General features: G+C 44.1%; 3 protein-coding genes and 1 pseudogene across 4 annotated transcripts; 3 read left to right on the forward strand and 1 right to left on the reverse strand.

Moving 5' to 3' along the window:
- The first annotated feature begins 4,149 nt into the window (after positions 1–4,149).
- RWDD1 (RWD domain containing 1) lies at positions 4,150–28,171 on the forward strand. Its single transcript, XM_073337137.1, has 7 exons — positions 4,150–4,301; positions 6,560–6,625; positions 11,399–11,529; positions 15,017–15,160; positions 16,692–16,824; positions 20,202–20,264; positions 24,307–28,171. Exons 1-7 carry the CDS (start codon positions 4,229–4,231, stop codon positions 24,417–24,419), a joined length of 723 nt encoding a protein of 240 aa, XP_073193238.1. The 5' UTR covers positions 4,150–4,228; the 3' UTR covers positions 24,420–28,171.
- A 10,464-nt stretch (positions 28,172–38,635) lies between these two features.
- Positions 38,636–63,035, forward strand: LOC140908958 (amine sulfotransferase-like). Of its 2 annotated transcripts, XM_073337120.1 has the most exons (8): positions 38,638–38,729; positions 38,995–39,082; positions 46,376–46,549; positions 47,898–48,106; positions 49,890–50,016; positions 53,506–53,600; positions 55,818–55,998; positions 62,796–63,035. In XM_073337120.1, the coding sequence occupies exons 3-8, from the start codon at positions 46,387–46,389 to the stop codon at positions 62,918–62,920; spliced, it is 900 nt and encodes a 299-aa protein (XP_073193221.1). In that variant the 5' UTR covers positions 38,638–38,729; positions 38,995–39,082; positions 46,376–46,386; the 3' UTR covers positions 62,921–63,035. The 2 variants fall into 2 exon arrangements, with proteins under 2 accessions (XP_073193220.1, XP_073193221.1); XM_073337119.1 differs by lacking the exon at positions 38,995–39,082 and having other exon boundaries at positions 38,636–38,729.
- An 8,220-nt stretch (positions 63,036–71,255) lies between these two features.
- LOC140908783 (amine sulfotransferase-like) lies at positions 71,256–88,702 on the forward strand. Its single transcript, XM_073336657.1, is given in 5 exon segments — positions 71,256–71,534; positions 83,391–83,630; positions 84,467–84,593; positions 87,254–87,348; positions 88,445–88,702. Coding segments are annotated over 5 exon segments (999 nt in total).
- A 5,458-nt stretch (positions 88,703–94,160) lies between these two features.
- LOC140908784 (amine sulfotransferase-like) lies at positions 94,161–110,216 on the reverse strand (annotated as a pseudogene).
- Between the last annotated feature and the right edge of the window lie 401 nt (positions 110,217–110,617).

The following is a 110,617-nucleotide window of genomic DNA, read 5'->3' on the forward strand; positions in this document are numbered from 1 at the left end:
ATCTTTCTCCTAAGCTCAGTTTTCTAAAATGTTGACCATCTCTAAGGAGGGTACCATCCCTCCATGATCTGAATGTGGAGAATCCTCTCCCTTTTGGATCTCAGCCCTCCTGTATAGAGTGGTATTCAACTGACTTCATGGCATCATTTCTTTCCTGCCCTCCAACCCCTCATCCTTCCCTTGACCAGGATTGCATAGAACACCCTCTGTGTGCTCAAGGCTCCACACAGAGGAAGGCAGCTGGAGCAAGGGGATGAGGACAGGGTCAAGAAGGACACCCCTGATCCCCATGGCATCCAGTAAGAGGTGGGTCTGTGTCACTATGCCATCATAGAATCATAGAATATCAGGGTTGGAAGGGACCTCAGGAGGTCATCTAGTCCAACCCCCTGCTCAAAGCAGGACCGATCCCCAATTAAATCATCCCAGCCAGAGCTTTGTCAAGCCTGACCTTAAAAACTTCTAAGGAAGGTGATTCCACCACCTCCCTAGGTAACACATTCCAGTGTTTTACCACCCTCCTAGTGAAAAAGTTTTTCCTAATATCCAACCTAAACCTCCCCCACTGCAACTTGAGACCATTACTCCTTGTTCTATCGTCTGCTACCACTGAGAACAGTCTAGATCCATCCTCTTTGGAACCCCCTTTCAGGTAGTTGAAAGCAGCTATCAAATCCCCCCTCACTCTTCTCTTCCATAGACTAAACATCCCCAGTTCCCTCAGCCTCTCCTCGTAAGTCATGTGTTCCAGTCCCCTAATCATTTTTGTTGCCCTCCGCTGGACTTTTTCCAATTTTTCCACATCCTTCTTGTAGTGTGGGGCCCAAAACTGGACACAGTACTCCAGATGAGGCCTCACCAATGTTGAATAGAGGGGAACGATCACGTCCCTCGATCTGCTCGCTATGCCCCTACTTACACATCAACCCAGCAAGGAGAAATGGACAGCCAAAGAACAGTAGCAAGAGAACAGTTAATTCTTTAATTAGCTCTGCTTTCGGGGTGCTACAAGGTGGTTCAAAGACACAAGGCACTTCTCCTACCCCACTGAAGAGTTGTAGTTGTACAGTCAATGGAAGCTGCTGCCATGCTATAAAATCCGTCTCCTCCCCAACAAACAGACAAACCCTGCCCAACCAGAACATTGGTTTGGACACCACCAGAACATACTATCTAGTATCATTCCTTATTTAGAAAAAGCTTGTCTTATTCAACTTGGTTATTCTATAAGTGAACCCCAACCTAGAGAACTCAGTTTGGTGGAATTAGATCTCTGTTAGAAACTAGGTTCTCTATTAGATCATAATCCACTCTTTTGTGGGGAGGATAGACTCCTTTTGAGCACTACCTGAGTTTGGACAGATGTAAAATGCACACTCCCTGCCTCAAAAGGATGTGAAAATAGCATTTGAGTGCAGCTCGGTGTGTCTCTACTATTCAGTTCAGTCATGCTCATTATTGTGCTAGCAGAACTCCTTGGAATAATGTAGTATGCAATGGGTCCAGATCTACAAAGGTATAAATAGCTTTATGGGTCTGCGTCAAATTGTCTAGCATTTGTCCTTCTTCATTCCTCTCCCTCTAGGAACAATCTTTGTTTTAGTGAGATATATAATCTTGTTCCATAGCTGAATGAAAACTGTGTTCTTTCAGCTGCCACTAAATGAAAAAGACCCATTTCCTTAAATGTCTAATAACAGGACTCTTCCCCCTAACAACAATCCAAGTGAAAATTCTTACCACTTCATAGTCCTCCTCATAGAAACCAGTTATAATTGGAGAGCATGAACAGGTAGAGGTACTAATGGATTTCAACAGAGATGGAAAATGGAGTCCAATAACTATTTCATTAATTTTATAACACATGATAAGGTTCTGATTAGCTTGAAATTGTTTCAATAACTAGGGCTGCCATTCTTCTTGCACTGCCTGACACTCTAGTGATGACACACATCTCAAAACTGACAGTATTTTCATTTAAAAGCTTTTTTTTAAGAGCAGCTCTCTTCTTCATCACATTGCCTGTAAAGAGAAAGATCAAGGATGTGAGGTTTTTTGGTTTTGTTTTTGTAAATTTGACCCAGTTTGCAGCAAAATTATTGCCGCCAAATAGCGTTGCCAACTTGCTAATTGCACAAAAACAAACACCCTTGCCCTGCCCCACACATTCTCCGGGGCCCCACCCCACTCACTTCATCCCTCCTCCCTCCACCGTTCACTCTCCCCCACCCTCACTCACTTTCACTGGGCTGGGGAAGAGGGTTGGGGTGCAGGAGGGGATGAGGGCTCCGGCTGGGGGAGCAGAAATGATGGGTTCAAGGTGCAGGAAGGGCTCCAGGCTGGGGCAGGGAGTTGGGATGCAGAAGGGCGTGAGGGTTTCTGGCTGGGGGTGCAGGCTCTGGGGTGGGGCCAGGGAAGGGAGTTTTAGGGTGGGGGGGGGTAATGCAGTAATAGAGGAGAGGTTATTTATTCAAACCTGGAATATGTGATTGCAAAACCAAAACCATTGGCAGAATGAATTTGAAAGTTCTACTACCTGTGACTGCTTTTACTTAAATTGGGTTCCTTCTAAACCTCACTTCCCCCATGAGAGAAGCAAGTATTTATGTCAATTGAACAGGTGGCTAACCTGAGGCAAAGTGTATAAAGGTGACCTAAGTAAGTGGATCAGTGCTGCTGCTTTTTATGATTTAGCCTGAAAGATTTTCTGTCCATGCACAATTTTATACAGCCTGCACACTGTGAAGGAGGTTGCAAAAAACGGACTCCGTGAGACTTCATTAGAATATGGGGGAAATGAAGATTTTTATTGAAAATTCTGCAATCCATCTTGGAATTTTGCAAGAAAGATTCCTTGCCTCTGCCAGCTCCTCTCATTGCACCGTCCCTGCGCTGACAGAGTAACTGCTCGCCCTATGAGCAGGCCAGTGAGACTGCAGTGCAGTACTCATCGCAGGCCGGGCCAAACCCCCAGGTTGGTCTCTGCAATCGCAGAGTTTATGAGCCAGAATATCTGAATTTTGCAGCACCGACCACCCCAAACCCTGATCCTTCCCCTGCTGCAGATCTCGGCTAGCGCTGGGGCTGGAGGACAAAGCTCGCCCCCTCCTCGACCGGGCAACCGTGACGGCAGAGGCGGAAATGAGGACGCCAAGGACACAGCCCAACTCCTGCATCATGTGACCCACGGCGTAGCCTGCAGCCCCTGTCGCGCTTCAGCGGCCCCCACCCCGACACATGACAGCCAAGCCTCAGACCTAACACATCCGCTGACGAGCGATGCCCACCAAAAGCAACGCTGGTTGCGTCCCAAGGGCGGGGCAGGGAAAAGTAGAACGGGAAAGGCGGGGTGGGGCGGGCTGTCAATCACAGAGAAACAACCACAATTAGTCTACACTTGACCATTAATGCGGATTAATGTAGGGTGTGAATTTTCGGCTGGTTACTACTCTGGGATTAACTCCTTGCCAGATAATTTTATTCCAGAACAAACATACCTTACTCTGAGTTAGTTTATGGTAGGGTGGCCACTCTGACATTCCTTGCATAAGGGATGAGCTGGTACTTGCAGAAAAGGCACGGGGCCGCCCCTGCTAGTCTGGGCTTGTACACACAGCGGGTGTGTGGCCCTCTTTAAGAGCACATCACCTCCTGCCCCCACAGATGTGGTTTTGCCTGCATAGTGATTTTGCATTGACACTGGAAAGGGCAGCATGCTTTGTCCAATGCCAGACAAAAGCAGGTCAGGTTTTGTCCAAGTTTTGTCTGGCATTGAACAAAGCATGTCAGGTTTTGTCCATGTCGGGGAGGGACAAAGCACCTCAACAGGGGGCTGGCACCCGGCTCCAAAACGGACGACGAGCCTCGCTGGTTTACACTGGTTTAAGGTCCTTCAAACTAAAACACTCTTATGCTTGACTATGTGAACGCACGGAGTGAATCAGCAATAGCTCTTCCCGAGTAGTTTCCCATCTAAAAGTGGATTAAGAAGAACCGGAGCGAGACGCTCTTAGTTCAGAACGAGCGTCCACACGGGGCGCCTGTCACAGCTAATCCGAAGTCACTCCACATGTAGACAAACCGCAAAGGGCGGCTGGCGGCCCAGGTCGAGAACAGAGCTGCGGATGTGTCACGGCTTCAGCTCCTCCCCCTGGCCGGGGTGCGCCTGCGCGGGCCGCCCGGGTGGCTGGGCCGTGGCGGAGCGTTCCATGGCCGGCGGCGCGGGACCATGGCCGATTGCAGCGAGGAGCAGCGCAACGAGCGGGAGGCGCTGGAGTCCATCTACCCGGACTCGTTCACGGGTCAGCCGCGGGGGGGGGGGAGCCTGGCTCGGGGAGCTGGCGCGAGCTTCCCTGCAGCGGGGCGAGGGTGGACCCGCCCCCCCCCAGTCCTTGCATGGCGCGCAGCTCCCCGAGCGCCTCCCGGCTCCTGCGGCGGCGGCGTGCCCGGGCAGGGAGCTGGGGGTGGCGGAGCCGCGCTTTGGGTCGCAGCGCCACGCACTTAGCAGCGGGGCCCCCCACCTGGGCCGGTCTAAACAGGGTCCAGCGGGTGCGGGGGCCCCGCTCCTCTTTAAATACGCCGGTTGCGGGAGTCCTGTGGCGTTACCCTAGGCTTCCCCCAGGGCTGGGGGCAGCAGAGCCGGGCTGGCTTCTCTGCCCCCTGCCCCGCTGAGCAGAGCGGCTGGCTTGCGCTGGGTTAGTTCTCGCTAGCCCCAGGCTGCTCCCTCCCAGCCCCTCCGTAGGTTCCTGACCTTGAGTTGCTTTTTGTGGCATGTGTCAGTCGGTTTCTCTGACACCCCTCGCTGCTGCTAGGCCCCAGCACTCCTAGCTCACCCTGCTCCAGCAGGTCGTGGGCGAGGATCTAGGGTGAGCGCCTTTGGGTGAGCCTTTACAAGCAGGGCTCTTGCAGACACCTGGGTGGAAATTAAAGACAAAAACGAGCCAACTTGGAGCCCTGCTCGGCTTTCTTTTCTCGTTTCTGATCCTCGCCAGGCGTGTGGCATTGCTGAGTAGGTAACAGATGCTCAGTTTGCCTCCATACTTGTTGCATTTCCAATGCCTGGCTTTTTTTCATAGTTTCCAACATCAGAATGGAGCACTGTGATTATCTCGTCTGTCATCCCTGTAAAGCACAAAACACAGAGCTTTTCCAAAACAATTCATTTTTGCTTATTGCTTTGTAATGACCTGTTAGGTAAAGGAAGTGGCGGTAAATCCAAACTCTTATTTGACAATTAAATTTGCAAGCGCTGGGGTGCTCTTTTTCAGATTCTTATTTAATTGTCTTGCTGCTTATTTCAGCCTTTTAAAATCTGTGTTGAAGTTATTTTAGCTTGTTAAGCCAAAGGTGTATGAATTTATTATCAGTGACTCAAGATGCAGAATCATAGAACATAATGAAGTCCTAGATTAAAGCTGTAAAATGCCATTTGAGCTGAGCCAGCTCACTGCTAGGATTTCCTCAAGCCCAGAAAAAAGTGTATTGTAGTCTGTAACAACAACAGGGCTTAGGTCAGATTTTCAGACTTTTTGGTGAAAATCTTTCACTTGTTTATACTCCTGAATAATCAGGTGAAATTCACTCTATGACAGCCCACAGTCTGGATCTGCAACGAGAAGATAGAGTTCTCCTGTGGCCATTACTCGGGGTAATGTGCTACAGCCCCTCTGAAAAAGCTATACAACGAGCTGGAGCCACTAATCTGCAAAATTGTGGGTCTCGTGTGCCCATCCATCTTCCCAGGTTATGCACAGTTGTCAGAAACCACCTTGTGGTGCCACGCTTCTAGGGGTTCCCTACATAGTACTCATAAAGTAACTGGTGGTTAGGACCTTGTTTTGAGGTCTTGGGTGAATTTAACTTTCATCTCTAAATTGTTCATGTCAGCAATTAATTGCCTTCACCTGTCATATCACTTCCAAAGTTAGATTGCTGATTCTTTGAGGCAGGATCCAAGCACTTCTGTTTGCTCTGAAAAGTACTTCCCACTTTTTTGGTGCCTTTTTAAAAATATCAATAGGAGCTGATTTCTCTTTTGTAGAGTTACTACATGTTCTTCTTAGAATAAAGATAGAAATGCACCCGTTGCTATTCTTCTGCTTACCAGTGAGACTGGTAATGAATAGGTAGTGAATGAGCAGCTGCATTTAGACCAAGAAAGCGCCTGGTATTCAGTATGCATATAATTAATTCATAAACAGACATTTTAACCTTTTTTTACTCAAATGATTTGTTCTCCTATATCCTCACATAGAAAAACTTAAGATTAGATTTGCACTGTATCTATATCCTTTTGGTGGACAAACATTTTATGTGAGATTGGTACTATATGTACACTCTGTAATAGCAGAAGAACAAAACAGATATTAAATCATCAAGAAGAGAAAATTGTTTATCTAGGGAAAAAAAATTAATGGATTGGAGGCTTCTTGTTAGAGACCTAAAGATGTTCCGGTTTAATGAAATAACAGAACCAAGGTAGCACCCATAGGCTAGTAAAGAAAAGGTGTCTGACTTTAAGAATCTCTCATTTATGTACTATTTCTTTACTTTTTTACAGTATTATCAGAAAACCCAACAAGTTTCACCATCACAGTGACATCTGAAGCAGGAGAAAACGATGAAAGTAAGTCGGTCATGGGGAAAACTTTTCTTTATAACTTCTGAAATTATAAGGCCTGATTGTTTTAAAATATTATTCCAAGTATCTGTGTCTATCTCTAGTAGATATAATGTGAAATAACCTGTTGTGGGAAATCTGGTTGTCCTCTTGTGAATGGGCTCTGAATATCAGGTAAGTCTACCGCTGTAGTTGGTGCTTCAGAATAGTTTACAATGATGTTTTCCTAGACCTGTTTAAGAGCCGTGTTAGTCTGTATTCACAAAAAGAAAAGGAGTACTTGTGGCACCTTAGAGACTAACCAATTTATTTGAGCATAAGCTTTCTTGAGCTACAGCTCACTTCATCGGATGCATTCAGTGGAAAGTGTAGAAGATCTTTTTATACACACAAAGCATGAAAAAAATACCTCCCCCCACCCCACTCTCCTGCTGGTAATAGCTTATCTAAAGTGATCACTCTCCTTACAATGACAGGTTTCAGAGGAACAGCCGTGTTAGTCTGTATTCGCAAAAAGAAAAGGAGTACTTGTGGCACCTTAGAGACTAACCAATTTATTTGAGCATGAGCTTTCGTGAGCTACAGCTCACTTCATCAGATGTTTACCGTGGAAACTGCAGCAGATTTTATATACACACAGAAATCATGAAACAATACCTCCTCCCACCCCACTGTCCTGCTGGTAATAGCTTATCTAAAGTGATCAACAGGTGGGCCATTTCCAGCACAAATCCAGGTTTTCTCACCCTCCACCCCCCCACACAAATTCACTCTCCTGCTGGTGCTAGCCCATCCAAAGTGACAACTCTTTACATAATCAAGTCGGGCTATTTCCTGCATAGATCAAGGTTTTCTCACATCCCCCCCACCCCCATACACACACAAACTCACTCTCCTGCTGGTAATAGCTCATCTAAACTGACCATTCTCCAGGTTTAAATCCAAGTTAAACCAGAACATCTGGGGGGGGGGGGGGGTAGGAAAAAACAAGAGGAAACAGGCTACCTTGCATAATGACTTAGCCACTCCCAGTCTCTATTTAAGCCTAAATTAACAGTATCCAATTTGCAAATGAATTCCAATTCAGCAGTTTCTCGCTGGAGTCTGGATTTGAAGTTTTTTTGTTTTAAGATAGCGACCTTCATGTCTGTAATCGCGTGTAGTCCTGGACTACTACAGTGCTAATAAACAATGGCCACATAAACACCACCCTATACCGTAAACCTACTGACCGCTATTCCTACCTGCATGCCTCCAGCTTTCACCCTGACCACACCACACGATCCATCGTCTACAGCCAAGCTCTGCGATACAACCGCATTTGCTCCAACCCCTCAGACAGAGACAAACACCTACAAGATCTCTGTCAAGCTTTCTTACAACTACAATACCCACCTGCAGAAGTAAAGAAACAGATTGATAGAGCCAGAAGAGTTCCCAGAAGTTACCTACTACAGGACAGGCCTAACAAAGAAAATAACAGAACGCCACTAGCCGTCACCTTCAGCCCCCAACTAAAACCCCTCCAACGCATTATTAAGGATCTACAACCTATCCTAAAGGATGACCCAACACTCTCACAAGTCTTGGGAGACAGGCCAGTCCTTGCCTACAGACAGCCCCGCAACCTGAAGCAAATACTCACCAACAACCACATACCACACAACAGAACCACTAACCCAGGAACTTATCCTTGCAACAAAGCCCGTTGCCAATTGTGCCCACATATCTATTCAGGGGACACCATCACAGGGCCTAATAACATCAGCCACACTATCAGAGGCTCGTTCACCTGCACATCCACCAATGTGATCTATGCCATCATGTGCCAGCAATGCCCCTCTGCCATGTACATTGGTCAAACTGGACAGTCTCTACGTAAAAGAATAAATGGACACAAATCAGATGTCAAGAATTATAACATTCATAAACCAGTCGGAGAACACTTCAATCTCTCTGGTCACGCAATCACAGACATGAAGGTCGCTATCTTAAAACAAAAAAACTTCAAATCCAGACTCCAGCGAGAAACTGCTGAATTGGAATTCATTTGCAAATTGGATACTATTAATTTAGGCTTAAATAGAGACTGGGAGTGGCTAAGTCATTATGCAAGGTAGCCTGTTTCCTCTTGTTTTTTCCTACCCCCCCCCCCCCCCAGATGTTCTGGTTTAACTTGGATTTAAACCTGGAGAATGGTCAGTTTAGATGAGCTATTACCAGCAGGAGAGTGAGTTTGTGTGTGTATGGGGGTGGGGGGGATGTGAGAAAACCTTGATCTATGCAGGAAATAGCCCGACTTGATTATGTAAAGAGTTGTCACTTTGGATGGGCTAGCACCAGCAGGAGAGTGAATTTGTGTGGGGGGGTGGAGGGTGAGAAAACCTGGATTTGTGCTGGAAATGGCCCACCTGTTGATCACTTTAGATAAGCTATTACCAGCAGGACAGTGGGGTGGGAGGAGGTATTGTTTCATGATTTCTGTGTGTATATAAAGTCTGCTGCAGTTTCCACGGTAAACATCTGATGAAGTGAGCTGTAGCTCACGAAAGCTCATGCTCAAATAAATTGGTTAGTCTCTAAGGTGCCACAAGTACTCCTTTTCTTTCTCCTTACAATGTGTATGATAATCAAAGTGGGCCATTTCCAGCACAAATCCAGGGTTTAACAAGAACATCTGAGGAGGGGAGGAAAAAACAAGGGGAAATAGGTTACCTTGCATAAAGACTTAGCCACTCCCAGTCGCTATTCAAGCCTAAGGTAATTGTATCCAATTTGCAAATGAATTCCAATTCAACAGTTTCTCGCTGGAGTCTGGATTTGAAGTTTTTTTGTTGTAATATTGCAACTTTCGTGTCTGTAATCGCGTGACCAGAGAGATTGAAGTGTTCTCCGACTGGTTTATGAATGTTATAATTCTTGACATCTGATTTGTGTCCATTTATTCTTTTATGTAGAGACTGTCCAGTTTGACCAATGTACATGGCAGAGGGGCATTGCTGGCACATGATGGCATATATCACATTGGTGGATGTGCAGGTGAAGGAGCCTCTGATAGTGTGGCTGATGTTATTAGGCCCTGTGATGGTGTCCCCTGAATAGATATGTGGGCACAGTTGGCAAGGGGCTTTGTTGCAAGGATAGGTTCCTGGGTTAGTGATCCTGTTGTGTGGTATGTGGTTGCTAGTGAGTATTTGCTTCAGGTTGGGGGGCTGTCTGTAGGCAAGGACTGGTCTGTCTCCCAAGATTTGTGAGAGTGTTGTAGATCCTTCAGGATAGGTTGTAGATCCTTAATAATGCGTTGGAGGGGTTTTAGTTGGGGGCTGAAGGTGACGGCTGGTGGCGTTCTGTTATTTTCTTTGTTAGGCCTGTCCTGTAGTAGGTGACTTCTGGGAACTCTTCTGGCTCTATCAATCTCTTTCTTCACTTCTGCAGGTGGGTATTGTAGTTGTAAGAATGCTTGATAGAGATCTTGATAGAGATCTACAACCTATCCTGAAGGATGACCCAACACTCTCACAAATCCAGACTCCAGGGAGAAACTGTTGAATTGGAATTCATTTGCAAATTGGATACAATTACCTTAGGCTTGAATAGCAACTGGGAGTGGCTAAGTCATTATGCAAGGTAACCTATTTCCCCTTGTTTTTTCCTCCCCTCCTCAGATGTTCTTGTTAAACCCTGGATTTGTGCTGGAAATGGCCCACTTTGATTATCATACACATTGTAAGGAGAGTGATCACTTTAGATAAGCTATTACCAGCAGGAGAGTGGGGTGGGGGGAGGTTTTTTTTCATGCTTTGTGTGTATAAAAAGATCTTCTACACTTTCCACTGAAGGCATCTGATGAAGTGAGCTGTAGCTCACGAAAGCTTATGCTCAAATAAATTGGTTAGTCTCTAAGGTGCCACAAGTACTCCTTTTCTTTTTTCCTAGATCTGTTACTTAAGAACTCTTAATCTACTGTTAATATGTTCTGATCAGTAGATTGTGACTTGCCCAATCAGAACAATTCCTTGTGCTGTTTAAGATATAGCTTACTGCTACCACTAAAAATGTAGTTGGTTGTTTGCTGGGTCTGGTCCTGTTTCTGTTGAAGTCAATAAGAGCGGGTCCTTAATCAGAAAAACATGACAGTCTATGGAAAGTGTAGATTTGAAGTGTATAGCAGTTCAGAACTGCAGGAAGCTCTCAGTCAGTCACAATAGTGGTTCAGTATGTCTTCATATCACATGCTGACTAGGTATTTACGTACCAAATATTGTGGTACAAATTTACATACCAAATGTGGCAAGAAATACTCTTGGTGGTATGGTGTACTGGATTGGCACAGTACTGGGACTCCTGGATTCTAATCTTGGTTTTGCTGCTGACCCACTTTATAGCCCTGGTCAAGTCACTTAATCTCTCTCTTATTTTACTCTTTAAAAGGGGATATTGCTTGCTGATCTGCAGTACCTCAGAGGAGTATTACATAGACTAATTACTGTTTCTAATGTGAATTGAAGGTGTAAACAGCCAGTAAGTGCCAAGAATTGTCTCCTGTGTCATGGGTAACTTTTATAGCACATCTGAGGGTTAATGATGAGTTGAGATTCATATGTTATATTCAAACCAACTGTTATAATTATTGTAAGGTGTTAGTTCCATTTTTAAAATAGATGTTGTTGTGGATTGTTAAACAAAACAAGATTGTTACTCTAATATAAACCTCAGCATTAAGAGTTAATATTTATGAAGTTTGAGGCCGTCACACTAAGATTGCCTTTTGTACCGTAGCTGTCCAGGCAACCCTTAAATTTACCTATGGAGAAAAATATCCAGATGAAACTCCACTTTATGAAATATTCTCCCAGGAGAACCTTGAAGATAATGATGTCACAGACATACTAAACCTTCTAGCACAACAGGTAAGGAAATTAAGACTATATTGACTCTCTTATTGATGTTGTTTCATAATTCATTGGTTTGAGAGGTGAAGTAGGCACAGTAAATTCTGATGCTAACCAAAACTTAGAAGAGCATATGTCTTACGAATTGATTTGTGCATTCTGCTGTAGGGAGTGACTTACATTAACTTGAGTTTAATTTTCCAAACCCTAAGACTTTGATTTTTGACCGTTATAAAAAGTTGTGTGGTATATATTTAAAACAAAACATGCTGATTTTTTTTTAAATGCCACGTAAAGATGCATGATCAGCCACGTAAAGATGCATGTGATCAGCCATATAAAGATGCATGATCTAGCTTTAGAAATGGCTCTGTTAAACAAGGTACAAAGAACAGCTAGTAGGATAATCAGAGGATTGGAGGGCCTATCTTATGAGAGCATACTAAAAGAGCTTGGCTTGTTTAGCCTGTGGTTTGGTCTATGCTACACAGGTTGATGTAAGGCAGCTTATGTTGACCTAATTATGTCAGTTCTACACTACAGCTTTGCTCTTGACTATGTAAGTGCCCTACTACCCCAACATAATAACTCTACCTCCACGAGAGGCACAGGGCTTATGTCGGTATAGTTAGGGTGACAGCAGCATTACTTACTTTGGCTGCTTGCTGTCAAGTCAGTTTCACGGCAGGAATCCTGAAATTGACAAGAAAGCAGAGCAGCTAGAGCCCAGCTGTCCCCTGAGGAGCTGGGGCGAGAAGCCTGAACAGCAGGAGCCTGCTTCCCGCTGGGAGCTGAAGCCAGAAGCCTGGGCCCTGGGAGTCTGCGCCTGGCCAGGAGCTGGGCAGCCTTGTCAGTTTCAGGGCTTCCTGAGCTGTGATATTGACAAGGCTGCCTGGCTCCAGGCCAGGGGAGGGCAAGAAGTCGGAGCAGCTGGATCCCGCTCCCTGTGAGCCAGAAGCTCCAGGTGGCTTCACCTCACTGCTCCCAGAGGGGGAGGAGGGGGCAGTCTGCTGGGAGCCTGGGCGGTAGCTGGGGTCCCAGCAGGGAGCTGCCAGCGGAGCTAAGAGACCGGGTTCTCAGCACCCCATACTGCCTGTCTTAGATTGGTGGAAGCGCTCCTGGTGAGGACATGTACCACCAACCCAAGGAGGGAAGTGTGAACATGCACCACCATGGTAATTACTGCGGTAAAGTTGATCTAATGTATGTCGACTTATGTTTGTAGTATAAACATACCCTAAGAAAATGAAGTCTGCAATGGGATCTGATTGCTCTCTAAATACATTAGGGGAGTAAACACCAGGGAGGATGAAGAGCCATTTAGTCCTTTAGTGTATGTTAGCACAAGAACAACTGGGTATTAACTGGCCATCAACAAATGCAGGCTGGTAATTACAAGATTTCTAACTGTCAGAGAAGTGAGGTTCTGGAACAGCCTCCCAATAGGAGATGTGGGGCAAACAACTTAGTTTTAAGAGAGAACTGGACAAATTTACAAGTGGGATTGTATGAGAGAGGAGTTTGTGATGGTGAGGAGGCAGGGCTTGGCAGCTGCAGTCTTGGGGATCCTCTCTCTGGTTCTTGTCTGATATTTCCTAAAATCTCATGCTTAAGGACTTCTGCCAGTCACTTGCTGAGATCAGGAAGGGATTCCCCTACTGCCCTGCCCCGCCCCACCCCACTTTTCTTTTTTCTTTTCTTTTCTCTGAAGCATCAGAGATGGCTATGACTGGACATAGGACATTGGATGGGCTGGTGCTTGGAGCTGGTATCAAGCATTCTTTCTCTCAGGTGTCTGGCTGGCTGGTTGTTCACGTATTCAGGGTCTAACTGATCACCAAATGTGGGATTGGGAAAGAATTTTCCCCCAATTCAGATTGGCATTGACACTGGGTTTTTTTCTTTTTGCTTTCCTCTGCATTGTAGGTGCAGGTAGCTTGCCAGGATCATCTGCGTATATTTCGCTTAATGAATACCCTGCCATTGCAGAGGTCTGGAGCACTGGTCCCTCCTATTCTCTGCCAGTGGCACATAATAGTTTAGTCTACTGTGGGCTGTAATTCTTTGGTCTAATTTTGGTTGTTGGGTTTAGTGTGTCGGTGTTGGGTGGTGGTGGTGGCCTGTGATCTCCTGTATATCAAAGGAGATGATCTAGTGGTCCCTTCTAGCCTTAAACTTTGAGTATGACAAAGTAAGGTTCAATTGCCCCCTGTGTTAGGGTTCACAAACACAACAACAACAGCTCTGAAATGGGAAGGCTCTAAATAAATTGTTTAACACCTCTCCTGCTCCACAACTTTTGCCTGGCACAGATGCCTTTGATTGTATTTAACAGTTTTGTGTAAATAAGTTGCCAGGTATTAAGACTTCCAAAATACAGGAAAACCCGCTAGGTCTTTGGACAACTAGAGTATAGGAAGTATTAAGGCACTTAAGAAAGAAACTAAAATCAAGATAAGACCTTGCTATTACCTGAGCTAGCTGAACGATCCTAGCATCCATGTTTCTCGTAGGACTGGTAACAGCAGTGAGGACTGGGGACACAGTGCAGAAATGTGGTCTTCGCTACCATATTGGCTTGTACGGGCAATTAGTAAGCACCTGTGGGTATGTCTACCCTGCAGCTGGGAGCGAGCCTGCTAAAAATAACTGTACAGACGTTACAGCTTGGGCTCTCAAGCCCACCCAACCCCCTGGGTCTGAGCCTCGAGGTACTAACCTGAGTCTCCTCCAGAGCCACATTGTCCACTTCGCTATCTTTAGTGTGCTGGCTCAAGCTCCTTTAGCACGAGTCAGCCTACTGGGCTGGAAGGCTTGCTGTGAACTGCAGTGTGTGGCTCCAGAAATTCATGACTAGGGAGTTCTATCCCCACCTGCTTTAAAATTATTTAATTTAACAAATGAGTTTGGGTTTTTTTGGTTAATTAGCAGCACCCTGTATCCCCTTCCTGCCAAGAGTGCGGGCTATAATCAGATGGTATTGGTAACCTGTTGTGAAGATAGTGACTAGGGATGTAAAAGTTTAACCAGTTTAACAGATAAGCATCAGTTTTGGTTAATGGTTAAACTCCACTGCTGGCCCCACGTGGCAGGCAGTGGGGTCCCACATAAAATGTGGGGGTGCTGCAGCACCCCCTGCACCCTTAGTTCACCACCTATGTGAACTCCTAAAGGGTTACTCATTTAACCAATAGAATTTTAATAGGTTTAACGATTACTATTTTTAAACCCTATTTACATCTCTAATAGTGACCTGAGAGAACAGTGTTGATGTTTACTGCTCTTCCCTCCTCTCTCACCTGGGATCATTTTAAGTGGCTTAAACCCAGTGAAATAAATTTGACTAATTTCCAGAACTGGTGCAAGGCAATTCAGCAGTGAAACTTGCATTCCTACAAGACTAAGCATAAGCACTTTCCAAACAGGCATAATGTGTAACCTCTCTGTCCATGACAAGTTTGCCTAGTGAATTGCCTGTCTGAGGCTGCCGCCTTTTATGTTGCAGGCAGAAGAGAACTTGGGGATGGTAATGATCTTCACTCTAGTGTCAGCTGTACAAGAGAAATTAAATGAAATAGTGGATCAAATAAAAACAAGACAAGAGGAGGAAAAGAAACAGAAGGAAAGAGAAGCAGAGGAGGCAGAAAAGGTGGGTGAAGTATTCCATTTTCTGGCTTTCCTTCCTAAAGGTGCTGTGGTTGAGGTAGGATTGATTAGCAGTAGTATTGTCCCAGACACACAACAGGCAGAAGCAATATTTAAAACTTCAGAAGTAGCCACACATTGAGCACAACTTCCGTGATTTATTAAATCATAAATATTGCACTTTCCAGGTTGAACTTTTCTGGCATTGCTTTGAAAGGTTTGGGGATGTCCTCTGACTACTTCTCTCCCTTTGGACCCCCAGACAGCACAGAGAGTGGACACTGACATCATCCCTCTAGCCAGATATTCTTCCCTGAAATGAGGGAGTGCCCACTTAGCGCAGAGCTGGCGTTAACCAGCGCCATGCCATCCTCCGTGTGGCTTTCATTTTAAGTGGAAGGAAGGGATGAGGAGCAGGAGGGACTAGAGTATATTGCATTACCCTCACACTGTTCTCAGATGTTGTACGGTCCCTGTGGGACCGTGGCCAGCTGTTGAAGGTTTGAACAGCCTATACAGTTTTCTGATGCTTCCTCTCTCTCCTTTATAACATGAATGCAACCAAGAAGCGGGGCAACTCCATTCCTCTGTCAATTGACTTGATGGAAAGGAAGTTGGATGGCTCAAACTCTAGAGTCAGCCAGACCCATTAGCCTCTTCACTGTAGCCTGGTATTTGTTTGCCACCACTAAGTAGCTCTTCCCCTTCTCAAGATGTGTTAGAAGAAACTCCACCACTGAGTTTTCACTTCCTTCTTTTGGTAGCAGCTAGAGGGCTGTAGGACTCCATATCCTTTCAGTTTGGATCCCATCACTATAGGTCTGTTCACACACTCATGCTCTTTGGTGTTTCCCAGATATTTACACCTCAGAGTGCACTGCATTTCTGAAATCCCAGATTACGAGCTTTGGCCATGGGCTTTTACAAGCACAAAGCACTCTGGAAGCCCTATCGTATGGAGGAATGTGATTGCACAGTAGGGTCATTATGTAGTTGCCATGGTGGAAGGAACAGTTATTCTCCTCTTCCTCCATGATAGAGGAGAAGTCTTGCTGGTCATATATGTCACCCCCCTGTGTGGTACAGATATTAAATATAAAGTGTTCTGTGGTTTTAGGAATTTTAACAACAAATATTCATATACAAAGCATATCTGTCCAATCCATCCTTAGCGCTCATGTACACACCCCTTTTTCATTGTGACTTGACCTAAACCACTAACAAGGTGCACTACCCACCTGTGTATATGCTGCTTTATCTTATTGGTATTACATTATAGATCCAAATCAAAACAGGAATTTTCTACAATAGTCTTCTGTGAATAAATTTGCAAGCCACACATAAAAACGACTAAGAATATCACACTTTTCACTTTCTTATTGTAGTGGGGGTTAATTTGCTATAAGAAACCTAGTTAAAATTGGTGCCTAGTAGTTACTGCATCTTGGCATACAATAATTTCAACCATAAAGAGAATATTAATCTTAACTCTTTGCTTTGCCACTGGAATCGTAACTTTTTTTTTTCTTTTACAGCTATGTTTCCATGGCACTCCTGTTACAATCGAGAATTTCCTAAGCTGGAAAGCAAAGTTTGATGCAGAGCTCCTAGAAATTAAAAGAAAAAAGATGAAAGAAGAAGAGCAATCAGGCAAAAATAAATTAAGTGGTATGACTTTGCAATTTTCTCCAAGTTTGCCAACTTATCAGACCAGTATGTCAAATAATGAAACCATGTCCAAGAATTTTATTTTTTATAGTAAAAGATTAGTATAGTATTGTCAGATGCGAATCAAGGTCTGATTGTTAACGGGGAAGATTTATCTTGTAAACTAAGCATTAGCTTCTTATTGTGGTGCCTTAGAAAGGAGGCTTGAGCATTTGTGTTGGTGCAAGTGTGAGTAGTCCATTTCTCACACAAGACCCATTCAAGCATCAAGGAATGGTGAGGAAAATTGGAAAGGGGAGGAAAATGGAGAGTGATATGATAAGATAGTCTGTGTTGCGCTGGAACATATACAAAAAGAAAAGGAGGACTTGTGGCACCTTAGAGACTAACCAATTTATTTGAACATATACAGTAACTCCTCGCTTAACGTTGTAGCTACGTTCCTGACAAATGCGACTTTAAGTGAAACAATGTTAAAGTGAATCCAATTTCCCCAGAAGAATTAATGGAAATAGGGGTGTTAGGTTCCAGGCAAATTTTTTTCACCAGACAAAAGACTATTGTGTGTGTGTGTCTCTCTCTCTCTCTATATATATACATACACACACACACACACACACACACAGTATAAGTTTTAAACAAACAATTTAACACTGGAACATAGCGATGATGATTGTGAAGCTTGTTCGAGGTGGTGAAGTCAGAGGGTGGGCTATTTCCCAGGGGATGCCTTACTGCTAAATGATGAACTAGCAATTGGCTGAGCCCTCAAGGGTTAACTCGTTGTTAATGTAGCCTCATGCTCTACAAGGCAGCAGGAATGGAGGGAGGAGAGAGAGCATGGCAGACAGAGACACACACCCTGTGTGAGAGAGAGATGCGCATTGCTCCTTTAAGGATGCTGACCCCACTCTAAATACACTGCCTTTTTAAGTTAATCAGCGAACTGAGATGGAGAAGTTCCCTCCGTCCTGAGCCCTGTTGTGTGTATCCCCCTGCTCTATGGAAGATGGTGTAAGCGGGGTGCAGGAGCAAGGGGGAGGGGGACACCCTGACATTAGCCTCCCTCTCCCTCACGCACCGATGTGTCCGCCCGCCCCCCCCCCCCACACACACACAGCAAGCAGGAGGCTCTGGGGAGGGCAGGAGCAGCACATGGCTGTGGGGGGAGGGACAGCTGAACTGCCGGCAATTGATAGCCTGATGGCTGGCTGCTGCACAGGGAACTTAGGGGAGCGGGGAGCTGATGGGGGGCTGCCGATCCACCCTGGTTCCAAGCCCCCACCAGCTAGCTCCAACGGGCTGCTCGTCCTGTAAGCAGTGAACAAAGTAGGCGGCTGCCAAACGACGTTAGAAGGGAGCATTGCACAACTTTAAACGAGCATGTTCCCTAATTGATCAGCAACGAAACATCGTTAACCAGGACGACTTTAAGTGGGGAGTTACTGTAGATTGCCAGCTCCACATTAAATTATTTAGTTGAATGTAGATGTTTGTATTGTTTCTGGTTTGTTACTGCAAAATAGTGATATATTTGTTAATGCATGAGACAGGTAACCAGTATAAGGAAGACACAATGTCTTGTCCTCTGAGAGGTTTAGAAGCAGGGTTAGGTGGTGATGCAGTATTCTTACTGTCCATATAATTCAGTTTGATCTGGCCATATGCCATAAGAGGGAGCAAAGTGACTATCAAATGGGCAAAGCCTGAGTTACCAGTAGGAATGGTCTATGCGGAAAGAAATTTTCATTCCCAGACAACTGCACAACTTGGTTGTGGCTGGAGAGGAGTCGTGATTATGGCCTATCATTGACCCCTTTCCTCCAATGGGATTACAGCCTTGTAGATCCATATCTTTTTTTTTTTTAGGGCCATGCTGGCCCACTGAAAGTATCCCCTCCATGTTTAAAATCAGGGCAATGCTGCAGAGCTTGGCTCCATGGCACAGAAAGGGTGAAGACAATACAGAGACTTTCTGCTGGTTGACCTCCCACACAGTTAAACACAATTAAAATGATGCATTTTAAGCCAATTTGCTTGTGCATGAAGAGAACCAGGGTTGTGCCCACAAAGCAAATACAAACGGTGACGCTTGTGTGAAATAGATTGATATCAGAGATGTGGCTTCAGATCCTGAGGTATTGACTTTGATGGGAGTTTGACTGAATAAGGACCTCTGGATTTGGCCTCTGCAGTGTCAAAGAGTTTTTTGCAGTGTAGTTGTAGCCTTGTCGGTCCCAGGATATTAGAGAGACAGGGTGGGTGAGGTAATATCTTTTACTCAACCAACATCAATTGGTGAGAGAGACAAGCTTTCGAGCCACACATGTAACTTGTGAGGATATATGTTTTTTAAAAATTTATTAGGCTAAATTAATGGAAATGTATGTTTGAAAGGATTTTGCTAAATCTGACATGTTTTAGAAGTCGTGTAGTAGCAATACAAATATATACTTAAGCAATTTAATATGAACATTAGGCATGTTAAATGGTTTTCGAGTAGACTGTAGAATCAGTATAAAATGAATTTCTTTAAATTCTCAGAAGATAGGTAATGTGAGCATGGAAAGATTCATGTCCATTTTTACAAAAGCTTCCATTTTACTTTACATGGACACATGGTAGGAAGGGGAGTCAAATACATGTTGAATGCAACAAACATGGGCCTGATTGGCCCAAGTCAGTTCATGGAGATGACGATTTGACCTGTTGCGCATAAATGTGATAGATCAACAGCACTATATTCTTCCTCCTTGACACTTCAGGAGCATTGTGTGTGACCTCCAGGCAAAACCAGAGGAGACAGTGGGGGTATATCCTTTCTCTCAGCGTTGATTTCACCTGAAGCTGCATTAATTCTTGCATGGAGCTCTTTTGCAGAGCCTGTCTCACCTGCAAGGGAAGGAATCCCAGAAAGATGGACAACATCTGCCCAGAAAGCTTAAAATTTAATAGATGAGATAGGCAAAGAAGTAACTGGTCCAAGTATAGTCTGAGGAAAATGCCAAGGGTACACAAATTATCAAATATGACTTCGATGTTATTTAAATATCAAAATTCTAAAAGGTTTTAGAGAAACAGCCGTGTTAGTCTGTATTCGCTAAAAGAAAAGGAGTACTTGTGGCACCTTAGAGACTAACCAATTTATTTGAGGATGAGCTTTCGTGAGCTACAGCTCACTTCATCGGATATCCGATGAAGTGAGCTGTAGCTCACGAAAGCTCATCCTCAAATAAATTGGTTAGTCTCTAAGGTGCCACAAGTACTCCTTTTCTTTTAGCAAAATTCTAAAAGACTCTTACAAAATTTCATGTTGCCTGGTTTTAGTAACTACATTCCAAGCTATCACTAATTTTAATATTTATTATTTCTTTTAGGAAAACAACTATTTGAAACAGATCATAATCTTGACACGTCTGACATTCAGTTCTTAGAAGAAGGTAAACTTCTGGTGTTTTTTTTTTCCATTATTTGCACTGTTGAAAGACTTGTTTAGAAATCTGACTAAACTTCAAATTGTGCAGCTAAGTTATGGTTAAAGCTAAGATTTTGTCACGTTATTTTTAGTAAAAGTCACGGACAGGTCATGGGCAATAAACGAACATTCACAGAGCCCATGACCTGTCCGTGACTTTTACTAAAAATAACTGGGTGGGCAGAGCAAGGAAGGGGGCAGGAATGGAGTCCCTGTGGCCGCAGCAGGGTTGCAGCCACGGGGTGGACTCAGCCCCCGCTCTGGAGCTGGCCGCAGCTGCAGGATAGAGTGTGCGGCCCTGACTGCAGCCACCACCAAGCCCCAGCTGCAGTGGAGGATGGGGGTGTATGGCCCCCACTGCAGCCACCAGGCTGGGGCATGTGGCCTTGGCTGCAGCCCCTGCCAAGCCCAGGACTCCGTGGGGCTGGGGTGTGTGGCCCCAGCGGAAGCTGTGAGACTGGGGCTGCATGGTCCTGATTCCAGCCAGCCCCAGTTGAAGGGCAGGGGCATACAGTCCTGTCTCCGCCAGCGTAGAAGTCATGGAGTTCCCGTAATGTCACCGAATCTGTGACCTCCGTGACTAAATCGTAGACTTAATTATGGTTAAAAGCTGTCTTAAATGTTTGTTTAATGTGGGGAGAACTTCTTTAGCAGAAATATTGCAAAGTAGTGTGTTTTTTTTAAAAAAAAAAAAAAAACCAAACAAACCCAAAACACTTAGAGCATTAGCAAAATATGTCTTCTTCTAAATCCGCTTTAAAAGGGTTTTAAGTTAAACCAATGTAATTTTCTCATGTAGCCAAGGCCTTATTAACTCAGTCAGTTGATGCACAAGAAGCAATAGAATTCAGCTGTCTCTTGGCACCTTAAAGACTAACAGATTTATTTGGGCATAAGCTTTTGTGGGTAAAAAACCCACTTCTTCAGATGCATAAACTCCATGTTTTTTACCCATGAAAGCTTATGCCCAAATCTGTTAGTCTTTAAGGTGCCACCAGACTCCACATTGTTTTTGAGGATTCAGACTGACACGGCTACCCTTCTGATACTAGCTGTCTCCTGGCTTTCTTGACTCTTTAGGTCTTTTGGAAGTAAAAAAACAGTAAAATCTTACTTTGTCACTGATATTGGCAGATAACTCTGAACGCACACAAGTAGAAGAGGCTGTTGAATTGGGGAGTGTATATTTTTATGCAGGTCCTGCCATGTTGATGATATCATCAGCAACTTTTATAGCAGAAGAATAGACCGCTATGTACAGTTTATTTAAAGGCGTTCGGGTCTTCAGCAAGTTTTTTTTTTTCCTTCCATGTAAATGACCTTTACTTTAAAGCATTAACTTTTGAACCATATGGTGGCCCTAATTCAGTGTGCATCTGGTCCTACTCCTGTCAGTGACCAAACGCCAACTGACTTCAGTAAGAACAGGATCTGGCCCTAAATGAGGATGTTGCTCTGCTGTCCTCTACCACGGGCACAGCTGAGGTGTGCATGACAACATGAGACTGAGTAAGAAACTGCAGTTTAGTTTTAAATAACTCCACTTTAATAGCGTGCCATATTGTAATTCTGACATTAATACACAATGGGAAGGGGGTGGATAAATCTCAAACCTTTTCTATATTATTACCTTTTAATTGAAAACAGATGCCTCCTGTGAAATACTTGCAGGTGAGAAATCTAAGCCTGGGATTGTTTTACGTGGCCAGTAGATGTCACCATTGTTCCATGCAGACCCAGTTGTGACATACTGCAGGTTTTATCAGTCATTTTTTAGCTGTCTCAGAAGGAAATATGAAAATGTACAAAGCTGCACTTCCAGCATCTCTCTGGACTAGTCTACACTAAAGTGCTAAAGTGGTGCAGCTGCACCGGGTCTGCTGAAGATGTTCTCTGCCAAGGGTGGGCAAATTCTTTGCCACATCTGGGTTGCAAAACTGTATGGAGGGCCAGGTAGGGAAGGCTGTGCTCTCCCAAACAGCTTGTCCCCCCTGCCCCTATCCGCCCACTCCCGACTACCCCCCTCAGAACACCCGACACATCCAGCCTCCCTGCTCCTTGTCCCCTGACCGCCTCCTTCTCCCTCCCCCCCCACTCCCCAGAACCTCCATGCCATCCAACTGCCTCCCCCTCCCTGTCCCCCGACAGGCCCCCCAGGACTCCCACGCCTATCCAACCCGCCCCTGTTCCATGTTCCCTGACCGCCCCCCTGTCCCATGTCCCCTGACTGCCCCCCGGGACCCCCTGCCCGCTATCCAACCTCCCCGCCCCCTTACCATGCCGCTCAGAGCGGCAGAACTGGAAGCCGCACCACCCAGCCGGAGCCAGCCACATTCCCCGCGCGGAGGCATGTTTGCGGGGGGGACTGCAGGAGAGGTGCCAGGAGCTAGCCTCCCTGGCCGGTAGCTCAAGGGTCAGGCAGGACGGCCCTGTGGGCCGGATGTGGCCCCCAAGCCATAGTTTGCCCACCTCTTTTCTATGCTGACTGGAGAGAGCTCTCCTGTCGGCATAATAAAACCACCTCTGAGAGGTGGTAGCTGTGTCCACACTGACACTTAGGTCAGTGTAACTTAACATTGCTCGGGGGGGGGGGGGTGTTCAAACCCTGAGCGACATAAGTTATACCAACATAACCTGTAGTGTAGACAAGCCCTAAAACTTGCTATGACCACCACTGAAACCTTGAAACGATGGGGTTATTGTTTGGTTTTTTGTGTTTTTTTGTGGAAGTACAGGTGTTTAAATTTTATCTGCTCTGCTTTTTCCCATTAGACATAATCAGTGATTTAAATGTAGAACTCTTGAATATATTTTTCATGATTTTTTCCCCATAAGTCTGGCCTTAGCAGTTACTTAAAATATAATTTTATTTTTCATGTGTGTAACCAATAAGAAGGATCGACGTATGAAAAAGGGTGGTTGGCTTTAAAGAAAAATTTGTCAGGTTTTGTTGCTTCCTTGTAAATCTCATATAGCTTTGCAATTTTTCCCTCTGTGTAAAGTAACTGATACTGCTTCAGGAGCTAAATTCGTTTGGAAAATTTCAGACTGTTGCTTGGTGTGCTGAGAAGAGGGAGGTTTGAGGCATATGGAAAGAACTTATGTTGGTCTAACCAGCATTCTTCTAAACTGCTGTAGGTCACATGTTCTCAAATAACATTCCAGTAGTTGCTGTCCTGAAAGCGACGTGTGGCATTATCATGTTAGACGTAGTGTTTGAGATGTTGTGTTTCTAATATTCCCATAGGCCCATATTTTGCATTTAAGCCTAGAGTGTCTTCATACACATGTCCCTTTGATTTTTTTTTTTAATTTATTTTCTTATTTACACTTGTGTTTGCAAGTTTGGGGCCATACAGACCTTGCAGCTTCCAGGAATTGATGCACTTATCTTGGAATGAATCGGATAGTTGCCATCTCTTGGAACTAGCAGCGGTAACATCAGTTCATCAATTGGCTGTGGATATTTTACCTATGTCACAATCAGCTCTGTTAAACACTGGGGTGGGGAAAGCATTGTTATTCTAGTTAATCAGAAATGAGGGGTGGGGGTTGTTCCTCCACCTCTCCCCATTCTGTTCAAGTCAACATGTGTGAACCAAACAGTAAAGTTCATTAAATTTGGACCAGCATCATGGAATAACTGTAAATAATTGGTACAGGGGAATTTGTTTTCTGTGGTGAAGCAGAGGACTCAAAGGTTCTTAGACAATCTGATCTTTTCAGCTAGGTCAGAGGTTTTCAACCTTTTTTTTTTTTCATTTGCGGACCCCTGACAAATTTCAAATGGAGGTGCGGACCCCTTTGGAAATCTTAGATGCAATCTGTGGACCCCGAAGGGTCCACGGACCACAGGTTGAAAACCACTGAGTTAGCTGATGGAGAAGCATCAGAGCAACACGTCTTTCTTTTCTGTCTGAAGAATGAAGGAAAAACCCCTAATTTTCTTTTTCCTGTTTCCATAAAAATCCATAATAAAACACTGTTTTATTTTCCCCCCCTTACAGCTGGAAACAGCGTGGAAGTGGATGAATCCTTGTTCCAGGAAATGGATGACTTGGAGTTGGACGATGAAGAGGATGACCCTGATTACAACGCTGTTGATTTAGATAGTGACTAAACTGAAATTGCTGAACTGGCTGTTTCATTGGTATGCTTGGACACATGTAGGGAGAAAGAGGCAGTCAGGAAAGCCACAGCATCTGTGGCTCTACCAAGCATGTATTGGTTTTCATTTTTGAAGGAAAAAAACCAAACTCTTTTAATTTCAGGAGAATACTCTTCTGATGACTTTCATCATAATTAATAAATTGGCTTTAACATTTCAAATGTGAAATGTTAGGCATATTGTTAACCTGTATGAAGTCTAGAAACCCAGACATCTGTTCGGTTCTCCCTTCCCACCTCAATAACTGCCCTTGAAGAGATCAGACATGCAAGGTGGAAAGGTGCTAGGGCAGATGCTGCATGGGCGGCAGTACAAAGGTGTGCTGAGCACCTGTTCTGTTCTCTTCAGCCTGAGATACGTGTGGAAGTTCTGGTGAAGAAATGGGGAGTGCTTACTATAAACCTGCTCTATCTGTGGGACTCTACAATGCTTCGTATACAATGTATTAATGATGCTTGTAACCGTTCTCATTCATTAACGGCTAGAGAGAGACTGACTGGTGGTGACCTTCCAACTTCACACCACCTCCTCAGAGTTCCATGTTAGATGATATCCTTCCTCTTCCCCATACTACAGCAGCACCACCAATAACACTGCTGATGTTAAAGATAAAATAGTTTCTGCATTAGAAAGGCGATTTGATAACTTGGCCATTGCAGGATACATAGGGTTTAAAATTGACATCTTGGGTCCGATTTTTTTAAAAGTAAAACCAGAGCAGCAAAAACCCTTTAATTGCTCTTTTCAAATTTTAACTTCCTTGGCCATAATCCAGACAAGAATTTGGAAAAAAGTTCTAAAGGACATGGAGGCCTTAAAATAACTTTCAAACGTTTGATAGATCAGTTTGAAAGGCAACTTCTATTTTGAACTTGTGCAGTAGTTAACCTTTATTGAAAATGTTATAAAAACAATAATTTAATTAATGGGACTTATTCTGTACGATCAGCAGTGTACAAGACCACACCATTGTCGTTAAACTTGAGTAACAGTTCAGAATACTGTCTCTCTTAGATACCATGGCACCTTGTAATTACTAGGTGTGGCATTATGTTGAAGTCAACCGTGGTGAAAAGTCTGTTAGTGCAAGATAGAGCAAAAAGATCCAGCCAAGCTGCAGGAACCAACATGCAGATGTTAGCTCAGCTGTTTCCTTGGGGTTAGAGTGGCATCAGCTTGCTCTGTGCTTTGCTGCACTGTTTTGTGTTCCACAATAGTACAGCTAGGAGAAGAGCAGTAGGATTGCTGGAAGATCACAGGCTATGGAGAGAGGTGCGAAATGGAAGACTATTGCTAATGAGAGGAAGATGTAGCATGTGAGTGTGGGTCGAAGAGTAAGGAGGATGCTGTATTTTCCTTAGAAGAAGGAACAGGAAAGCATTTTAAATGGAGAAATAGAGGAAAGTGAATAAACCAAGGCAAGAAATATAAGCAAAAGTGGCTAACTGAATTGGGGAGGGAAGGCTAGTGAGACATGGAGGGAGGGGAGAAGACACTATTGTAACTCCTCTGTGATTATAGATCAAGCTGCAATAGATGTTTGCTATTGATCATCAGTTATAAATGAAAATCCAAGGATCTCCGTGTTGCTAAATATTTTAGCAGGTTTACTTCTTGTTTATGAAGATACGATCTCGCTTCCTCTGATGGAAAAATATTCATAATGTAATATAATATTTTTCAAAGATGACTTGAGGCTCTTTTGAATAAAGTAGTTTGGGATACTGTATACAAAAGGAACTAAGTACAGGTATGCCTTGTTATCGTATGAGTGATTGTTCAAACAATAACTAGGCGTAAAGCTAATTTCAAGACACAGGTCTCTGAATAAATTGGGATCAGGGAGCTGCCAAGCCTCTAGATGATGGAGGTTTGTGTGTGCACTCTAAATTTTAATGTATTTTTAGTATGACTATTTTAGCTATCAGGGCTTCAAGCAAGTTAATTTGTTTGTATGCAGAGTGTTTACTGCTATTGCCACATTTGCTCTGAGAACTAGAAATATTTAACTTTTAGTTACATATTTAGAAATGGGAACCTTCAGCCCAGAAGCCCCTATGTAGCATGATACTGTCACATTCTGGGGTGCATTTCAGAACTGAGGGCTTGTCCCTGCTTGCCCTGCAACCTTGTGTGCCTCAGTGCTTTACTGTTGTAGCTCCCAGTCTGGGCCACCCCCAAACAGCCTGCCAGCATCCAGGTCACACTCTGAGTGTCCACATATAGCTGTACGCTTGGTCCAGCAACTCTGACCCCAGCAGCCTCTCAACAGCATACTAGCCCCACACTGACTTCCAGCAACCTTGGTTACTACTTTCAGGATGGCCCCGACACGCTCCCAAATGTTGGACTGTTCAGATATTAGAGGTCCTTTGCAGCTGTAAGGGGTCAAAATTCAGCTGTTTGCTATTCTCCTGGAGTTACCAAACCGTTCAGTTTAAACACAACACTGGATTAGTTTGTAGTTAGATAAACTTATTTCATTTTTTAATCTTAAAATAGGTTTTAAGTGAGTACAAGTGTTAGGTATTAAAGTCAGGAATGGTTACAAGAGAAATAAAGACAAAATGCTTTCTAGTAGCTAAAACTTAACAAGCTAGACTTGGTTCAAGGTAAAATCCTTACCGCAGGTTCTCAGCAACACAGATGACCATATTCTCTCTTCAGGGTTTCCCCTCAGAGTCAAAGAGGTGGTTACTGTGTCTCTCTTAGGTGAAAGAGACACAGAGGCAGGGAGAGATCTGTTGGGGGTGTTTTTGCCTCTCACTTTTATAGTCGAGTCACCCTTTGCAATGGATTCTTCTAAAGATTACCCCTTAAAGCAAAGTTTATTCAAACAGTAAAGAAGGTAACATGGAGTTGGGTGGTGAAGGTGGTTCCTTGCTCTTTCTTCTTCCCTGTGTATGCTGAAATGCAGATTTGCCTTATCTCCTGCCATTTCCCGTCTTGCTGTCTCAAGGATCCTGTTTACTACTTATATGTACATTGAGGGAAACACACATTTTGTTGTGTAGGATAAACCAGTTGAACAACTTTTGCCAAGGCAGGGCTGGGTGGGTTTGAATATGTGCTGACAATATCATACAGGGGGCATTTATAACTTTACATATAATGTTGCTACATGTAGTAAGAAGATGGCCTGAAACATAAGGCCTTGTATCAGAGGCCTGGGATAAAGTAATGATCATAACTTGCTAATATAAAGCACAGTTAAGTTGTGAGCAAAAGGTAGGCCCAGATCACAGGATCTGGCAAGAACAGGGCTGATATTGCAGAAACACATATTCCTAAGTAGTGCTAGGCATAAGCATATAGATGCAAATGCATTCCAGAAAGGTGGTACCAGAACACCTTGATGCCAGCACATTCCCCAACGATAACAGAAACACACTGACCCATCCTGAAGATAAGGTCAGGATGACAGTATGATGGATAGAGATGTTTGGATCAAACCCAACACATACAAGGTAATTGGTGGCACCCTGGTACATCAGGGTCAATACGTAATTTTTTGCATTGGTGTGTAAGAGGTATCTCAGAGGGAGTGTCTTTGGCCAGCCGAGGGAGCAGTGGAAAGTCCTGCCACTGACTGAGCTGCATCCATTGTCACGAGCATACATGTGCTAGTATCCTTGTAGAGTCTGCCAGGTGCTATTCCTGTGCTTCATCGACAATAAACCTGGCTGTGCGCCTTCGCTGCTAAACCAAGTCTTGTGGTCTTATTGGGCAGTTCGATTGAAGCCTGCTAAACTGGGTATCTGGCCAGAGCCAGTGCAGTACTCAGAGAGAACACATGCATGCAGCCAAACATCTGATGACACTACATACATTTCACCATGATACTTTTGGCCAGAAAGTTACTCGTTTCCAGATGATACCTCACAAAAGATGTTTTGTACACAAATATATTACAATAGTATGTAAGGTGTGAATACAGGAGTGTTTTTGGTCACAGTTACAGAACAAGATTATCCTTTCATATGACTCAACTACTTGTTTAGAAAGATTTTGGTAGTCATTAGGGCTGTCAAGCGATTAAAAAAATTAATTGTGATTAATCATGCTGTTAATAATAGAATACCATTTATTTAAATATTTTTGGATGTTTTCTACATTTTCATATATACTGATTTCAATTACAACACAATATAAAGTGTACAGTGCTCACTATATTTTTTATTACAAATATTTGCACTCTAAAACAAAATAGTATTTTTCAATTCACCTAATACAAGTACTGTAGTGCAATCTCTTTATCATGAAAGTTGAATTTACAAATGTAGAATTATGTACAAAAAATACCCTGCATTCAAAAATAGAACAATGTACAACTTTAGAGCCTAGGCCCTGGTCTACACTAGGACTTTAGGTCGAATTTAGCAGCATTAAATCGTTGTAAACCTGCACCCGTCCACACGATGAAGCCCTTTATTTCGACTTAAAGGGCTCTTAAAATCGATTTCCTTACTCCACCCTGACAAGTGGATTAGCGCTTAAATAGGCCTTGCCAGCTCGAATTTGGGATACTGTGGACACAATTCGACGGTATTGGCCTCCGGGAGCTATCCCAGAGTGCTCCATTGTGACCGCTCTGGACAGCACTCTCAACTCAGATGCACTGGCCAGGTAGACAGGAAAAGAACCGCGAACTTTTGAATCTCATTTCCTGTTTGGCCAGCGTGGCAAGCTACAGGTGACCATGCAGAGCTCATCAGCACAGGTGACCATGATGGAGTCCCAGAATCGCAAAAGAGCTCCAGCATGGACCGAACGGGAGGTACGGGATCTGATTGCTGTTTGGGGAGAGGAATCCGTGCTATCAGAACTCCGTTCCAGTTTTCGAAATGCCAAAATCTTTGTCAAAATCTCCTAGGGCATGAAGGACAGAGGCCATAACAGGGACCCGAAGCAGTGCCGCGTGAAACTGAAGGAGCTGAGGCAAACCTACCAGAAAACCAGAGAGGCGAACGGCCGCTCCGGGTCAGAGCCCCAAACATGCCGCTTCTATGATGAGCTGCATGCCATTTTAGGGGGTTCAGCCACCACTACCCCAGCCGTGTTGTTTGACTCCTTCAATGGAGATGGAGGCAATACCGAAGCAGGTTTTGGGGACGAAGAAGATGATGATAATGATGATGAAGTTGTAGATAGCTCATAGCAAGCAAGCGGAGAAACCGGTTTTCCCGACAGCCAGGAACTGTTTCTCACCCTGGACCTGGAGCCAGTACCCCCCGAACCCACCCAAGGCTGCCTCCTGGACCCAGCAGGCGGAGAAGGGACCTCTGGTGAGTGTACCTTTTAAAATACTATACATGGTTTAAAAGCAAGCATGTGAAAGGATTACTTTGCCCTGGCATTCGTGGTTCTCCTAGATGTACTCCTAAAGCCTTTGCAAAAGGTTTCTGGGGAGGGCAGCCTTATTGCGTCCTTCATGGTAGGACACTTTACCACTCCAGGCCAGTAACACGTACTCGGGAATCATTGTAGAACAAAGCATTGCAGTGTATGTTTGCTGGCATTCAAACAACATCCGTTCTTTATCTTTCTGTGTTATCCTCAGGAGAGTGAGATATAATTCATGGTCACCTGGTTGAAATAGAGTGCTTTTCTTCAGGGGACACTCAGAGGAGCCCATTCCTGCTGGGCTGTTTGCCTGTGGCTAAACAGAAATGTTCCCTGCTGTTAGCCACAGGGAGGGGGGAAGGTTGAGGGGGTAGCCACGCGGTGGGGGGAGGCAAAATGCGACCTTGTAACGAAAGCACATGTGCTATGTATGTAATGTTAACAGCAAGGTTTACCCTGAAAGAGTGTAGCCACTGTTTTATAAAATGTGTCTTTTTAAATACCGCTGTCCCTTTTTTTTTCTCCACCAGCTGCATGTGTTTCAATGATCACAGGATCTTCTCCTTCCCAGAGGCTAGTGAAGCTTAGAAAGAAAAAAAAACGCACTCACGATGAAATGTTCTCCGAGCTCATGCTGTCCTCCCACACTGACAGAGCACAGACGAATGCGTGGAGGCAAATAATGTCAGAGTGCAGAAAAGCACAAAATGACTGGGAGGAGAGGTGGCGGGCTGAAGAAAGTAAGGGGCGGGCTGAAGAGAGTAAGTGGCGGGCTGAAGAGAGGGCTGAAGCTCAAATGTGGCGGCAGCGTGATGAGAGGAGGCAGGATTCAATGCTGAGGCTGCTGGAGGACCAAACCAGTATGCTCCAGTGCATGGTTGAGCTGCATCAAAGGCAGCTGGAACACAGACTGCCACTACAGCCCCTGTGTAACCAACCGCCCTCCTCCCCAAGTTCCATAGCCTCCACACCCAGATGCCCAAGAACACGGTGGGGGGGGCCTCCGGCCAACCAGCCACTCCACCACAGAGGATTGCCCAAAAAAAAAGAAGGCTGTCATTCAATAAATTTTAAAGTTGTAAACTTTTAAAGTGCTGTGCTTAAAGTGCTGTGTGGCATTTTCCTTCCCTCCTCCACCACCCCTCCTGGGATACCTTGGTAGTCATCCCCCTATTTGTGTGATGAATGAATAAAGAATGCATGAATGTGAAGCAACAATGACTTTATTGCCTCTGCAAGCGGTGATTGAAGGGAGGAGGGGCGGGTGGTTAGCTTACAGGGAAGTAGAGTGAACCAAGGGGCGAGGGGTTTCATCAAGGAGAAACAAACAGAACTTTCACACCATAGCCTGGCCAGTCATGAAACTGGTTTTCAAAGCTTCTCTGATGCGTACCGCACCCTCCTGTGCTCTTCTAACCGCCCTGGTGTCTGGCTGCGCGTAACCAGCAGCCAGGCGATTTGCCTCAACCTCCCACCCTGCCATAAACGTCTCCCCCTTACTCACAGATATTGTGGAGCACACAGCAAGCAGTAATAACAGTGGGAATATTGGTTTCACTGAGGTCTAAGCGAGTCAGTAAACTGCGCCAGCGCGCCTTTAAACGTCCAAATGCACATTCTACCACCATTCTGCACTTGCTCAGCCTGTAGTTGAACAGCTCCTGACTACTGTCCAGGCTGCCTGTGTACGGCTTCATGAGCCATGGCATTAAGGGGTAGGCTGGGTCCCCAAGGATACATATAGGCATTTCAACACCCCCAACAGTTATTTTCTGGTCTGGGAATAAAGTCCCTTCCTGCAGCTTTTGAAACAGACCAGAGTTCCTGAAGATGTGAGCGTCATGTACCTTTCCCGGCCATCCCACGTTGATGTTGGTGAAACGTCCCTTGTGATCCACCAGAGCTTGCAGCACTATCGAAAAGTACCCCTTGCGGTTTATGTACTCGGCGGCTTGGTGCTCCAGTGCCAAGATAGGGATATGGGTTCCGTCTATGGCCCCACCACAGTTAGGAAATCCCATTGCAGCAAAGCCATCCACTATGACCTGCACATTTCCCAGGGTGACTACCCTTGATATCAGCAGATCTTTGATTGCGTGGGCTACTTGCATCACAGCAGCCCCCACAGTAGATTTGCCCACTCCAAATTGATTCCCAACTGACCGGTAGCTGTCTGGCGTTGCAAGCTTCTACAGGGCTATCGGCACTTGCTTCTCAACTGTGAGGGCTGCTCTCATCTTGGTATTCATGCGCCTCAGGGCAGAGGAAAGCAAGTCACAAAGTTCCATGAAAGTGCCCTTACGCATGCGAAAGTTTCGCAGCCACTGGGAATCGTCCCAGACCTGCAACACTGTGCGGTCCCACCAGTCTGTGCTTGTTTCCCGAACCCAGAATCGGCGTTCCACAGCATGAACCTGCCCCATTAGCACCATGATGCATGCATTGGCAGGGCCCATGCTTTCAGAGAAATCTGTGTCCATTTTCTGATCACTCACGTGACCGCGCTGACGTCGCCTCCTCGCCCGGTATCGCTTTGCCAGGTTCTGGTGGTGCATATACTGCTGGATAATGCGTGTGGTGTTTAATGTGCTCCTAATTGCCAAAGTGAGCTGAGCGGCCTCCATGCTTGCCTTGGTATGGCGTCCGCACAGAAAAAAGGCGCGGAATGATTGTCTGCCGTTGCTCTGACAGAGGGAGGGGCGACTGACGACACGGCTTACAGGGTTGGCTTCAGGGAGCTAAAATCAACAAAGGGGGTGTCTTTACATCAAGGAGTATTTCAGGCAGTACTTCACGGAGGGTTCCAATAAGAAATGGTGCACCTAAGTTATTGTTCTTATTGGAACAAGAAGGTTAGCCTGGCCTCTGATTGATACATGGCTAGATTTACCTCGCTGCACCTTCTCTGTGAGTGACTGCAGTGTGACCTAGAAGAATGAGTCCCCTAGACGGGGGATGGGGGGAAGCAAATGAATACAGAACAAATCTGGTCTATTTCTTGTTTTGATCCACTCCATCTATCTTTTACATCTTTGGCTGGCAGCAGACGGTGCAGAAGGACTGCATGCCATCCACATCTCATGGCTGCTCGGCAGAAGATGGTACAGTACGACTGCTAGCCATCCTCATCTCTTGCCTGCCCGGCAGAAGATGGTACAATACGACTGCTAGCCATCCTCATCTCTTGCCTGCCCGGCAGAAGATGGTACAGTACGACTGCTAGCAATCCGTATCGCCTGCCTGCTCACCATAAGACGGTTCAATAGGACTGACTGCAGGACTAAAGAGAATGACCTGGTCAAGTCACTCCAAATTAAGTCCCTGCGCCCATGTCTGTCCAGGTGCTCCCAGCCGACGTGGCCAGGAGCACCTTGGACATGACGATGACGGCTACCAGTCGTACTGTACCGTCTGCTGCCACAAGGCAAGGGGTTGCTGCTACTGTGTAGCAAAACCGTACCGCGTCTGCCAGCACCCAGGAGACATAGGGTGACGGTTACCTGAGCGGGCTCCATGCTTGCAGTGGTATGGCGTCTGCACAGGTAACTCAGGAAAAAAGGCGTGAAACGATTGTCTGCCCTTGCTTTCATGGAGGGAGGGAGGGAACGGGGGCCTGACGATATGTACCCAGAACCACCCGCGACAATGTTTTAGCCCCATCAGGCATTGGGATCTCAACCCAGAATTCAAATGGGCAGCGGAGACTGCGGGAACTGTGGGATAGCTATCCACAGTGCAACTCTCCGGAAGTCGACTCTAGCCTCAGTACTGTGGAAGCACTCCGCCGAGTTAATGCACTTAATGCACTTAGAGCATTTTCTGTGGGGACACACACACTCGAATATATAAAACCGATTTCTAAAAAACCGACTTCTATAAATGCGACCTTATTCCGTAGTGTAGACATACCCTAGAAGTCCACTCAGTCCTACTTCTCGTTCAGCCAATCGCTCAAACAAGTTTGTTTACATTTGCAGAAGATAATACTGCCTGCTTCTTGTTTACAATGCCACCCGAAAGTGCAAACAGACGTTCACGTGGCACTGTTGTAGCTGGCATCGCAAGATATGTACATGCCAGATGTGCTAAAGATTCATATGTCCCTTCATGCTTTGGCCATCATTCCAGAGGACATGCTTCCATGCTGATTATGCTCTTCAAAAAAAAAATAGTGCGTTAATTAAATTTGTGACTGAACTCCTTGGGGGAGAATTGTATATCTCCTGCTCTGTTTTACCTGCATTCTGCCATGTATTTCATGTTATCGCAGTCTCGGATGATGATCCAGCACATGTTGTTCATTTTAAGAACACTTTCACTGCAAATCTGACAAAACACAAAGAAGATACCAATGTGAGATTTCTAAAGATAGCTACAGCACTCGACACAAGGTTTAAGAATCTGAAGTGCCTTCCAAAATCTGAGGGACGAGGTGTGGAGCATGCTTTCAGAAGTCTTAAAATAGCAACACTTTGATGCAGAAACTACAGAACCCAAATGAGCAAAAAAGGAAACCAACCTTCTGCTGGTGGCATCTGACTCATGATGATGAAAATGAACATGCATCAGTCAGCAGTGCTTTGGATTGTTATCAAGCAGAATCCATCATCAGCATGGACACATGTCCTCTGGAATGGTGATAGAAGCATCAAGGGACATATGAATCTTTAGCGCATCTGGCATGTAAATATCTTGCAGCGCCGGCTACAACAGTGCCATTCAAACACCTGTTCTCACATTTAGGTGTCATTGTAAACAAAAAGCAGTCAGCATTATCTCCTGAAAATGTAAACAAACTTGTTTGAGCGATTGGCTGAACAAGAAGTAGGACAGAGTGGACATGTAGGCTCTAAAGTTTTACATTGTTTTGGTTTTGAGTGCAGTTATGAAAAAAGCAAAAAAAAACCCCCAAAACCAACATCTTAATTTCTGGCAACTTTAAGGAAATTCCATATTTCAAGAAAATTAAAGAAAAAGCTCAGAAAAATTAGAATAGACTGAAAATAGAATAGACTAATTATGACCACACACTCCCATGTTAGTTCTGTAAGATCATGTGAAATACATTCTCCAGTCCTACAGATGACTTAAGTAAATGGCTTCTTTTCAGTGTCATTCCAGACCAAAAGAAAGTGGGAGTTGTGGGTGTGACATTGCACTCTATATGATTTTATAAAAATATGCTAATGAGTGTGAATATAATGTAACTGGAATATGCTTCATGCAAAAGGTCTCTTGTAAGGTATCATTACAAAGTTTATAATCTACTGAGTGTGGTCATCCTATTTGTATAAATGTATCACTCTTGTATCTGAAACTAGAAATATGAAATATAACTCTGAGGTCCTATTGTAGTTGTACAAAGTGTGGGCCATTAATAGTGGTTTGGAATCTTAATGGCTCCCATTAAGTAGGACAATTGACTGTAGATGGCTCTGTTTTACTTGTAAGTCTTCCTGAATACGTGTGGGCTGGCAAGTGGGTAATGAAGTCTTACAGAGACGTGATCATGTCACCTGACCTGGAATCCATCTTTAACCTAGTGCTTTTCCATTGAGAAAGAGGGGTGGGAACCCAGAGGGACAAAGGATTCCCACCTTTTGCAAAAGATATATAAGTGGGTGGAACAGAACAAATGGGGCAGCCTTCATGAGAAATCCCCTAGCTACCATCTGAGCTGGAACTAGGGCTGTACTAGGGAAAGGATTGTGCCCAGAGTAGGAAGGCGTCCAGTCTGTGAAAGAAACTTATTGAAACATCTCTGAGGGTGAGATTTTATCTGAATTCAGTTTTATTACTGTACTAGGCTTCGACTTGCGTGCTTTATTTTATTTTGCTCGGTAATTCACTTTGTTCTGTCTGTTACTACTTGGAACCACTTAAATCCTACTTTCTGTATTTAATAAAATCACTTTTTACTTATTAATTAACCCAGAGTATGTATTAATACCTGGGTGGGGTGGGGGTGCGGGGAGAACAGCTGTGCATATCTCTCTATTTGGTGTTATAGAGGGCAAACAATTTATGAGTTCATCCTGTACAAGCTCTATACAGGGTAAAATGGATTTATTTGGGGTTTGGACCCCACTGGGAATTGGGCATCTGAGTGTTAAAGACAGGAACACTACTTAAGCTGCTTTCAGTTAAGTCTGAAGCTTTGGGGCATGTGGTTCAGACCCTGGCTCTGTGTTGGAGCAAACTAGCGTATCTGGCTCAACAAGACAGGGGGCTGGAGTCCCAAGCTGTCAGGGAAAGCAGGGGCAGAAGTAGTCGTGGCACATCAGTTGGCAGCCCCAAGGGGGTTTCTGTGATCCAACCCGTCACAGTGGATTCTGAGACCATGGAGTTAAAATTGTCACTTGGGGTCTGAAATCACAGTTGCCAACTTTCACATAGTAAATAAGCACCCCAACTTTCACAATAAGCCAAAAATCAAGCTAATCCCATTTCAAAACAAGGCCAAAACAAGCCAATCCCTAAGAACCCCAACACTCTATGTGATTAGATCCCCCCGACGTGCAGTCTGGGACTGTGGTGGGCCTGCTGTGCACCCCTGACTCTCTCCCCCCTTGCCCCTGCTTACTGGGAGCCAATCAAAAAAAAGAAGCAACAAGCTGCAAGCCAAACAACCTACAAGCCAAAAAGTAGCCAATAAGCAACTCACAAGCCAATTAAGCCAAAAACAAGCCCAATTTCTGTGTTGTTTTTTCCATGGGTTTGGCATGTCTGCCTGAAATGTCTCTATTCGAAGTCAACTGCAAAACTCCAATCGTTTTCAGTGGGCACAGGGTTGAGTCTCAGAGGTGTGCTTAGTGCCAGTTTGTACACATCAGCAGATGACATTGGCATCTTACTCAAAACTGGGCGTAGGCAATGCCTTCCCTATGGGGATCTTCCCAATCCCTAGGCCACACTGAGGACATTTTTCATTAAAATTTAGCAGAAATGTTCCTTTGGCTTAATCCCAGGCTCCAGCCATAGGGTTTTAACTGCCATCTTTATGCTGATGATTCTCAGATCTACATCACCACTTCTTTTTTTCCTCTTTCCATTTCTCCTGTCTTCCTTAATCACGCTGCTGGTATGAAAAACTTGGCGTGAAAGTGTAAACTAGTATATTATCATTTGAATAAAGAAAAGGAGTACTTGTGGCACCTTAGACACTAACAAATTTATTTGAGCATAAATTTTCATGAGCTACAGCTCACTTCATCAGATGCATTCAGTGGAAAATACAGTGGGGAGATTTATATACATAGAGAACATGAAACAATGGGTGTTACCATACCCACTGTAACCAGAGCGATCACTTAAGGTGAGCTATTACCAGCAGGAGAGCAGTGGGGGGCGAGGAGGGGAACCTTTTGTAGTGATAATCAAGGTGGGCCATTTCCAGCAGTTGACAAGAACATCTGAGGAACAGTGGGTGCGGGGGGGGGGGGGGGGAGGATAAACATGGGGAATTAGTTTTACTTTGTGTAATGACCCATCCACTCACAGATTGACAGAGCCAGAAGAGTACCCAGAAGTCACCTACGACAGGACAGGCCCAACAAAGAAAATAACAGAACGTCACTAGCCATCACCTTCAGCCCCCAACTAAAACCTCTCCAACGCATCATCATGGATCTACAACCTATCCTGAAGGACGACCCATCACTCTCACAGATCTTGGGAGACAGGCCAGTCCTTGCTTACAGACAGACCCCCAACCTGAAGCAAATACTCACCAGCAACCACACAATAGAACCACTAACCCAGGAACTTATCCTTGCAACAAAGCCCGTTGCCAACTGTGTCCACACATCTATTCAGGAGACACCATTATAGGCCTAATCACATTAGCCACACTATCAGAGGCTCGTTCACCTGCACATCTACCAATGTGATATATGCCATCATGTGCCAGCAATGCCCCTCTGCCATGTACATTGGTCAAACTGGACAGTCTCTACGTAAAAGAATAAATGGACACAAATCAGACGTCAAGAATTATAACATTCAAAAACCAGTTAGAGAACACTTCAATCTCCCTGGTCACTCAATTACAGACCTAAAAGTGGCAATACTTCAACAAAAAGACTTCAAAAATAGACTCCAACGAGAGACTGCTGAATTGGAATTAATTTGCAAACTGGATACAATTAACTTAGGCTTGAATAGAGACTGGGAGTGCATGGGTCATTACACAAAGTAAAACTATTTCCCCATGTTTATCCCCCCCCCACACACACACTGTTCCTCAGACGTTCTTGTCAACTGCTGGAAATGTCCCACCTTGATTATCACTACAAAAGGTTCCCCCCCTCGCCCCTCCGCCCGCCCCGCTCTCCTGCTGGTAATAGCTCACCTTAAGTGATCACTCTTGTCACAGTGTGTATGGTAACACCCATTGTTTCATGTTCTCTATGTATATAAATCTCCCCACTGTATTTTCCTCTGAATGCATCCGATGAAGTGAGCTGTAGCTCACGAAAGCTTATGCCCATTAAATTGGTTAGTCTCTAAGGTGCCACAAGTCCGCCTTTTCTTTTTGCTAGTACAGACTAACACCTCTGCTACTCTGAAACCTATCATTTGAATAGTTTTACTGTTGAGTTATTTAAATCAGACATACTCTGGGAATTTGAGTCACATTACTCAATGTAATGTGTTTTTATTCAGACATTTTGAACTCTTTTCACATTTCTAAGAACTACCTGTTTTGTAATCTTTCACTAGCAGTCAGACTTCAGTTCAAAGGTTGGAAGAGATTAAAAGAAAAAAAAACCCACCCCCATAAAACTCCAATCAGGTTGCACACGAGCTGTAAAAAAAAGTATTCTCCTATTTCTAGGAGTGAGTATCAGTCATGTTTATTCAAGTGGAAGGCAGGAGTGTGGGCTTGTGTCTTGGAGCAGCAGAAATAGAGCAGAGAAGGTAAACATTTTATTATATATTACTAAAACATCTTCATCAGTAAATCTGTGAATGAATTAAATATCTTATGAGCTTCAGCAGTGAACTGTATGCAGTGGAAATATTTTCCAATGCTGTTCTTTGGCAATAAGCTGAGTGGCATGGAAATCTGATCTTTAAATGCTTTTTTGGTGTGGTTATCCAACAACGAAGTCACAACACCAGTGTGTGTTAAAGAGTTGACTGGTGAAAGTAAATGTAATCTAAGCCATCGTTTGTTTTACAGTATGTGCATGAAGATGGAGCTTTCAACTGGCAATAGATAGTTCCTGCTGTGTCAGCAGAGATGGATGGAAAAGTTAAGGGAGAAACAGGTTTGTGTAGGCGTACAACTGTTGCACCTGGCTGGCCTGATGCCATTCTACACATCAGTGCTGGAATTTGAGATTTGTAGAAAGGTTATAACTCCTGTACTCCTGCATATGAGTGACCACCCTAGACCAGCCCTTTTGCAGTGTCCATCAGGCTGAAAACTTCTGTAGTGCAGCCTGAAGGGTAAAAGGAAGCATTATTAAACCTTAACATTATTATTGGGCTGTATAATTATGAACTTTTCTTTGTTATAACTGGTTCACATGGAATAAATAAGGTCCCTAAAAGAGGAAGGGGATTACTTTCAAACAACTGGTTTATAACATCAAAAAAGGTCATTTTGTTTCCATGTAAAGGCTGTAACTAACTGTTTTAATAGATAAGTGAGTGTATGTTACTAATCATTGAACCTTTAAGCAGTGAAAGTACATGTTGGGATGGCTGCCATGTGTTTTAAATCAGCAACCATGTCGTAGATGTGTCAGCCATCCTTAACGCTATAATGCTTGCAGACAGGAGCACAGTACATAACAATATTCAAATGCTCCATGGCAGAAAGAGGAAAAAGAAAACCCTCAGGAGCTGAGCATCTTAAACAAAAGGCTGAGAAGGAAAAGGACCAAGCAAAACAGCAGCGATCCTTCCTGAAATATCTTCTCTTTAATCCAAATACAAATGGAAGCAGTTCACAGCATCCAGATGAAGGAATTTTACTTGGAGAGGAGGTTAGCTCACATCCACGTGGAAGCAGTTTGGAACATCAAGATGAAGGTACATTACTTCGAGATGAGGGAAGCTCACATCCACAAAAAAGCAGTTTGGAAACTCAAGCTGATGGAAGCTTACTTCTAGATGAAGACAGCTCACAGCATCAGACTGATATGGAAGTGGAGAATATTTATTCACCTTCAGAGACACATGCAGAAATTGAAGTAAATGAAGTAGAAGGAAGAAAGGATGAGGAAGTTACAAACAAGTTACAGTATGGGGACCCAGTTTCATGGCCCAGATGTGATGAGAGTGTGTGACAAATTTTCATGGAACATGGACCCGAACAAGTTCACAAATTTCCCTCCCCTAAGGATGGAAATAAAAGAAAATTCTCTGCTCAGCATTACAAGAGGAAACTCATTAATGGGGAAGAAATTCATCGATACTGGTTACAATGTTCAGTGTTGAAGGACTCTGTGTTTTGCTTTTGCTGCAAGCTGTTTAGAAATCAAGCAATTGGTACATCACCTACTGAATATGGTTCGAAAAACTGGAAAAACATATCTTCAATTCTCTCTTCACATGAAAGAAGTACAGAACATCTGGAATGTTTTCAAAATTGGAAAGAACTTGAATTACGATTGAAAAAAAGAAAAACTATCGATGAAGAAAATGTACATGTGATCAAGGAAAAAGAAGAATATTGGCAACAAATATTAGAGCGTCTGATTGCTTTAGTGAGAGTTCTCAGTGTGCAAAATTTAGCATTCCGTGGCCACAGTAGAAATGAAAAATTTTACACTCCAGGTAACGGAAACTTTTAAAAATTTGTCGAATACCTAGCTTTCTTTGATCCAGTCATGAAGGAGCATCTACGTAAAATAACTGATCATGAAACACAGGTTCATTACTTAGGAAAAAATATGCAGAATGAACTGATTCAAATCCTAGCAAATGCCATTGAAAAGAAAATTGTAGAAGCTGCCCACTCGGCAAAATACTTTTCAATAATACTGGACTGTACACCAGATGTGAGTCATGTTGAACAAATGATGATGATCATTCGTTTTGTGGATATGGAAAAGTCTGCAGATGCAGATAATGTTGAAGTGCTCATAAAGGAACATTTTTTGGGTTTTGTACCACTGAAGGAGATGACTGGATGACTGAAACTATTCTACAAGAGCTTGAAACCATGTCATTATCTATTGAAAACTTACGTGGCCAACACTATGATAATGGGAGTAATATGAAGGGTAAAGACAACGGTGTGCAAAGGAGAATGATGGAAATCAATCCTAGGGCCTTTTTCGTTCCTTGCAGTGTGCACTCTCTGAATTTGGTTGTCACTGATGCTGCTAGATGATGTTTGGAGGCAGGCAGTTTCTTTGACCTGGTGCAACGTGGTTATGTGTTTTTCTCAGGCTCAACACGCCATTGGGAGATTCTGACTTGCCATGTACATTCTCTGACTCTGAAACCACTTAGTCACACAAGATGGGAGAGTCGCACTGAGCTGTGAAGGCCCTTTGCTATGAACTTGGAAACATTTATGATACCCTAATTGAAATTTCTGATTATATTACCTTTACTGGATCATCTGGCAATATGGCACATTCAGACGCAGAAGCTCTTCCAAATGGCCTTTCCGAGTTCAAATTTATGACTGCACTCATTTTGTGGTGTAACATCCTTTTTGAGATTAATCTCACTAGTAAGCAGCTTCAGAAAAAGAACTTGAACATACATTTTGCTATTCAAAAACTGCAGCAAACTAAAAATATTCTGGAGGAATTCAGAAGTGATGAAGGACTTGAAAGAACACTGGTAGATTCTCTCGAGTTTGCTGAAGAAATAGACTTTCTGACAGAATTTGAACCAGAGCCAGTTCACATTCGGCAAAAGAAACAGCAGTTTTTGTATGAAGGAGGAGACACACTCATTCAGAACCCAAAACAGAGGTTCAAAGTGAATTTCTACTTTGCAGTCCTTGATGCTGCTATTCACTTGGTCAATGGAAGATTTCAATGGATACAGCAGCTAGAGTCAGTATTTGGCTTTCTATATAATATCCACAGCTTGCAAAAGAAAACAGCAAAACAGATAAGAGAATTTTGTATAAAACTGGAGTCGGCATTGACTCATGAAAATTCAAAAGACATCGATGCCACAGATTTGTGTAGTGAGCGTCAGGCTTTTTCAAGACGACTTAAGAAACATTCCACTCCTGAAGAAGTACTGAAGTTTGTTTGTGCAAATAAACTCTCAGACAGTTTTCCAAACATTTTTATAGCTTTATGCATTCTTTTAACTTTTCCAGTTTCCGGAGCTAGTGGGGAATGTAGCTTTTCAAAGTTAAAATTGATAAAAACATATTTGTGTTCAACAATGGTGCAAGAGAGACTTGTTGGACTTGCCACAATGTCAATAGAGCATGAAATAGCTGGAAAACTGGATCTAAAAGAACTAGTGACTGAATTTTCAAAACTTAAAGCAAGAAAAGTCATGTTTTAAGAGCACAGAGTGTTTTTTATTTGGAGTGTTTTGTAAATACAGGTTAATGTTCATTGCAGAGTTTTCTTATTTCTTTCTATATTGGATGTGGTGGTAATGGTAGTTAAAACAGGATAGTGTAATGGATGATTTTGGATTTGTAATAATAAAAATTATAATTAACATTTTAATACATTTTTATTTGAAATCGGACTGAAATATCATCTAGCTGTCACGTAAAAATCTATTCTGAAAATTTCGTGTCTCTATTTTATCCGATCTCAGAAACATTGGTTGGACAGATGGATGGACTCAGAAACTGAATAAGTAAGCCTCTGTTTACAACAAAAAAACAGAGTAAAAGTAAAGAGTAAAAAAGGGGCAAAATGTTTCCCAGTATACCAAAAATGTCAGCCTAGATCTGTCCTTGGCGTTTGAGGGTAGGGGCGCTGATTGCATGGTTCACCTCGGGCGCCAGTTTCTGGTAGCTAGTCTAGGGCCACCCCTGGATACAGTAAAAGCTTTGTTATTGACATGTTAGGGGAATGGGGGGTCCCGGTAAGCCAAATTCTGCTAAACTAAGAGGGAGGGAGCTTGGGTGTAGGAGGGGGCTCAGGGCTGGAGGTTGAGGTGCAGAAGGAAGTGTTCTCCTTCCCTGAAACTTTCATCATCCTCAACAGCACAGAGGCTGTCAGACCAGGGTTGGGACCATTCTACTATGTCACGGAAAGTCTCATCTGTGTATCACTCTGTCTCCCTTAGTTTCTCCAGCTCAGCCACCTGGTCTCCAGAGTCCATACATGGTCTCTGAGGTCCAGGAGTTCCTTGCACTGAATGCACACATACGCCACCTGCCCATAGGGGATGTAATCATATGTGCTGCATTGGGTGCAATAAATTGGGCAGCCCCCACTCTGTTGCTGGGTTTCTGCCTGCATTCTCTTTTTATTCCTGCAGCTTGTTCCTTTGTTGTTGTTTTGTTTTTATTGGGGGTATGTGTGTGTGTGTTTTGGCTTAAGCTTAAGGAAGTTTAAGGAATGTTACATGTATGTAGCCCCCCCCCAATGCTCCCCTTCACAACAACTCCCTTGCAAAACTCCCCTGTTTGCTAGCTCCTCTGGTCGCTTAGGAGCGGGCTTTTTAAAGCACTGCTCTTCCTGAGTAGCCCCGCCCACAGTGCTCTCCAAGCCTTTCCCCCAGTTGGGCTTTACTCTTAATTAACCCTGGCCCTCCCTCTCACAGATGACACCAGGTAACCTAATGGACTTCTCAGGCCCTCGTCAACTCTATCAGGGCTGGTGTGGGGTGCCCACCCCATCACAGTCAAACAGGAGATGCCTTGTTTTCTCATTGGATGATGAGAAGAGACACAACTCATCTCATGGTTGGACATTTCAACTCATTGCCAGAAGTACAGGCAAAGGTGAAAGTAAGCCTGTATGGTCCAGTACGGCATACCAGCAAGAGCCCGTACACAGCGGACTGTACCAGCAGGGGGAAGCTTCCCCAGGCCAGCAATTTAAAAGGGCCCTGGGCTTCTGGCAGCGGCCGGCGCCCCTGACTCTTTAAATCACTGCCAGAGACCCACTGTCTGAGCCCTAGGGTAGTGGCGACAATTTAAAGGGTACAGGGATTTAAAGGCCCCGCCCCTTCTGTCTGAGACCCTGCCCTTTCTGGTTGAGCACCCCTCTGCCCCCTTCCCCCTCCCCACTCAGGACCCCAGCCATGCATACCAGTAAGTCCCTTAAGTTACTTTGACCCCTGAGTACAGGTCACTTTCGGATTGGGCTGCATCACCTTTGCCAAGAAGAAGAACCAGGTCACTCCATCCAACAGCAAATGTATAAAACACCCTGCGTTGTCCAGCTTGTTGCTCCTTCAAGTTGAAACAGCTGGATGAGAGAGACTGTGAGCAGGATTGTCATCTCCTGGCCAATGACTGCACCTCCTGCTTGGTCACAACTAAAGGCATGTCAACACTACAAACTGATGTCGATACGCAGCCACCATAGTAACTATTGTGGTGTTTTATGTCCCCACTATACTCCTTCTCTCTGTGGGGCACGTCCTTACCAGGAGTGTTCGTAGTCATTTAAGAGGGGCAGTGTGGAGGTCTGAGAGCACAAGGCTCTTAGCTCCAGAGGGAGCTCCCTGCTGGGAACCCATCTGCCACCACAGTTCAGATCCCCATTCCCAGGCCAGCTGCTTCTCGGGCTCCCAGCTCCCTGCTCTGAGCCCAGCTGCTGCCTAGACTCCTTGCTCCTCTCTGGCTGCCATCTGGGGAACAGGGAGCCAGGAGCCCAGGGAGCAGGGAACTGAGAGCCCAGACAGTAGCTGGGCTCCCAGTGTGGAGTCAGGAGCCTGGGTGGCAGCCTGGCCATGAGCAGGGAGTTAGGAGCCCGGGTGGCAGCCTGGCTCAGTGTGGGGAGCAGGGAACCCGGGCAGCAGCCTGGTTCAGAGCAGGGAGCCCAGGCGACAGCTGGGCTCCTGATGAAGCCCCACACCTGCCGTGGGGTGACAGCCTAAGTTGTGAGCTGGGCTTTGGATTTACAGCAAGGAGCCTACCAGCCTTTCTTGTCAAAGCTGTCAGATTGACAAGAATGACAGCCAACAGCGGATGTAAGGAACACAGTGCTTCACAGACTCTGCATCGCCCTAACGACGCCAACATAAGGCCTATGCCTCTCCTGGAGGTGAAGTTATGAAGTCAGTGTAGTAGGGCACTTACGCTGGTGGGAGCAAGGCTGTCGTCTGTACGCTGACAGAATTAGTTTGCCATACGCTCATAGGCGCCAATTCCGTGGGTGCTCCGGGCCTGGAGTATCCATGGAAAAAAATATAGCAGGTGCTCAGCACCCACCGGCAGCCCCCGATCAGCTCCTCCCCATCCCCCCAACCCTCCCGCTTGCTGTGGATCAGCTGTTCAGTGGCGTGCAGCAGGCACTGGGGGAGCAGTAGAGGTGGTACGGGGGTGGAGGAAGAGGCCGGGCGAGGGTTTGGGAGAAAGGGTGGAGTGGGGGTCGAGCACCTCCCGGGAACTCAGGATGTCAGGCCACTGCATAAGCCGCCTTACATGGAGCCTAACTCTGTCGTGTAGGCCAGGCCTAAGTCATATCACTGACTTCGCTTGTGCAATTACTCTTATTGAGCCTTGTATGCTGTCTAATGACACTAACAAGGGCTTTTTCCCCACACCACACACACCTCTTTGTTAGTTGTATACCACAAAAAAGACATCTTTTATTGGAAAGCCTGAAAGAGAGAGACCTGAGTATCAATTCACTTATTCTGATAAACTACATGGAGATTTCTGTTCCAACTCAAATACTGTAAGAGACATATGAGGTGAAATCCTCTAGAAGGTCATTTTACTCCAATTTCTTTGTCTCTCTGCTCTCTGTTGGAAGGACGTAGCCAATGTGCTCCACTGGCACGTATGTGGCATGATGTCACTGACTGACAGGTTTGGGATCTTATAAAATATAGTGGCCAAAAATAAAATTATCAAAGAAAACTCTTGAGAGGAAAGAAATTTCCTCTCCTTCCCTCCAATTTTGCTGAACTTATGTTACTAGACAAGAGGGACGGGGAGAAACATATTAAACAGGGAAATATGAGAGCGAGAATCAGAAATAATAAGATGGTGTGAACAAAATTCCAGACACAAACTTAACTGAAATGCAGCCTCGTTCCTCTGGTTGTGCACAAGGACTAAGTCGTCGCTCATAGAAAGCACTGGACTACGTGGTGAGCTCCTTGAGTAGCTCTGACTTTAAGTGCTCATTGACATGGATTCTGTAACATTAGATAATTCGTGAAGCAATATTGGTGCCTAACCAGACACTTTGTACAAGTAAAGAACCCAAATACAACGTATTACACAGCACTTTTACCTGCCAAAGATATTCTGTTCTCATGCCAGTCCCTAAAAGTGCCATTTCTATGCTGTCATTCACTTTGCTGTTTTTCTTAATATACATTTTGTTATCAAAAAGGGATCTGTTTTGTTTATGTTGTCCTGAAAGTTTTGGCCTGAAGGATAGATGACACCAAAATAAAAAGGATATAAAATTAAATTTTCTAACCTGCAGATTCTTGACATATGAGTGAAACGGAGTTAACAATGGAGCCATCAGAAGAATTTTTGATCCAACATAAAGGAATTTATTTCCAACCACACCTTGTTACACCTGAATACATAGATTTACTGGAGGATTTTGAAATCAGAGACAGTGATGTATTTGTAGTTACTTTTCCAAAATCAGGTAAGACTGATTGCTTGATTCCCTTTAGGAAAATCATATCTGATTTTTGTCTGAAACCTTTATTGACCTTCCCCGCCTCTTCCGCCAAGCTTATTGACCACCATTATGACCTATTTTTGGTGGTAGCCGTTTAAAATCTATTACCTGCCAATAGTTTATTGGAGACATTATCTCAGTTGCATCCCTATGTTTAAGGCAATGGCAGAAGGTTAAAGCTTTAGAGGTAATCTGCAAAGTATATTTGAACTGGGCAAATATTGCCCAAAGCTATGCCCAAATATGTATTATAATAAACTGCATCTATTTCTTTCTGTAGTCGACCACTATTTTTATCTCCTTTGTGTAAACACTTATGTCAGCAATATTCTGGAAACAATAAGCTCATGGAAAGGGAAGGTGGTGTGAGTGCTCAGACTAATGAATTTAGACACAAATACAAAACCTCAGACTCCCCTGAGACAGCCATCTTCTAAACACCCCCGCCGCCCCAGATTGATCCCAGGCCTATCACGGAGTATTCAAGCTGAACTACCAACTACCTGTACTCAGGTGATCAGCATTTTTGTTCTCAGACTTCGCAGTGATATATTTTCTTCAAACAAGAATAGCACCTCTTCCAGCCTATGAGGTTTGAGAATTACTTGTAGCTGAAGAGTTATAATATAGCAGAACCAACTCCTCTGTGAGGCGCTTAGAGAGAAGGACTCTATACCCCATTGGATACTAAACATTGTAACACAGCTTTTGGCATGTCCAGTTCTGGTCACTAAAGTACCCTGGGCCCTTCTTAGTAGAGAATTCCCTGTATTGCTGACAGGTCATGTAACATGCACAGACAGGACAGACCACGTGAGCCTTCTGCATGAGCCCTGAAGTAGCACCGGTGCTCTTCCACTGCGGGAGTGGAATAGGGGTACGTAAAAACTCTCAGAACAACAGTATACAGGGTGCTTTGGATAGGGCCAGTGAATCCACTGGTTATTACTGGAATGGACAGTCATGCCGCAGCACTGAGGCTACATCAGAGGGAGAAAAACTGTGTGTCGTAATCACCGTTTCCATGGGGAACCTGAATAGCCTAGGTAAAAATATTTGAAGATTTAGTTATTGACCAGCACATAGATAGATACAGGATTTTTTATACTAAAATGTACAAAAATATAATGCTGTTTGGATTCCCACCCCTGCTGCATTAATGGATTCCCTTGAAGACACATTTTTGTACTTCATTTATAAAGTAGAATGAGACACAGTTTTGACGAGATTGTGATTATGGCAGATTATTACGTGACATTACAAATCAAATTAGCATCAAAGCTGTTTCAAAGAAGGCTATTTTCTTTCCCAGGGACTGTGTGGACTCAGAATATTTTGAGCTTGATTTATCATGAAGGCCATCGAGATGGAACAGAAAATGTGCAAATAGCAGACAGAGTCCCCTGGCTGGAGTATAACATACATAATATTGATTATGTCCATCGTCCATCACCTCGTCTCTTTGCTACTCACCTGCCTTACTATTTAGTTCCAAGAGATCTGAGGAACAGGAGAGCAAAAGTAGGTGATGCTGTTTTTATAATTTAATTAACATTATTGAGGAAAACTTGTAGCTTTCACCAATAAATCAGTCTAAATCCTCTGGGCCAGACTGTCTGCCCTCCCCACAATCGCCCTTCCAAAAGCAAATCTCCCCTGGATGGAGATGGGGCTCACTTCCTCCAAAGCCCCATTCCATGTCCTTAGACCCAGCCAAAGGGGGGAAAACAAGTTCAATCAAGACCTCAGGACTTCAGTGTCCAGTTTCAGTGGAGATCCCATTTTTCATGGAACTGCTGTGCTTGACCTCTGGGCCAAGAAATGGAACTGCTTCTTCCTCATCATGACAGCTCACCCTAAAAGGGGCATTATTGATGGGTTAGGATCATTACAGTCTGCATGTTATATTGTAAATTACAGTGGTTTTGTTGTGATGTATGTAGCTATGTAACTGTAAGCTCTTATGTTATCAATGTAATTGTAGAGAAAGTGTGAGAACTGCCTTGTGGGAGTGATGCCAATCTCTTACACTGCTACCTGGATCTCCCATGAAAGATGGCATGTTCCGTGCACTCACTTCCCCATGAGACTCCCTTCACAGTCACCCTTCCAGCTTCCTTCTCTCTGTTGCAGTAACACCTATAATAAGATGAGCAGATGCATGGTGCAGAGCTTGCACTGCATGAGCTCCGTCACTGCAACCTATCAATCCATAGGAACCTTCCTCCTGATTGGCTTTATAGCTCAGCCCCGTTTCCCATGCAGAAAGACTCCTTAAAGTTACAGGGACGGTAAAAGTAAATGGAACAACAGCATCTCCTAAGCTGCACAGAGCACAATTTGAACTACAGACTTTGGTAAATCTTGTATTGCTTATGTATATTTTACACGGCTCATGAAGGTTTTCACAATTTTAAGACCACATTGATGGTGCAGGGAGTTTTTCTCTTCATGGCTTCTGGCTGTCTGTTCTTACTGTGCACCACCATATGGCTCAGCTGTCTGTGTGGTTTTCCAGAAATTCTCAGCTCCAAGTTGTTGAAGAAATTGGTTGTGCTGTTCAGCAGTGCATTTTAGCATTACTTTTTAAACATTGTATCCATTACAATTCTCTAAAAATATCTCCAGCTGAAATTTTTTTTTGAAAGAGCAGTAAATTCATGCTTACTAGGATTCTAGTCAGAGGATATGTTTTTCAGTGAAATACTTTACCAATATACCAACACAATACACACAAATAGATATCGGTTGCTGACTTAATAGGGTTTGTATTAAAAAGGAACTCAAAATCAAATGAATTTATTCAAGTTTACATTCTTTTCAGATAGTACACTGCAACTTCACTCCCTGTTAATTTTTGTGCTGCTTATTGTCACATTTCCCATGATTTTTAAATGGTTTTGCTCCCCTCTTGCTGTGTGAAAGACCCATATAAATAACTGGACATGACTTGAAGACCTGATTCTAAGTACACTTACTCATGTGCTTAACCTTACAACAGTGAGTAATCCCATTGAGGTCAATGGTATTATCATATGTAGACAGTTATGCATGTGTATGACGGTCTTTGCAATTAAGGAAGCGCAATAACGCCACTGATTGTACAGGAAATGCTGGCAAAGACACAAAAAGAATCCCATTCATTTAAATCAGGATAAAATACTTACTGAAGTACTTATTCTAGCCCTTTTCAGATATAATGATTTTAATGTTACTTGCAGCAATAGCAATTTTATAAAACCACCGATTTGTAAGTTAATGGTGTCCCTTTAATCTACCTGAGACTGTCACTCTTACCTTGCAGGTTATTTACGTAGCCAGAAACCCGAAGGACGTTGTGGTTTCCTATTTTCATTTTTCCAGCCTTTCAGTCCTACTTGAGACAATACCAGATTTTAATATTTTTCTGGAGAGGTTTTTAGCTGGGAAAGGTAAGGTTTCATTTACTGCTAAAAGGCCAAACCGTGCTCACTGACCACAGCCTGAGTAACCTATGTGACTGGTTTCAGAGTATCAGCCGTGTTAGCCTGTATCCACAAAAAGAAAAGGAGGACTTGTGGCACCTTAGAGACTAACAAATTTATTTGAGCATAAGCTTTCGTGAGCTACAGCTCACTTATGCTCAGACAAATTTGTTAGTCTCTAAGGTGCCACAAGTACTCCTTTTCTTCTATCTGAGTGCGTAAATTACTTAGACGGTGGAGCTGGTCAAAATCCTGGCCCACACCTCACAACCTGGGGTCTAAGGTTGCAATAAATGCAGTATCATTCACAGCTCACAATAGAGATTTTGAGCAAAGGTAGTCCAGGGGGGCTGCATAGGCACATGCATTGCACCAATAAAGTACAAGTAGCCTCATGTATCTCAACTGGATGGTCACTCTGAAACCTATGAAGATTTCAACCCATTTCAACTCCACTTAGGCGCTCAGATAACACAGGGGAGGAGATGAGGATGAGCGCTATACAGAGAACACACAGAAGTAGTTTTCCACAATTTTCTGGTTTAGTAGTTTTCCACAATTATTATGCCTATCCCGCAATCCCAAACCACTATTTTCTACCTTCCAAAGAGCCAAAAGACTCAGCTGTAACCTATCTAGCTCCTGGCGTCTCTCTTAATATCTCTGACAATGCAACATTCTCACTAAGGCAGCTTATGGCACACTGAAAATTTCAGTACGTAGTAAAATATATTCTACACATTCTTCTATTATGGGAATTAGTGTGACTATCTGATCTGCATAGGAGCTTTTGGGCCTGAATCCAGCCTCTTCTGCCCCAAGCTTTGAATCCACTGCCTCTTTTGTCCTGTTTAGAATCACACTACAGATGATTTTCCCTACAACAGACAGTAGTGTGACTCCTCTCCAGTTATTGCCATCAGTGAGATCACCCTTTTTAGGTACTCTGCCAACGATTCCATGTTTTCACTTGCCAGGAGGGGTCTCTTCTCCCCAGAACTTGGAACTGTTCTGTCAGTTTTATTAGGGTAGTGGGGTCCAGTTCTTTTCGATTTTCTGCTGTGATTTGATCATCTCCTGCCATTTTGTTGTTTTTCAGCTCCTTAATTGCAGCCTGTTTTCCTGACATCTCTGTTGCATCAGTGTTAATGCCAAGTAGTTTAGGTTCACATGTTTCATCAATATCTGGGGCTGAGGATGTTGACGACTTGTCTGACATGCTCTACCCATGTGTCTTTCTGTTACACCTCAGTTGTAAGCCTTTTTTCATCTTGGCTTTTTATTGGCCCATTTCCTGTTTTGAAATGTCCACACTTCTCACTGCTTTGTCTGCTGTCTTGTACTTTCCCTTTGCTTCTTCTAATATTTCATTTGTCTTAGCATTCAGGAGTTTTCCTTTCAGTGCTTTTCTTTCCTTGTTGAGATGCGAGGTCTCTTGGCTTATTCAGTCCTTGCTCTGTGTGTATGCTGACTGCTGGAGCTTGAATCACATTGTCTCAGAGCACTGTGCATTTTTCTTCAGGTCCAACCTCTATCTCACCTTCCTCTGCCTCTCTTAGCACCCCAAATCTGTTCCATAGTTCACGCTGGAATTTCTCAGAGCACATTTTTGTTTTCAGTTTTAGATTATTGATTTCTTTGCCGCTTTCTTTTAACATTGGTCTTTCTCAGTTTTAACTTCAGTTTGGCAATGCAAAGGTTTTGGTTGCTGTTGTCATCTGTGGCTTGATGTGCCCTTGCATCTTGGACAGATGACCGGAATCTCCAACTCATGCAGATGCAATTGTTTTCTTTTTTTGTTTTGCCATCTGTCAAATTCCATGGTTCCTTGTGTATGTCTCTAGAAGGGAACAGGGTGCTTGCAGGAACTAAGTCAGACACCAAGCACAATTCAGTGAATTCCAGGTATCCTTCATCATTGATATAATTGACTTTGAAAAGGTATTTGACAGCCAGCATGGCGTGCATTGTGGAATATTCTTCAGTCCTGCGAAATTCGCTCTAAATCCATCAACACCATACCGGCCATGTACAGAGATGCAAGGTTGCTCTATCAGAGTGAACAACCTGACAAGAGAGTGGTTCATTGTGGACCACATGTTATTTTTGCTCTTGTTTGGCATTGCCATAGAAAGGATAATGAAGAAGTGTGTTAGTAACAGAAAAACTGATACCCAGATGGCAAAAGCTTAGAAGACCTAGACTGAGACACTACTGAGCAATACCCTGGAAAAGCTACAAACAAAGAAAGACAACCTGGCAAAACCTGCAGGTCAATCAGGGCTCAGAATCAGTTGAATCCTTGAAACTCAGATGTCAAGTGGCACCATCGAGTGGATGGAAGTAGTATCAAATGACAGAGAGGAATGGAAGAGATTAGTTTCACCCTGGGCATCAACATTGACATGATTATTTTGCCCCTGTATTTGGTACTGGTGTGACCACTGCTGGAATACCATGTCCAGTTCTGATGCCCACAACTGAAGAAGGAAGCAGATAAATTGGAGAGGGCTCAGAGAAGAGCCATGAGAATGATTAAGGGATTAGAAAATGTGCCTTCTAGCAAAAGATTCAAAGAGCTCAATCTGTTTATTTTAACAAAGAGAAGTTTAAGGGATGACTTGATTAGAGTCTGCAAGTACTTACATGGGGAACAATCTAGCAGAGAAAGGTATAATAAAATTCAATGGCTGGCTGTTGAAGCTAGACAAATTGAAACTGGAAATAAGGCATAAATGTTTAACAGTGAGAGTAATTAACCACTGTAACAATTACCAAGGTTCATGGTAGATTCTCGATCAATGACAATTTTTAAATCAAGATTGGATGTTATTCTAAAAGATATGTTTAGGAGTTATTTGGGGGAAGTTTAATGGCCCGCGTTATACAGAAAGTCAGACTCGATGCCACAATGATCCCTTCTGGCCAGAGAATCTATTAATCTAGGAATCTATCAATTTAATTCTAGGTTTGTGATCACTAATCCATCAAAAGTAATGGAAAATACTATCTATGGGTAAATAATCCAGGACAAAAAAGGGCAAATATGTTGTGCTGGGTGCAAGTACCATGCTATGGTGCCAGTGGATTCTAGAGGTAACAGTGCAATGTGTATTCGTTATCATGTAACAGTCTGTCTGTTTGTGGAAAAAAACCAAAACTTGGCCTCAGATCCCTAGATGAGAAGCTGGACTTGGCCTGTCCTTTATCTCATGTTTAAGATGAAAGATAATCCAGAATAAGGCTGTGAATAAAAACAGGAACTGGAATAACATCTCTGTGAGCCCAAATATCCCCCCAACAGCAGAGGGAAGAGAAGCTGAAAAACGGAAGTCTGCTCCATCGATTCTGCAGCCGTGCTTGAGAGATTATTAGGATGCAAAAATGTCAATAATTGAACGGTTTTTCTGTTTGAGATCATTAACGTTTATTTCTATAATTTTTCTTCTTCATAAGTATTGGCTGGCTCCTGGTTCAATCACATCAGAGGCTGGTACACCCACAAGGATGACTTCAATATTCTCTTCCTCACCTATGAGGAGATGAAGAAGGTGAGACCAGTCAATCACTTTGTATCTGAAAGGTTTCAGAGTGGTAGCCATGTTAGTCTGTATCAGCAAAAAGAACGAGGAGTAGATGTGGCACCTTAGAGACTAACAAATGTATTTGGGCATAAGCTTTTGTGGGCTAAAACCCACTTCATGAGATGCATGCAATGGAAAATACAGAAGGAAGATATATATATAGAGAGAGAACATGAAAAAATGGGGTAGGGTATCTTCCTACTGTATTTTCCATTCCATGCATCTGATGAAGTGGGTTTTAGCCCACAAAAGCTTATGCCCAAATACATTTGTTAGTCTCTAAGGTGCCACAACTACTCCTCATTCTTTTTATATCTGAAAGAAACAGAAAATAAAATGCCTCCATTTTTCAGTGATATTTTGCCACCTTTACCCTTTTTGAGCTGTACTTTACCCTGTGAAGAGTCTCGTTGATTTCACAGAGTAAGGTACATTGGTCTCATTGATTTCAATGTGAGTACTTGAAAAAGTACTTCTCAGTGTGAGTAAGGGTGGAAGAATCAGAACCATAGGGTGAGATGTTCAGAAGACCCAAAGTAAGTTAGCCACTTAACTCCCATTGACATTCAATAGCACATAGGAGCCTAATTCACTTCATCACAAGAGGTATCATTTGCTTCCCAGTGAAGAATATCTGCTGGATCTGAGTACACTTAGAAAAGATAATAATCTTGCTTTACTTCATTTCTTTTCCTGCATAGCAGGATGGCAGCTACACAACCCATCCCATGAGGCATCCTAAAGGGAAAGGAGAGGGTTTGATACATTTTAGAACATCTCAAACTGCTTTTAGAACAAAAGATGTTTTGTTAAAATGGCCCTTTTTTTTTTGTGCAAAACTGAAGATCTTGTAATTTTTTGTGAAAATGATTTTTTTTGCAAGATCTATTCAAAACTAGGTTTTTAGTAAATACAATATTTTAAGAATTAGTTTGATATTTTCAATTAAGATATCGATGTGAAATCTTTGAAAAAGTACAGAAGTCCTCAAAGTTTCAATTTTTTTTAGAAACTAGTATTTTTCACTTTTCTACCAGCTCAGCTAGCTTTTGGCTCCTTAACAACTTCACCTAGCTTAGCAGAAGTCAGGTTTGAGTGTCCATACATGGTTTTTTTCTGGTTGAACTCAATCCATTTTAAACTGATTTTAATCACACTTTCTAAACAAGGTCTGGAGTATCTGAGTGCACCTCTTAGCTAAATAGGTAGAGATGCAGCGGCATCCCCTCTGCTGACTTCAGCAGGAAGCATGTTAATAGGACCAGCAAGGCTGATTAACAAAGCGAGGAAAAACCCTTCCCATTAAGAGGTATTATATTTTTCTTTGCTATACTGAAGAGCCCATTAATAAAGATTTGTTCCCCATGTAGGTAGTTGTAGACTGTAATCAAGTTACCTCTTAACCTTCTCTTTGTTAAATTAAAGAAGTACATAAGAACGACCATACTGGGTCAGACCACAGGTCCATCTAGCCCAGCGCCCTGTCTTCTGACAGTGCCCCATGCCAGGTGCCGCAGAGGGAATGTACAGAACAGGTAATCATCAAGTGATCCATTCCCTGTCACTCATTCCCAGCTTCTGGCAAACAGAGGCTAGGGACACCGTCCCTGCCCATCCTGGCTAATAGCCATTGATACACTGGCATGTTTTCTAAAGCTTTAATCATTCTTGTGACTACTCACTGAACCCTCTCCAGTTTATCAACAGCCTTCTTGAATTGTGGACTCCAGAACTGGACACAACAGGGGTCCTTCTGCTTCCAAAATAGGTTGCCACAGACAGACCAAAATACAGATAGCCAGAAAATTCTGACAACCTTTGTCTTACATGGTGCTAGCAGTTGTAATCACAGTCACAGAAATGAGCCTTTTCTCTCTTCATTAGGCCACGAGGATGTTTTGGCTAATGAAGAAGGAATTTGCAGTGGCTTAACTTGCTACTTACCTGCCAGTTTTTAATGCTGCTGTAGCCTCTTAGAGGGAATTAAAATCTTGCTTATGAAGTAGTGTAGTAAGACTGATGGTCCCAAATAAGAAGCCAACTTTATTCTTTAGTGCTATATCCCTATGCTCAGTTTTCCTTTCTTTAAGTATCCCATTACCCTTTACTCTATCGTTTTATTGAGTTAGTTCTTTTATTTTCCTTATTTGGGAAACTGTTACTTTGAAATAATGTTCATTTCAGGATCTCAGAGGCACTGTGCTGAAAATCTGCAGATTCTTAGGAAAGCTGCTAAATGAAAAAGAGCTGGACACTGTTGTGGAAAATGCTACATTTGATAAAATGAAAACTGATCCCAGGGCAAACTATAATTCCATGGAAGGCAAGCTCCTGGAACGAGGCAAAGGACACTTTCTTCGCAAAGGTAAGGCAGAAGCAGCCAAATCTAATAAATATTTAATTCTGCAAATCCTGGCATAGGATGTGTTGAAGCTCGCTGCCTCGGACTTCCAATCACAACTTTCTGTCCCCAGGAAACAATTGGCTTTGGGGCACTAGGACTGCTGAGTGAGGGTGCATCGCTGTGCGACAATGCATCAGGCACCATTTCTCACAGATTAAAAGAGAGCTGCACTCCTTTGCTCAATGCAGTGTCTTAAATGTTTGCTGAGCAAAGTAGTGCAAATGTCTTTTGATCTGTGAGAAAAAAGTAACCATATATTTTAAAAATGAAAATGTTCAATAAGCTCTCGTGGAGGGTAACATTCATTTTGTGCCACTTATAAAAGGGAAGGGTCATCTTCGAGAAATTAAAACGTGAACATTAGAGAAAACTGAAAGCATTTCTGTCTAGTGCTTCTGGGAAACTTCACACATGGTGAGTATCGGAACTGATTTTGTCTCTACAGCTTCCAGGGGTTATTTAGAGTATGAAATTAGCCAAAGAAATAAAATCTATGGGACAATTCTTGTGGCTGAGAGGAGAGGGGTATTTTTCATGTTGTAGCCCTTATATAGGAGAGTCATGAATAGATGTCTGGGGTTTGTGGTCTTCTTATACTGCTGAATAGGAGGGGGACCCAACTAGATGGTAGTGGGTCCCCCTCCTATTAAAATGTTTCTGTTGTGTCAAGGTTCCTTCCCCACTCTGAACTCTAGGGTACAGATGTGGGGACCTGCATGAAAACCTCCTAAGCTTACTTTTACCAGCTTAGGTTAAAACTTCCCCAAGGTACAAACTATTTTACCCTTGGACTTCCACTGCCAGCACCAAACATTTATCTGGGTTTATTGGAAAAACGTTGTTTGGAAATGTCTTTCCCCCCAAAATCCTCCCAACCCTTGCACCCCACTTCCTGGGGAAGGTTTGGTAAGAATCCTCACCAATTTGCATAGGTGACCACAGAGTCAAACCCTTGGATCTCAGAACAATGAAAAAAGCATTCAGTTCTTGAAAAGAAACATTTTAATAGAAGAAACAGTAAAAAGAATCACCTCTGTAAAATAAGGATGGTATATACCTTACAGGGTAATTAGATTCAAAACATAGAGAATCCCTCTAGGCAAAACCTTAAGTTACAAAAAGACACACAGACAGGAATATTCATTCTATTCACCACAACTTAATTTCTCAGCCATTTAAAGAAATCATAATCTAACGGATATCTAGCTAGATTACTTACTAAGTTCTAAGACTCCATTCCTGTTCTGTCCCCGGCAAAAACATCATACAGACAGACACAGACCCTTTGTTTTTCTCCCTCCTCCCGGCTCTTGAAAGTATCTTGTCTCCTCATTGGTCATTTTGGTCAGGTGCCAGCGAGGTTACCTTTAGCTTCTTAACCCTTTAAAGGTGAGAGGATTTTTCCTCTGGCCAGGAGGGATTTTAAAGGTGTTTACCCTTCCCTTTATATTTATTACAGGGGTTATTTAGAGTATGAAATTAGCCAAAGAAATAAAATCTGTGGGACAATTCTTGTGGCTGAGAGGAGCCGGGTATTTTTCATGTTGTAGCCCTTTTATGGGAGAGTTGTGAATAGATGTCTGGGGTTTGTGGTCTTCTGATACTGCTGATCAGGGCCAGATTAACTTTTGTGAGCCCAGAGCCAAACATATTTGCGGGCCCCCATGTAGTCATTGTTATGGGCCCCTTCCGCATGTGGGTCTGCTGTGGCGGTACCATTGGCACCATGGTATACCTGGTACTGAATCTCAGAGACATTTTTCATTTTGAACATGCACCTCTGCAAGACTATGTGTATTGCCATACACAGCTTTCTCAGACCCCAGTTTTTCTCACTGAGCTGTACCCATCAGAGCTGGCTCCAGGCACCAGCTTTCCAAGCAGGTGCTTAGGGCGGCATTTAGAATGGGGCGGCAGTCAGTGTCCCGTGGCGGCAAATCAGCGATAGCTCCGCTGCTGTTGTGGCGGTGGCAATTCGCGGCGACTGCTTGGGGCGGCAAAATTGGTAGAGCCGCCCCTGGTACCCAGGTGGGTTTACCAGTGTCCACAGTGAGCAGAACTTTCACAGTGAACACGGAAGCTCCCCATAGATTTATCTCCTTCTCATTCAGACATTCTTTAGCCATGTCTCCAGTACCACCCTATTTCACCAGTCACTCTATGTGGTCCTGGCCTCAGCTCAATAAATTTCCACAGCCAGCAGATGCCTGATCAGTTCTGACAAATCCCTTGCCCAGCACCCTTCCTGCCATTTGAGCAAGCCACTTGCAAGCACCATTTCCCCAACCCTGGCTCAGTGAACACTTAGCCCCTAGGTACCTGAAGTCACCAGCCTTCTTTCTCCCTCTGCTCCCATCTACATGCTATTCCACTATGTGGTCACCACCACCTCTCCCCATGCTTGTTTCCCTTCTATCTTGGACTTGCTCTCCAGCCAGCAGGTCCTATTCTCCTCCTGAAAGCCCGACCTGCTTCCTCTTTCCCTGCTCCTCTTAACATTTCTTTCCTACTGCTGACCTCTGCTCCTTGAGGTTAACTCCAGTTGTCTGCTCCTAGCTTAATGGCCCCCTATAGTCAGAGAGCCACCTGTAGCTTCTCTGGCTCCAGCCATGGGACCAATTGCCAGAGGCCAGCCTTAGACAGCTGCACCTACTAGCTGTGGGAGGAGTGGCAATTCCAAGGCTGAGCATGCTTGAACCTTGCAACAGCATCACTAAGTACTCTGTCTCTATCCTGAGCACTGGCCCTAGGCAGCTGCAGACTCTGCAATAAAGTGCTTCCCTACTCTAGGCCATAGCTTTAAGTACCTGAGATGCCCATCAGCTGCAGCAGGGGCCCCCAATTCCCATGCACTCCTCAGCTAACACATAGTCATGCAGAAGGTGCAGCCTGGATGATTTTGGAGGCTGGGGCACCAGAAGGTTTGACATCCCTGTGCAGCAGCTCTGCAACAAGCTCACAATGCCACCCTCTGCTGTGGGACCGGGATCCTATGAAGACAGTGGAGTTATACTGGGTATAACCAGTTCCACCCAAAGCCTGTTGAAGTCCATGTGGGTCTTTTCATTGTCTTAATGTGCTGTGTATAGAAGCAAAGGACTTCATTCTAGACTCTAGGAGCATAATCCTAAAATTATGCTGCATTGGTTTACTAGTGTACACAGGAGGGTCTCACATTACCTAGTGACTAATCAACACCTCCTGCAGCACGTAACTGTTTCTGAGAGACTTCCCACCCAATTATTAAATGTAAACCTGCTTAGGTTCTGAAAATATCCGGTGGTATGGTTACAAAAGCAAGGCACTTCTGAATTCAGTAGGAATTTTCAATGTGCACAGAATGCAGGACTGGTTCCCGCATAGTTACAGAACTGCAGTAAAGTTCTGTTTGTGTGATTGGAGGATATCTGGATCCATACTGTAAGCAGGGCTGAATTAACCTTTTGCAGGCCCGGCACCAAACATATCTGTGGGCCCCCATGTGGGCAATGGAGCATGGCACGGGGAGGTCAGTCCCCAGAGCGAGGAGTCAGCCAGAGGTAATGGGGCATGGCATAAGAACATAAGAATGACCATACTGGGTCAGACCAAAGGTCCATCCAGCCCAGTATCCTGTCTACTGACAGTGGCCAATGCCAGGTGCCCCAGAGGGAGTAAACCAAGTGATCTCTCTCCTGCCATCCATCTCCACCCTCCGACAAACAGAGGCTAGGGACACCATTCCTTACCCATCCTGGCTAATAGCCATTAATGGACTTAACCTCCAGGAATTTATCCAGTTCTCTTTTAAACCCTGTTATAGTCCTAGCCTTCATGGCATGGGTTGGGCATGGCAGGGGTGGCCCTGCTCCGCCCAGTGAGAAGGCACTATTTACAAACCGGCAGTTGCCAGATGCACAGTGGCCTGCCCAGCCCTGTGCTGGCAGCATGCCCTTCTCCCTCAGGTGCAGTCCCATGCCACACCCCCTAGCTCTCCCCCACCCAACACCCCCCAAATCCTTAAGTCGTGTGCCCCCCAGCCCCACCCACAAAGGCACAGTGCCCTGCACAACACCACTCCTGCCCACAGCCCCACCACAACTGCCCAGCACCCCCACAGAACCCCCACTCCCTAGTGCCCCAACACACACAGATTTTCCTCACCCCTTCACAGCCAAGCTCCCCGCCAGACTCCCCACAGACCCACTCCCCCAAGCCCCCCCACATACCTGGCTGAGACTGGCCAGGCATCTGCACCAGTCCCAGGTGGCTCAGCTCCGAGGAGACAGGTGGGGACCCACAGCTGGTGGGAAGCAGAGACTGCCCAGAGCGGGAGGTGCACTGGGGTCTGGCCAGGGGGCTGAGAGGAGCAGGGGGTGGAGAGGAGTCCTCGTCCAGCCAAGAGGAGCAAGTGCTGGGTGGGGGGAGCCAGCGGGGTCTCAGAGCAGGCCAGGACCCCTTCTGAGCATGGGCCCAGCTCCATGGATCCACTGGAGCCATTGTAAACCCGGAACTGACTGTAAGACTGTTCCACATCATGAGGAGAAGTTAAAGTGCCTTTGCTGTTCTTTTGTTCCACTCTTAGGATATGTCTACACAGCCAGTGTTAAAGTGCTCCCAATAATGACAGTAATGGCAGAAAATGACAGTAATATTGCACTGGCAAGTTCCCCATAGGAACTAAGGCCTTGTCTACATTGACACTTTACAGTGCTGAAACTTGCATCACTCTGGGGTGAGTTTTTTCACAGCCTGGAGTGAAGAAAATTTCAGTACTGTACGTGTCAATGTAGACAAGGCCTTAGTTCCTGTGGGGAACTTGCCAATGCAATGTTACTGTCATTTTCTTTTTAAACAAACAAAACAAAACAAAAATACAACCACCCAGGAATGGTTGTTGAAAATAGCAATTCCAGTCCTAGTTAGCAGGGAAGATGCTAGCATTAGTTGCTCAATTTGATCCTACTTTTTCAACAGCAAGTTACAGTGGATCAGCATTTGATTTGGGAGAAATGAAATAATAGAGAGCAGCCCAAACTGAACTTGAACACTCCTGAATTTTGAGAATGTTCAGATCCGTAAGGCAGGTTCTAGATTCCCTTTCTGAATATTAGATAAATCTGGAACGGAAAAGTCAATTTCTGTTCCCATGACTCAGATCCTCCTGCATACCTGGAACTATACCTAAAGTTGCCCAGATACTCTAGTAGAGCCTTCCCTCCCTTACCTATCATTCTAACTTCTACTGGTGGGGGTCCACATACCTCCCTTGCTAGGCTTCAGATAGAGGTGCACTGTCCATTCATTCCATCTAATTCCTTCTTTGGGAGCTGCCAGCAGAGTCATCCCTAAGCCAGTCTCGGGAAGTCTTCTGAGGACGATATCTGGGCCAAAGCCTTCTACTCCTTGGGCATACATGTTCCCCATTCACAGTGCCACCCCCTTCTAGCAGCCAGCTCCCCATTCACAGCAAGCCTGGTGTACAACAGGTCTCACCAACCCTGGCAGCTTCCCCCTCCCTTTCTCATTGATAGTTGCCAACAGAACGCTGGAAAATTTAGTTCCTTCCCTGCTGCAGGGCTGGCTCTCCAGCCAGGGAGCTGGCCAAGGAACTACAGCTCCCAGGTTCCTTGAGCTCTCGGCTTCTGGGCTGGATCCTTGCACCTGCGGGCAGAGGGTGAGAGCTGGAGCGTTGTTGCCTGTCTCTAGGTGCAGTGTGGGGGTTAAACTGTACCAGGGCCCTGATACATTGTATCATATCCCGGGGAAGGGGGCTGTCTGTCTGTCTGCCTCAGGGGCTGGCCAGGCCTGAAGGGGACGGGGTAGGTGTTCTCTGGGGCTGGAGGCTGGGCGCTGTGGTAACCAGGATGCTGCTCCTCGATCTCGGGGCCCCTCGCAGCACTGTGCTAGGGGAGGAAGCAGGTGTTATGGGCCCCTTCTGAGCATGGGACTGGCACCAGGGAGCCAGTGGCACCATGGTAAACCCGGTACTGCTGCTGAATAGGAGGGGGACCCAGCTGGATGGTAGTGGGCACTGTGGTACGGAAAAGGTGGAGAACGACTGCAAAGTGTTAAGTACAGCATTGCCTGAAAAGAATGTTCAGAGAAGCTCATATTTCTCTTAACAGTAACTATTTCCTGTTGCCAATTTTTCTTCTAAAATTTGCAATGAAGTAAATCAGTACAGGAAGATAACGGTGATGTATAAATCCACTGGTGCCTAAAACAGAATTAGTGACATTGTCTAGAAATACTGGGTCAAATTAGTTACACTGCAGTCAAAGTTAGACCGAGGATGAATCTGGGCCATTATGGTTTTCCTAGGGGCACGGCTGCATTCCACAAAACGCAATCACAGTTTTTGCCAGTGGCATGTGTTTTATCAGAGGGGCAGCATTCTCTGATAAGGCTTCTGACATCTGTAACATGCAAGTCACATTAATAATACATTTGCCCAGCTAATCAAATGGACACTAATGGGTACATTTCTAATGCCAGGAAGGATAGAGGAGATGTACACCTCCATATAACAAAACAGAAACGTATTTTTTTATTGTATTTGACCCACACCTTCAAGACTAGAAATGTACCACCAAAGCCCTAGAGAGCTATGTTCTGGGGAGATGAGAGAGGAAGGAACTGAGGAGAAAAGGAACTGCACCCAATTAGCAGCATTCACAGCCTCTTACGCGCACAAGCGATATTCAAATTATAATCAAATGCCCAAGTGGCAGCAGAGTATCTAACTACCAATTCCTCTTCTGTGTCTCCTGCTCTAGGGACTGTTGGAGACTGGAAGAACACAATGACTGTGGCACAGAGCGAAAGGTTTGACAACGTTTTTAATGAGAAAATGAAAGACCTGTCTTCCAAGTTCACCTGGGATATTAATGATGACATATAGGCTGGTTTCCAGCTGGAAAGAGGTGAAAGTGCACTAAAGAGAATGAAAATACATTTGTCTCCGGTATTCATGAAAATCCATCATTCTGTGCACATTAAAGATTTTAAACCTGCAATTTTTTTTCCTTCTTACACGTATTCGCACATCACCGTAGTACCCCAGTTCTAAGATATGAAAAGGTGTAACAGACTGTCATGTTCTGGGGTGCAATCCAGGCCAGTCAGGAGTTGTGTCCCCACATGACCTATAAACCTGGGTGCCTTAATTGCCCTGAGGCTGTGGTTGACAGCCTGGACACCAACAGCCAGCAGACAAACATGCAGTATCCTGAGTGTCTGCTCTGCAGCCCTGGTTCAGTGCTCTGACCCTAGCTGCCTGCCTACAACACAACAGCCCCACTCTAGTCTCAGTCACCCAATTACCTCATCCAGAGGTAACACAAACACACTCCCAGTCCTGAATTTTCCCCAAACTGCATGCTTTCCAATATCTAGCCCTTTCCTGGACCATTCAGAGAGATATTAAGGTTCATTTGTTCCTTTAAAGATATACTACCCAGCAGCTGACCACATTAACTGGAGTTGATATTCACTTTAAATCAAACACAGTCATGGGCTGATTTGGATTAAAAGTAAAGCAAGTTTATTAACCAAAGGAGTTTGGATTTTAAGTGAGTTCAAGTTCAAAGGAGAGAATTAGAAATGGTTATAAGCAAATAAAAATGAAAAACACTTTCTAGAGACTAAGACTTAAGAAAACAAGCTGCAGCCTCTCTTCGGGATAAGATTCTTACAACACTACCTTCCAGCAAGATAGCTGACCACACTTCAGGTCAGGATCTCCCACAAAGTCCAATGTGCTTGGTTCCTTTGCCTTCTTACATGAAACATAACTTTGGGTTCTTTTCTCCTTTCTTTATAAACCAGTGTACCTTTAATATGAATTGTTTTGAAGGTTACCCCTCAACGTAAGTCATACAGTTTATTCAAACTATGAGGAAGGTAATATAGAGTCTCCTGATGAAGGATATTCCATGCTGATTTCTTCCCCTGCTGGTGTTTGCAAAATGATCTATTGCCTGCAATCTTCTGCTGCTGTAATGCTGTGTGGTTATCTTCTCCCTTTGTTGGTTTGATGGTCCTGTTTATCTTCTGTGTAAATTGCATTCCCATTGTCTCTTAATGGACCTTCTGGGTGGCAGAACCACATTCCTTTCTCTAGGGTGGGGTAGCTTCAGCCCTGCACTGCCTGGGAGACCCATTTTGGTAACATAATTTCCAAAGTGTTTGTAATTTTGAATTTGTCCTCTCTATCCACATCACACAATTATATTATTGATCAGTATATCTGATGGGGTGTACCAATGCCGCACTGGCCCACCAACGGTTAATTATTCACTTTGGGCCCGGGAGGCCACCTCTTGTCCTTGCTGGGCATGCTCCAAGTGAAAGCAATATATAAAAGGGAGCAGCTCAGTTCAGTCAGGGCTGGCTGACAGAGGAGAGTGGATGCATGTTACAGGGTCCTGTCAGGAATCCAATCGAGCCCCGGACTATGGAGGCTGGGCACCTGCAGAGGATGAGGGAGATGGAAAGCCACTTGCTCTGGAAGAGCTGCAGGATCCAGAATCAATGGTAGATAGGAAGCAGCCCAGAGAACACGTCTCTTGAGAGAGAAACCTGAAGCCAGAACCAGCGCTACTGGTTCCCTGGGGCCTGGATCAGGACTTGGTGGAGTAGGGCAGGCCCAGGTCCCCCTACCCCTCCCTGTGCCTACCCCTAGGCCTCTCTGCCCTGACTCTGGCTGCTAGGCCTCGCTTTGCTGAATGAGAGGAGCCACATTGACTAAAAGGGGGTGTTTTCCCCCTTCTTTCTCCCCTGATGGCCTGATGCCCCGCACACTATGTTGTTAGCTTTTCATTGCTATCTTACACGATACCTTCTAGACACAGGTTATGAAATTAGTGAGTTGGGGTATTGTAACAGAGTGCCAACTCACCAGTGCAGCACCTCCTGCTGGTCATCCAGAAATTAGCTCAATTCCAGCCTCAGAGCGCCTCCTGCTGGCCAGTGTCTCCCTGCCAGTACCTGCTTCCTGTGAATCCCACCACTTGTAGCATTTCAGGCCCCACGTCCCTCCTGGACCCCAGTGCCCCTTATCTTGGGGTGCTGCCCCACAGTAGTGCCCCCACACTCTCGGTCTCTACTCCCGGTGAACCCCGACTGCATATACCCTATGCCTCAGTGGATACTGCCATTCATCATCTAGCCCAGGGATCGGCAACCTTTGCACATGGCCCGTCAGGGAAAGCTGCTGGTGGGCTGGGATGGTTTGTTTACCTGCAGTGTCCGCAGGTTCAGCCGACCGCAACTCCCACTGGCCGCAGTTCACCGCTCCAAGCCAATGGGGGCTGCAGGAAGCAGCGGCCAGCACATCCCTCGGCCCACACCGCTTCCTGCAGCCCCCATTGGCCTGCAACGGCAAACCGGGGCCAGTGGGAGCTGCATTGCTGCACACCTCGGGCAATTCCTTCAACAAGGAGGGCAATTCCTCGGGCAATTCCTCCAACATTTGGAGCTGAGAATTTCTGGGAAACCACACAGACAGTTAAGCCATGCAATGGTGCACACTCAGAACAGCCAGCAACAAGGCATGAAAAGAAAAACTTCCCTACACTAATGTTTCTCAACAACCAGTCCGTGGCAGCCTCCTTGCCAGTCCCTGAGATTTCTCTGACACAGAATATTAAAAATGTACCTGTAAAGTGGGTTTTTTTGTACTTGCATTTTACATCACTGTATTAATTATTTCAGAAATTCTGAAGAGTTCTGTATTTTTCAAAGATTTGAACTAGATATCTACTGAAAACATCAAAATAGTTATTAAAACATTTTATTTGCTGAAAACCTAGTTTTTAATTAATGAAAAACATCAATAGAAATTGCAATCAAATGTCATTTTTCACAAAAAGTTACAAAATGACCTTCAGTTTTATAAAAAGTCATTTTGATTAAAAAAAATCTTTAATCTAAAAGCAGTTTAAGACGCTCTAATATGTAGCTAAAATTCTCCTTTCCCTTTAAGATGCCTCGTGGGATGGGTTGTGTAGCTGCCAAACAGCTGTGCAGAAAAGGAAATGAAATAAAGCAAGATTATTATCTTTTCTCTCTGTGCTCAGATCCAGCAGATATTCTTCACTAGGAAGCAAATGACACCTGTTGTGACTAAGTGAATTATGCTCCTATGTGCTATTGAATCTCAATAGGAGTTAAAAGAAAAGGAGTACTTGTGGCACCTTAGAGACTAACAAATTTATTTGAGCATAAGCTTTCGTGAGCTACAGCTCACTTCATCGGATGCATTCAGTGGAAAATACAGTGGGGAAATTTATATACACAGAGAACATGAAACAATGGGTGTTACCATACACACTGTAAGGAGAGTGATCACTTAAGGTGAGCTATTACCAGAAGGAGAGTGGGGCTGGGGGGGGGGAACCTTTTGTAGTGATCATCAAGGTGGGCCATTTCCAGCAGTTGACAAGAACGTCTGAGGAACAGTGAGGGGGCGGGGGGGTGGAATAAACATGGGGAAATAGTTTTCCTTTGTGTAATGACACATCCACTCCCAGTCTCTATTCAAGCCTAAGTTAATTGTATCCAGTTTGCAAATTAATTCCAATTCAGCAGTCTCTTGTTGGAGTCTGTTTCTGAAGTTTTTTTGTTGAAGAATTGCAACTTTTAGGTCTGTAATCGAGTGACCAAAGAGATTGAAGTGTTCTCCGACTGGTTTTTGAATGTTATAATTCTTGACATCTGATTTGTGTCCATTTATTCTTTTACATAGAGACTGTCCAGTTTGACCAATGCACATGGCAGAGGGGCATTGCTGGCACATGATGGCATATATCACATTCGTAGATGTGCAGGTGAACGAGCCTCTGATAGCGTGGCTGATGTGATTAGGCCCTATGATGGTGTCTCCTGAATAGATATGTGGGCACAGTTGGCAACGGGCTTTGTTGCAAGGATAAGTTCCTGGGTTAGTGGTTCTGTTGTGTGGTGTGTGGTTGCTGGTGAGTATTTGCTTCAGGTTGGGGGTCTGTCTGTAAGCAAGGACTGGCCTGTCTCCCAAGATCTGTGAGAGTGATGGGTCGTCCTTCAGGATAGGTTGTAGATCCTTGATGATGCATTGGAGCGGTTTTAGTTGGGGGCTGAAGGTGATGGCTAGTGGCGTTCTGTTATTTTCTTTGTTGGGCCTGTCCTGTCGTAGGTGACTTCTGAGTACTCTTCTGGCTCTGTCAATCTGTTTCTTCACTTCAGCAGGTGGGTATTGTAGTTGTAAGAATGCTTGATAGAGGTGTTTGTCTGAGGGGCTGGAGCAAATGCGGTTGTATCGTAGAGCTTGGCTGTAGACGATGGATCGTGTGGTGTGGTCTGGATGAAAGTTAGGTAGGAATAGCAGTCAGTAGGTTTCCGGTATAGGGTGGTGTTTATGTGACCATCGCTTATTAGCACCATAGTGTCCAGGAAGTGGATCTCTTGTATGGACTGGACCAGGCTGAGGTTGATGGTGGGATGGAAATTGTTGAAATCATGGTGGAATTCCTCAAGGGCTTCTTTTCCATGGGTCCAGATGATGAAGATGTTATCAATGTAGCGCAAGTACAGTAGGGGCACTAGGGGACGAGAGCTGAGGAAGCGTTGTTCTAAGTCAGCCATAAAAATGTTGGCGTACCGTGGGGCCATGCAGGTACCCATAGCAGTGCCGCTGATTTGAAGGTATACATTGTCCACAAATGTGAAATAGTTATGGGTGAGGACAAAGTCACAAAGTTCAGCCACCAGGTTTGCCGTGACATTATCGGGGATACTGTTCCTGATGGCTTGTAGTCCATCTTTGTGTGGAATGTTGGTGTAGAGGGCTTCTACATCCATAGTGGCCAGGATGATGTTTTCAGGAAGATCACCAATGGATTGTAGTTTCCTCAGGAAGTCAGTGGTGTCTCGAAGATAGCTGGGAGTGCTGGTAGCAAAGGACCTGAGGAGGGAGTCTATATAGCCAGACAATCCTGCTGTCAGGGTGCCAATGCCTGAGATGATGGGGCGTCCAGGATTTCCAGGTTTATGGATCTTCGGTAGCAGATAGAATACCCCAGGTCGGGGTTCCAGGGGTGTGTCTGTGCGGATTTGTTCTTGTCCTTTTTCAGGGAGTTTCTTGAGCAAATGCTGTAGTTTCTTTTGGTAACCCTCAGTGGGATCAGAGGGTAATGGCTTGTACAAAGTGGTGTTGGAGAGCTGCCTAGCAGCCTCTTGTTCATATTCCGACCTATTCATGATGACGACAGCACCTCCTTTGTCAGCCTTTTTGATTATGATGTCAGAGTTGTTTCTGAGGCTGTGGATGGCATTGTGTTCTGCACAGCTGAGGTTATGGGGCAAGTGATGCTGCTTTTCCACAGCTTCAGCCCGTGCACGTCGGCGGAAGCACTCTATGTAGAAGTCTAGTCTGTTGTTTCGACCTTCAGGAGGAGTCCACCCAGAATCCTTCTTTTTGTAGTCTTGGTAGGAAGATCTCTGTGGGTTAGTATGTTGTTCAGAGGTGTGTTGGAAATATTCCTTGAGTCGGAGATGTCGAAAATAGGATTCTAGGTCACCACAGAACTGTATCATGTTCGTGGGGGTTGAGGGGCAGAAGGAGAGGCCCCGAGATAGGACAGATTCTTCTGCTGGGCTAAGAGTATAGTTGGATAGATTAACAATATTGCTGGGTGGGTTAAAGGAACCACTGTTGTGGCCCCTTGTGGCATGTAGTAGTTTAGAAAGTTTAGTGTCCTTTTTCTTTTGTAGAGAAGCAAAGTGTGTGTTGTAAATGGCTTGTCTAGTTTTTGTAAAGTCCAGCCACAAGGAAGTTTGTGTGGAAAGTTGTTTTTTATGAGAGTATCCAGTTTTGAGAGCTCATTCTTAATCTTTCCCTGTTTGCTGTAGAGGATGTTGATCAGGTGGTTCCGCAGTTTCTTTGAGTGTGTGTGGCACAAGCTGTCAGCATAGTCTGTGTGGTATGTAGTTAAGTTAAGTGGCTAGCCTACTTTGGTGCTTTGGAACATCTCACCCTATGGTTCTGATTCTTCCACCCTTACTCACACTGAGAAGTACTTTTTCAAGTACTCATATTGAAATCAATGAGACCAATCTACCTTACTCTGTGAAATCAACGAGACTCCTCACAGAGTAAAGTACAGCTCAATGTGAGTAAGGGCGGCAAAATCAGACTGAAAAATGGCGGCATTTTAGTTACCTTTTATTTTAGAAATAAAGTGACTGACTAGCCTCACCTTAATCTCCGCATAGGTAAGGAAGAGAACTTTGAAGTCATCCCTGTGGGTGTACCAGCCTCTGACGTGATCCAACCATTAGTTAGCAAAAACTTGTGAGGAAGAAAATTTATAGAAATAAATGTTAATGATCTCAGACAGAAAAAATGTTCAGTTATTGACATTTTTGCATCCTAATACTCTCATAAGGATGGCTTCAGAACCAATGGAGCAGACTTCCTTTTTTTCAGCTTCTCTTCCCTCTGCTGTTGGGGAAGCTCACATAGATTTTATTCCAGTTCCTGTTTTTATTCAGTGTTTATCAGTGACCTGTTTGTGGACTGGTGCCAGTCCATGGCAGCCTCCTTGCCAGTCCCTGAGATTTCCCTGACACCGAATATTAATATTTAAAATGTAAAGTTTTGTTTGTACTTGCATTTTACATCACTGTATTCTTTCAAGTATTTCTGAACATTAAAAAGTAATAAGTAAATAAACTGTCTGGGTTGACATCAGTTGCCATGGTGCTGATATGCAAAGCACGTTCACATGCATTTGTTGGAAGGAAGTCAACAGAAAGCAGTGAGCAAAATGTAAGTTCTAGTACAACTTTTACTTAGCTAAACCACACAATGTCATTGTCAAAGCAGTTACCTCTGGACTGATTTTTCAGAACTAAACAATGTCCTTGGTGTATTGATTAAAATTATGAATTTTGTGAAAGCAAATGGAGTCAACTCTCATCTCTTTGCTACAATGTGTGAAGAAGTGGAGTCTAAACACCATCACTTACTCTTACACACTGAAGTGTGGTGGTTATTGTTAGAGAGCTTATTCCTTCACTCTCCCACTTCCCTGGTCCTTCTCACATGAACAGAGAGCAACAATACCCGAAGTCCGAAGGTGCAAACAATTCGATGTTTATTGGGGTGAACTTCCAGCAAGCTTAAATCAAAGTTCCTTTTTCCTTATTTTCGAATCCCAACTTACTTCCTGTTTGCCCCTAATTTATATAGTAATATTCTTAGCTATACCTTAACCAATCATTCTACTGAAATTTAACTAACCAATCCTAACATATTGTAACATGATTAGCTAACCAATTATATCCCACCACCTTAAACAGTTTACACCCAGCAAAATTAATTATACAGCAGACAGAAACAATCAAAGAACCAGACAGAGACCATGCCGATAAACAATAGCAAAGTGGGAACTATGATGACAAAACAATACAGAAGTGAGGATATCACAACTACATCGATAAAGACATAAGGGTTTCCCAGCTGTGTCTATTGATAAGTGAATTCTTACCAGACAGAAAACTATCAACATAAATTTCCTTTTACATCTTCTAGGCTCTTCCCTTTCTCTGGAGGTGATAGATCGGATCACCTTTCTAACAGCCCCAGATTGACTAGTTTGGAATGTGAGGATGTGACCATTCGCTTCCCAGCTTATGGCTGCCTCTGCTGCTTAGCCAAAGGCTTTGGCCTAAGAACAGGGCCTCAGACTGTCACAGTGAGAGAAAGCCCTTACACAGATTCTTTCTTGTATACCTCTGTTACTAGCTAAATAATAAACATATACCTACATTCTTAGAGTTTAGGCCTTTACAGACAGGCCTGAATATCTATATCCTAACAGTTATCCCGTGGCAAAGCATTAAACTGAATTATGAACTGTGACATGAATCTTTCTGTTTCAAAATAAGCCCCTCTGGCAGCATGCATTCAGGATTTTAAATGGCTTACCAAACTTGCATATTTGGCAGATATATTTGATAACTTCAGTCAGCTTAATCTCTCTATGCAGGGAAGTATGTTGAGTGTCTTTGTATTGGCTGACAAGATCATGCCTTTAAAAAAAAGCTTCAAGTCTGAAAAGAGACAGTTGGACGTGACTGTTGTGACATGTTTCTATCTTTTGCATTTCTGGCTATTGATGACAGTAAAGATGTGGATCTGCCTCTCCTACATGAAATAATTGCATCCCTTCTCCAATCAACTCTCCAAAAATTCAATGACTATTTCCTATCAAACTCTGATCCATGGAAAGGAAAGCAGTGATCCAGTCTCCTCTCTAGAAATTGAGATCTCTCTGTCACCATCATTGGAGGACAAGTATCTGGAACTGTCAAGTGATGAGGGTCCAAAATTACAGTTTCATGAAATGACTCTACCTGTTTTCTGGATCAACGTCAGCTGTGAATACCCACAACTCAGTGAACTAGTACAGGGAGACTTTGGCAAACCAGTAAAGTGCCTGAAACCATTACAGATTATTGCTAAAAGCAGCCAAGTCAGCAGGCTGTAAATGGCCGTTCAGCACTCTCAATTTGACCAAGGCAGGAGGGGAGGGAGTTTTGGGTGTCACAGAAAGGGCAGCTTTCCCCCCACGTCCTTCCTGATAAGAATTATGTTGAAGTTGCTGATACATGCATTTTAGAAGAGCAGGATGTTCCCCAGGAATGTCTATTGGGGCCTCAAGGCTGCAAAGGTTGAATTAGGCCAGGTGGGTTGAATTAGGCCAGGTGGGCCCAATCAACCAATTAAGCAGTGAGCAGCAGAGAGATTTAGGTTGCAAAGGAGCCACTAATTGGAAGCAGGCTCAGCTGGATAGGAACAGGAGGCACCTGTATAAAGCCCAGAAACTGAGGGCAGAAAAGGGGCTGCAGGAAAGTGGGCTGCAGTCAGGCTGTCCTTAGGACTTCACAGAATATCAGGGTTGGAAAGGACCTCAGGAGGTCATCTAGTCCAATCCCCTGCTCAAAGCAGGACCAATTCCCAACTAAATCATCCCAGCCAGGGCTCTGTCAAGCCTGACCTTAAAAATATCTAAGGAAGGAGATTCCACCACCTCCCTAGGTAATGCATTCCAGTGTTTCACCACCCTCCTAGTGAAATTTTTTTTTCTAATATCCAACCTAAACCTCCCCCACTGCAACTTGAGACCATTACTCCTTGTTCTGTCATCTGCTACCACTGAGAACAGTTTAGATCCATCCTCTTCGGAACCCCCTTTCAGGTAGTTGAAAGCAACTATCAAATCCCCCCTCATTCTTCTCTTCCGCAGACTAAACAATCTCAGTTCCCTCAGCCTCTCCTCATGAGTCATGTGTTCCAGTCCCCTAATAATTTTTGTTGCCCTCCGCTGGACTCATTCCAATTTTTCCACATCCTTCTTGTAGTGTGGGGCCCAAAACTGGACACAGTACTCCAGATGAGGCCTCACCATTGTCGAATAGAGGGAAACGATCATGTCCCTCGATCTGCTGGCAATGCCCCTACATATACATCCCAAAATGCCATTGGCCTTCTTGGCAACAAGGGCACACTGTTGACTCATATCCAGCTTCTCATCCACTGTAACCCCTAAGTCCTTTTCTGCTGAACTGCTGCCGAGCCATTTGGTCCCTAGTCTGTAGTGGTGCATGGGATTCTTCCATCCTAAGTGCAGGACTCTGCACTTGTCCTTGTTGAACCTCATCAGATTTCTTTTGGCCCAATCCTCCAATTTGTCTAGGGCCCTCTGTATCCTATCCCTGCCCTCCAGCGTATCTACCTCTCCTCCCAGTTTAGTGTCATCTGCAAACTTGCTGAGGGTTCAATCCACACCATCCTCCAGATCATTTATGAAGATATTGAACAAAACCGGCCCCAGGACCGACCCTTGGGGCACTCCACTTGATACCAGCTGCCAACTAGACATGGAGCTATTGATCACTACCCATTGAGCCCGACAATCTAGCCAACTTTCTATCCACCTTATAGTCCATTCATCCAGCCCATACTTCTTTAACTTGCTGGCAAGAATACTGTGGGAGACCGTGTCAAAAGCTTTGCTAAAGTCAAGGAACAACACGTCCACTGCTTTCCCCTCATCCACAGAGCCAGTTATCTCATCATAGAAGGCAATTAGATTAGTCAGGCATGACTTGCCCTTGGTGAATGCATGCTGACTGTTCCTGAGCACTTTCCTCTCCTCTAAGTGCTTCAGAATTGATTCCTTGAGGACCAGCTCCATGATTTTTCCAGGGACTGAGGTGAGGCTGACTGGTCTGTAGTTTCTAGGATCCTCCTTCTTCCCTTTTTTAAAGAGGGCATTACATTAGCCTTTTTCCAGTCGTCCGGGACTTCCCCCGATCGCCATGAGTTTTTAAAGATAATGGACAATGGCTCTGCAATCACATCCGCCAGCTCCTTTAGCACTCTCGGATGCAGCGCATCCAGCCCCATGGACTTGTGCTCATCCAGCTTTTCTAAATAGTCCCGAACCACTTCTTTCTCCATAGAGGGCTGGTCACCTCCTCCCCATGCTGTGCTGCCCAGTGCAGTAGTCTGGGAGCTGACCTTGTTCGTGAAGATAGAGGCAAAAAAAGCATTGAGTACATTAGCTTTTTCCACATCCTCCGTCACTAGGTTGCCTCCCTCATTCAGTAAGGGGCCCATACTTTCCTTGACTTTCTTCTTGTTGCTAACATACCTGAAGAAACCCTTCTTGTTACTCTTAACATCTCTTGCTAGCTGCAACTTCAGGTGTGATTTGGCCTTCCTGATTTCACTCCTGCATCCCCAAGCAGTATTTTTATACTCTTCCCTGGTCATTTGTCCAATCTTCCACTTCTTGTAAGCTTCTTTTTTGTGTTCAAGATCAGCAAGGATTTCACTGTTAAGCCAAGCTGGTCGCCTGCCATATTGACTATTCTTTCTACACATCGGGATGGTTTGTCCCTGTAACCTCAGTAAGGATTTTTTAAAATACAGCCAGCTCTCCTGGACTCCTTTCCCCCTCATCCTCCCAGGGGATCCTGCCCATCAGTTCCCTGACGGAGTCAAAGTCTGCTTGTCTGTAGTCCAGGGTCCGTATTCTGCTGCTCTCCTTTCCTGCCTGTGTCAGGATCCTGAACTTGACCATCTCATGGTCACTGCCTCCCAGGTTCCCATCCACTTTTGCTTCCCCTACTAATTCTTCCCGGTTTGTGAGCAGCAGGTCAAGCAGAGCTCTGCCCCTAGTCGGTTCCTCCAGCACTTGCACCAGGAAATTGTCCCCTACCTTTTCCAAAAACTTCCTGGATTGTCTGTGCACCGCTGTATTGCTCTCCCAGCAGATATCCGGGTGATTGAAGTCTCCCATGAGAACCAGGGCCTGTGATCTAGTAACTTCCGTGAGCTGCCGGAAGAAAGATTTATGGGGCCCTAGACAGTATTATTAAACTGGTGCCCCTATGCCCAACTGCAGCCCTGGGGGGAAGGACAAGGCAGCAAAGGATACCAAGCCACCCGGTCTGCCTCGTGGCAGCAGAGTCTCAGTTCCCCGCAGAAACCCCCGTACTCTCTCCCTCACGCAGAATGCATGGTTGCATTCAGCTCTGTGAATACGGCCCCTGCCTACGGAGGCTGCAGTGCGTGCTGGGTGTGCGGGAGCCGACCCGCTCTTACAGGCTGTCATGGGCAGTGGGTGAAGCTGCTGCTTGGGGAGGCCTGCTCCCCAGCGCACCTGTGGCCCATACTCCACCCCTGCTCTGCCCCAAGCCCCGCCCTCTCCCCACTGTCTCCCTCCTCTCCCCCTCCCTGCACACCCCCTTCCAGCCGAATCCCTGAACCCACATGAAGCAAATGACATTTGAAAAACCACTCTTCTGCAATTTCTTTCTAAAGAAAATGGAATATGTTTTCCACTGCATGCCAGAAGATGAAGACTGGACATGCAGAAGGTACCTAATTAAAAGCACTAAACTTGGGAATAAAAAATGTCGTTCACGGGTTTTTTGATTTATCCTGCAGTTTGTCAGAGATTTATTTGCAAAAACTTTGTAGTAAGGGCAAGTCAGCTGTCCTGCTGAATACAACATTAAATATTATGGAATACATGATGCAACTCTTCTCTGTTTTACATTTTCTTAATCTGTATTTCTAAGATGATTTTATATTCTAAAAAAAGGAGGACTTGTGGCACGTTAGAGACTAAAAAATTTATTTGAGCATAAGCTTTTGTGAGTTACAGCTCACTTCGGATGTCTGCAGAGATGCAGAATACTCTCCCCCCGCCACCTTTCCTTTCCATTCCTTTACTTCTTGTTATTGTTGGTTTGTTTGTTCTCACCTTATTTTTGTAAAAAAAAAAAATGTAAATAAAATATGCAGATCATCATTATTAATAAGTTGCATATTTTTGTATCAGCAAGACAAAATTCAGTTTCACTATTGAATATTTCAGGAAAAGTATCAGATTAGAATATATTGCAAAAGAAGGACTTTCTGAGCAGGAATTGTTGCAATTCTTCTATACTCACATTCTACCTGCCCCTTTGAATAGCATAAGTAATTTAGTAATATCACATCTGACAAGGTCCATAGTAACCCATGATCTACACTAGTTCTAATAGACTAGAAGTGTATATGGAGAAAAAAATCTGAGAACTCCCATTTCTCTTGAAACTCAGATCAAAGTTGCCAAGATGGGAAATGAAAGATTGAGCAGCAAGAAGATGGGGGATGGGGGGAAAGGTGTGATCAACTTCGTCCACTGGTGCAAGAGCCAGACTTGGGGAGTTTATCCTTTTGCTTCCCATTGTGGCCTAGTGCACTTTAGGGACAGAAACATACCAATATGCAATCTCTAGAGAACCCTTCCTCCTTGAGACCTCAGAAAATGTTGCCCTTGAGCTTACAGTTTTGGTTTTGTCAAATGAATCTGCTGATCTGCCTGTTAAGTAATGGAGCTTTTAAATCACACTTAGAAAAGATTGTTTTGTTTTTAGAAATAGATGTGTCCCTAGGATAGCACCATATGATAAAATACTTGAGTCACATGACAAACCAAACCTAGCACTTAGGCCGTTAAACAAAACAATGATATGCTCTCACCCAGCAGGGCTGCACTCACCTTGAAGATTCTCTCCTTCCTACTTTGTTATAGCAATCAGCCTCCTTGCCAATTTTATTATTTTTTCAACTTTTAAAAGATTTACACAACTTCCTTTTACCCTTCAGGTTGCACTGCAAGATCTATAGAAGATTTCAATTTGAGGGACACTGCAAAAGGGCTGCTCGAAAATAGTCACCCATATGTAGAAGGAGAAGAGTTATAAAACCTTCCTGGAAATCTCAAATTCTAGCACTGTTATATAGATGGGCATGCAGGCCAACTAGATGCAGTAGCTGCACTTGTATAAACATCTATTTCTCCATGAACCCTGCTGCAACAGCAGGAACTATACAAAAAGTGCTGATACAGACAAGCAGACAGTAGAGGAGAGAAATGCCAGTGTGGCTCAGACTGACCAAAGCTGAGGGCTGACTCAATTACAAATTAAAAGCTCCATCATGCTGCTGATACTGTAAACACCATGATGGCTTAAATTACATTCATTTCATTAGTCAACTCCTTAACAACACTTTGCTGAATGGTCACAAAAAAAATTACAGTAAATTCAGGAACAGATTCCATGTCCCTCAGCTAATTACCAGAGGGCAATGATGGAAAAATAGTTCCACGGCATCCAATCCACTTCACTCAATCATATAAAATACTCCAGTCACTCACAAATTTACCACCAAAGACTTCAGTAGCATTATCTTACAGTATAATATTTACCTTCTCTTCTCTGTTTATCCTCGCTGCCACCTGAATAAACAAGGTTGATATTCAGTCCTAAAAACTAGCAAATATTTATACTACTTCCAGATCAGCTGGTGCACAACCTGACTGGAGTTTCATGATTTCATTAGCCTTTCTTCTTTTAATCAGTTCTGACCCTTGAACTGAGGGGTGACTCCTAGTAAAAGATTACAAAATACAGTAATTGTTACAAATGTGAAGACTTCAAATTGTCTGTGTGAAAAAACAGTAATGAATTTGCCTCGAATTCCATGTATATGTCTGAATTAAAGATCTCAGTAGCCAACATTATTTAAATGACAGTAGTTTTCACTTTCATTCCAACTTTTCTTACCAGCAACACCTCAAACGGGCAACAGCAGAAATGGACAGGAGTACAAAAAAACTGTTTTAATTCTTGATGAACCTAAGTTAAAAATGATCTAACTACAATGTTGTAAAATTTGTTCACTTACTTTCAGGTAGTTTATTAAAGAGAAAAAAATTGGCAGATATACCATATTGTGTTTGTATTAACATATAAAGTTTTTGCTAAAAGATTGAGTGACGTTAATTTTTATTAAATTTAATTATTAATTGCACAATTTATATAGAGCCACGCAGACTCTGGGTGTAATAACCCACCTGCCTGTTTTATCACCAGCATTTGAACCTAAGACCTTCTACACTAAAAGCAGGAGCCTTGTCCACTGGTGCTAATGGAGTACCTCAGCTAGCTAGTAATAATAAGCCCTTAGCCATTAATAGACCAATCACTTCAGTGGGCTGCAATACACATTTTGCCAGTTTATTACATGATGTGACATGCACATAGCACATTTCTCCAACTTCCAGTGTAAATCATGCAGTCTTCAAATAATTCTCCAGACTTGATTTGTTCTTTCATTGCTTCCACAACAACAACAAAAAAGTGAGTAAGATAAGAATTGTCTGCTATTTGGTCATTTTGCTACAGACATGGCAACCTTTAAAATGATTTTTGTGAGCAAGTATTGCAGACCTACACAAAAACAGAGAACAAAACTGCAATGCTTTTAATTATCAAGGCAATACCCCAATATTCCCGTAGATTGACTCATTTCAGCTGTATGTCCTAAACAATCCAATATTAGGTTTGGAACGATTAGATTTTTATAGGTTTAATGTCAGTAAGCATCAATTTCACTGTGCACACACAAACTTATGAAAATATTTTCATCGACAATTGAAATTTACAGATAGGCAGAGAAAAATGCTGCTTAAGAATTTATTAGAATTTGATTTAAGGATGTTTGCTTTGTATAGTTTGATGTTAGGTTGACAAACTGTATTTTAACAGAAGCTTTAAGTTTTTGAATCTCAATGTCTCTGTCAGTATACAATTGTCTGGCCTTGCCCCATGATTTCCCACAACTGAATATTTAAATTTATAGAAAAAAATGAAAAATAAACACTGGTATTTTCCATCAAAATGATCAAAAAATAAAGTTCTGCCAATCCTAAATGTTGTTTACTGGAAGACTGGTGTATCCTTCTGTGGACAGGTTTCACATAAACAGGTTGGTAAGATTTTATTTTTGTGAGTTGCTCTGCTTGGGTAGAACTCTGCACCTCCACAGAAGCCACTGGGCTGGAAGATTTTTCAGGATTGGGTCCCATAAATGACATACATCAGACAGTATGCATTTTTTAAAATCACAATTGCACCTTCCTATATTTGTGCAGTTTAGTAGATGCTTTTGTCTTCTATTGTTAACTGTGTTAACAATCAAAATTATGGATTTTTAAAAAAATTAAAATATATTTTTGAGACTTTTGTTGGCAGGTACCGTTCCATTAAAAAGCAAAAAAGTTTGTCTCATAGGAAGCATGAGGAGCAGTCAGATGTCAAAGTCTGTGAATTACCCCCCCCCCGTCCTACACAGTTTCTCAGTTAGAAAAAGAATTTATTTGGCTTTGTCTGTGTAATTTATTTATAATTCATCAGTAAGGTACAACCGTCCTCATATCAGAATGCTGTCAGATGGGCAGGCAGTCTGGTCAGCTAATTTAAGCATGGGGCTGGGAGTCAAGAACTCCAGTGGTGTAATCCTGTCTCTGCTATCTGCAGTTGTGCGTTTGTTTAACATATTTGATTGCCTCTGCATTACCTTTGTGAATAAAATGTTCTTTGCCTTTCTCCAGGAAGTCATGGGGCAAACCACATGGTTGGCTTTGATATCAGCTATCTCAGTCTAAGAGCTCTGTGTAAGCTCAAAAGCTTGTCTCTCTCACCAACAGAAGCTGGTGAAATAAATGATGTCACCTTACCCACCTTGTCTCTCTAATACAGAATGCTGTATGTCTGCTCTATAGGACACCTCTCACTATCGTATTTGTTGTGAAAATAGTTGGTATGAGTATTGTGATAGTCCCAGTGAAAAGACATGAATTTGCTAGCAGAAGATACAACAGAGGAATCCAGCAAAGATGCAGGAATCAACATGAATATATAGTCCTGTAGGAGTTACTAGCTTGTATTAGCAATAGCTTGATCCCTTTCAGATAAATAGATATTGTTGCAGATAGATGTTTTTTAAAAAGTTTAAAGAATGGACAAAGGCAGAGATCTTCAAACGTATTTAGGTACTAACTCCCCATGGGAGTTGGGGGCCTGTCAAGGGGTCCACTCACCACTAGTGGTGCCTCCTCCTGGGCAATCAGCTCTTTCCAGGTCGAAGGCCCTCTTCTGCTGCTTGCCATGCACTCTATTGCCTCTCTTTCACGGTGTGGCGCTCAGGGTGCTCCTTCTTTGTGCTGTGGCTCTCCAGCCAGGTCACTGTACGTGTTACACTCTGATACCTCAGAAGGGGAACTATCCTCACAAATGGACTCATGCAATCTTTCCCTTCATTGCCCAGACAGTGTCACTTCCTCAGCAGCTGGTTGGGAAACCGGGAAGACTGCCTGAGCCCATTTGTCAGGAGAGAACTTTAGACCCCCTTCTGGAGTACCACACATATAGTGACCTTGCCAGAGGCCAAGTCATGAAGAAGGAGTACCCTGAGTTCCAAACAGTGAGTGAGAGCGAGAGAAGCAACAGAGTGTGCGGCAAGTAGCAGAAGAGGACTTCACACCTGGAAAGAACAGATTCCCTAGACTGCACAGGAGGAGGTGTCCCTTCCCGTGAGTGGACTCTGTGGCATTGATGGAGAACATGGACACACAGTCACTCCAGTACAAGGGGAATGTGGAGATCATAACAGAAAAAGGGAAAGACAATAGAGACACAGTATGCTTTTTGTGCAGAGAGCACTTATACCCTCCCATTCTGGACTCTTTAGCAGAAAGGGGGTGACAAACAACAGGGATGGAGCCAGGGCCTGCTGCAGTAGGTGCTGGAGAACCAGCAAAGACAGTGGGAGGCACATTGGTACATTCAGAATTATCTGGCCCAGCTGGCCGATCAGCAACTGGCTCTAGTTAAGTTCCTGGGGGAAAAAGCTAGCAGAGGCCCGAGACAGCAACATAGAAAGGGAGGTACCAGGGCCAGAATCCTGGTGTTGCCGGCACCCAGTGCCAGAGGCGAGCAACAGCAGGGGTTCATTGCCCGGTGTGCATCACCCAATAATCACAACAGGGTGGAGAAGCAGAAAAGTTTATCTGCAGCTGCAAACAAGGTACAGGGAGAATAGAATCTCAAATCCTGCACACAAAGCAGGAAGTTACACAGGCTTTTATACATCCTTTCTTCAGCATACTTATCCAATAGCAAGCTGCCCTAAGTATCCATATAGCCAGCCAATCCAGTTACCAGCTAGTTCCCTTGTTCTCTGTACCAGCTGTTAAATCATACATAAAACTGCTTTATTCATCATTGTTCTTCCATATCTGCCCTGTTTGGCCTTGTTTAGTTTCAGGCAGTCTGACTCTGCAACATATTGTTGCAGATCCTCAGCATAACTGCTGTGTGTGCCTCCAGGCAGGGGTGCCAAGGACACTTGGGCCCAGTACTCATAACTGCTGCGAGTGCCTCCAGGCAGGGGGAGGAGCCAAGGACACTTGGGCCTAGTGCGAGGGGGCTTCATCGACACTCGTGGTCTTCCATCCCCTCGAGTTACCTAGTGGCCATGCCCAGTGTCCCCAACACTGGCCAAAGCAGTGTTATGCCTGTGGGAGACAAGGACACCGCAAAAGAGAGTGCCCTGACTAGGAGGGGGGAGAGAAGCCTTACTTAGAAAACATCCGAAAATTGGTTTTTGGCCCTATGCTATTTAACATTTTGATCAATGTCCTGGAAGAAATCATAAAATCATCACTGATAAAGGTTGCAAATGACACAAAGGCTGATTAAAAAATTAAGAGGACAGATCACTGATACATAATGATTTGGTAAGGTGGACTCAAACGTATGTAAGGGGACTGTTGCCCCCTCACTAACATTCAGTGGGGGTATTTTAGTTGCTAGCTCCCAGTACTAAAAAGGGGGAAGGGTCGAAGGGGAATCAGGACCCTGAGACTGACAACCCCCAGGAACAATGAGGAGAGGTCAATGCTCTAGGTCAGCCTGAATGACAGGGCGGGCAGGCTAATCAGGGAGTCAGGAGGCCAGGGAGGTCCTGTCCTCCCTGTGAGCTGGAATTGCCTGGGTCAGACAGGGTGGGGCTGAGCTAAGGAGGAAGCAGGGGCCTGAGTTTAGCTGGGGAGCAGAGCTGTGCCAGAAACAGAGAGAGCAGCCCCTGTTGTGGGAGCAGAGCTGCAGCCCCAAAGCCAGAGGCACAGCCCAGAGAGAGCAGACTTGCCCTGGGAGCAGAGCTGTAGCAACCAGAGCCAGAGGGGCCAGAGAAGCAGCCCAGGGAGCTGGAGGCAGAGCAGCAGCAGCAGTGCTGAGACAGAGTGGTGGAGCTGGGGCTGAAGCAGTCCAGAGCTGGGTGTGGTGAGCAGTAACCCCGACAGGGCGAGGGTGACGCTGGGAAGAAGGGTCCTACCACTTAGATCCTGAGAGCGTGTGGCCACCACCAGAGCAAGTGTCCAACCCACAGCATCCCTGCATTATAGCCAGGGCCTGAGAAGAAGGCCTGAGACTTACAAGGAACAGACTGTGATCTGACCTGACATTCTAGAGACACTGTTTGTGATGTTCCCTGCCACAGACCGGGGTGATGTGTTTCCTTTAACCTTTCCCATTTTCCTTTATTCTTTTTAAAATTAATTGTTGATTAAATAACTTGCATTTGCTTTAACTTGTATGTAATGGTCAGTGGGTCAGAGAAGTGCTCAGGGCAGAGAGAGTACCCTGGAGTGGGACACCCTAGCCCATATCCTAGGTGACCCCAGCAGGGTTGGGGGTCGAGCCCCCCAGGAATCCTGGGCCCAGCCTTGTTGGGGTTACGAGGACTCTGCCAGACAGGAGAGTGGATGTCTGGAGTGGAGGACAGGAGTCCTCAAGGGCAGGGAGGCCACTGGGTAAAGGAAGTGGGAGCGAGGACTCAGATCCTTTCACTAGCCCACTTCACCAGGGTAGTGCAGAAGCCAGGAAAGTTCCCCACAATAGCAGGACTGTTCCCCCGTTTACACATACAATGCCTTTTAATATGGCCAATGGTAAAGTTATGCATCTAGGAACAAAGAATGTAGGCCATACTTACAGCCTGGGATACTCTATCCTGTGAAGCAGTGACTCTGAGAAAGGTTTGGTGGTCATGATGGAGAATAAGGTGAATGTGAGTTCCCATGGGCCCTGCAGTAGGACTGGGGGTCTTCCATTTCATGGATGGAGCAGGGGCCCTTGGAGACTCTTGCAGCAAAAGTATACAGGGTGGTTTGGGTAACACCAGTGGATCTACCATTACATGATTCCACTGATCATTCCCCTCAGGGACAGTCATGCGTCAGGCATGATGTTGTCTATTCGATTGTATTCTATTCTATACAGGTTCTTATACCATGCTTATCACTGTAGTATCTGAGTGTCTTCTAGTACTGCATAAATGATGTGATTAACATCTGTCATATGTTGTTTGTTCTCTCATCTTCTCCCCAACGATAGGATTTGTTAGTAGTTTTGCCCTGCCACCTAGGATTAGGTTCTTTCCCTGTTCCCCCAGGAATCTTCTACATCTCTCTATTGCCCAACACAGCTACTTCAACGGTGTGCCAGATTTGGCTCCAAGTGTGTAGTTGTATAAATTGCTCCATTATAGTCCACAATACTTTGTAGGAGCCATAGAAACAAAAGAGCCATTTCTAACACATTTTTAACAGGAGGTAGCTTCTGTTTCCATGGCCCATTTCATGATCAACACCAAAACACAGGAATGAATTTACACTGAATGGATATCCGATATTTGAAAATTTAGTTACTGACCATCACGTATATACAGTATTAAAATGTACAAAAATTAACAATTCCCTGCTGCACTTATGAACTCCCTAGAGTAAGACCGAGTATTATCTTTACCCTTCAATTGTTGCAAGTATTTGTACTTTCTTTAAAAATGAAACACAATATCTTCAAAACCACACCTGGTTTTAGTCAGATTCTTGCTCTAATTTAAAAAAAATCATCAAATAAAGTTATTTTCTTTCCCAGGAACTGTGTGTATGCAGAATATTTTGAGCTTGATTTATTATGAAGGCCATCGGGATGGAACAGCAAAAACTGAAACAATTGACAGAGTTCCATGGCTAGAGTACAATTCCAATAAAATGGATTATGGCAGTCGTCCATCACCACGTCTCTTTTCCACTCACCTGCATTACTATTTAGCTCCAAGAGATCTGAGAAACAAAGGATGGTGATGCTAATTTTACAAAGTAATTAAAATTAACCAAGAAAATGCATTGCTTTCTCCAATAAATCAGTCCAAATCCTCAGGGCTGGGTTGTCTGCCTTTCTCCAACAACCCTTCCAAAAGCAACCTTCCTCAAGGGATAGGGGCTCACGTTCCTCCGAGGCCCCATTCCATCTCCCTAGACCCCAGCAATGTGTGTGTGTGGAGGGGGGTGGGGGCAGGACAAACAAGTTCCAGTGTGACCTCAGGACTTCAGTGTCCAGATTCAATGAAGATCCCATTTTTCATGGAACCGCTGTGCTTGGCCCCTGGGCCAAGCTGCTTCCTCCACCCCATGACTGTTCACCCAAAAGTGGGAGTTATGATCATTGCAGTCTGCATGTTTTCAATGTATATTAGAGACAAGGTGAGTGAAGTAATAGCTTTTATTGGACCAGCTTCTGTTGGTTTGAGAGACACGCTTCTAAGCTTTATTACTTCATCCCACTGTCTCTCTAATATCCTGGGACCAACACAGTTCCAACAATACTGCATATTCCACACATATTGTAAGTTAGTGGTTTTGTGTTGTATGTAAGTATAAGCTGTTATGTTCTCCATACAGGGGATATTTCATATCTCCTGCAAGTTTATACATAAGGAGACTTCTTGCCGAAGATGGGGCAGTGGAATGAGCCACATGCAGCTCAAGAGGTTGGGGTGGGGGTGTGTGTGTGTGTGAGGAACTCCCACTAAGCTAACTCTCATGGAGATATTTGCCCTCTCCTGCTTTTCCTTAATCTAAAGGAAGAGTCCCTCAGTGAAGGTTAATGGTGTCCCTTTAATGTTGCTGAGATTGTCAGTTTTTTTATCTTGCAGGTTATTCATGTAGCCAGAAACTCTACGGATGTTGCGGTTTCCTATTTTCGTTTTAGCAAGCATGCATTCATATTTGAGACAGTACCAGATTTTCATATTTTTCTGGAGAGGTTTTTAGCTGGGAAAGGTAAGGTTTCATTTACTGCTAAAAAACCAAACCCTGTTCACTGAGCACAGCCTGAATAAACTATCCATGTCAGTAAATTATACAGAATGTGGTGCTGGTCAGAAGTCTCCCCCTTAGATGGGCATGGGGCTTGGGAGGAAGGGCAGTTCTAAGGCTGGAGTGACTGCAGTAGGATCCACAGCTCACTAGAGAAATTCAGTGTGCAAAATCATTCCAGAGAAACTGTGCACCAATAAAGTGCACGTTGCCTGATTTAATTTATCTCAATTAGGTATTCACTCTGAAACCTATTAATGAATATTTAAATACATTTTGACAATTAAGTGCTGAAATAACTGAGATGAGCAGATGCTAATAAGCACTCTCCAGAGAAAACAGAAATAGTAAGATGCTGATCACTTTAGTAGAAATATCCGACTACTTTGCTTAGTCCACAGTCCCAAACTACCACCACACCCTCCCAAAAGCCAAAAAGACTCAGCTGTCACCTGTCCAGCTCCTGAATTCTCCCTTAATTATTTCTTACAATGCAATGTTCTCTCTAATGCAGCTAATATAGCCTCTCTATAAGTATATCAGAGGGATAAATACCAGGGAGGGAGAGGAATTATTTAAGCCCAGTACCAATGTGGACACAAGAACTAATGGATATAAACTGGCCATCAGGAAGTTTAGACTTGAAATTAGACAAAGGTTTCTAACCATCAGAGGAGTGAAGTTCTGGAGCAGCCTTCCAAGGGGACCAGTGGGGGCAAAAGACATATCTGGCTTCAAGACTAAGCTTGATAAGTTTGTGGAGGGGATGGTATGATAGGATAGCCTAATTTTTGGCAATAAATTGATGTTTGACTATTAGCGGTAAATATGCCCAATGGCCTGTGATGGGATGTTAGATGGGGTGGGATCTGAGTTACTATAGAGAATTCTTTCCTGGGTATCTTGCTGGTGAGTGTTGCCCACAAGCTCAGGGTTTAGCTGATCACCATATTTGGGATCGGGAAGGAACTTTCCTCCAGGGCAGGTTGGCAGAGGCCCTGGGGGGTTTTCACCTTCCTCTGCAGCGTGGGACACATGTCACTTGCTGGAGGATTGTCTGCACCTTGAAGTCTTTAAACCATGATTTGAGGACTTCAGTAGCTCACACATAGGTTAGGAGTTTTACAGGGGTGGGTGGGTGAGATTCTGTGGCCTGTGTTGTGCAGAAGGTCAGCCTAGATGATCATAATGGTCCCTTCTGACCTTAAAGTCCATGACTCTATGACAATTTAAGTTGACAGTAAATAACTTGTTTGTTAATAAAACCAGGAATAGTGCACAGTTGTTCATATTTAATTCAATAAAAAAAAATCTTCCATTTTTTGCTGAAGTTGCTGCAGACTCTTCAGTTTGCCACATTGGAGAGCTGAAGAAACCATGAAGATCCTCACTTTGGACTTTAAGCCAGGTTGCCACAAAGGACACAGGATTTTGGATAATACAGTGGCATTTAGTTCTAGGTAGCTCACAAAAAATATAATAGAAATTATTATCCAAAAGTAAACTATCCAGAGCAGGGATCGGCAACCTTTGGCACGTGGCCCACCTGGGCAAGCCCCCTGGTGGGCCGGGCCAGTTTGTTTACCTGCTGCGTCCAGAGGTTCAGCCGATCACAGCTCCCACTGACCACAGTTGCCGCTCCAGGCCAATGAGGGCTGCAGGAAGCTGCATGGGGCCGAGGGATGTGCTGGCCACCACTTCCTGCAGCCCCCATTGGCCTGGAGTGGTGAACCGTGGCCAGTGGAAGCTGTGATCGGCTGAACCTGAGGATACGGCAGGTAAACAAACTGGCCCGACCCACCAGGGGGCTAACCCTGGCGGGCCACGTGCCAAAGGTTGCTGATTCCTGATCCAAAGCATAAATATGTTGTACTGGGTAAAGTACCATTGTATGAGGCCAGTGAAGTCTAAAGGTAAAAGCACAACTTGTTGGCTATGTAACTGTCTGACTGTCTGTAAAACCCAAGTCAGGTGTCAGGTGTAAGCCACAAGGGGGTCTTGGGGGTCTAATTTCCATTTTAGGGGCCTAAACACAAAATGTAGATTCTCACAAGCCCCGTTCAGCTGCCATTAACTCTGTAGCTGCCTAAATTCCCTAGATGCCTAAGTTTTCCCTGGCAAAGTCCCCTAGGAGCCTCCATTGGGCATGTGCACAGATATCTCAGTCCTGACACATCTGAGCAGCTTGGTTCTTTGCTCATGTGGCAGGATTCACAAAGTAGGCGGTCCCCTGTCTATCTTGCCCATGTAACTGTATCCAGTAGCTATGCTCAGAGGCCACCTTAGAGACCATCTACCACGTCAGGACCCACATGACAACACAGCCAGCAGAGGTGGTGCCCCTTTTTACTCTATCACACAGGAGTTAGAGCACTTAGAGGATGTGGGATACCCTGGCTGAAATTCCTGCTTTCACACATGTCCTAACCACTGGGTTATGGGGTCTTCTGGAGTGAGACAATTTCCTCAATCTTTCCTGTTGAAGTTTTCCCCTAGTGTTTAAAGGAGGGACTTGAACAGTCATTCTCAGCCGTTCTTCTGACAGTAGGGTGCTAAAGTGTTGATGATTGAATTATTTTGCTCTCAGAGATCATTAACATTCAATTATTTTTCCCCCTTGTAAGTACTTGCTAGCTCCTGGTTTGATCACATCAGAGGCTGGTATGCCTACAGAGTTGATTACAATATTCTCTTTCTTACTTATGAGGAGATGAAGAAGGTGAGGCCTGTTGATATCATTATATCTAAACACTGAAGTGGCACAAACTTTGTATCTCTGGGCCAGGGCTGCCTTGCATCCCTTCCTTGTCCCCTACTCACAAGTGTCCCATTCTCCTATCCCCTTTGTCAGGGACGACCCCCACCCCACTCCCTCAGTTATGCCAGAGGCTCCGTGTGTCTCACCTCCATTCCTACCCACCCATGCGCAAGCGCTGTGTGCCCCCCACTCCCACCTCTGCCACATTCCAAGGGAATCTGTATATCCCTCTCTGTCCCCATACTATGGTTCCCTGAGCATCTTAGTGATGTTGACGTAACATCTAAGGGTAGCCCAAGCCTAACGCCTCACTGCATTCATTCAGTAAACCAATCAGATTCTGCCACCCTTGCTCACAATGTGACTCCTCACAAAATGCATTGGTCTCATGGATTTCACTGACATTTCTTGAAAAAAATACTTCTCCATGTCAGGGCAGCAGAATCAGGACCACAGGGTGAGATTTTCCAAAGCCCGCAGCAGGAAAATGGGAGGTTTCTGAGCTGGCTTTCAATAGGAGTTAGGTGTCTAACTCACATAGTCACTTTTGAAAATTCCACCCATAGTCTCTTGGGCTGCACATGGTCTGCACTTAACATATAGTGAAATATACGCTATATTATATAATAGTAAAATAAGGAACATCTGCTAACATAAAGAATAGAGATATTTGGGAAAAGAGTCACAGCTATGAGACAGACTCTTTGCTCAGAAAATTGTCAGCCTTTATCACATATAATGTTAGCAATAGTATTCTCACACACAGAAATGAGCTTGTTCTCTCTTGGTAGGCCATGAGGAAGGGTTACGTAAAGAAGAGACTTATAAGGACTCATCTTGCTACTCACCTGTCAGGATTTGATATTGCTGTAGCCAGGGACAGTGAATAAAAATCTTGTCTACAGAACAGTGTAATTAGAGGAGCATCTTTCATTCCATGTTCAGTTTCCCACCCTTATTGAAATATCCCATTAGCCTCTATTCTCTCATTTATTTATTTGGCTCTTTTGCTTTTCTCATTTTGGGAATTGTTAAATTGAAATAGTGCTCATTTTAGGATCTCAGAAGTGCTGTGCTGAAAATTTGTGACCTCTTGGAAAAATGGCTGACTGAAAAGGAGTTGGATGTTGTGGTGGAGAAGGCTGTATTCAATAACATGAAATCTGATCCCAGGTCCAACTACGAGGACAAGACATGTATCTTGGAGAAAGGCAGAGATAATTTTCTTTGCAGAGGTAAGGCGGAAGCAGCCACTTGTTATAAACATTTAATCCTGCAGATCCCAGCACAAGATGTGTTGAAGCTAACTGCCTAAGACTTCCAATGACTAACAAAACTTTCCATCCCTAGATAACAATTGGCTTTGTGGCATTAAAGTTTGTGAGTGGGGCATTGTTTCCCAAAGGTGAAAAAAAAGCTGCATTATTTTGCTTGGTACAACACCATAAGTGTTTGTTTTCAGAGCAGATCTGGGCCAACAAATAGTAAAAAGTTTTAATGAGGAAAAAATGTCAACATTTCAAAAAGTGAAAAATTCACGTCATACCATCTATAAAAGTTGAGATCCTCCTCCCAGGCCCTCAAAAAAACCCTTAAAATCTGTGAACACTAGGAGAAAATGAAAGTCTAGTGCTTCTGTGCAGCTTCATAAATGATGAGACATATCAGTTCAGATGCACTACAGCTTTCAGGGATAATGCAGAGCATGAAATAATCCAACTAATAAAATCTAAGAAACGATTCTCATGCCTGAGAGGAGGAGTTGGGTTTTTATCATGTTGTATCCTTTATCTTGGAGGGTCTCAACTTGGGATTGTGAATAGATGTTACAGACTTGTGATGACTCTTATGATGACTGTTCTTCTGATATTGCTAAATAGGAGGTGATCTTACCTAGAAGGGAGTAGGGTCCTGGAATGGAAGTGGGTGTCATAGTATGGAAAAGTAGAAAACAACTGCCACAGTGCCTAAAAATAAGCTCTTAAAATAAGTCTTGCCTATATATATATATATATGGAGAGAGAGAGATGAAAAGCTGCACTGTTTTGCTCAGTGCAACATTGTAAGTGTCCACAGAACAGAGCTGGGAAATACACAGTGACACGTTTTGACAAAAAAAAATATAATTGTACAAGCTCTCTTGGATGGTAACAATCACTTTGTACCATTTATAAAAGTTAAGATTTCCCCCCTCAAAATTAAAATCTGTGATCAGTAGGAGAAAACTGAAAGCAATCCTGTCTAGTGCTTACTGTGCAATTTCACAAATGGTGAGACAGATCAGCTCAGGTGCCCTATTGCTTCCAGGAGTTATTTAGAGCATGAACCCAGCCAAATAAATAAAATCTAAGAAATTATTCTTGTTTCAGAGAGCAGGAGATGGGTGTTTAGCATGTCATATCCCTTATATCTTAGGTTCTCAGTCATGAGTAGATATCAGGGGTTAGCATCCACCCTGCTCTTCCAATATTGCTGAACAGGAGAGGGGGTTCCCAATACATGGGAGTGGGGCCCTGGAATGGAAATGGGAAAGGTGGAAAACCACCATCTTGTATCAAATACAGCATTGCCTGAAAAGGATATTCAGAGAAGTTCATACTACTTTTAATAGTAACTACTTCCTACTCCCAGTTTTCCCTCTAACATTTGTGATGGAAGAAAATCACTACACGATATTAGGAACTGAGCTGGTACTACTGGTGCCTTAAACAGAATTGGTGAAATTATTTAGAAATACTCATTGCAGTCAACGTTAGATCAAGGATGAATTTGGGCCATTATGATTTTCCATGATGGTACTTGAGAATTCACAGTTTAGACCAATGGCATGTGTTTAAAAGTGCAGCATTCTCTGTTAAGGCTGCTGAAATCTGTAATATCCAAGTCATACCAACAAAGGCTTTCCCCAACGACCCGGAGGGTCAGTAATGGGTAAGTTTCAGTTCCATGCATGGTGGATTAGACATACAACTCCAATTAAAAAAAAAGAAATATGTGTCTATAGAAGTCTTATAACTTTGTTTAGCTCTTAAAATAAATCCTACCAAAATACGTCCTACTTCACTGAGATACTACGATTCCAGCAGGGTTTAGTCAACACTTATTCTACATATCAGGGATAGAGGTGGCGGGGGTGCAGGGGAGGGCATTGTGTGTAGTTAAGTGTTTTGCATGTGTGACCCTAACAGCAATCCAGTGCAAGACAGCAAAGGGCACATTGGTATCTGGTAGTGAGTTTCAACTGACCTGACCAGTTGAATGTACCCCAACTCACTAATGTCATAACCTGTGGCTAGAAGGTATCATGTAAGAGCAATGAAAAGCTAAGAACACGCTGGGGTATCAGGCCATCAGGGGAGAAAGAAGGGGGGAAAACCCCTTTCAGTCAATGTGCTTCCTCGCCTTCGGGATAGCGAAACCTAGCAGCCAGAGTCTATGGAGCTCCTCTTGTGTTCAGGGCAGTGATGCCTAGTGGCCAGAGTCTATGCAGCTGCCCTTGTATTCAGGGCAGAGAGGCCTAGTGTTAGGCACAGTGAGGGGTAGGGGGACCTCGGCCTGCCCTTCTCCACCAGGTCCTGATCCAGGGAACCAGTAGCTCTGGTTTCAGGTTCTTCTCTCAATAGACATGTTCTCTGGGCTGCTTCCTATCTACCACTGATTCCGGATCCTGCAGCTCCTCCAGAATAAGTGGCTTTCCATCTCCCCGATCCTCTGTGGGTGCCCAGCTTCCATAGTTTGGGGCTCGATTGGATTCCTGATAGAAGCCTGTAACGTGCATCCACTCTCCTCCATCAGCCAGCCCTGACTGAACTGAGATGCATCCCTTTTTTGAACTGGCGGCTGTGATTGCAGAGCCATTGGCCATTATCTTTGAAAACTCGTGGCGAACGGGGGAAGTCCCGGATGACTGGAAAAAGGCTAATGTAGTGCCAATCTTTAAAAAAGGGAAGAAGGAGGATCCTGGAAACTACAGGCCAGTGAGCCTCACTTCAGTCCCCGGAAAAATCATGGAGCAGGTCCTCAAAGAATCAATCCTGAAGCACTTACATGAGAGGAAAGTGATCAGGAACAGTCAGCATGGATTCACCAAGGGAAGGTCATGCCTGACTAATCTAATCGCCTTCTATGATGAGATTACTGGTTCTGTGGATGAAAGGAAAGCAGTGGATGTATTGTATCTTGACTTTAGCAAAGCTTTTGACACAGTCTCCCACAGTATTCTTGTCAGCAAGTTAAAGAAGTATGGGCTGGATGAATGCACTATAAGGTGGGTAGAAAGTTGGCTAGATTGTTGGGCTCAATGGGTAGTGATCAATGGCTCCATGTCTAGTTGGCAGCCGGTGTCTAGTGGAGTGCCCAGGGGTCGGTCCTGGGGCCGGTTTTGTTCAATATCTTCATAAATGATCTGGAGGATGGTGTGGATTGCACTCTCAGCAAATTTGCGGATGATACTAAACTGGGAGGAGTGGTAGATACGCTGGAGGGCAGGGATAGGATACAGAGGGACCTGGACAAATTGGAGGATTGGGCCAAAAGAAATCTGATGAGGTTCAATAAGGATAAGTGCAGGGTCCTGCACTTAGGACGGAAGAACCCAATGCACAGCTACAGACTAGGGACCGAATGGCGAGGCAGCAGTTCTGCGGAAAAGGACCTAGGGATCACAGTGGACGAGAAGCTGGATATGAGTCAGCAGTGTGCCCTTGTTGCCAAGAAGGCCAATGGCATTTTGGGATGTATAAGTAGGGGCATAGCAAGCAGATCGAGGAACGTGATCGTCCCCCTCTGTTCGACATTGGTGTGGCCTCATCTGGAGTGCTGTGTCCAGTTTTGGGCCCCACACTACAAGAAGGATATGGATAAATTGGAGAGAGTCCAGCGAAGGGCAACAAAAATGATTAGGGGTCTGGAACACATGACTTATGAGGAGAGGCTGAGGGAACTGGGATTGTTTAGTCTGCAGAAGAGAAGAATGAGGGGGGATTTGATAGCTGCTCTCAACTACCTGAGAGGTAGTTCCAGAGAGGATGGTTCTAGACTATTCTCTGTGGTGGAAGAGGACAGGACAAGGAGTAATGGTCTCAAGTTGCAGTGGGGGAGGTTTAGGTTAGATATTAGGAAAAACTTTTTCACTAGGAGGGTGGTGAAGCACTGGAATGCGTTGCCTAGGGAGGTGGTGGAATCTCCTTCCTTAGAAGTTTTTAAGGTCAGGCTTGACAAAGCCTTGGCTGGGATGATTTAATTAGGGATGGGTCCTGCTTTTCAGCAGGGGGTTGGACTAGATGACTTCCTGAGGTCCCTTCCAACCCTGATATTCTATGATTCTATATATTGCTTCCACCTGGAGCATGCCAAGCAAGGATAAGCAGGCGTGGCCTCCCGGGCCCAAAGTGAGTAGTTAACCCTTGGTGGGCCAGTGCAGGGTTGGTGCACCCCATCACATATACTGATCAATGATATTATTGTGTGATGTGGATATGGGGGACAAATTAAAAATAAAAAACAGAAAATTATGTTACCAAAATGTGTCTACCAGGCAGTGCAGGGGTGAAGTTACCCCACCCTAGACAAAGGAATGTGGTTCTGCCACCATGAAGTTACATTAAGAGACAATGGGAAAGCAATTTACACAGAAGGTAAACAGGACCATCAAGCCAACAAGGGGAGAAGATAACCACAAAGCATTACAGTAGGAGGAGATTGCAGGAAAGAGATCAATTTGCATTTTGCAAATAGCAGAAGGGAAGAAATCAGCATGGAATTTCTTTCATCAGGAAACTGAATGTTACCTTCTTCATAGTTGGAATAAACTTTATGACTTACGTTGAGGGGTAGCCTTCAAAAGAATTCATATGAAAGGTACTGGACTATACAAGAAAGGAGCGAAGAACCCCCAAGTTATGTTTCATGTAAGAAAGCAAAGGAACCAAACGCATTGGTCTTTGTGGGAGATCCTGACCTGAAGCGTGGTCAGCCATCTTGCTGGAAGGTAGTGTTGTAAGAATCTTATCCCGAAGAGAGGCTGTAGCTTGTTTTGTTAAGTCGTCGTCTCTAGAAAGCGTTTTGCTTATAACCTTTCTATCCTTTGTACTTGAACTCATTTAAAATCCAAACTCCTTTGGTTAATAAATTTGCTTTACTTTTAATCCAAACCAACCTATGCCTGTGTTTGATTTAAAGTGAATATCAACTCCAGTTAATGTGGTAGGCTGCTGGATAGTGTCTCTTTAAAGGAACAAATGGATCTTGATACCTCTCTGAATGGTCCAGGAAAGGGCTAGATATTGGAAAGCATGCAGTTTGGGGAAAATTCAGGACTGGGAGTGTGTCTGTGTTACCGCTGCATGAGGTAATTGAGTGACTGAGACTAGAGTGGGGCTGTATTGTTGTAGGCAGGCAGCTGGGGTCAGAGTGCTGATCCAGGGCTTCAGAGCAGACATTCAGGATACTATATGTTTGTCTGCTGGCTGTTGGTGTCCAGGCTATCAGCCACAGCCTCAGGGCAGTTAAGGCACACAGGTTTATAGGTCATGTGAGGACATAAGCCGTGACTGGCCTGGATTGCACCCCAGAACATGACAGTCTGTAACACCTTTTCATATCTTAGAACTGGGGTGCTATGGTGATGTGCAAATACGTGTAAGAAGGAAAAAATTTTGCAGGTTTAAAATCTTTAATGTGCACAGAATGATGGATTTTTATGAACATTGGAGACAAAAACGTATTTTCATTTTCTTTAGAGCACTTTCATCTCTTTCCAGCTGGAAACCAGCCTATATGTCGTCATTAATATCCCAGGTGAACGTGGAAGACAGGTCTTTCATTTTCTCCCTAAAAACATTGTCAAACCTTTTCCTCTGTGCCACAGTCATTTTGTTCTTCCAGTCTCCAACGATCCCTAGAGCAGGAGACACAGAAGAGGCATTGGTGGCTAGATGTTCTGCTGCCACTTGGACATTTGATTATAATTTGAATATCCCTTGTGTGCGTAAGAGGCTGTGAATGCTGCTAATTGGGTGCAGTTCCTTTTCTCCTCAGTTCTTTCCTCTCTCATCTCCCCAGAACATAGCTCTCTAGGGCTTTGGCAGTACATTTCCAGTCCTGAAGGTGTGGGTGAAATAACTTTGACTCCAGGGAAACTAATTTGACCCAGTATTTCTAGACAATGTCACTAATTTTGTTTTAGGAACCAGTGGTTTTATACATCTCAGTTATCATCTTCCTGTACTGATTTATTTCACTGTCAATTTTAGAAGAAAAGGAAGTAGTTACTATTAAGAGAAATTTGAGCTTCTCTGAACATCCTTTTCAGGCAATACTGTACTTAAGAGTTTGCAGTGGTTCTCTCCCTTTTCCATACCACAGTGCCCATTACCATCTAGCTGGGTCCCCCTTCTATTCAGCAGTATAAGACCACAAACCCCTGATATCTATTCACCACTCTCCCATATAAGGGTTACAACATGAAAAATACCCTCTCCTCTCAGCCACAAGAATTGTCATAAGAACATAAGAACGGCCATACTAGGTCAGACCAAACGTCCATCCAGCCCAGTATCCTGTCTACCGACAGTGGCCAATGCCAGGTGCCCCAGAGGGAGTGAACCTAACAGGTAATGATCAAGTGATCTCTCTCCTGCTATCCATTTGCACCCTCTAACAAACAGAGCCTGGGGACACCATTCCTTACCCATCCTGGCTAATAGCCATTAATGGACTTAACCTCCAGGAATTTATCCAGTTCTCTTTTAAACCCTGTTACAGTACTAGCCTTCACAACCTTCTCAGGCAAGGAGTTCCATAGGTTGACTGTGCAGTGTGTGAAGAAGAACTTCCTTTTATTTGTTTTAAACCTGCTACCCATTAATTTTATTTGGTGACCCCTAGTTCTTATGGGAACAAATAAATAACTTTTCCTTATTCACTTTATCCACACCACTCGTGATTTTATATACCTCTATCATATCCCCTCTTAGTCTCCTCTTTTCCAAGCTGAAAAGTCCTAGCCTCTTTAATCTCTCTTCATATGGGACCCGTTCCAAACCCCTAATCATTTTAGTTGTCCTTTTCTGAACCTTTTCTAATGCCAGTATATCTCTTTTGAGATGAGGGGATCACATCTGTACGCAGTATTCAAGATGTGGGTGTACTATGGATTTATATAAGGGCAATAAGATATTCTCCATCTTATTCTCTATCCCTTTTTTTAATGATTCCTAATGTAACCCTTCTGCCCGTCAGAGTTGGCAGCAACAAGGGCCGGGTTCAATATCTAGGGGTTCCATTCCAATAACACAATGCAAACCGGCTCGAGCCCCCACCCAGTGACCTGGGACAAATATATACCACCCCCGCTGGGCGCCTCCAAGAGGCAATACTTCCCCTCTCGCAAGCACATAGTCTGAGTGTAGCAAAAGTCTTTTAATAACAGAGAGAAACAATGTGGCATTATGTTGGGGAAACACCACCAACAGGATTCATAACACAACCCATGAGCAAAAACAATCCCACCCCAGGCAAATTGGGGCATGCCCTTTTCCCTTTGGTTCTTGAGTCCAGCAACCCCAAATCACCCAAAGTCCCAAAAGTCCAATGCCCCAAAAGTCTCTGTCCCTGGTCAGGGCAGCCCCAGAGTTCGAAAGTTTATCGGTGGAGCTTTACCTCCCAACCTGGGTGGAAATGGGACGGGGGTAAGAGGCACCTTACGTGATCTGAAGCTGACCGCCCCATAGCTCCATAGCGGCACTCCGCTCCACCAGCCGCCCCACGAACTCCTTCGCTCAGCTGCGCTCCGCTCCGCCAGCCGCCCCACAAACTCCTTCGCTCAGCTGCGCTCCGCTCCGCCAGCCGCCCCACGAACTCCTTCGCTCAGCTGCGCTCCGCTCCGCCAGCTGCCCCACGAACTCCTTCACTCAAGGTGATCCTCAGCCAGAGAGGTTCAATCGAACCCTATTAGATATGTTGGGAACTTTGCGACCAGAGCAGAAGGCAACCTGGAGCCAGCATGTCGCATTTCTGGTGCATGCCTACAATGCCACAAAGAACGATGCTACGGGAGTCACCCCATATCTCTTGATGTTTGGGCGAGAACCAAGATTACCCATAGACTTGTGCTTTGGTGTATCAGAGGATGGAGATAGCTATGAAACTCACCAGCAATATGTATCCCGACTAAGAGAAAAGCTGCGGGATGCTTATCGCTTAGCTACCGCTGCGGCTCGGAAGAACGCAGACCGCAACAAACATCGATATGATGCTAGAGTGCGTTCGCAGGAGCTCCAGCCGGGGGACAGAGTCCTGCTGCGAAATTTGGGTATTGCTGGCAAACACAAGATAGCTGACAGATGGAAGGCAATACCTTACCTGGTGATGGAAAAGCTGGGAGATCTGCCGGTCTACAAGATCAAACCTGAAGACGGTCCAGGGCAAATAAAGACGGTGCATAGAAACCTTTTGCACCCTGTGGGGGAATTGGTAAGCACCCCTTGTGAGATGGGCCACGGCAGGGCCGCCGGGCAGAACAGAGGTGCTAGACCAAAGCCGCCATCCAACACAGACAGTGGGCCCCCTGCAGCTCCTGCCATCCACACACTGCTCCGCGTCGAACTGCTTCACCAGCCGTCCCGCAAACTGCTCCACAATATATCTTCAGGCTCCCCCACTACTTAACACAACACTCAGTGATTTCAGCTCTTAGGTGAATTCAGCTTATAGTAGGGGAGCCCCAGTGCTGGTGCACTGTCAGCCCAAAGTGAGCTCAGCAGCCTATAACTAGACTTCTAATGAAATCAAAATTAGCTCTGATATTCCACAGTGGAGAGAGGAGGAAGTGCAATCAGCATGTAAGGCCCTCACCAAGGGGCCCATGCCACCAAGTATTAATACTTGTCCCCAGCCTCTCTCCCTTCACACAGTTTTGGAACCCATGACCCTTGCCTAGCGAGTGCTACTTAGTTGATGGTGAATCCCTCCATCATAACAAAAGGCCACGTACAGTTCCAAGCACAGTTCCCATAATCAGGGTAATAACAATTTATTCTTCCTGCCCCAATAACAGAGACACTGGGGATCCCACAGCAGCCAAAGTGACCATTTGGGCAGCTATGGTCTCATTCTAGGCGTGGTGGGTGTGCCTATGCAAATGAGATCAGCCCCTGAAGTTCTTTTCCACAACTTGCCACACCTCACCACCAGATGTCAGGGTGGAGCTCATCCTGACACTGCTTACACTAACATCCTGTTTGCTTTTTTGACTGCTGCACCACACTGCGTGGACATCTTTGGAGAACTGTCCACGATGACTCCAAGATCTTTCTCCTGATTAGTTGTAGGTAAATTAGTCCCTGTCATATTGTATGTATAGTTGGGGTTATTTTCTCCAATGTGCATTACTTTACATTTATCCACATTAAATTTCATTTGCCATTTTGTTGCCCAATCACTTAGTTTTCTGAGCTCTTTTTGAAGTTCTTCACAGTCTGCTTTGGTCTTAACTATCTTGAGCAGTTTAGTATCATCTGCAAACTTTGCCACCTCACTATTACTCCTTTCTCCAGATCATTTATGAATAGGTTGAATAGGTATTGGTCCTAGGACTGACCCTTGGGGAACACCACTAGTTACCCCTCTCCATTCTGAAAATTTACCATTTATTCCTACCCTTTGTTCCCTGTCTTTTAACCAGTTCTCAATCCATGAAAGGATCTTCCCTCTTATCCCATGGCAACTTAATTTACATAAGAGCCTTTGGTGAGGGACCTTGTCAAAGGCTTTCTGGAAACCTAAATACACTATGTCCACTGGTTCCCCCTTGTCCACATGTTTGTTAACCCCCTCAAAGAACTCTAATAGATTAGTAAGACATGATCTCCCTTTACAGAAACCATGTTGACTTTTGCCCAACGATTTATGTTCTTCTATGTGTCTGACAATTTTATTCTTTACTGTTGTTTCAACTAATTTGCCCGGTACTGACATTAGACTTACTGGTCTGTAATTGCCAGGATCACCTCTAAACCCCTTCTTAAATATTGGTGTAACATTAGCTATCTTCCAGTCATTGGGTACAGTAGCTGATTTAAAGGACAGGTTACAAACCATAGTTAATAGTTCCACAATTTCACATTTGAGTTCTTTCAGAACTCTTGGTCCCAGTGACTTCTTACTGTTAAGTTTCTCAGTTAATTCCAAAACCTCCTCTAGTGTCACTTCAATCTGTGAGAATTCCTCAGATTTGTCGCATACAAAAGACGGCTCAGGTCTGGGACTCTCCCTAACATCCTCAGCGCGAACGCTGAAGCAAAGAATTCATTTAGTTTCTCCACAATGACTTTATCATCTTTAAGTGCTCCTTTTGTATCTCGATTATCCGGGGGCCCCACTGGTTGTTTAGCAGGCTTCCTGATGTTCTTAAAAAACATTTTGTTATTACCTTTTGAGTTTTTGGCTAGCAGTTCTTCAAACTCCTTTTTGGCTTTTCTTATTACATTTTTACATTTAATTTGGCAGTGTTTATGCTCCATTCTATTTACCTCACTAGGATTTGACTTCCACTTTTTAAAAGATGCCTTTTTATTTCTCAGTGCTTCTTTTACATGGTTGTTAAGCCACGGTGGCTCGTTTTTTAGTTCTTTTACTGTGTTTTTTAATTTGGGGTATACATTGAAGTTGAACCTCTATTTTGGTATCTTTGAAAAGTGTCCATGCAGCTTGCAGGGATTTCACTCTAGTCACTGTACCTTTTAATTTCTGTTTAACTAACCTCCTAATTTTTGCATAGTTCCCCTTTCTGAAATTAAATGCTACAGTGTTGGGCTGTTGGGGTGTTCTTCCCACCACAGGAATGTTAAATGTTATTATATTATGGTCACTATCTCCAGCCAGTCCTGTTATAGTTACCTCTTGGACCAGATCCTGCACTCCACTCAGAACTAGATCGAGAGTTGCCTCTCCCCTTGTGGGTTCCTGTCCCAGCTACTCCAAGAAGCAGTCATTTAAAGTATCAAGAAATTTTGTCTCTGCATTTCATCCTGAGGTGACATGTACCCAGTCAATATGGGGATAATTGAAATCCCCCACTATTATTGAGTTTTTTATTTTGATAGCCTCTCTAATCTCCCTTAGCATTTCATTGTCACTGTCACTGTCCTGGTCAGGAGGTTGATAGTAGATCCCTACTGTTATATTCTTATTAGAGCATGGAATTACTATCCATAGAGATTCTATGGAACATGTGGATTCATTTAAGATTTTTATTTCATTTGATTCCACATTTTCTTTCACATATAGTGCCACTCCCCCATACCCTGTATGACCTGTTCTGTCCTTCCGATATATTTTGTACCCTGGAATGATTGTGTCCCATTGATTGTCCTCACTCCACCAGGTTTCTGTGATGCCTATTATATCAATATCCTCCTTTAACATGAGGCACTCTAGTTCACCCATCTTATTATTTAGACTTCTAGCATTTGTGTTACAAGCACTTTAAAAACTTGTCACTGTTTATTTGTCTGCCCTTTTCTGATGTGTCAGATTCTTTATGTGAATGTTTCTCGTCTGATCTGGCCCATACTTTGTCCTCTTTCATCCCCTGCTCCTGACTAAAACCTAGAGAATCTAGATTCATAGATACTAAGGTCAGAAGGGACCATTATGATCATCTAGTCTGACCTCCTGCACAACGCAGGCCACCCACCCACTCCTGCGAAAAACCTCACCGATGTCTGAGCTATTGAAGTCCTCAAATCATGGTTTAAAGACTTCAAGGAGCAGAGAATCCTCCAGCAAGTGACCCGTGCCCCATGCTACAAAGGAAGGCGAAAAACCTCCACGGCCTCTTCCAATCTGCCTTGGAGGAAAATTCCTTCCCGACCCCATATATAGTGATCAGCTAAACCATGAGCATATGGGCAAGATTCACCAGCCAGATACTACAGAAAATTCTTTCCTGGGTAACTCAGATCCCACCCCATCTAACATAATCTCTATCAATAGACTCTCCGCTAAGGAAGTCTCTGTCCGATCCACGTGCGCCTCTGCAGCAATCGGCTTTCCCCCATCTCTTAGTTTAAAAACTGCTCTGCAACCTTTTCAGTGTTAAGTGCCAGCAGTCTGGATCCACTTTGGTTTAGGTGGAGTCCATCCTTCCTGTATAGGCTCCCCCATCCCAAAGTTTCCCCAGTTCCTAATAAATCTAACCCCCCCCCCACACACACACACCATCGTCTCATCCATGCATTGAGACTCTGAAGCTCTGCCTGCCTGGCTCTGAGCGTGAAACTGGTAGCATTTCTGAGAATGCCACCATAGAGGTCCTGGATTTCAGTCTCTTTCCTAGCAGCCTAAATTTGGCCTCCAGGACGTCTCTCCTACCCTTCCCTATGTCATTGGTACCTACATGTACCACGACTACTGGCTCCTTCCCAGCACTACACATAAGTCTATCTAAATGCCTTGAGAGATCCCCAACCTTCGCACCAGGCAGGCAAGTCACCATACGGTTCTCCCGGTCATCACAAACCCAGCTATCTATGTTTCTAATGATCAAATGTCCCATTACTAACACCTGCCTTTTCCTAATGACTGGAGTTCCCTCCCCCGGAGAGGTAACCTCAGTGCGAGAGGATACCCCAACATCATCTGGAAGGAGGGTCCCAACTATGGGAAGGTTTCCCTCTGTTCCCACTGACTGCTCTCCTTCTCTGGGCCTTTCATCCTCCTTAACAGTGCAGGGGCTGTCTGACCAGAGGTGGGACAAATCTACAGTGTCCCGGAAGCCTCACCAACAAACCTCTCTGCCTCCCTTAGCTCCTCCAGTTCCGCCACGCTGGCCTCCAAACAGGGCTACCTCTAGGCACCAGCAAAACAAGCAGGTGCTTGAGGCGGCACATATCTAGGGGCGGAGTTCCAGCGCCGGCCAGGCCGCCCCTAGAAATGTGCCCCCGCCGCCCCAGCTCGCCTCCGCCTGCTCCCCTGAGTGCGCCGCCACCGCTCCGCTCCTCCCCCCTCCCTCCCAGGCTTGCTGCACGCAAAACAGTTGTTTTGCGTGGCAAGCCTGGGAGGGAGGGAGGAGAAGCCGAGCGGCGGTGCGCTCGGGGGAGGCGGCTGTGGTGGAGAGGAGGTGAGCTGGGGAGGGGAGCGGAGCAGTTCCTCTACACCCCCCCGCCCACTACTTCCTGCGCTCTCCCCCACCTTCACTCATCTCTGCTCTGTCTGCTCCCCTGAATACACTGCCTCCCCTCGCCTGAGAGGGAGGGGGGAGAAGTGGAGCGGTGGCGTGTTCAGGGGAGCAGGTGGAGCGGAGGTGAGCTAGGGCGGGGGGTTGCGGGGAGGGGAGCCACAGAAAGCAATGGGGGGGGGTGAGAAATGCGGCACACCTGGGGGAGGAGGCGGGGCTGGGGATTTGGGAAAGGGGTTGGGAAGGGGCAGAGTTGGGGCTGGGCAGGGGGCAGGGGGGAATGAAAAAAAAGCAGGGGAGGGCTAACATTTTTTTTGCTTGGGGTGGCAAAAATCCTAGAGCCGGCCCTGCTTCCAAAGCCCGTACATGGTCTCTGAGGGCCAGGAGCTCCTTGCACCGAATGCACACATACGCCACCCGCCCATAGGGCAGGTAATCGTACATGCTACACCGAGTGCAATAAACAGGATAGCCCCCACTCTGCTCCTGGGCTTCTGCCTGCATTTTCTCATACAGTTACCTAGGTTAATGACAGGGTTTTGTTTAAATCAAGAAATGTATATTATAGTTTAGTGTAAAGGTTTTAAAGAATGGCAAGTGTACCTTGCCCCCTTCCCACTCCCCTTCCAAACTACCTCTCGAAACTCCTTGTTAGCGGCCCCTGTTTGCAAAGGGGCCCTTAGATTTTATTTCTTTGGCTAATTTCATACTCTAAATAAGCCCTGAAAGCTGTAGAGACAAAATCAGTTCCGATGCTCACCACGTGTGAAGTTTCCCAGAAACACTAGACAGAAATGCTTTCAGTGTTCTCGAATGTTCACGTTTTAATTTCTTGAAGATGACCCTTCCCTTTTACAAGTGGCACAAAATGAATGTTACCCTCCACAAGAGCTTATTGAACATTTTCATTTTTAAAATATATTGACAAACTTTTCTCACAGATCAAAAGACAGCTGCACTACTTTGCTCAGCAAACATTTAAGACATTGCATTGAGCAAAGGAGTGCAGCTCTCTTCTAATCTGTGAGAAATGGTGCCTGATGCATTGTCACACAGCGATACACCCTCACTCAGCAGTCTTAGTTTCCTGAAGCCAAGTGTTTCCTTGGGACAGAAAGTTGTGATTGGAAGTCTCGGCAGCGAGCTTCAATACGTCCTGTGCCAGGATCTGCAGGATTAAATTAGATTTGGTTGCTTCTGCCTTACCTTTGCGAAGAAAATGTCCTTTGCCTCGTTCCAGGAGGTTGCCTAGCATGGACTCATAGTTTGCCCTGGGATCAGTTTTCATTTTATCAAATGTAGCATTTTCCACAACAGTGTCCAGCTCTTTTTCATTTAGCTGCTTTCCTAAGAATTTTCAGATTTTCAGTAGGAAGATATATATATATATATATATACACACACACACACACATACAGAGAACATGAAAAAATGTTCTCTGTATATATATATATATATATATATATATATATATATATATATATATATATATATATATATATATATATATATATATATATGTTCCTACTGTATTTTCCAGTGCATGCATCTGATGAAGTGGGTTTTAGCCCAGGAAAGCTTATGCCCAAATACATTTGTTAGTCTCAGAAGTGCTACAACTGCTCCTCTCTCTTTTTGGTGATACAGACTAACACAGCTACCACTCTGAAACCTTTCAGATCTAAAGTGATTGACTGGTCTCACCTTCTTCATCTCCTCATAGGTGAGGAAGAGAATATTGAAGTCATTCCTGTGGGTGTACCAGCCTCTGATGTGGTAAAAGGGTAAAGGTGGCAAAATATCACTGAAAAATGGAGGCATTTTATTTTCTGTTTCTTTCAGATATAAAAAGAATGAGGAGTAGTTGTGGCACCTTAGAGACTAACAAATGTTAAGGGTAAAGGTGGCAAAATATCACTGAAAAATGGAGGCATTTTATTTTCTGTTTCTTTCAGATATAAAAAGAATGAGGAGTAGTTGTGGCACCTTAGAGACTAACAAATGTATTTGGGCATAAGCTTTTGTGGGCTAAAACCCACTTCATCAGATGCATGGAATGGAAAATACAGTAGGAAGATACCCTACCCCATTTTTTCATGTTCTCTCTCTATATATATATCTTCCTTCTGTATTTTCCATTGCATGCATCTCATGAAGTGGGTTTTAGCCCACAAAAGCTTATGCCCAAATACATTTGTTAGTCTCTAAGGTGCCACATCTACTCCTCGTTCTTTTTGCTGATACAGACTAACATGGCTACCACTCTGAAACCTTTCAGATACAAAGTGATTGACTGGTCTCACCTTCTTCATCTCCTCATAGGTGAGGAAGAGAATATTGAAGTCATCCTTGTGGGTGTACCAGCCTCTGATGTGATTGAACCAGGAGCCAGCCAATACTTATGAAGAAGAAAAATTATAGAAATAAACGTTAATGATCTCAAACAGAAAAACTGTTCAATTATTGACATTTTTGCATCCTAATAATCTCCCAAGCACGGCTGCAGAATCGATGGAGCAGACTTCCGTTTTTCAGCTTCTCTTCCCTCTGCTGTTGGTGGGATATTTGGGCTCACAGAGATGTTATTCCAGTTCCTGTTTTTATTCACAGCCTTATTCTGGATTATCTTTCATCTTAAACATGAGATAAAGGACAGGCCAAGTCCAGCTTCTCGTCTAGGGATCTGAGGCCAAGTTTTGGTTTTTTTCCACAAACAGACAGACTGTTACGTGATAACGAATACACATTGCACTGTTACCTCTAGAATCCACTGGCACCATAGCATGGTACTTGCACCCAGCACAACATATTTGCCCTTTTTTGTCCTGGATTATTTACCCATAGATAGTATTTTCCATTACTTTTGATGGATTAGTGATCACAAACCTAGAATTAGATTGATAGATTCCTAGATTAATAGATTCTCTGGCCAGAAGGGACCATTGTGGTCATCTAGTCTGACTTCCTGTATAACGCAGGGCATTAAACTTCCCCCAATAACTCATAAACATATCTTTTGGAATAACAATCTTGATTTAAAAATTGTCATTGATCGAGAATCTACCATGAGCCGTGGCAAATTGTTACAGTGGTTAATTACTCTCACAGTTAAACATTTATGACTTATTTCCCGTCTAAATTTGTCTAGCTTCAACGGCCAGCCATTGAATTATATTATACCTTTCTCTGCTAGATTGTTCCTGATGTAGGTACTTGCAGACTCTAATCATCCCTTAAATTTTGCTTTGTTAAAATAAACAGATTGAGCTCCTTGAGTCTATTGCTACAAGGCACATTTTCTAATCCTTTAATCATTCTCATGGCTCTTCTCTGAGCCCTCTCCAGTTTATCTGCATCCTTCTTCAATTGTGCGCACCAGAACTGGACATGGTATTCCAGCAGTGGTCACACCAGTACCAAATACAGGGGCAAAATAATCATGTCAATGTTGATGCCCAGGGTGAAACTAATCTCTTCCATTCCTCTCTGTCATTTGATACTACTTCCATCCACTCAGTGGTGTTATGATAAACTATTGTGACCTCCCTGTGAAGGGTTCTTTTTAGGGTCTCTTGGGCTCTCTCATTTCCTAACCCAGTTGGTTTCCACTTGACAGCTTCATGTGGAACTCTGTGTGTTGGCATGTGAAGTGCAGGTCCCATATATGTCCAATACTTCCTCCTAATTCTGCTGGAAATAAGCTGCTGGCTGGTGATTCCTTGGATATATTTATTGGATGGAGAGAGGTCATCACCAATGTCCAGAATCTTTGTAGGCACCTATTTTCGAAGGCGTCTGATTTTCTGTTTAACATTTTTTGTAGATCTTTAGCTATCAAAGCCATATGTTAGCACAGAGACGTTTGAGTTGAAAATTCTCAGTTTTGCTTTGGTACTGTATATCTTTGATGTCCATGTGCTGTTGAGTTTAGTGAACAAGGCGGATGCTTTTCCTAACCTTTATGTCACATTATTCTTGATGTTCCTGTTGGCTAGAATAGCACTTCCCAGATGAATTATTCCACTTTCTTGATGTTTTTGCCTTCTAATATGACATTACCGCTTGATGTCTGAGTTTCAAGGATGTAAGTAACTGATTCTGAGCCATGTTTGACCTGCAGATTTTGCCAGGTTGTCTTTCTTTCTTTGTAGCTTTTCCAGGGAATTGCTCAGTAGTGTCTCAGTCCAGGTCTTCTAGGCTTTTACCATCTGGGTTCCAGTTTTTGTGTTACTAACACACTTCTTCATTATCCTGTCTATGGCAATGCCAAACGAGCAAAAATAAAATGTGTCCCTGTTTCACATAAGTGTCCACAGTGAACCACTCTCTTGTCAGGTTATTCACTCTGATAGAGCAACCTTGCATCTCTATACATGGCCAGTATGCTGTTGATGGGTTTAGCTTGAATTTCACAAAACTGAAGAATATTCCGCAATGCACGCCCATGCAGGCTGTCAAATACCTTTTCAAAGTCAATTATATCAATGATGAAGGAAACCTGGAATTCACTGAATTGTGCTTGGTGTCTGACTTAGTTCCTGCAAGCATCCTGTTCCCTTCTAGAGACATACACAAAGAACCATGGGATTTGACAGATGGCAAAACAAAAAAAGAAATCAATTGCATCTGAATCAGTTCAAGATTCAGGTCATCTGTCCAAGATGCAAGGGCAGATCATGCCATAGATGACAGGAGCAACCAAAACCTTTGCATTGCCAAACTGAAATTAAAACTGAGAAAGACCAACTTTAAACAGAACGCAGATTAATTCTTCTAGTTAAAGAAATTAATAATCTAAAACTGAAAACAAAAGTGTGCTCTGAGAAATTCCAGCGTGAACTATGGAACAGATTTGGGGTGCTGACAGAGGCAGAGGAAGGTGAGATAGAGGTTGGACCTGAAGAAAAATGCACAGTGCTCTGAGACAACGCGATTCAAGCTGCAGCAGTCACAGCCTGGTATCAGCACACACACAGAGCAAGGACTGAATAAGCCAAGAGACCTCGCATCTCAACAAGGAAAGAAAAGCACTGAAAGGAAAACTCCTGAATGCTAAGACAAATGAAATATTAGAAGAAGCAAAGGGAAAGTACAAGAAAACAGACAAAGCAGTGAGAAGTGTGGACATTTCAAAACAGGAAATGGGCAAATAAAAAGCCAAGATGAAAAAAGGCTTACAACTGAGGTGTAACAGAAAGACACATGGGCAGAGCATGTCAGACAAGTCGTCAACAGCCTCAGCCCCAGATATTGATGAAACATGTGAACCTAAACTACTTGGCATTAAGACTGATGCAACAGAGATGTCAGCAATACAGGCTACAATTAAGAAGCTGAAAAACAACAAAATGGCAGGAGATGATCAAATCACAGTGGAAAAGCGAAAAGAACTGGACCCTACTACCCTAATAAAACTGACAGAACTGTTGCAAGTTCTGGGGAGAAGAGACCCCTACTGGCAAGTGAAAACATGGAATCGTTGGCAGAGTACCTAAAAAGGGTGATCTCACTGATGGCAATAACTGGAGAGGAGTCACACTACTCTCTGTTGTAGGGAAAATCATCTGTAGTGTGATTCTAAACAGGACAAAAGAGGCAGTGGATTCAAAGCTTGGGGCAGAAGAGGCTGGATTCAGGCCCAAAAGCTCCTATGCAGATCAGATAGTCACACTAATTCCCATAATAGAATAATGTGTAGAATATATTTTACTATGTACTGAAATTTTCAGTGTGCCATAAGCTGCCTTAGTGAGAATGTTGCATTGTCAGAGATATTAAGAGAGACGCCAGGAGCTAGATAGGTTACAGCTGAGTCTTTTGGCTCTTTGGAAGGTAGAAGTAGTGGTTTGGGATTGCGGGATAGGCATAATAATTGTGGAAAACTACTAAACCAGAAAATGAATTGTCAAAAACTACTTCTCTGTGTTCTCTGTATAGTGCTCATCCTCATCTCCTCCCATGTGTTATCTGAGTGCCTAAGTGGAGTTGAAGTGTGTTGAAATCTTCATTGTTAGGTTTCAGAATGAACACCCAGTTGAGATACATGAGGCAACTTGCACTTTATTGGTGCAGTGCATGTGCTTATGCAGCCCCCCTGGACTACCTTTGCACAAAATCTCTGTTGTGAGCTGTGAATGATACTGCATTTATTGCAACCTTAGACCCCAGGTTGTGAGGTGCGGGCCAGGATTTTGACCAGCTCCACCATCTAAGTAATTTACCCACTCAGATAGTTTACTCAGGCTGTGGTCAGTGATCAGGGCTTAGCCTTTTAGCAGTAAATGAAACCTTACCTTTCCCAGCTAAAAACCTCTCCAGAAAAATATTAAAATCTGGTATTGTCTCAAGTTTGAGCGAAAGGCTGGAAAAATGAAAATAGGAAACCTCAACGTCATTTGGGTTTCTGGCTACATAAATAACGTGCAAAGTAAAAAGTGTGACAGTCTCAGGTATATTAAAGGGTCACAATTAACCTACAAATCAGTGGTTTTATAAAATTGCTATTGCTGCAAGTAACATTAAAATCATTATATCTGAAAAGGGCTAGAATAAGTACTTTAGTAAATAGTTTATCCTGCTTTAAATGAATAGGATTCTTTTTGTGTCTTTGCCAGCATTTTCTGTACATTCAGTGGCATTATTGCGATTCCTTAATTCTAAAGACCCCCATGCACATGCATAACTGTCTACATATGATAATACCATTGAACTCAAGGAGATTACTCAGTATTGTAAGGTTAAGCACATGAGTAAATGTACTTAGAATCAGATCTTCAAGTTATTTCCAGTTATTTATATGGGTCTTTCACACAGCAAGAGGGGAGCAAAACCATTTAAAAATCATGGAAAATGTGACAATAAACAGCACAAAAATTAACAGGGAGTGCAATTGCAGGTGCTGAAAAGAATTTATCTGAAAAGAATTTAAACTTGAATAAATTGATATGATTTTGAGTTCCTTTGAAATACACTGTTAAGTCAGCAACAGATATTTATTTGTGTGCCTTGTGTCTGGTATATTGGTGAAATATTTCAGTGAAAAACATATCCTTAAACTTGAATCCTAGTAAGCATGAATTTCTTGCTCTTTCAAAAAAGATTGCAGCTGGAGATATTTTTAGAGAATTGTAATGGATACAATGTTTAAAAAGTAATGCTAAAATGCACTGCTGAACAGCACAACCAATTTCTCCAACAATTTGGAGCTGAGAATTTCTGGAAAACCACACAGACAGCTGAGCCATATGGTGGTGCACAGTAAGAACAGACAGCCAGAAGCCATGAAGAGAAAAACTCCCTGCACCATCAACATGGTCTTAAAATTGTGAAAACCTACATGAGCCCTGTAAAATACACATAAGCAATACAAGATTTCCAGATGTCTGTAGTTTAAATTGTGCTCTGTGCAGCTTAGGAGATGTTGTTGTTCCATTTACTTTTACCGTCCCTGTAACTTTAAGGAGTCTTTCTGCATGGGAAATGGGGCTGAGCTAAAAAGCCAATCAGGAGGAAGGTTCCTATGGATTGAGAGGTTGCAGTGACGGACCTCATGCAGTGCAAGCTCTGCACCATGCATCTGCTCATCTTATTATAGGTGTTACTGCAACAGAGAGAAGGAAGCTGGAAGGGTGACTGTGAAGGGAGTCTCATGGGGAAGTGGGTGCATGGCACATGCCACCTTTCATGGGAGATCCAGGTAGCAGTGTAAGAGATTGGCATCACTCCCACAAGGCAGTTCTCACACTTTCTCTCAAATTACGGCAGGCCAGCACTGCACACCTTCAGTGTGAATGACTCTCCGTTTAGATTAAGGAAAGCAACACAGGAGGGCAGGGCAGCCATCTCCATGAGAGAGAGCTTAGTGTGAATCCCTGGCCCTGGGAGATCCTTCCTCTTGAGCTGCATCTGGCACAGTCCACCCCGCCCTATCATTAGCAAAAGTTTCCTGACGTTTAAAGATGCAGGAGACATAAAACATGGATAGCATAAGAGCTTACAGTTACATAGCTACATACATCACAACAACAAAACCACTGTAATTTACAATATAACATGCAAACTGTAATGATCCTAACCCATCAATAATGCCCCTTTTAGGGTGAGCTGTCATGATGAGGATGAAGCAGCTCCGTTCTTGGTCCAGAGGCCAAGCACAGCAGTCCCATGAAAAATGGGATCTCCACTGAAACTGGACACTGAAGTGCTAAGGTCTTGATTGAGCTTGTTTTCCCCCCTTTGGCTGGGTTTAAGGACATGGAATGCAACTTTGGAGGAAGTGAGCTCCATCCCCATGCAGGGGAGATTTGCTTTAGGAAGGGTGGTTGTGGGGAGGACAGACAGACAGGCTCAGAGGATTTATTGGTGAAAGCTACAAGTTTTCCTGGGTAATGTTAATTAAATTGTAAAAATAGTTTCACCTACTTTTGCTCTCTTGTTCCTCAGATCTCTTGGAACTAAATAGTAAAGCAAAGAGACAAGGTGATGGAGGATGGTCATAATGGATATTAGTTACATTATACTACAGCCATGGGACTCTGCATTTTGTTTCCATATTTTCTGTTCCATCTCGATGGCCTTCATGATAAATCAAGCTCAAAATATTCTGAGTCCACACAGTCCCTGGGAAAGAAAATAGCCTTATTTGAAACATCTTTGATGCTAATTTTATTTGTAATATCATGTAATTATCTGCCATAATCACATAATCTCTTCAAAACTGTGTCTCATTCTACTTTATAAATGAAGTACAAAAGTTCGTCTTAAAGAGAATCCATTAATGCAGCAGGGATTGGAATCCAAACGGCATTATATTTTTGTATGTTTTAGTACAAAAAAAACTGTACAACAGACCCTCGCTAGAAAGTGTGTCTATATAACACAAATTTGGATACAATGCGGTCACAGCCATGGATCCCAAATTTAAGTACAGTACAATTTTTTTGAGTATAGACGTGATAAATCAACCACTGAGCGCTCTCCTGTCGACTCTAGTACACCACCAGAACCAGGAGCGCAAGCATTTAACCAATTCTAGCTCTCATCTGTATCTTT

The sequence above is a fragment of the Lepidochelys kempii genome, chromosome 3 (assembly GCF_965140265.1).
Source record: "Lepidochelys kempii isolate rLepKem1 chromosome 3, rLepKem1.hap2, whole genome shotgun sequence".
Lineage (NCBI taxonomy): Eukaryota > Metazoa > Chordata > Testudines > Cheloniidae > Lepidochelys > Lepidochelys kempii.

What these genes read in the sequence shown, in the direction of transcription:
- LOC140908958 (XM_073337119.1), top strand. Translation starts at nt 46,387, where the DNA reads ATGAGTGAAACGGAGTTAACAATGGAGCCATCAGAAGAATTTTTGATC. An exon ending in TGAGGAACAGGAGAGCAAAA is followed by an intron (nt 48,107 to 49,889) that starts GTAGGTGATGCT and finishes CTTACCTTGCAG; the next exon opens with GTTATTTACGTAGCCAGAAA. An exon ending in CCTATGAGGAGATGAAGAAG is followed by an intron (nt 53,601 to 55,817) that starts GTGAGACCAGTC and finishes TGTTCATTTCAG; the next exon opens with GATCTCAGAGGCACTGTGCT.
- RWDD1 (XM_073337137.1), top strand. Translation starts at nt 4,229, where the DNA reads ATGGCCGATTGCAGCGAGGAGCAGCGCAACGAGCGGGAGGCGCTGGAG. An exon ending in AAGCAGAGGAGGCAGAAAAG is followed by an intron (nt 15,161 to 16,691) that starts GTGGGTGAAGTA and finishes TTTCTTTTACAG; the next exon opens with CTATGTTTCCATGGCACTCC. An exon ending in CATTCAGTTCTTAGAAGAAG is followed by an intron (nt 20,265 to 24,306) that starts GTAAACTTCTGG and finishes CCCCCCTTACAG; the next exon opens with CTGGAAACAGCGTGGAAGTG.